The sequence below is a fragment of the Hyalella azteca genome, unplaced genomic scaffold, assembly GCF_000764305.2.
Source record: "Hyalella azteca isolate HAZT.00-mixed unplaced genomic scaffold, Hazt_2.0.2 contig9543, whole genome shotgun sequence".
NCBI classification, from domain to species: Eukaryota; Metazoa; Arthropoda; class Malacostraca; order Amphipoda; family Hyalellidae; genus Hyalella; species Hyalella azteca.
The window spans coordinates 42,024-159,136 of record NW_025939612.1 but is presented as its reverse complement, the minus strand read 5'-3'; the positions used below and the strand labels follow the sequence as shown (position 1 = coordinate 159,136).

The following is a 117,113-nucleotide window of genomic DNA, read 5'->3' as shown; positions in this document are numbered from 1 at the left end:
TAAATTATACGTAAACTATTGAGTGTAGCAACCTGAGGACGTTTGTACGCAACAGAGAACATTTTAAAGTTGTCGTACGTGGCGCCAACCATCAGTGCAAGTCATTTGCGCTCACTAGAACGTATCTTTTTGGGAAGTAGGCTTGTGACAATATTGCTCCGGTTACTCATGTCAGGCGGTAGAAGATTAATAGAGAACGGGAGGAGGTTGACATGTGGCAACGAGGATCACAGGCGGGTTACAAGACGAGGACTAAGTTAACGAGAGATCAGTTTCGCATTGACTGGGTAAACCTATGTTTATTTGTCATGAGTTGCCGTTTGACGGTTATGAAAAAAATCAGATTTAATATAAAAATTTGAAGATGCATATCGCAGAACAATTTGTATTAAAATTCTAGTAGTTAAAAAGATTTTGATCAATCTAGAAATTATGTAATTAGATTTTATCGTACTATGAGAACCTACTTTCGCAACCACCTCAATCAGCTGAACGCCTCCATGCTGATCAGGGCGACGCAACCGCGTGTCTGGAAGCGATTTCAAAGTTTTTACGCCCAACTTCAGTTGAGTCTTGATCTTGAAATAATCTAAAATTTCTAATCTAAAACCTTATCTAAACAACGCTTACTAGTTTTAATCCGCTTAAAACTGTTATTTGATCGATTATTAACGGATCGATTATCGATCGATTATCACCATTTTGTCACTTTAGTTTTATCTCTTCCATGCAAATTTAGTTTTCAACTTGACGGAAAATAAATAAATAATAATATTTGTTAGGAATTTTATTAGACCATCTCTATCTCGTCTTCTCCTAAACTTAACTTAGTCTTAAACTTAACGGGGAATAAATAAATAATAATAATATTTGTTATGGAATTTATTAAACATCACTCTCCCCTCCCCTCTTCTTCTCGTCACCATGTCCTCCTTCTCCCTCTCCTCCCTCAGCCCCCCAGGTTCTCAGACAGGCAGTCGTGGCTTCTGAAGCTCTTCAGGCTCATCAGGGAGTGGATGCTGCTGCTGACGCTGGGTGCTGCTCATACATACGAGTATATATCATGCATGGATTACTGAACGAATATACTCATTATGTTACGATGTAGCTCATGTTTGTTTAGCTGCAAATTGCATGGATTATACGGTACTACGACAATTTATATCACTTGACGCACTACGCCTTAGTTTAATGTGTCAGTATCACTTGACGCACTACGCCTTAGTTTAATGAGTCAGTATCACTTGACTCACTACGCCTCAGTTTAATGCGTCAGTATCACTTGACGCACTACGCCTTAGTTTAATGCATCAGTATCACTTGACGCACTACGCCTTAGTTTAATGCATCAGTATCACTTGACGCATTACGACTTAGTTTAATGCGTCAGTATCACTTGACTCACCACGCCTCAGTTTAATGCGTCAGTATCACTTGACGCACTACGACTTAGTTTAATGCGTCAGTATCAGTTGACGCACTACGACTTAGTTTAATGCGTCAGTATCACTTGACGCACTACGCCTCAGTTTAATGCGTCAGTATCAGTTGACGCACTACGACTTAGTTTAATGCGTCAGTATCAGTTGACGCACTACGACTTAGTTTAATGCGTCAGTATCACTTGACGCACTACGCCTCAGTTTAATGCGTCAGTATCAGTTGACGCACTACGACTTAGTTTAATGCGTCAGTATCAGTTGACGCACTACGACTTAGTTTAATGCGTCAGTATCACTTGACGCACTACGCCTCAGTTTAATGCGTCAGTATCAGTTGACGCACTACGACTTAGTTTAATGCGTCAGTATCAGTTGACGCACTACGACTTAGTTTAATGCGTCAGTATCACTTGACGCACTACGCCTCAGTTTAATGCGTCAGTATCAGTTGACGCACTACGACTTAGTTTAATGCGTCAGTATCAGTTGACGCACTACGACTTAGTTTAATGCGTCAGTATCACTTGACGCACTACGCCTCAGTTTAATGCGTCAGTATCAGTTGACGCACTACGACTTAGTTTAATGCGTCAGTATCAGTTGACGCACTACGACTTAGTTTAATGCGTCAGTATCACTTGACGCACTACGCCTCAGTTTAATGCGTCAGTATCAGTTGACGCACTACGACTTAGTTTAATGCGTCAGTATCAGTTGACGCACTACGACTTAGTTTAATGCGTCAGTATCACTTGACGCACTACGCCTCAGTTTAATGCGTCAGTATCAGTTGACGCACTACGACTTAGTTTAATGCGTCAGTATCAGTTGACGCACTACGACTTAGTTTAATGCGTCAGTATCACTTGACGCACTACGCCTCAGTTTAATGCGTCAGTATCAGTTGACGCACTACGACTTAGTTTAATGCGTCAGTATCAGTTGACGCACTACGACTTAGTTTAATGCGTCAGTATCACTTGACGCACTACGCCTCAGTTTAATGCGTCAGTATCAGTTGACGCACTACGACTTAGTTTAATGCGTCAGTATCAGTTGACGCACTACGACTTAGTTTAATGCGTCAGTATCACTTGACGCACTACGCCTCAGTTTAATGCGTCAGTATCAGTTGACGCACTACGACTTAGTTTAATGCGTCAGTATCAGTTGACGCACTACGACTTAGTTTAATGCGTCAGTATCACTTGACGCACTACGCCTCAGTTTAATGCGTCAGTATCAGTTGACGCACTACGACTTAGTTTAATGCGTCAGTATCAGTTGACGCACTACGACTTAGTTTAATGCGTCAGTATCACTTGACGCACTACGCCTCAGTTTAATGCGTCAGTATCAGTTGACGCACTACGACTTAGTTTAATGCGTCAGTATCAGTTGACGCACTACGACTTAGTTTAATGCGTCAGTATCACTTGACGCACTACGCCTCAGTTTAATGCGTCAGTATCAGTTGACGCACTACGACTTAGTTTAATGCGTCAGTATCAGTTGACGCACTACGACTTAGTTTAATGCGTCAGTATCACTTGACGCACTACGCCTCAGTTTAATGCGTCAGTATCAGTTGACGCACTACGACTTAGTTTAATGCGTCAGTATCAGTTGACGCACTACGACTTAGTTTAATGCGTCAGTATCACTTGACGCACTACGCCTCAGTTTAATGCGTCAGTATCAGTTGACGCACTACGACTTAGTTTAATGCGTCAGTATCAGTTGACGCACTACGACTTAGTTTAATGCGTCAGTATCACTTGACGCACTACGCCTCAGTTTAATGCGTCAGTATCAGTTGACGCACTACGACTTAGTTTAATGCGTCAGTATCAGTTGACGCACTACGACTTAGTTTAATGCGTCAGTATCACTTGACGCACTACGCCTCAGTTTAATNCTGTCTCTTATACACATCTAGATGTGTATAAGAGACAGGCCCCGCACCGGACTGTCGCATCACCTTACCCACTTCGCAGGCGTAAGCCCAGCCCTGACGCTCACCAGCATCTTCTTCCTCCACACTTACCCCCTTCTCTCCACCTTTCCGCGAAAGGGTTAGGTTAGGTTAGAATTCTTCCGCAAGCTGGTACCGAAAGGAGGGGGAGCAGGGGGTAAGCGTGGAGGTTTAGCCTCCAGAAGAACGGACAGGCTGGAGAGGTAACAGTGTACTGATAGCACTGTGGCGCATGGCGCTCATTATCGAAAGTGGGGAAGGGGCTAGGCTGCATGGAATAGAAATATTTTGGGGTTTAGCTTGTGGGTTACGACCATTGTTTTGGCGGCTTGCAGCTCATTGGCTCGCTGGTTTACATCCATGAAGGGATTTAGTCCCTGTGGCTTTCAGCAAGTAATCAGGTTGGCTAATTTGCTCTGCAGCATGCTTGCGCACGGAGTTAAGTATGAAAATTATTCTGGTATTGGCAATGCTGGGTTATTTCAGTCGTCCCGTCCCAACAGTGGGGCACGTACCCATCTCGACGAGGTGCTGCATAGTGGGGAAGCGCTTCTTGATCCTGGGGCTGATGAGGCTCAAAGTGATCGTGAAGGAGAGGTTCACGTAGCGCATGATCGTGCGCCGCATCACGCGCGCTGCTTCATCCTGCATTAGTCACACGTTATTATTATTCTACGAAGCATTCATCGTGGCGTCTGATTCAAACGAACTTCGAGTCTTTAGTGGGGGCTGAGGGGTCATTGTGAAGGGTTTTTGAATGTGGAGTGTTTCGTCTTTTTGGTGGTTGTTGTCGAGTGTTTGTCCATACTGGTGAAGGTGTCGTGGGGGATGATATTTATTAATGATTTGTGTATCTTCAGTCTGTCACGTTTTATGTAGTCAAAAACATTCGAAGAGTCGGCGTCCTTCACCGAGAGCTTCAGTCCGTAAACTTTCTGAATTTTTCGGCATTCCAAAGTTTAGGTGGGTCCATATAAGTTTCTACTATGTCTCTTGAGCTCCTAAATAGTTTGGTTGTTTGATGGGGATCGGCTCGTCGAGTCCGGGTCCTGTGACATACATGTATGATTCAATGTCGTGTTCGTCGACGTTTTTGCTTTTGCTAGGGCCACGATTTTCATTATGGGTGTAAAGGACTTTCTTATAGTCTAGTATTTTGGGAACTTTTCTTGGCTATTCCATTACGCGCCATCATGGCAGGATAAGAACGAACATTCCATGACGTACGGTTTCTAGAAAGAAAATGACAAATATACATAAGAAAAATATACAAGAAAAAAGGTACGCTATTTACATGAATTAATATATGACCTAAGATAAATCAACAATAATTAAACAGGGTAATCAATAATTCACGAAATCAAACAATAAATCTAACGAACCGAATTGCTTGGTTCCTCAAGTGCTGCAGGCATCCGTATATCTAAAACTAACAATGAATGCTGAGACGCTGGTGAAATCAACTGCATCGAATAGACTTATTTTATTGCTATAAATTTCAGAAAATAGAAAATAGCGGCTGCAATCGGTTATGATGTCATTTCTCCGGTTGTAGTCGTCTATTGGTTGTTGAGAAAGGTTGAGTGATGAGCGGCTAAGGTCGTCATCGTCGAGAGCGGCAGGAATCACAACCACACTAGTTGCCACGAGGGCCGTGCAGCGGGCATATGTACCCTACGCGTTCACTAACCTGGCCCCGTATGTTGATCACTAACAGTCACTAACCTGGCCCCGTATGTTGATCACTAACACTAACCTGGCCCCGTATGTTGATGGAAACAAAGACGGCGACTGTGCTGGGCCAGGGGATGGTGAGGTACTGTTGCCACCAGCGGGCCATGATGATGCTCACGTAGAAGCCCAACACGAACGCCATCGGGATGAGGTTGGTGTACTCATCGACATGCAGCGCCACGTCCTCGAAAGTCCTGTATATGTGAAATTCTTTTTTTACCACCAAACATCATTGTTTATATTTTTATCCTTCCATGTATTTATTCACTGGTTGTGAGATATGTTGCACCACATTCTTATTTATACTCCGCGGGGTGTCTACCTCCTCACCTCTTCTGTGGCTCAGTAAGTGCAAGTCTGTACACGAGAACCATGGCGGTGTAGCACAGGCAGTATATGATCAGCTCCTGCCACACCAACTTGTAGATGCTGCCCTTCCATCTGTTCGTAGGCAATCAATATCATTCTTAAAAAATAAAAATTGACCGATTATTATTATCAGTACAAATAAAACATGTATATACTTAACACGCCGGACTGTATTGTAGTTAAAAATGATTGAAATTCACTCACCTAAATAGGAGCTTCCAGAAGCAACCTAAAGGCTAATCCTCTGCTGGTTGCAACCGCGGCTGTGTATGTGACCGCCATGATGTGATGAAGTTCCGCAAGTATTGTTAATAAATATCATCAAGTTCATTTCGTTATATGTCACCCCAGAAGCACCCTGATGTAAGGAGCTCACAGGCATTGAGTTCCATTATATATTAGTTCGAACATTACGTTTTGATGGTATCACGGATACGTGTATAGTGTATACGGTTGCAGAAGCGGAGGTACAAATGTTGGTTGACTAAGCAAATAAATTCAATAAACGTTGGAATACACATTAGCTTTTACTCTCATTAGGTACAACTTGAGTGCTTACTTAAGAGTTAAGACTAACGCGAACACGTTCCCCGCATTCAGTTATAAAGCTAACAAAGCAAAGTGCATTGGCTTCATCTCAATCATCACCGCTGTTGTTCAAATCGATGTACAAATACATTTCCATTCATCAAATGCTGAGCGCCTGCTTACAGAAACTGCCACAATAAATCACTCCACAAAGACTAATTTATTCCCAGTAGTTATTTCTTGATCTACTAGCCGTCAAAACACTAAATTCATCGGTGAATCTTTTTTGCTTTTCTGTATTATAACAAACCTCGTCACGACGAACGTCGACCTGAAATCGTAAGCTAGCAGACACACCGACACCTATTCAGCGGTGTGCGCAGGGCGACTAGACTCTGGAGAGTGGAGACTGGAGCCTCCGACTCCGTAGGCTCCGTAGCAACGCTTCATGGAGGCGCCTAACTTTGCCATGCGACTTCGGTGATGCTAGCAACACACCGCACCACAGAAGTAAGGCGCTGGTGCAATGACCTGTCGAACTTAAAGAGTGGTTGTAAGCGTTATGATGGTCGTGTTAACATCGTCATGAAAGTAATGGTGGTCATTAATGTTACGATGGACGTAAGAATTATGAAGGTCGTAAGCGAAGCAACGATCTTATTAACTTGCGGCGACTATAGTCGCTAGTCACGCGTCGCGACCCCGCGTTAAATTAGTGGCGCGCTAAATCCGCCGAATATTACGAAGCTCGTAAGTGAGGAGTGGGTAAACTACAGCCAGCGTAGTATAGAGTAGTATAGGGTTCATTTGCAAGAGCTTCATACTTCTTACCAGTAGTTACTCTCATGTAGGTATTGCTGCCAAGCTCATGTCGATATTTGGGTCAGCATTCTTTAATTTAGTTTGGGATTTCCGAAAGTTTAAGAAATTTTCTCTTTGGCCTGGATTATTGACAAAGAATTCAATTTTCTTGAATATATTGGGGATTTATTCATGACGCTTGATAATATTTACATTTAAACGATTATTACGTATGATTTGCAGTTATGCCTTTTCAGATCGCGCATTAAAGAGGGTGCGATATTGATTCATTTAATCGAAAACAGGACGAGACTCCGCAAAATGAATGCATGAGTAATTGACTCATGCATACGTGACGCTTCGCGGACGCACGAGACGGCAATCACGGGCTCACGGCATCGCCGGGCAACTGCCCGCACGTCTGACTACACACTGCCCAGTGCCGACCTACTGCTGCACTGTCACGCTAATGATTCATTGCCCCACTGCATCTCTTCTTTCATCAATGGTTGTTCGAAGTTTATTCATCACTAATTCGCGTGTAGTAACTAATTCGTATTCATTATCCTTAAGCCTCCATTATAATTTATTCTTCATTTCCTCACCTGAACGTGCGAGGTGAATTCTTCGAATGCTGATTATTTTTGAAGTTCTATGCGTGAGCACTCGTGGCACGTTAGGAACAAGCAGAATAGTGACCAATATGATGATATATTCCAAACGGTGAAAGCGTTAATAAATAAAAAGAAAACTAACGAAATTGTAACTTAGCTTCTAATTAATAAAAATCTTAAAAAACCCTATAGAGGTAAATAAAGGCATAGAAAGAATTAACCGACCGTCAAGCTGTTCATGAGCTCTGTGCGCAATTCTGTAACAACATCGAACGATTGAGTTGTCAAGCACCGCCATACGCGTAAACTATCATGGAGCCTGGAATGCCAGAAAATAAAGTTGGTAATTTACGACGCTTTTATATAAATTGAATATCATGCACTAGATTGATATTTTAGGATGATTGTTATTTTTCTCAATCATCATGATCAAAGGTAATCTGTAACATTCTAATGATATATCACACATTACATTTCTTAAGATTAGGCTTGGCGCACAGCTTGTCAATGAGTTGTCATGCCATTCGTGTGGTTGTCAAAGGGGAAGAAGTTCCGCTTGTGTAGTACTCTGATGAATTTTATGATGATGCACGTAGTTCTTTTATGATGAATTTCAGATTTTGCTTCAAACTTGTGCTTTTCAACTTAGAAATATCGTTGGATGCATTACGAGTGCGTTAGTATTTTTTTCAATTGCACGGCAATTTAGCCCTATGTTTACAGCGCGAAAATTTGTTAACAATTATTACTTTAGGGTGGATATTCTTACGATTTATGAATAAACTAACGATATTTTCGTGCTGTAGATTGAAAAATTTGTCAATGGATTATCACTATCCATTATTTACAATATTTGTCCAGTTTAAGGGATCAAAGTTTGTGACCATTTTTGGATGTGAAATATTGAACTCACAATAATGGCGAATGAAAATTTTACTTATGATCAGTTCTTCGGTGAGTATTCAGAAAAGAGTTCTGTATTAGATAATTCTAGGAATCTTTACTTGTGTCATGAACAAAAATTGTTGTGAACAATTTTCAAGACGGAGGAGGCAGTGGATTAATCATTGCGAAGACTGTAGAGTTTGTCACGGAGTAAGTATTGGAGGTCAGTGCTCTCTAATTGATTGTGATAGAGTAGACTAAGTAACGCTAAATGCTATAGAAGGACCTACTTAGTCGCGGGCTCACGGGGTGCAACGAGATAGCGGCCACGTTTTACGATCGTTAATGCTGTATGATGATCGTTATGTAGTACTAATATAATGATTCTAATTGAATTTATAGCACTCAACAATTAGCGAATAAAATAAGTGTTCTATTTGAATCCAATAGCGGGCTGGTGGCACAAGGTGTGGGATGTGTGGCAGCAGTTGTAAATAGTTTACAGTTCACCTTGCCTATGAAGTAAACATTTGAAGTGAACAATTAGTAACTTAAATCGTCCATACCTCGAAAGTGTTCACGTAACACGTACCGGGTCCGATACCTATTGTGTGTTCACTCAGAGCTGATGCTGTGTATTTTCTCGTAGTACACTTCAGTACTGTGTCTTCAGAATTTTGTGTCCTTAGTTACGTGTATTATCCGTAGTTGCTAGTATCCTCAGTTCCGTGCGCCTTTCGGCCGATGTTCTCCATTAGCGTTATAACTCGTTCATTAGTTAGCTGTTCCGTTATTCACAATTGTTCTTGTTGTCTTTGGTTAATAAATACTTGTTTATCCAACTATCATTTTTCCTTCGTTGAGGTTTGGGAGTAGTCGTGGTAGAATAGCCGAGTCGAATTGGAGTCGTCTTGTTTAAATCCTTTACAATATCATAGTATATTGGGTCTACAGACACAAATTTTAATCATTCGTATAGAAGCAACAAATTTAGGTAATTGAAAGGCGTAAGTCATAGATAAATTTCTTACATCATACAAAAAAAATAAGGCAATCAAAAATCTATTAATATGATTAAATCCTAAATAGTTTTAGTAGTTTTGAGGCACGTATCGTAATGCAAAAATTAAAGTTAGAACAAAGGAATGCTGACAATTGTACTATGAATAAGAAAGCTAGCAATGAGCTGAAATGATACGTTACATTTTGTAGGCTGTGTCTTAAACAAACTGATGCATATTACGTTATGGCAACATTGATATTGGTTTAAAACTCAAGGAGCAAAGAAGCCGCATATATTATTTCTGCTGAATTACTCCAGTGCAAATTAAGTGAATTTTTGACGAGTCATGACGTCTTTCTCTTATTAAAATGTTCTTTCCGTTTACAGCGCATCAAAATAAACGGTAATTGTATGAGAATGATGACTCTGTTCTTTGTTGCAAGCAAAAGTTATTGTTGCTGCGGAGTTCTGGCGATATAACGCGAATAAAAACAACGCGTTATTCCGGGCTGGGAAAGGCACGGGTTAACAATTCATTGCTTCAAAGCCAGACTTTAGTTTAAATTATAATAAACTCGTATAATAAATTCAAGATACGAGTTATTCTTTCCATTAACTTGATCTCATCATTGCAGCGTAGGGCTAAAATGGAAGAGGGAAACGTAAAAATCCAGTGATGAGTGAGTAAATGTTTTGTGCAAAATTTTAAAGGCAAACCATTGAATTTTTTTAACCAACTGTCCCACTGATTATATAGACATGATTAGCACCGGACATGAGCGCCATCACCAGCTCTGTATCATGGGTATGCGATTAAAGTAATTGCTGCGTAGAGGCATCAAAAAATAAAATTAACACAAATGAACAAACATAAGTCCCACCAATTAATGCACAAACAGACTGAGAATGAACTTGAAAAATAATACTCTATTATCTTGACTCAACAATATGGGCCAAACAATTTTGATTCATTTACTTGGGTAAATGATTTTCGGCAAAACCGACAAAATCTTGGAGCAGTCATCATTAAATTTCAACCTGTGTTTAAAACAAACAAATTTGAAAGATGAACACCTTTCGCAGGTAACCATTTCTTCAGCTAACAGTTGGACAATATTACCGTACTCTGGTAATGTCCCCGATGCTTGAGCGTATACCAACAAACTTGCCATTTCCCGGGGGCGGTCACAAGGCAAACGTTTTCCTCCGTCTTCATCGCCCGCGGGGAAGCCATTTTGAGGAAATTCACTATGCGCGGCACCAGATTTGACATCTGCTTTGAACGATCCTGCTTCATTAGTGAGTCCTGAAGACGATACTGCATCATTGGTACGTATTACGGACGATCCTGCATAATTGGCAAGTCCAGTGGACGATCCAGCAACATTGGCAAGTCCTGTGGACGATCCTGCGTTATTGGCAAGTCCTGAGGACAATCTTGCATCATTGAAAAATCCAGAAGACAATCCTGTATCATTGGAAGGTCCTGGGCACGAGCTTGTATCTTTGGTACGTTCAACGGACGATCCTGAATCACAAGTAAGTCCTAACGCATCAGGAACACATTTGGAAGATAGTGCAGATCCATTAGTGAGGGTTGATTTTTTCAGATCAGCAAGCAGATTCCCTAGAAGCACATCCGTTAAGGCATTTTTAATAGGGAATTTCACGTCCTGACTACGGCATACAGAGGCCGAGTCTGATCTTGAACAGCACAATATCGACGAATACGCATTTCCAGTGGTTCGAATATTAGGTTGGACATAGACGGCTTCTATTTCATCTGATGGGGAACGATCTCTGTGAGGAGAACGAGGTCGTGACAGTAAACGGTGTTTCCTCTCCATCTCATCTGACGTTGGACTCGTATGACTTGAAGAAGAACGGTGTTTCCTTTTCTTATCTGACGAGCGAGTTTTTGAAGAAGAGCGGTATCTACTCGGCATCTCATGTGACGTAGGACAATGACTTGCTGCAGAACGCTTTTCCATCAGCATGTTATCTGATGTTGAACTATTTTCCGGAAACGAATGATGTTCTGTCTTCGACTCATCAGGTATTGAATGATGCAATGAAGGGATAGGAAATTCTCTATTCATACCGTTAGAAGTGACCAGAAATTTTCCTGTGATTAAATTGACTTCTTCTAGAAATGTTGGCTCAAAACGAGTCTCGCGATCGCAAGGGCCTTGGTCTGCAAGAGGGGCCGAACATGCAGAGTGATGTTGCTCGGGCTCCTGCTGTCGCCGTAGAAACTTCATCGTTCCCATGAGTGTAGCTGCAAGAAGCTCCCATTGCACTCGGGCTCCTGCTGTCGCCGTAGAAACTTCATCGTTCCCATGAGTGTAGCTGCAAGAAGCTCCCATTGCACGACTACCCTCATATCGATCACCAGAAACCCAGCCGCCCGTCAACCTGTTTCTAATATTTATGATCGAATTTAACGCAGCATTTCTAGTCGCAACACCTGCGTTATTGTGACGCTGTGGCTCGCCCCCCAAGTTTGGTCTGTTATCACCAACAGATGCACGGCCTTCCGAGGCTCTACCTGATGGCAGGAAGGCCAGTTCGCGCTGCTGGTCAGGCTTATTTGGAACGAGTACTGCTTCCAAATTTCCCGCTTCTCGTAGCGACTTTTTACGTTCCACTTCACATAAGCGTTCAATCAGAACTTTTTTGGTTTCAAGTTCCTGAATCTTCCACGAAATCGCATACGCTGGTGGAGATTCAGAACTTTCATTCCACTGGACGATTCTTTTCACAACGTCCTCGATTGATTTGAATTCCTTTCGTGCATCTGAGCCAACAAGGAACAGGTGCTCTGAATCTAATAGAAGTTTCTGAACTTCGATGCAAAGAGAATCTAACTTGACTTCGACATCGACGCGCTGGTTCTCAAGTTCAGTGTCCTTCTTGAATCGATTCTCTTCACTAACCCAATTATCGTAGAGATATTTGGGGCAAGTATGGAACACCTTTATTTCGTCATGAAAATTTGTACGGTCTATTGTGCAGGCAAAAATGCCGGAAGTATCTAAAATGAGAAAGATTTTGAGAGAGGATTTGCTCCACAACGAATACTCTGAGCCTACATTAAGTAAAGTTAGTGAAGAACAGGTTTTTCGACCAGCTTTAGAATAAGTGCGCTCGACAAATGTACGTTTCTGAGAACTGAAAGATCTTTTAATATAGCATGTCGACTCGTGAGGAAGAGGAGTATATTTTAAAATTGGAAGACATTTTTCACCTACGCCGGTGCAAACGATGTCGTAAGAAGAGACATCACGCACTGTGATGGCGCCCACAGCTCCACGCCCGTCGAGGGCAGCAGCCCGTAAGGCGGCGCCCTGGACCACAGCCTCGTCTTGGTTCACCGTTTGGTCCAACTTCCCCGGACCGAAATATTCCTCGAGGACGGCACGCACCAGCGGCACGCGTGTTGAACCTCCGACCAGCACAACCTTGCTGATCTCATCTTTGGTTAAAGATTTGTGACAGAGAAGTTGGTCAAAAGTGAGTGTCAATACACGGCGGATATCTGATTTGATGAGTGATTCCAAGTCTTTCCTCTTGATCGTGAGGTTCACAGAAGTGTTGTTGAAGAGACAATCGAGACTAAAATGAGCTTCCGGAAGTAAAGTCAGAGTTTTCTTAGCTTTCACACACGCAATGCGCAATCGTTCACGTTGCTTCTTCTCCTTCACTATGTATTCATGTCTGCCCTGAATGACTCCCACACAATGGTCAACCAACTCATCGTCCAAGTTGCAGCCACCAATGTTCGTGTTTCCAGCAGCAGCCATGACTTGTACCGATCCATCCCTCACCTTCATGATGGACACATCCAGCTTGCCCGCCCCGAAATCCACCACCGCGATAACCGCGGGGGTTTTGACGGTGCGGTTGTCCACGAAGGCGACCCCCGCCGCGGTTGTTTCGTTGATCAGCTCAAGAACTTCAAGTCCTGCGACTTGCGCGGCGTATTTTACCGCGAGTCGCTGCGCGTTGCCGAGAGGATTCCGGGGTCCACGAGAAGAGGTCCAGAGGTTCCGGGGTCTGCGCGGTCCACGGGACAACCCAGAGAGGATTCCGCGATGTCCTTCATCTTCCCGAGCAGCATGGCGGCCACCTGCTCTGGTCTCAACCTTCGTACGAAATTTTTGTACTGGACGACGTACTGGCATTCATTATCGTAGTAATTTTTCTCAATTCCGCAGAGAGAAGACATATCCTTCACTTCTTCGTAGGTCCTCCCCAGGAAGCTCTTGACGGCGTGCACGGTGTTGGCGCAGTTCACAACGGCCTGGTCCAGGGCATCGCTGCCCACTAGTCGCTGCTGGGAGTTGAAGGCAACACAGAAAGGCGTCGTCTTTTGCCCCAACTCGTTCTCCAGGACGTCCACCCGACCGTCGCGCACCGCAGCCACGCAGCATTTGCTCGTCCCGAAGTCGATGCCGATCGCCGCAGGTCTCGGCCGGCCGCCCCCCTCCGGCGGTGGCGCGGGGTCCACGGGGGGCATGGAGACCGGGCTGTCGCCTGCACATGAGATGAAACTAATGAACATAATCGCAGATAAAAATAAATGACGTATACATTTTAGCGATTTCCATTTGTTTTTGAACTGGAACGATTTGAGCGTGAAATTTTGTCATTTAACACGAAAAATTCAGTATGGATTACATGCAAATAACAATTAAAACGTGAGTAAAAGAGGATTATTTGCTGTTCGCAGAAGAAATTCTCAACCTTCACCTCTCACTTGCTTCAAAATTAGGCGCCTTCGAAAAATTTCATTTTTAAATTATTCTCTCACTTTCGAAATTACGAGCCTAGTCCCAAATTCAGCCATCAAACTCGGTACAACTTTGAGAATAGTATTTTCAATACAGTGGTTTTATAACTTAGCAAGTAGTAATGAAACCCTTGTAGCTGATAAAACCGAAGTTCGATCCCTCAAATATACTGTCTTAGTACCGCACTGCAATTCAGAAATTTCAGCTAACAAGATCAAATGCAAGCTAGCAATCATCTTTCTCAAGTCGCTGACTGAACACCGCATCCCGTCATTGCGCTCGTGTATCGCCGACTGAGTCTCGTCTCGTCCTGGCCATTTTGAGCGGTCGAGACGCTCATATCTCGTGCACCACTCAACTGTCTCGGCAACTTTGAGTGTTCAGAACCGCAGTTTTCAGTCCACAAGTGTCACGAAGCAGCACCTGCGCACCTGTCTGTATTCCCGCGACCTGCAGCCATGAGCAGCACCTGCAGCGCACCTGTCTGTATTCCCGCGACCTGTAGCCATGAGCAGCACCTGCGCACCTGTCTGTATTCCCGCGACCTGCAGCCATGAGCAGCACCTGCGTGCCTGTCTGCCATCTCTTTCTCTTGATCTCAAACTAAACTAAATGTTGCGCTCCTTGAAATGGAAGAAATTATAAGAAGTGCCGATCACTTACCAAGTAGTCAAGTCTGTAATAGTAGCATATGATTATTTAGATTATTATTTTACTTCAAACATTTATAATTGTATGCAACCATGTCATAAATTTCTAAGAAACATAATAAGCTGCAACTTCATAAAATCACAATTTGATAATTTATCAAGTGTCTCGAACAGCTTTGCCTCGTTCTTCTTTATATTCACAATAAATTGCATTTATTCCAGCAGCATATTTCCACGAATATTATCCAAATTAAATGCTTTCCGTACAGGACAGCGCCAAAAAGTGTAGGACAAGGGTTAACAGATTAGGATGCTGCACAATTGCGCAAAATATTCAGACAGAATTACTTGCTACCTCCCAGCACAGTTAAGCTTACCTTTCAAAACCACTTTTCCCGATGAAGAAAAAAGAAGCAATAAATAAGAAGCGTATCCAAATAAATGCCTGACTCTATAATCTACACACATCTTAAACTCTCATATTATAATTTCAGTCAGGGAGATTAACAATAAAAATAAATGTACACAATTGTCATCGTGTGGATTTTGCTTATTTCGTTGAAATCTGCCAAATCAAGTAGTCAGGAATGACTTGACGAATAAGCAGTTAGGAATAAGTTGAATAATAACAAAGAGTCAACAATCGTCAATGAAATGCAAATTTATATAATTTATCCATTGTTGGTGAATATTGAACGGGCAAATCCGAAGAGACTGTAGTTTTCTATTAGTAGGAAAATTTATATTTACAATAAACTAACGCACGAAAGCCTGACCCGATTATTACTATTTCGTGAGCACACTAAACGATATTTTTTGCCATATTTTACTAAGTAAATGGTAGAGTCTTTTCTTGAAATAGACAATTTGTATGTTGTGAAACTTGCAGTTAAGATCAGCAAGATTGGATCAGCGAGTTACAGGTTCGAGAGTCGGAACTCGCAACTAGTTATGAAAATTTTTTTGGTAAATGGCAAGGGAGTGGGTAGTTAAGAATCGACTACAGGCAAACATGGCCTTATCAAAGCTGACGCCAGCACTATGATATATTGTGTTATTCTTTCCATTTTATTGCAACACCGCTGCAGCACAAGCGAGTGCCATCTAAAACTTGAGATTACTCGGCCTTCAATCAGCTCATCTCATCACATACAAAATTCTTGCACTAGGACAACCGGCTACTCTGCTCTCATGTTCCATACTTTGTGTTTGCATTACAAGACAGGCACAGCGAGTGTAATTGTTAGGGATCCTAATTGGCATAAACCGACGCCATCTGATAGAGTCATAGACTCTATCAGATGGCGTCATAGACTCATAGACTGATAGACTCTATCATAGACTCATAGACTGATAGAGTCATAGACAAGCGGGCACTCAAGTAACGAAAAAAAAATGCAACGAGAGAAGACTATAAGCATTACTTATATTGCTAACCAAACGCAGATAGATAAGAAAAACTGAGAATAGTTCATAATTGCTAGAACCAAATGTAATAATTCAATACGATTCAACGGGTCTTGAGCAGGTATAAACCAGATCATCCAGATGCGGCAGAATGATGGCCAAAGTTACTAACTTCTACGTAGCCTAAACTGCACCTAATTTCGTGTCGATATTCGTTCGTTTACAGGCAAGCGAGCGCTACACCGAAGGCGCAGCCGCGCAGACGATGAATTCACACAGGTTTTGCTGAATATTTGAATACGTGCTATATATATTGTATTGTAGAATGTAGACGGCTTCATACCTTATTTAGGTGCTAGAGTCAGCCAAATAAACATGATTTATTTGGCTCAATAAGTCCAATACGCCATAGAAAATATTAATTTATTGTTTCGTTATCAGTTGTTCTGCGTACCTAAGCTTCGTCTTCACCCAAATTGCGATAATGATATACTGCGAGTTTGACATCGAACATGAACAAATATTATCGATTAAAAGTACAAATACAACTCATTAGATCTAATAATCAATAGGTAATAACTGTACTGAATCAGTAAAATCCTATTCACAATGGGATAACATACCTTAAGTTAGATGTATGAGAGCACGTAAAGGGTAGACTTCAAGTCACATGAAGTGAACTCTGTGGCCAAGATCGCGCAGGTTTGGAACCAAAGGATCGTTTAACTTGTGTTTTATGGGTTCTTAAAGTATAAGAAATAACTCACGATATTATAAAATAGTTTTTTCTCTCTCACAATTAATAACAGATCCTAAAACCTGATATTTACAAGTCTATTTATCACAGCCAAGTAGCTACTCCACCTCCACTGTCTTGCTGTAATCTCGTTTGATTCAGCAGGCAGGCACGGCAGGGAGACAGTGGCGGAAAGCGAACTGCAATAGAACGAATTATTGCCGAGTGTCGCCGTGCGTGAAATTCGATGCTCATACGGTCATATATGAGTATAAATTCATATTTAGAGCACCATTATATGATTAAAAGATAACAATGATAAATTATTTTCAATAAAAGTCGACCTAGCTGCAACCGAGTGAGCTAGGGCTGTTATTATATACCCATGAGGCTGTAACACGTCACGGACAAGCAAATCGTTACAAAGAAATCATTGCAACAAATTCGCTGGTAAAGATGAAAATAGAAAGAATTACAACGGAAAAATTCTTCACTTCGAGATGGGAAACAGATACATCGAACTTTGAGTTAAAGAACTCGTTCGGAACAGCATTGAACGAGGGCGCTGTCAGGTCCCGCCATACGCCATCATCAATGGAGACTGGAACACGGTATTAATTCAAATAATGTGTGACCAGTGTGACCTTTAAAAATTAACTGCATTTAATCCAATCTATATATATATAAAGGAAGATTATTACCGTATCTTCAAAATGCTTGGTAAAGATCACCACTTAACTGTAAACCGTACATAATTTTTCTTAGATTACATTTATCTAGACTGGAAGTTTGGAACTAGGCCGCCAGATATATGAAAAAATCGTACTGAAAAAGTTACGATCGGATTTGTTGCTAATTTTACTGACAAGCCTCGCCAGTAGAATTATGATGAGTGGCGGTAAAGCGTTTCCTGTTACCAACTACCAATTAATTTAAAGCATTCCCTGTTACCAACTACCAATTAATTATAGGCAGTTGAATTTTGAAACGCAAACGCCATTCTTGTGAGGTTATTCGAACGGAAGGTGCGTCACGGGTGAGTTCAGGTTTGATATTATTTACCCTCTTATTGGACCATCTATAATTGACATGTCATGGACAAAACATCTATGAGAATACATCATCATTGGTGAAGTTGAGGATATGCGGGTATAATATTTCTCACCTCAGGGCAGTGAAGATAATTCGATCTTCGTGCACATGTCGTGAGGAATTCGTTAGATGTGCTGACTCGAAGGTTGGGCTCTAATAACCGAGTGATTGTTATTTTCGTATAATGAATTAGAACTTATTTATGACGATCTTTTTTATATCAATCATGTTGTTTAATTCAGCTGTGTTAAACTTGAAAATAATTTTAATCTGTTGTTGATTCACAATGGTAATTTTTTAATTGTGATGTAAAATTTGGAGTGAATTGGCTATTATATTTCTATTCATGATTCAGTCATCTGTGTTGGAAACAATCCCGCCTACCTATAATGATTCAAACATTTGTTTTACGCAAAAATTGTTAGAAATAACAAGATTGATAAGAAAAGCAAGTGAATTTAAGCTAGGCTAACCGAAACTATTGGAAAACTTTTTCGGCTCAAAATCAAGGAGATTAGGAATTAGGTAGAAATCCAGAAAAAAAACATTCTGGAGTATCACTTTATTTTCCGACCAATAACTGCGGTTATTCAAGCAATATTCTATTATAACCTTGTCTGCATCGTCATGAGTCATACCTACACAACGATTAACTTGAAACTCTTCTCTCGATCTACCGAATAGGCCAGAGTGCCAAACTTCAAAGTTTCAAATACCTATCTCTGTCCTGTCTCACTTACTTAGACAAGATATTATAAATATTTGACGATTCTATCAAAAATACGAGCTAGTATTATGAAGAATTTTGAGGTCAAAATATTAAAATCGTCAGAAATTGCTGAAATAAATTCTTGTCTTGTCTATTCCGATGTTCGGCTGCTGACTGCTGTGCTACAATAGCGCTGATGCAAGTGGTAGGTATATATATATATATCACACCTTGGCTAACTTCACACATGAATCAATGACAAATGTGACATGTACGCAAAATTTGCATTAAAAATCGCCTGAAACTAATGTTTTTTCATAATTGCAGATTAATTCAATTTTCGAGCTGCTAATATCCCGAGATGGCGGCGAAGCAAGACTACGCGATCGGCATCGACTTGGGCACGAGCAACTCGTGCGTGGGTGTCGTCAAGTACGGACAAGTGGTCATCATCGCAAACGAAAAGGGCGACCGCCTCACGCCGTCGTTTGTGGCTTTCACGGACGAGGAACGACTTATTGGTGAGTCGGCCAAGGACGAACGCTCCATGAATCCTGTCAACACAGTATACGAAATGAAGCGACTAATTGGACGCAAGTTCAGCGATGAAGCAGTGCAGAATAAAGTTCCCCACTGGCCGTACCGCGTCGTCAACGACAACGACAACCCCAAAATCTGCGTCCAGTACCAAAGGACGGAAAAGATTTTCACTCCCGAAGAGATTTCTGCTATGGTGCTGGCCAAAATGAAGAAGATTGCGGAGACTTATTTGGGATGTGAAGTGAGGAAAGCTGTTATTACGGTGCCTGCGTACTTCAGTGACTCACAACGGCAAGCTACAATCGATGCCGGTACCATCGCTGGTCTCCAGGTACTGAAAATCATCAACGAACCAACGGCTGCCGCCATTGCGTACGGTGAAGACAACAAGGTCTCCAAGGAGATCAACATTCTGATCTTCGACTTCGGCGGCGGGACTTTCGATGTGTCAATCCTGATAATGAAGAAAGGCAATTACGAAGTAAAATCTGTTGAAGGAAACAGCCAGCTTGGAGGAGGGGACTTGGATTCTCGTGTTGCTCGATTTATAATCGAGGAATTCAAGAAAATAACTGGCCTGGATGTATCTAAGGACCCGAAAACTCTAGCAAAGATCACAAAAGCTGCCGAAAAAGTCAAGATCAAGTTGTCTTCTCAAGTGAGGGGTCGAATTCAAATCGAGTGCTTGAGTCAAGGTCAAGATTTGGAACTGCGTTTGACCCGTGACTGGTTCGAGTGGCTCTGCGCCGACATTTTCGACCAAACCTTGCAGTGCGTCGACACTGCGATTGCCAACGCCGGGATGACAACCGATGAAATTCATGAAGTGGTCTTGGTCGGCGGCTCGGCCAGGATCCCCAAACTCCAAAAGATGCTCAAAGATAAATTCCCAACGAAAGCAATTAAAATGACCATCAATCCGGATAAAGCTGTCGCGTACGGCGCTGCTGTTCAGGCAGCCATGCTCAACAACGACCGGAGTGTTGAAGACATTCAGCTGTCTGACGTAACTCCTCTGTCCTTGGGAGTGGGCCTTATTTATGACAGAATGGACATCATCATGAAACGAAATACCAAAATACCTGCTACGATAACGAGAAAGAATTACACGACTGCCGACTTTGATTATCAAGAAATCATAGATTTCCCTGTTTATGAGGGTGAGAACTCCATTGCATCAAAGAACAATTTGTTGGGAGAGTTTACGGTTAAAGGAATCGAATTAGCACCCGTTGGTGTCCCTAATGTTGAGATAACGTTTTCCTTGGACAAAAACGGAATTTTGAACGCGACCGCCGTGGACACGAAGACAGGAGGGGAAGGCCACGTGACCATCTTCCTCAATAAAGGCCGTCTTAAGAAGGAGGAGATCGAGAGGATGATGGTCGAGATGAAGGATATCGAAGAAAAGGAGGATAAACACCGTGCATTAATGGACGCTTCTGCCTCTTTGGAGGAAACGATCGTGAAGAAGAAGGATCTTCTTTAACGTAAAAAGAGCCACAAGAAAATATCTCAAAAAGGCTACGAGAAAATCAAGAAGGTGTGAGAAGAAGCCGCGGTTTGGTTGGAGGCTCACGGCGACGCAAGCAAGGATGAGTTTGATGATAAGGAGCAGCAGTTCAACGAGTCTTTCTCTGAACTCTTGGCCGACCTCAGCTTCTGAACTGCTGCTTGTTACGTGGCAGCAGCAGTCCAATTGCCGCTTGTTACGTGGCAGCAGCAGTCCAATTGCTGCTTGTTACGTGGCAGCGGCAGCTCAAGACTCCATCACGCGTTAGACAATTTTGAATATTTTACTGCGCATTTAATTAGTGCACCGCAATAAACTGAAATAATCATGAATATATCGACGCGTCCGTAGGCAAGGAGGGCGAAGTGTGGGATCAGGGCGCAGCCGTGAGCATTTCATGCTGTTTATTTTTAAGGTCTGCATTATTTTAAGAGGCTTTATTCCGTAAGCTTGATGAGTTTTTTGCTTGGGGCATTGGTTTGTTCCAATTTACTCCATTATTATATATTGATGAAACTTCTTGTATGCTTTCATCAGAATTTTTTTAAATACCGGAAGTAAACTTTCAGCGGAGTTCTATGATTCGTGTTCTACAGGAGCCTCCCTTTAAACGTTAAGAATGCTCGTCTAATTTACATTTTACTGATAAAACTTATTCGTTAAAGGTACGCTCACATGTTACTAAATATAGCTTGCTTTTCATTTATCTTTCATTTATCACTTTAAGAACGGACGTTTTGCTTGTTAGGTGTCGGCTTCTGAATAAAATAATTTAATTTCTAGGATTACGATGGTTTAACAGACATTGTTCTCACTGTCTAACGCATCAAACTATCGACTTAAGAGTTTAAAAATGGTTGTTTTTGCTCAAATATGTGAACTTTAGTTATAATATTTTCCTAAAACCATAAAGTGTATCAATTTTGCGGGGTAAAATAATTGGAAAATTTTAAACTTCAATATTTGCTTTGATTAATTTAGTACATGTATTATTTTGCACTGCTTCTCTTTTCGCGCAATATTGTTTCGCCCAACATCGGCCAGTGTGAATAATTGTGTGGAATAGTGATTTCATGATATTATGATCGCATCAGAAGGCACAGATGAACATTAATACCAATAATAATGAATGTTCTATAAATATAATCCGAAAAAATTACCATCAATGATATCTACCAAACTTACCTGAACGACGCTGGTCTACTTCGTTAGACTCGGCAAATGACGCGGTCATGGACTGAAGTCTGGGGGATAAACATCGTCCATTCCGCAGACGAGGGAAATACGACGCGATCACAAAACCGAACCTGAAACAGGGTTCGGTTCTTACCCGAAAAGTAAGAAACAGGAGAGTGTGCCTCGGAGAAGTGCCTATGCGCGCAGATTGGTGGGCTACGGAGGTGCTTAGGCGCGCCGAGGTGGCGGGCGCCGCTGAGGTGCGCACTGAAGACGCTGACGCTGATCTTCGTCGTTGGGGACAACTGACAGCGCGCAAGGAAATCCATGTATGGCAGACGATTTCCCACTACACAAAGTCCGTGCAACGGCCACCAACTGATGAGATTGATAAGTTGGGGAAATTAGTCTTTGTTCTACGTATTAATATTAATGAGCAGCCATGCACCCCGCCCCTGGACTGGAGATGCATGCCTCCCGTGTGGCCCACAGTCAACCTGCCACTTCTCTACCACAGCAATTAAATCAATTTAGTTTACATGAAGTTATTTGTATTCATTGGAATTCCTTACAATTAGCTAATTATACATTTACTACTTTTAATTATTTACTGAACTAAATTACAATTAACTGAAACGTGCCGATAATATATTGAAATAGTTTTAACTAAGGCCAGGGTGAGGCTGACCACGCGCTCTGTCTGTATTCTGTAAGCGTTCGAGAAGACATCGAACAAATGAGTTGCCAGATACCGCCATGCTGAGCGACTTTGGCTGCGGTGCTAGCAGTTTAAAACATTGCTCACTTAATATCAAAGACTTCGTTCACTCACGATGCTTCCAAAATTAACAATAGGAATGCAGTAAAAAAGAGAGACATTTTAAATGTTTTTCAGAGTTTTAGTTTCAGAGAAGAATGTGTAGCACTTCTAATTATTTCAGGAAATCACTTGGTCAACGTTAGTTGTTCGGACCGCTCCGGCGATTCTCGTGGTATTTATGCGGATAATACGTTAGTGAATTACATAGGAATATTATTTATTGCTTGCTTGAAATTAACCGAGAAGCTTGGACCAAACCCCAAATTTACCGATAAAATTTGAAGTTGAGTCATGGTACTGGTATTTCTATTGCAAAAACTGGTCAGCATCACGAACCTACTTCATTCGTCGCACGAATCTGCTCGGTCAGTAGGTACAGGTGTCTGCCTCACTAACTCAGCTACTAACTTAAAACATTATACGGCTGGTTTTTAACACGTTCACTGGAATAATAAATTAGGATTCTGAGAGTTGGTTGTTTGGTGAACCTTGCAACATTAGTAAGAGAATGTTGCCAACCTACCTAAAAGTTTCTAAATGAGAATTGTTAGAATGAAAAAAAAAGGAAAAACATGTTCTAGTCACATTCGTCTTGTACGCGAATCCTGATCTTAAAGCTAGGTAGTGGAAGTCTAATATGAAACAGCATCAATCCCTTATGTGAAATTGAATACTGAAATAAAATAATATATCATATTGCTTGAAACATCAGGTGACGAGAAACAAAAATAATGAGATGTGTCTGTCTTCAATCTACGAGTACAATGTAGTGAATTTATCTATAAATTTAAGTTACCGTTTGGTATTAGGTGCAGTAATTATGAAACTTTCGAGAATTTTCCTGCAGATGAGATAAGAAGCTACCACAGCACCATCAGAAAAGCCTCTATCGAGGACCGGCAATCAATTATTATGAACATTTATAATGCAGGAAAATCTCTTGACAAAAAATAACAACCAATGCGCTCGCTGTAAACAATATAGCCAACAACAGGATTTGTGTCTCGCAAATCAACCTTCTATCTTCACAGAAAATATCAACATGATGATTTCTTCACCTCCCTATTGATGTGACCGAAGTCGTCGTATAAAGTGCCAAGAGATGTGCAACCGTAGTGGGCATAGGTTTATTGCGACTGAACAACATCGTACAATTGGTTCCCACATTGACTTTTCCTAACCTCCTGTGGACATCACCTTTAGGTGGTCAGGAATCTATATATAAAGTTTCATTGAAATCGGTTCAGTAGTTTGGAAGATATTGCATGTACGATGAATTATTGCGCACGGCCGTGAGACAGGCCGCGTTTTTGACCGAGAGGTAAGGCAAGAAGGTGAAATAGCTCTCTTGGTTGCAGCTAGGCCGACTTTTATTCAAAATATTTGATCATCGATAATTTTTACCCATATAATGGTGCTCTGAATATGAATTTCTATTGAATATGAATTTCTACTGAATATGAATTTCTTTGAATCCCACGTACGGCGACACTCGGCAATAATTCGTTCCGTTGCAGTTCGCTGTTCAGCCACTGCCGCGGCCGCCCCTGAATCAAACGAGATTACAGCAAGGCAGTGTAGGTGAAGAAGCTACTCGGGGTGAGAAATAGACAGTTAAATATCATGGTTTAGTATCTCACTGTATTTGTTATTACTTATGAAAGCAAAGAAAACTATTTCATGATATTGTAAGTTATTTTTATACTGTAAAACTTTATTGCCATCAATAACACGAGTTGAACGATCCTTTCTCCTTTGCTCCTAGATCTGTGCGATCTTGGCCAAGAGTTCTGCTGACTTGGAGTTGGAGTTACACTTTACCGGTAACCGGCTCCCATACATCTAACTTAAGGTATGTTATCCCTTTTTGAATTGGATTTTACTAATTCAGCACAGTTATTATTTATAACTTTATTTATATTTATAACTGTAGAGTTTTATTTGTACTTCTAATCGATAGGACTATATGTCAAAGTTCCATATCAAGCTTGCAGTATATCACAATTTGGGTGAATTTCCTACTACGTCGGCCGTCCGGCCGTGAAGATGAATCGGATGCACAGCCATTGATAACGAAACAGGTAATATTTTCTACTTTTCCTATTGCCTATTGGACATATCGAGCCAACTTTACCTAGTTGATTTAGTTTAAATCTGGCACCTAAATAGGGTATGGAGCCGTCTACGATATATACAGCACGTATTTAAATTTTCAGCGAAATCTGTGTGACCTCTTCGTTGCCTGCGCGGCTGCGCCCTCGGCTTAGCGCTCGCTTGCCTGTAAAGTGTAAACCAGTGGTTCCCAAAGTGGGCGATATCGCCCCCCTAGGGGCGATAGAAAGATTTTGGGGGGCGGTAAGGAAGAAGAGGGCGTTTGGGGGGCGATAGGGGGCGGTTGTCCGAAGTCGAAGTCAGAAGTTCGAACGTTTGTTTGACGATTTGTACACAACACGTGCAGCACATGACTCCCAGCGATGGTTTTTTCACCCAGATCTGTTTTTAGCGCATTTACTCATTTATGGAAAAAATGCACTATTATGCTCGCCATGTCCGTCCGTCTGTCCGCCTGTATGTCCGTCCGTGACTTCACGTTTTCGTCGACGAGAAAATGCGCTCTCTGTCACTCACTGCAGTAAGTATACCGAGTTATATTATTTTAACCTCTCCTGGGTTTACGTCTCCGACAAATTAACGGCCGGACTCGCGGCCGGTCTCACGGCCAATTTCCAAATTCAATGATCAAGGAACACCTCTCAAAATAATAAACTTAACTCGATGAAACTTGGTACAAGTATTCATTATGACCTAACGGTAAGGTAAAGCTCGTGAAAATTTTTTGAATTTTGCCTTCAATTGTTTTTGCCATACTTATATTGCAATACGGGCCGAATTCACAGTGATCAAGGAATTTCTTCCAAATTACTGAATAGATTCGAACGAAATTTTGAATTTACAGTCCTAACTACCGAACGGTGATGTTTAGCTCGTGAAAATTTTCTCGATTGTGCCTTCGTTCGCGAGTTTCATTCGTGATTTAAACAGCAATACGTGCTTAAATTCGCAGTAATCAAGAAATTTCTTGCAAACTACTGAACCTGTCTCTTATACACATCTAGATGTGTATAAGAGACAGGTCCTGAATGGAACACCTAGCATATTTCCGCCTAGCCACCAATCAGCCGCGGATTAANGCTGCTCATGGCTGCAGGTCGCGGGAATACAGACAGGTGCGCAGGTGCTGCTCATGTCTGCAGGTCGCGGGAATACAGACAGGTGCGCAGGTGCTGCTCATGGCTGTAGGTCGCAGGAATACAGACAGGTGCGCAGGTGCTGCTTCGTGACACTTGTGGACTGAAAACTACTGCCCTGAACACTCAAAGTTGCCGAGACAGTCGAGACGATATGGTGCACGAGATATGGGCGTCTCGATGATTACAAGCTTGCATTTGATCTTGTTAGCGGAAATTTCTTAATTGCAGTGCGGTACTAAGACAGTAGATTTGAGTAATAGAATAGAACTAAATTATTGTGGAGTTTTCTTCGCTTTTAAATATCTAGTGAATCTGCGATTCAAGCAATCTAAGTGAAATTATTAAGAGAACTTCGATTTTATCAGTTGCACGGGGTTTCGTATCTACTAGCTACTAAATTATAAAATCACTCTATTGAAAATATTATTCTTTAATTTGTACCGAGAGTGATGACTGAATTCAGGACTAGGCTCGTAATTTCGGAAGCGAGAGAATGATTCAAAATGAAATTTTTCGAAGGCGCCTAACTTAGAAGCAAGTGAGAGGTGAAGGCTGAGAATTTCTCCTGCGAGCAGCAAAAAATCCTCTTTTACTCACGTTTTACTTGTTGTCATTTCCATCTAATCCATACTGAATTTTTCGTGTCGAAGAAATGAAACTTGAGGCTCACATCGTTACAGTTTAAAAACAGAAGGATATCGCTAAAATGTATACGTCATTTAATTTTATCTGTACGATTATGTTCATTAGTTTCATCTCGTGTGCAGGCGACAGCCCGGCCTCCATGCCCCCCGTGGACCCCGCGCCACCGCCGGAGGAGGGCGGCCGGCCGAGACCTGCGGCGATCGGCATCGACTTCGTGACGAGCAAATGCTGCGTGGCTGCGGTGCGCGACGGTCGGGTGGACGTCCTGGAGAACGAGTTGGGGCAAAGAACGACGTCTTCCTGTGTTGCCTTCAACTCCCAGCAGCGACTAGTGGGCAGCGATGCCCTGGACCAGGCCGTTGTGAACTGCGCCAACACCATGCACGCCGTCAAGAGCTTCCTGGGGAGGACCTACGACGAAGTGAAGGACTGCCATTCTCCTTGTCATATTCAACCAATTCTTAAGGGTCATAGATTCAAGTACGTCTTCCAGTACAAAAATCGTGATCAGAGGCTGAGACCCGAGCAGGTGGCCGCCATACTGCTCGGGAAGATGAAGGACATCGCGGAATCCTCTCTGGGTTGTCCCGTGGACCGCGCGGTCATCTCGGTACCGGCTTCGTTCGGCAACGCGCAGCGACTCGCGGTAAAATACGCCGCGCAAGTCGCAGGAATAGAAGTTCTTCAGCTGATTAACGAAACAACCGCGGCGGGGGTCGCCTTCGCGGACTACCGTACCGTCAAAACCCCCGCGGTTATCGCGGTGGTGGATTTTGGGGCGGGCAAGCTGGATGTGTCCATCATGGAGGTGAGGGATGGAACGGTGCAAGTCATGGCTGCTGCTGGAAATCCTCAGCTGGGTGGCTATAACATCGACCACTCATTGGTTGACCATTGTTTAGCTCTAATTCAGGAAAAACATAACTACAGAGTATAAGATAAGCAGCAGCTGGAACGCCTGCGCGTTGCGTGTAAAAAGCTAAGAATACTCTGACTTTTTTTCCTGAAACTCAGTTGATGCTTGAGTGTCTCTTCTTCAGCATAGACGTAAGCCTCACCGTCAAGAGGAAAGACTTAGATTTACTCATTGAATTTGCCATCCGCCGTGAGGTAACAAGCATATTTGATCATCTTCTCCGTCAGGTATCATTAACCAAAGATGTAATCAGCAAGGTTGTGCTGGTCGGTGGTTCAACACGCGTGCCGCTGGTGCGGGCCGTCCTCGAGGAATATTTCGGTCCGGGAAAGTTGGACCAAACGGTGAACAAAAACGAGGCTGTGGCCCAGGGCGCCGCCTTACGGGCTGCGACATTAATTGGACAAGAATCTGGGACTTCGATCGATGTCCAAGACGTGACATCTTTCCCTACCTTTGGTGGCGATAACAGCAAGGAATTCGTCGATTTGTTCGAGCGCATCCCGTTGTCCCGAAATATCAATATTACCTCCAGCAAAACTTCTTACATGCGGAACTTATATGAACGTTGCAACACAGGAGGAAACAATAAAACCTTTCAAGTTTCCAATTCCCGCAGCAATGAGTTTTTCAGTCTCGCTGGCCGTGGTTGTTTAGCCGTGAGCGTCGACGCAAGTGGTATACTTGAGGTTCACGCAGAAGTAAATGGCAAAATTCTTGATGGATTGGTGATGTGCACAAATTACTGTTCTCCAGGTGTGATAAAAGAATGGATTGATGTAGCTAACAAATTTCGCAAGGACGTTGAAAACGAAAAAGATCGCGTTGATGCTGAGACGCAACTAAAATCCCTGGTCTACGAAGTTAAAGCGGCTCTATGCGATGTCCAAGGGTTACTATCGAGTGGAGAAATATCTGAGACAACACATTTGTGCGACGCCACTCTCGATTGGATAGAAGACGCACAGGCGGCTCCGCTTCAAGATTTTGAAGTCAGGATATCGAAATTGGCACAAGTTAAAGAAAAATTAGACAGGATCAAGTTACTTGCTGTGGAACCTAAAGAGGAAGTAGACAGTTTTCAAAATGAATTTCTCGACAAAAGTAAGAAATTTGTGGAAGAAAAGGCAAGAGAATCTAGTGTGAACGTTCAGAACCACGGATTGAACAGTAAGTTGTCTCACATGTCAAAGGATCAATTCGAAGAAACCCGTAATGATGGAGTCTCTAACGACAGAACAGCTCTGTTGTTCGCTTCCAAGGCCGATAACCGATCTGATAACGGGGATGCTAAAAGTTTGTCTTATAAAAATGTCGCCAATAATTCTACTGCATCAAAAAATCTTGAAGCTACCGAAACGAATGCCTCAATTTTGACTGAAAACAATATAAAGAAAAGCGAAGTTGATAATCAGACCTCATCTAGAGGAGAACCATTACACACCTGTGAAATTTATTCTTTGGGATATGATGTTCAGAGCTCATCGTTAAGAATGGAATCTGTAGCAAAATGCATGACGGATCCCAGTGCAAACGATTTGCATCAAAAGATGGACAAGAAGACAAACGATCTGCATCACGAGATGGACAAGAAGACAAACGATATGCATCACGAGATGGACACGACGACAAACGATCTGCATCGAAAGACAGGAACAGGAACCCGCGGCCATCATCGAAGGACAAGGACGAAAATTCTCGATTCGTTGGCAAAGATAGAGAAGCAAAAGCTTCCTGTTCCGCAGAACGCGGTCGTACCTTGACTACGGACGAGTCAATTCATTCGACTCTGCCCAAGTCTCAATTTCTTGGGGAGGAATTTGAAATATCGCCTCCACGTCGATACCGGTCAAGCTCGCTCTCGAGCAAACTTCCTCTCACAGCAAAAACTTCGTATGTTCAAGGGACCCAAAATGGCACAGAGAAAATTAAGATGGCTGATCATTTAATTGCCAAACGAAACATCGTATCGACAGTCCTTGCCACACAAATGGCCAGTAAAGGGTTCGAAGGGACGAATGCTGGATCAGACGGCAAGTTTTCTGTGACTTTTCTCTCAGGGACACAAGAATCTATCTTGAACAACAGATCTGCGCTGCCAAATAAAACTTCTGCTAATAGTATGTTTCCGCAACTAAAAGCTGGTATCGTTAAAGCTCCGCCGCAACAGCCACCATCAAACCCTGACGGATCAGCTGGCTTTTTGAAGCAAAGAGATGCTGAGAGTCAAATGTCTTCCAGTCCTAAACACGTTAAAAGTTATGTCAACACTGATGAGTCGACTGAGTGTTATCAACCAGCCTTTGAACCAACAAGCCAGAACATATTCCGTAAGGCACCCACATTTTGTGAACATATTTTTCGCAAAAATAATTCAAACCCCAGATATTTTTCTGAAATCAAAGTCGATTTACACAGACAATTGGAAGAATTGCTCTGCTCGATGGAGACCGAAATTTTGCATCCTGACAAAATTCACGGTGCGGTCGAAACGTCCTCCACCTCAAAACCCAGCAGCTTACGTCAGACTGAGGGAAGCTTTGCACAAAGCTTCTTTAATTTAGGTATAAATGACAGCAGCGACGAGGAAAAAATAAAAGTTGACTCTTCATCTTTAAGCGATGATAGGAAGTTTTTCACCCCTAGAGACTTTTCCAGCGAAAGTTCCCGCCATGTACTTGAAAATTCTGAAAATACTGAGAACAGATTCTCGAACGAGGTTCTCAGGCCGCCGTACCAGCAGGTTTACAGTGATAGGATGCCTCATCGTGGAGGCAGTGGGATCAGATATTATTTGCGGAGTCAAAAAAGTGTTTTGGGGCCATCGCGTGGACATGTTCCTAAGCTCGTACATTTATACGAGACTCGCGATGCACGAACTGCAGTTGAAATTCAAGCATCGGAGAAAAACTAACATCTAAATTAGAGATGAATGTTTGGGAACACAGCGCCATTACCGTTGAGGCGAAAGCGAACCGCGCGGCACGAATGTCAGCGCGTGCAATTCAGGAATATCAGGGCGTACAGAAATGTTTTATCATCAGGAAGTTTTTTCCTTGTAGTTTGTAAAATACTTGTTTAGTCCTAGAGTTTAAAAAATGAATAAATTCCACCTGCTAGAAATAAAACTGCAAAGAGGAGTCACTGGATTTGTATTAATGGGACTCCGTTCGTTTCATTGTTTGTATAATGGCTTCAGTTATAGAATTTGAAGAAATTCTTAATTTATCTTCATTTTTTTTCTAAGTTTCGAATTTCGTGAGGCGTCTTATTTTATATTATTTCTATTGATTTTTTTAACATTTATTGACTTTGATTAGCATCTATCCACGAGTGTTTTCATCACCAGATATTTATATCGTGAATGTTGTGGCCTTGCGTCTCGAGATTTATAAGATTGATTGTACGGTTCAAAATGATTTTTTACGGCTACCTTCGGTTTACCCCAATGTTTCTTTACAGACTCATGAGATTTGTTTTATTTATGGTGATGGCATGTGAGCCATAATTTGAAGCGCTAACTAACTTAACTTCACAATAACTTGCCTTCATTTGAAGCTGTTTAATTCGATACTAACCTGAACTGCAGGTCCTCCGCCCCACGACCTGCAGGGCGCTCGTAGTAATGGCGTCTGAATAAATATTTATGATATTGGATGTTTGCAAATCATATAGAATAGAATAGAAGTGTCGGCGCTGAAGAAATAGGCCCATGGCCTGTTGCCGATTCTTGAACTTTTCGTGACTTGATTCACAAGGGATCCGGCCTTTGGAACCCGATCTTTCCATAGCTGACGATTGATTGAGATAGCTGCTGGACTTATTGCCTGGTCCGTAATTTGCTAGGCATTTTAAGACTGAACATATGCTCCTGCATAGCTTCGTCTAGTCTGTTTTTGAAGATGTTCATACTCGGAGCGTCAACGATGCTATCAGGTAGGCTGTTCCACATGTCGGTGACTCGAAGCGAGAAGAAATGTTGCCGCATATGGATGTGTTCCAACGCAGTTTTTTTAGTTTATAGCTGTGGCCCCTGGTGTTGGTTCTTATGTTGATCACAAGTAAATTATGAGTTTAAAATTTAATTCTGATTGAATAAATTTGCACGATTGAATTTTGATTGTGAAAGTCAATTGTTCTGTCGTAGTCAGTGTCTCGTAGAGGAATGGTGCGTGACGAAATGGACAGGAAGATTCTTACGCTATTTTGGCATTATTCATTTGTAAACCATCACGCTGGAATATTACCTGTTTTCGGCTTAGTATTTTGGCTAGCGCGCGGTGTCACTGCGCTGTTTAAGTATTTCCTTCATGTTTTGTTTCTGTAATTTCAAGTTATTCTTCTGATTGATGTTCGTACAGATATATCTCAGAATTTTCGATTTATATTCATATGTCTCAAACGATTTTTTGAACCCAACTTTCGCCAATTTCTAAACAAAAAATGTTCAACCAAGTTGAAAATGTTACAATAATCAGAAATGTTTGCAGCTTTTTAAATTCAGAAACAAATTGCCACACATTCAATGAAGCAATATCCAAGCAGAACGAAATACAAGTTGTCTTTTAATTTTGTTTTCGACTAGAATGAACGGACAACCTCCATATATTTTTCATTGATTATAGACTTTATCCTGAAAATTCACAAGATTTCATGTATTCTTGAATGATGCGCACATTTTACGTGTGAGTTTAGAATAATTCTCACCTAAAGCAAGAGAATAAACGATTTTCACAATATAATTGTAATGCCCTATAAAGAAACTAACAACCACAACTTATTTCAAATATCCTAACATTCAATTATCATCATTCTCAATTGATGTCCTCAATTATTTACTAATCAATAATTTAACAATATTCTACACGGGTGAATAGCATGCAATACATCCCACTCAACTGATAATGACAAAAGTTCAGCGAAATAAACTAATTTATGACGGTTAAATCGACAAGAGAGTGCGAAGTATGGCTGAGGTGTGAAGTTGTTATTGACATTGAACTTGTAATCTTCACTATTTGAACACTTCACGCTATATATTAGATACTATGGCCTATGAGTAGCATATACTTTTCAACGAGCGAAAAATAAACTTATGCGATTGATAAATTGCAGTCACTCAGCCTATTATATCCAAGGGTATCAGTCGGCGATTCTAATTTGCTAAGAATTAAAAAGAAAACGTTCGAGGGGGAGGAACTGAAAAAAAATCCTTCAAAGCGATTGGTAATCTGGGTGTTAGGTCAACCATTTCGTTCTGCTCGACGGCGTTCTCTCGTTCCGACGACCGAGCGAGAAAAGCACCACAATTAGTTACAAATATATAAGAGTTTGCTCTGGAAGAAAACTTCTTATTAGGACACACGATTTAAACTTGTCGAGAGCATGGAAGGCGACCTGCACTACTGCTCTCTTACAAAGCAAAGTTTGTGATTCAACAGGAGAAGCAATCAACAATGCACGAAGAAGCTGCCAGCCGTTGCCATTTGAGCTCGCTTCTAAGGCATCGCGCAGAATCAGCTGTTTTGTTTCGTTATAGTTCATGTTTGCATACAGCAATTCGTGTGGTAGTAAGTGATTTGTATCAATATATCTTTGATAAAGTTTACATAAATATTCCAGTGATTTCATATTCTGTAATTATGGGAAAGAGAGCGATTATGTGATTGCCTTGCATCGGAAGTAGGAGCACAGAGCAATATCGTGGGACAGTCCCATATCAAGGAGATAATTAAATACAAAGGCCCATACAAGGGATATGGTGCAACAGGTATAAGACAGTCTAACATAGAGGAGATACAGCAACATGAAGAGAACAGCCTAACTTAGATGAAATCGTGTAACGGATTGTCCAGCATAAAGAACATGGTGTGATATGAAGGAAAAAGTTCAACATGGAGGTGCATACCGACGTATAGGAGTTGGCGAAACATAGCGGGGCAATCCAACATATTGATGATCGTGCAACATGGAGAAAACAGTCCAACATACAGGAGAGAGGGTAACATTGAGTGTACAGAACAATAGAGAGGATATAGTGGAACATGAAGGGGACAGTCCAACATAAATAATGGCAACATGGATGGTAAGGACTTCCATCAAGAACGGCAGCCATAAGCTGCGGCCACACTAGAATTACCGTCAGTTTTACCTGCCTGGTAATGGGCTCAAAACCTTGATTTTTTTTAAACCTTGATTTTTAAAAAATTTTTAAATAAAACTGGCATCATTTTTCACCAAACAAGAATACTACATTTAAGTACATATTTTTCAGCTATGTGAGTAGCCACGCGGTGCCGTGACCGCGTGTAATTGTTCACTCTCCACGACTGTCAGATGACAACGCTTTAATTATTATACGTTAATTAGTGAACAACACGATTAAATTTCAACGAAGCTGCAATTAAAAGAAATAACTTTTACACTAATTTTGTGTAAATTTTTAACTTATTAGAACTCACCGTCGCTACGTAGAAATTTCTTGGCAGGCTGAGTCAGGAATGAATAATGCTGAATAATGCTCATGCCTAGAAAGTTCAATTATTTTTCATGCCCTACATTTGGATTACTGAATTTCTTATTGTATCATAAAATTACTGATATATTTTGGGGAAAATCGTTGATGCGAGTCGAAAAAAATGTAGTTTTTAAGAAATTTATAGATTCAAATTGTTTATATTTTTTAATAATGAACCTTTAACAAGAGAACTACTCATGTAATGAAATTCATGAATATGATATATAATATTAATTATATTATATATTATAATTATATTTTCATGAAACGAAATGTACAGGACGTAACAAGCGGACGCTATACCCTTCATTTAACGAAATGTACAGGACGTAACAAGCAGACGTTATGCCTTCATTTAACGAAACGTACAGGACGTAACAAGCGCACGATATGCCTTCATTTAACGAAATGTACAGGACCTGTCTCTTANAAACGTACAGGACGTAACAAGCGGACGTTATGCCTTCATTTAACGAAACGTACAGGACGTAACAAGCGGACGATATGCCTTCATTTAACGAAACGTACAGGACGTAACAAGCGGACGTTATATCTTCATTTAACGAAACGTACAGGACGTAACAAGCGGGCGTTATACCCTTCATTTAACGAAATGTACAGGACGTAACTAGCGGACGTTATACCCTTCATTTAACGAAATGTACAGGACGTAACAAGCGAACGTTATACCCTTCATTTAACGAAATGTAGCCGAACCTTAGCCGAACTATATGGTTCGACTAAGCCGCTAAGGCATGTAAGTCAGTGACCAGACTGTGCTAGCGTCTTACAATTATGTTTCATACTGGAGCAGTAAACACGGCAGGAGTTCTCCTCATTTATTGCATCAAGGTTTTGAGACCAGATTACGCACTGTATTACAGATTTTTAAATGAGTATGGCAACTGGAGTTACTTGATGTTACAATGTTCTAGGTCGATGCTAAAATTATGAATATGTAACTAGTTCATATCTAACAGTATTATAATGCTATATTTGTTGTTAATGTTGCGGTTGCCCTAATTATAATGAACATGAAATTTAGGAGATTTGGTACATGTCCCTTGGACGTTTGGAAAGTCTCATACTGCAGTAATTTTTAATTTAGTCACCCTGTAAAATTATTTCATTTTATTTCGCATGAAGATGATTTCATATCAAATATATCACATGAAATCAGAATTACTAAAATTCCATGTATAAATTCAAAGAGAAATTTTTAATAGTTTTTTCGAAATTCTGAATAATAAGTCACATTTAGGTCTTACTGAATTATCTGTACCATGTTGGTTGATGTTATTAGGTGGCATAGCGCCAAATTTCCTTGCAGTAAATATCTGATTGGAAAATATTCTTAATTAAATTTTGAGTCCCTAGAGGGCTTAGTGCATTATCTCGGGATGAGTTTATACAATTGCTGTACGTAATAATCTATAACCATTAAATTCGTACACCACGTAGTATGAATACATCATGTATTGTTCTGTATATATGTAATGCATTCAGTCATCTTTACCAAGAACCCGGGTGAATTCATTATACTAGATGTTGAAGAAATTTTTCTTAATTCTCGTCATAATTAATTAGCAGAAAAAATCATGCCCCCTCCCTGGCTGTCGCAGAGAATGTCAGGAGTCTTGGCGTGGAAGGAATTGGTCGTTGGCAGCGTTTAAAACAAGTCGCTTCGTGTTCTGTATACGCTGCTCATGTTGAAATTATTTCACCTCAGGGATACAAATTTGAATTTCTTTTCGAACTTTGCACAACGCAGCCGAGGTGCGCAGGAGCCGATATTGAGGTTGTGCGCGTGTGCTGGGGTCTCCCAGGTTTGGCCAGCCGTAATTATAGTCCTTTAACGTGGACCCCAACAAAGGCTGGTAATGAAAGACTCTTCGCAAATCCACTCTCTTCAATTTGAATTCCGTAACTCTCCTAAGTAGGAAAATAGCAAAAAATAAATAACCTAAGGTAACAAATAAACGAACAAAAGACAAAGTATGAATAAACATTTCTCATGAATAATCTAATGTAACTATGCAGAAAACAACAAAATATCACATTGTCACATTGATATAATCACTAATTGAAAAACAAGCGAACAAACACATTACCAAGTTAACACGCACCTTGACTCTGTGGGTTCAAATGCGGGACTGACTAGAATGGACGGGTACCAACGAAAACCATTGCAAGACCACCGACACGAATCATTGCTTGGCATCGCTGTTATTTTCAGATGCAAACAATGCGACAACCTTTGCATGTTGTGTTTGATGCACAGGAAAAGAAATGAAGAGAATTAAGTAGCAGCGGATGACGAATAAAACTTTATTTCCATGTGATTGGGCTTGGGTTGAGTCACAATCGTGAAGCAAGTGTAACAGGCAACAAATGTTATACTTGCTTGCATCGATCAAAATAAATGATGGAATATAGTTATCCAATACAAGCAAGAATAAACGAGTACAGCAACAATGAGAGGAAAATAATAGCTACAACAAGATGATAATCGCAGCAGGTACGAAAAAAATAAAACCGTAGTACCTAAAGAAATTAGTTAAACAGCAAACAGCTCTTGCATGCGTCCGATACTTAATACATGTTCTCACAGGTACCGCAAGAAGCGTCCAACTTTGAATGATGAATGGTTATCTATAATGTATGGGTAACTACACCAGCTACTGAGGATAATACAGTGAATTATTACTATTTCTTTGTAACCAAAATTGAAAATCTTGCAAACTCCGAATTGCTTATAACTAACGAGATTTATCACATTTTTATCTACATGAAGCTCGCTCCACTCATGAGAGGTTGTGGATGCCAAATTTCCTTATTTTACAGTTCATTTCCAATGTAAGAGGCTTGAATTAAATGATTAAATTTTTAGATGAGTTCGTTTCAGGCAGCGTTTAGTGATAGTCTGATTATTGATAAATTTTCAGTGCTAAACTCGCGATCATATTATAATAAAATAAATAATAGCGTCAGCGTTTATTAGGCCGTAGGCCTGTCGCCGATTCTTAACATGACGGAATATTCACAGCATGTTGCGGTCTCGAACTCGCAACTCGCTGCTACAATTCTGCTGTGCTTAACCGCCCGGCCTCCTCGCCGATTCTGACCAGAAACTGGCGCACAGAGCTGGGATCGAACCCGCGCCTCTCTGCTCCAATCTTGGTACTCAGGGCCTATACTTTCGAAAAAAGTTAAGAGATCGCAAGTTCATCAGCCAATCATCGACGTCCTTTCAAGCAAAGTCCACAATCATAGACAAGAAAATAGAGCGTAAGTACTTACGTTCACTTAGCGAGTTTTGAAAGTAAGGCCCCAGAACTGTAACAACTGGGTCGCCCTTTTACGACTGCCCGAACTTTTTAATCTATGAATGTCGTAGCACTACTACTGTCGACTGAGACCCACATAGAGCATTGCCGCCTGTCATTATATTTGTATTACTGGCAATATGATAGCGCTGCTAATTTGAGTGGATACAATTGAAACTTCATGGAAACTTTCTTCGCGACTTTTCGTGTTAGGATGTGGGACTGTAAAAACTGAGGCCTGCAACAAGTACGAGCCTGATAGGGTTGTATTATCATCTCATTTTTCTCGGCAATTCTAAAATTATATGTAATCTCAAAACTTGATACGGGCAAAAATAATCGGATAAATATTTTGATATATCAATGAGTATCAAGAATACGACGAAACACCTGAAGTGTCTCGCACCTCGACAAGAATTTACGTTGATTTTCGCCACGTCAATAATGTCGACTTAAGAAAGCATAGAAGAAAGCCCAGCGAAAAACATAAACAATTTTGACTTCGGAGTAAGCGACAAGATGAGCGTGGAGAGTTCCGGCGCTGCTGAGGCAGTACAGGATCATTTGGATGTGGGCGATGAAGCAAAATGTTGGAGAGGTGATGAAGTCTATATAGGATATGAAGTCTATATAGTATATGAAGTCTATATATGCAGGTTTGGTTGAAGACCAGAGCGTTTGGTCTTCAACCAAACCTGCATAAATGAAGAACTTCTGCCTAACTACACTAATATTCGAAGTCTATATAGTATATATATCCATAATCATTGGCACTTATCACAGATATTCATGAGATAAGTGCCACCCCTGTGCGTATGGAACTTGATTCAGAAATCAAAGCATCAGAAATTCAGCATTAATGCGAAGATGAATTTGAGAACGAATTCGCTTTAGTTAATTTTGACGAATCCTTCGACAATTTTGATGAGAACAACGAACAGAATGGACATTAAAGTAGCCGAAAAATTTGCCGGTGTCAGTGTGCAGTGCGATCGTCGGAAATTGAAAAGCAGTACCAAGTCATAGAAGATAGTCAGCGGGAAAATACAAGAAAATCATGGAAACATTTTCGGTTCTTGCAGAACGAGTCCGAGAAACTCATGGATGGAAAATTAAGCAAAATCGATGTCATCGAGCAGGCTATTTCTGATTTGTACCAACTTTACGACGAGCAGATTTTCGGAATGAGACGGCGGCTGGGTCAACTTGAGGTCGAGGTAGGGCTGCTTAATGAGCGACTTAAAATCAGTAATATTCTCTGTCACATTAGGGACAACGCTAGAGCAAGTCAACAAAATTTTGGCTCATAAAAATCCACGAAAAGTGAGTGGAACCTCCGAAAAAATTGTGCGATGACCAACAAAGAGAATTGGTGCAAGATTTGCGATTTTGGATTCTCAACGGAAGCGGATGGTTGCAGGAAGCACCGAAAACGAGACGACAAACGCAGCGGGCAATAAACCATCACAGATGACACGATGAAGAGGTCTGCAACTGATTTCAAGTCAAACGAAAGGACGAACATAAAGAAGGATATTACAGACCCTGGAAAACAAAGCAGCGTGAGTGCGGATAATGCTAATAATTAAAATAAATTCAGTGAAACCCCCAGCACATTTGATGAATGTTGTTTTGAAAGTAAATAGTCGACCGCCCTCGCACTGCATACACAACCTGATGCTGACCCTGACAGCTCTTCACAAAGCGGTCTGGTCGTCTCACGGAATTCGGACTACATTTCAGATTCTCAATCAACGGAAGATCAATCAAAGGAATTCCAGAGTGAGGAGTCGTGCGATGAGTCTCAAGAGGTCTACTACATACCATGTTATGGACCGGGTGCATATTTGGAAGTTTCTGATGACAGTGTCAGAAGTGAGCAACACTCTGGCTTCCTGTTGGGTCGGATGATCAGAAAAGAGGCCGTTTGGTTAAGGGGCAAGGAAGCTAATCTAAATCATTTACCAACTAATCAATAGGATTTTTATGAAGATGGTGATAATTAAGGCGCAGATGAAGTTGATGATGAAGACAAAGACGAAGTTGATGATGAAGGCAGAGACAAAGTTGCTGATAAAAGCGGAAACGGAGTTGCTGATACAGGCAGAGACGAAATTAATGATGAAGGCAGCGACGAAGTTTATGATGAAGGCAGAGACGAAGTTAATGATGCAGGCAGAGACAAAGTTGATGATGAGCAGAGACGAAGTTGATGATGAAGGCGGAAACAACGTTGCTGATGTAGGCAAAGACGAAATGGAAGATAATTGCGACGAAGAGAAATAGGATACTGATCGACGAGGAAAGTCGCATCGGCGAAAGTACCGACGATGAGGATTAATTTTCTTTGATGGATAGCAACTGAATTTTTTGTACCGTGCTTGTCAATTTGAAGTTATTTTTTTGTGAATCTGTGTTTTGTTTACAATTCAAAATATGTAAACAATCTAGCGCGTAAAGCTACGTAATAAGAAGGAAAAAATTTCATTCTGAGAAAATTGAAGCAACGGCTTCTTAAAGAGTAGTTATTGAGCTTGAGTCTTTCAACAAGATAATTCAGCTCATAATTGAATATCGATGATTGAGTAATTATTCAAAATACAAATATTGAAGATAGATAAGATTTAAAAATCAACTTAGTTCGGTCGTTCGCACCGATTATTTTTGTTCTAAGTTGATTGTTCAAAACAATAAAAAATATTAGGAATCTGGATTGAAAAATATTGATAAAGCTAAACGATTGCTCGATAATCTTTCAAAAATCTCTTGAACAAGATTTGTTAGAATAAAATCTTTTCATGATAATGTGAATACGAAGTTTTATGTAAAATCAGTATATTTCATAGCTGTCTATGATGAAGAATGGGCCTGTAATTAATACGATGTAAAATAGAGTAGTGCGCCGACTCTGACTGAAATAATGTTGAACTTTGAAACTCTTCAACACGTCTAATGTGTACGAAGAACACTACATTTATTAAACCTGCCAATGTCTTATGCGAAAATGAGCGGAAATATAGTTTTAAACTGATAATGAAGTGGTAAATCCTATGTAGATATTTCATCTAGTATATTAACTGAACTAGGGAATTTATTTTACTTTTCGAACAGAATACTCACGAAGGTAATTAAGTAAAAGAGACGAGGATTCATTTTAAATTATTAATGGATAAGGTTTAATGATCCTTGGTCCGTAAAACTTACCTGACGCTGTAACAAGGCCGGTAGTGAAAGGGTTTCCTATTTGAATGCTGCAAACTAAACCCCATCAAGACTTGAATACTTTCGTATGAAAATTTTTATATTTCCTACTCTTAAACTTCATACTTTTTTCATTTTTAACTTTTTAAGTATCTAACAACCACGCAAGTTTATGATATTCCTAAACTCCAAAGTGAGTGGCTGTGTGTTCACACAAGTTTGAAATAACTCTGTTTAGTGTTTAGCCGAAATGATGTATATATTTAATGAGAATTTACGAATTTATTTCCCATGTCTATATCGCCGCACGCATCAACGAAGAAGTTGTACGATTTGAGCTTAGGCGCATGAATAGGAACATTTTCATGGAGAATTTCCTTGTGAAGCATTTCTGATCGACTTGACGAGTAAAAACAACTAATGGTGAAAGCCATGGGTAACTTTATTTATAATTTTATTGATGCGTTGCTTACCTAACATGATTTCGAAAATCATTCTGAGTTGAGATGAACTAAGATTTGCCTCACTAACATTTGCTTGATGTAAAAATGTGGTAATCATCAGTAACTTGAAACTTGCTAAAAGTTGTCACTCGAACCAACTACAATGTTATATTCGATACATTATATTTCTTTGCATTGTAAAAGCGTATGTGAATTATAAAGTATAGAAATATTTTGCTCGAATATTTCACTAGAAAATCTCAGTGAAAAAATTACATTTGCATATTTGAATTCGCCTATCAAAGTATTTATCTGTAATGCCAAGAGCGGCACTAATACATTACTTTCAGTGTTATTCCGCAATTATTGATTAATTAACATTTTGACAAACTTTATAAATTAACCTGTACTCGCGAAAATAAGAAAATTGGAATAGAATTAGGATTTGCTCATTTATTAATCATTCATCTTACGCCTCAGTAATTCAGTTGAGGTCATACTAATAATCATACTACTTATCAATAATTAGTCATAATCATAATCATAGTAATCAGTGAGGATTGCAAATAATCATCAATGGCTTACATTTATTTGCATTATGTCTAACAAAATATGTTAAATTCTATGTTAACATTCACGTGCCGGTAAATCAAACCCTGGTTGCAATACCCGTGGAGTTTTTCTCGCTGTGTGAAACTATGAAATTCACGTACCTGTGACATGCAGTCCGGAAATACGTGAAATAATTCTGAAATTCTAATGGTCTTCTGGTATGAATTTATTTCAATTACATTTTTGTGAGTTTAGGTCTCCTTCTCCGGCCAAATTATTGAATGTGTGACACCTGGGGATACCATCTACGATACATGATACCACCTGTCATACATGATTCCACCTGCCATACACGATACCACCTGCCCCACAGTGTACACACCTGCCCCACAGTGTACACACCTGCCCCACAGTGTACACACCTGCCTCACAGTGTAAGCGCAGGTGCTGCTCATGGCTGTAGGTCGCAGGAATACAGACAGGTGCGCAGGTGCTGCTTCGTGACACTTGTGGACTGAAAACTACTGCCCTGAACACTCAAAGTTGCCGAGACAGTCGAGTGGTGCACGAGATATGGGCGTCTCGATGATTACAAGCTTGCATTTGATCTTGTTAGCGGAAATTTCTTAATTGCAGTGCGGTACTAAGACAGTAGATTTGAGTAATAGAATAGAACTGAATTATTGTGGAGTTTTCTTCGCTTTTAAATATCTAGTGAATCTGCGATTCGAGCAATCTAAGTGAAATTATTAAGAGAACTTCGATTTTATCAGTTGCAAGGGGTTTCGTATCTACTTGCTACTAAATTATAAAATCACTCTATTGAAAATATTATTCTTTAATTTGTACCGAGATTGATGACTGAATTCGGGACTAGGCACGTAATTTCGGAAGTGAGAGAATGATTCAAAATGAAATTTTTCGAAGGCGCCTAATTTAGAAGCAATTGAGAGGTGAAGGCTGAAAATTTCTTCTGCGAGCAGCAAATTATCCTCTTTCACTGACGTTTTACTTGTTATTTCCATCTAATCCATACTGAATTTTTCTTGTCGAAGAAATGACGAAACTTGACGCTCACATCGTTCCAGATTAGAAAACAGGAGGATTTCGTAAAAATGTACTCGTAACTTATTTTTGCCTGTCCAATTATGTTCATTAGTTTCGTCCCGTGTGCAGGCGACAGCCCGGCCTCCATGCCCCCCGTGGACCCCGCACCACCGCCGGAGGGGGCGGCCGGCCGAGACCTGCGGCGATCGGCATCGACTTCGGGACGAGCAAATGCTGCGTGGCTGCGGTGCGCGACGGTCGGGTGGACGTCCTGGAGAACGAGTTGGAGCAAAGGACGACGCCTTCCTTTGTTGCCTTCAACTCCCAGCAGCGACTAGTGGGCAGCGATGCCCTGGACCAGCCCGTTGTGAACTGCGCCAACACCGTGTACGCCGTCAAGAGCTTCCTGGAGAGGACCTATGACGAAGTGAAGGACTGCTATTTTCCTTGTCATATTCAACCAATTCTCAAAGGCCATAGAATCGAGTACGTCGCCCATTACAAAAATCGTGATCAGAGGCTGAGACCCGAGCAAGTGGCCGCCATGCTGCTCGGCAAGATGAAGGACATCGCGGAATCCTCTCTGGGTTGTCCCGTGGACCGCGCGGTCATCTCGGTACCGGCTTCGTTCGGCAACGCGCAGCGACTCGCGGTAAAATACGCCGCGCAAGTCGCAGGACTTGAAATTCTTGAGCTGATCAACGAAACAACCGCGGCTCAGTATTTTGGCTAGCTCGCGTTGTCACTGCGCCGTTTAAATATTTCGTTCATGTTTTGTTTTTCTATATTTAACTTTTTCTTTTGATTCATGTTTGTACAATTATGTCTCATAGATATTTCGGTTTATATTCATATGTCTCAAACGAATTTTTTTAACCCAACTTCTTCAATTTCTTAACAATGAATTTTCAACCAAGTTAAAAATGTTACTACAATAAAAATTTTTTGCATTTTTTTCTTTTTTATATGCAGAAATAAATTGCCACACATTCAATGAAGCAATATCCCAGCAGAACGAAATACAAGTTGTCTTTTCATTATGTTTTCGACTAGACTGAACGGACAACCTCCATATATTTTTTGTTGATTATAGACTTTATCCTGAAAATTCACAAGATTTCATGTATTCTTGAATGATGCGCACATTTTACGTGTGAGTTTAGAATAGTTCTCACCTAAAGCAAGAGAATTAACGATGTTCACAATATAAATGTAGTGCCCATTAAAGAAACTAACAACCATAACTTATTTCAAATATTCTATCATTCAATTATTATCATTCTCTCTTGATGTCCTCAATTATTTACTAATCAATAATTTAACAATATTCTACACGCGTGAATAGCATGCAATATATCCCGCTCAACTGATAATGATAGAAGTTCAGTGAAATAAACTCATTTATGACGGTTAAATCAATGATAGAGTCCAAAGTATTGCTGGGGTGCGGGGTTGTATTGACATTGAACTTGTAATCTTCACTATTAGAAAACTTCACACTATATATTAGATACTGTGGCCTTTGGGTAGCATATGCCTTTCAATTTTTATGCCTGCTGCGATCAATAAATTCCAATCACTCAGCCTATTATATCCAAGGGTATCAGTCAGCTATTCTAATTTGCTAAGAATTAAAAAGAAAAATGTTCGAGGGGGAGGAACTGAAAAAATCCTCCAAAGCGATTGGTAATCTGATTGTTAGGTCAACCATTTCGTTCTTCTCGACGGCGTTTTCTCGTTCCGACGACCGAGCGAGGAAAGGCTCCACAATAACTTACAAATATATAAGAGTTTGCTCTATAATAAAACTGCTTATTAGGACACATGATTTAAACTTGTTGAGAGCAAGGAGGGCGACCTGCACTACTGCTCTCTTGCGAAACAAAGTTCGTGAGTCAACAGGGGAAGCAATCAACACAGCACGAAGAAGCTGCCAGCCGTTGCTATTTGAGCTCGCTTCTACGGCATCGCGCAGAATCAGCTGTTTTGTTTCGTTCTAGTTCATGTTTGTATACAGCAATTCGTGTGGTAGTAAGTGATTCGTATCAAAATGTCCTTTATAATATCCTATTATAATTTGTAAAATTGTATTAATTACAATTGTATTGTAATATCCTTTTATAATTTGTAAAATTGGTGATTTGCATCAACATATCCTTTTACATAAATATTCAAGTGATTTCTTATTCTGTAACTACGGAAAAGAGAGCGATTATGTTGATTGCCTTGCAACGGAAGTAGGAGCACAGAGCAAAATGGAGGGGACAGTACAACATACAGGAGATAGGGCAACATTGAGGATACAGAACAATAGAGAGGATATAGTGGAACATGAAGGGGACAGTCCAATATAAATAATGGCAACATGGATGCTAAGGACTTACATCAAGGCCTGCTGTCATCAGCTGCGGCCACACTAAAATCGTCGTCAGCTTTACCGGCCATGCCAGAGCTGATAGGCTGTCTTAATATCTAGAATGGGATGGAGGGTCGCAGGCTAAAGGGAGGGGGACAGCCAGAGCTGAAAGGCTGTCTTAATATCTAGAATGGGATGGAGGGTCGCAGGCTAAAGGGAGGGGGACAGCCAGAGCTGGAAGGCTGTCTTAATATTTAGAATGGGATGGAGGGTCAGAGGCTAAAGAGAAGGGGATGCGTGCGTATGAAGCGGTCAACCCGCAAACCCATATTAATTTTATCTATAATTCTGGCACACATCAATGCTCAAAATATTGCGTGTGTTGTTATTGCGGCGCTTATGTGGCTAGACTTGCGATTTTTTGTTCGGTCTAATAAAGTCACAAAGAAAACTCGACCATTTGGCGAGATTTATTTCATGGCATTGAACGTTTGTCGGATGATTAAATAAAAATGTTAAGCAAGTCCACACACGCACAACTTAAATATCGGCTCCTGCACACCTCGGCTGCGTTGTGCAAAGTTCGCAAAGAAATTCAAATTTGTATCCCTGAGGTGAAATAATTTCAACATGAGCAGCGTATACAGAACACGAAGCGACTTGTTTTAAACGCTGCCAACGACCAATTCCTTCCACGCCAAGACTCCTGACATTCTCTGCGAGAGCCAGGGAGGGGACATGATTTTTTCTGCTAATTAATTATGACGAGAATTAAAAATAAATTTCTTCAACATCTAGTATAATGAATTCACCCGCGTTCTTGGTAAAGATGACTGAATGCATTACATATATACAGAATAATACATGATGTATTCATACTACATGGTGTACGAATTTAATGGTTATAGATTATTACGTACAGCAATTGTATAACCTCTTCCTGTGATATGCACTAAGCCCTCTGGGGACTCAAAATTTAATTACGAATATTTTCTAATCAGATTTTCATTGCAAGGAAATTTGGCGCTATGCCACCTAATCTTATCAACCAACATGGTGCAGATAATGACTAATTGTTCAGAATTTCGAAAAACTATTAAAAATTTCTCTTTGAATTTATACATGGAATTGTAGTAATTCTGATTTCATGTGATATATTTGATATGAAATCATCTTCATGCGAAATAACATGAAATAATTTTACAGGGTGACTAAATTAAAAATTACTGCAGTATGAGACTTTCCAAACGTCCAAGGGACATGTACCAAATCTCCTAAATTTCATGTTCATTACAATTAGGGCGACCGCAACATTAACAAATTTAGAATTATAATACTGTCAGATATGAACTAGCTACATATTTATAATATTAGCATCGACCTAGAACATTGTAACATCAAGTAACTCCAGTTTTTATAATCATTACATATCTGTAATACAGTGCGTAATCTGGTCACCAAACCTTGATGCAATAAATGAGGAGAACTCCTACCGTGTTTCCTTCTCCAGTATGAAACACAATTGTAAGACGCTAGCACAGTCTGGTCACTGACTTACATGCCTTAGTCGAACCATATGGTTCGGCTAAGGTTTGGATACATTTCGTTAAATGAAGGGTATAACGTCCGCTAGTTACGTGCTGTACATTTCGTTAAATGAAGGGTATAACGTCCGCTTGTTACGTCCTGTACTAGGATTGCAAATAATCATCAATGGCTTACATTTATTTGCATTATGTCTAACAAAATATGTTAAATTCTATGTTAACATTCACGTGCAGGTAAATCAAACCCTGGTTGCAATACCCGTGGAGTTTTTCTCGCTGTGTGAAACTATGAAATTCACGTACCTGGGACATGTAGTCCGGAAATACGTGAAATAATTCTGAAATTCTTATGGTCTTCTGGTATGAATTTATTTCAATTACATTTTTGTAAGTTTAGGTCTCCTTCTGGTGCCAGATTATTGCATGAGTGACACCTGGGGATACCATCTACGATACATGATACCACCTGTCATACATGATTCCACCTGCCATACACGATACCACCTGCCCCACGGTGTACACACCTGCCCCACAGTGTACACACCTGCCCCACAGTGTACACACCTGCCCCACAGTGTAAACACCTGCCCCACAGTGTACACACCTGCCCACAGTGTACACACCTGCCCCACAGTGTACACACCTGCCCCACAGTGTACACACCTGCCCCACAGTGTAAACACCTGCCCCACAGTGTAAACACCTGCCCCACAGTGTACACACCTGCCCACAGTGTACACACCTGCCCCACAGTGTAAACACCTGCCCCACAGTGTACACACCTGCCCCACAGTGTACACACCTGTACTGCATGTCTCCAGGTATCAGGAAACAAGTGTTCGGCTGATGTCTCAGCTGACACACCCCTGCTGTTCACCCCAAACCCAAGTGCAGTTAGCGTCAGTTATTGTTGTCGCTGGCAGCGGCTCGGTGTTGGCGTCTCGCTAATTTCCAGTGAAAAATTACTACAGGAGTAAGATTTTTTACCGTGCGACAGCTGGCCTAAGAAAATTTATATTTGTACGATTGTAAAACTGGCCGGGAAGAGAGCGTAGGTTTTAACGTTCTCTCAGAGTCAAGATTATAGTTTTTCAGTTAAATTTAAGATGGTTTTTGTTACGTTATGTTTTGGCTATAACCATATGTCAAATAAACAGGAGAATACGGTATGAAGACACTGAATTATTATGCCTAGCTAAGTTTCATACAAGTTTCTTATTTTAACGTAAAAAAAATCGGATATAATTCTCGCAATTATTCAAAAGAGAGGCAGTGAGACCGTCAGTTTTCCTTACCTTTATTTATAATTATTTATGTTCCTCTAAGTTTTCATTCGTAACGCATTTCTTCGTATCACTTCCTTCCTTATTCGCACTCAAGTAAAATGATGAAACGTTGCCTTCAAAACGAAACGCAAATGACAACTAAACTTTTTTATCTTAAACATTACAACCGTAGTGTAATTAAAATTTTTGTGCAATCAAGTAATGACGAGAAATTCAAAGTAAATTGAACATACGCAACATTTATAATATAAAACTGAATTTAAGATAGTGCAAATGCACAATTGACGAGTGAAATCCCATAGATCAATAATATATGATTTAAAACCTAGCCTCATATAAGAAACATTTCATGGACAAAATCACGGGCCTTTTAAGGTTTAAAAAAGCTCCTTAAAAAGCTCTTTTTAGAGCATTTTATCATTTACGGAAAAAATGCACTATTGTACTCGCCATGTCCGTCCGTCCGTCTGTCCGTTTGTCCGTGACTTCACGTTTTCGTCGACGAGAAAATGCGCTCTCTGTCACTCACTGCAGTGAGTACTGAGTTATATATATTTTTTTTCTAAGTTTCGTTCGCTGGGCGCGAGGGCTGGCTACAGCAATCTTGTGAGTAGAGGCAGCAGGCTGCAGCAATCTTGTGAATGGAATAAATATTTCGATGCAGGAAATTTTTCATGATTTATAACATGTCTCTATCAGTGACAGTTCTTGCATTGCCTCTGGGACGGAAATTTATGAAGGTTGATCGAAAACCGAAATTTAATTTAATATTAAACATGCAACTGTGCGTGCAGATTTTGCCCACTATGAAAAACAGCAATCTTGTGAGTAGAGGCAGCAGGCTGCAGCAATCTTGTGAATGGAATAAATATTTCGATGCAGGAAATTTTTCATGATTTATAACGTGTCTCTATCAGTGACAGTTTTTGCATTGCCTCTGGGACGGAAATTTATGAAGGTTGATCGAAAACCGAAATTTAATTTAATATTAAACATGCAACTGTGCGTGCAGATTTTGCCCACTATGAAAAATTTTTTTGGTCAATTTCAATTGATTTTCGATTTTTTGTGATGATGGTGATCGACATGATGGTGATGTTTCGTTCGCTTCAAGGATGTTGAATCCAGTTCCGTAGTTCAGGGAGGGAGTCGAGTTAGCCAGAGTTAGAGGATTCCTTCACGGGTAAATATAATTAAATTTGTCAATCTTGATTATTCCTCCTGGAAGATTATTCATTCTGTCGTTGAACCGCTTTCAGGTAAGTGCTGGTCACCGCCGACAACAGATTCTTATCAATCAATTAATTACCTTATCAATTAATTATCTTAGCAATCAATCACCGAAGCTGTCAATTACTTCATCAATAAATCACCGTAGCTATCAATCACTTCATCAATCAATTACCGTAGCTATCAATCACTTCATCAATAAATTATCGTAGCTATCAATCACTTCATCAATCAATTACCGTAGCTATCAATCACTTCATCAATCAATTACCGTAGCTATCAATTACTTCCTCAATAAATTATCGTAGCAACAATTACCGTAGCAATCGTCAATGAATTACCACATCAACCAATTGCCGTATCAATTAATTACTTCATCAATCATGTACTTCATCATTCAATTACTTCATTGAATGATCAAGTCATCATTCATCATTCAATTACTTTGTCATCATCAATTTAGTGAATCAACTAAAAACTTGATTCAATACAACAATGAACTCTTTTGCATTCATTCACGACCAATCATTCACTTTTAGTCTCTAGATCATCTGCGATGGAAGTCTCCGTATTTCTGTCCACTACTCGTCAAGCCTTCCTCCGTTTTTCCATTTTCAAATCTCTAGCTATCCTTTTATGTTTTCCTGTCCTTTGACTGATTTCTGTTGAATTTTAATTTTGCCACCTTCCTGAAATCCATCAATTAATTAACACCGAAAAGCATCAAACTTTAGGTTCACTAATTTAATTTTCTGCGTTTTTTAATTTCTTGTGTGAATTTGTTTCATATCCTTTATGCACATTTTATATATAAGATAACTCGTCAAGTATTGTTAATAGTTATCGATTCCGATTGGGAGCCACCAGAGCAACTCATTCGAGGACTTAATAATTCCTATTCTCTAGGGTCGACATTTTCAAGTCTTTGAATATATGCTCAACGATATAATTCTTTAGATGCCCGCCACATATTGAACTTGAGAACCCATCCCTACAAGAATGGACAATATTCAACCACTTGAATAAATATCGATGGAGTCATTACTTGCTTCATTTGTCCGATTGCGTGAGGCATTCATAATTAATTACACAACATTGCTATTAGCATAATATACATTAATATATTAATTGCGCTCGCAGGAAATGTTTGGAGGCATCAAGGTAGGGAAGGTGAGGGACGGCGACAACACAACATTATACATTATTATTGACATAATATGCACTAATATATTAATTGCCTAGGAAATGTTGGGAGGCATCAAGATCCTGTCCTTTGACTGATTTCTGTTGAATTTTAATTTTGCCACCTTCCTGAAATCCATCAATTAATTAACACCGAAAAGCATCAAACTTTAGGTTCACTAATTTAATTTTCTGCGTTTTTTAATTTCTTGTGTGAATTTGTTTCATATCCTTTATGCACATTTTATATATAAGATAACTCGTCAAGTATTGTTAATAGTTATCGATTCCGATTGGGAGCCACCAGAGCAACTCCTTCGAGGACTTAATAATTCCTATTCTCTAGGGTCGCCATTTTCAAGTCTTTGAATATATGCTCAACGATATAATTCTTTAGATGCCCGCCACATATTGAACTTGAGAACCCATCCCTACAAGAATGGACAATATTCAACCACTTGAATAAATATCGATGGAGTCATTACTTGCTTCATTTGTCCGATTGCGTGAGGCATTCATAATTAATTACACAACATTGCTATTAGCATAATATACATTAATATATTAATTGCGCTCGCAGGAAATGTTTGGAGGCATCAAGTTAGGGGAGGTGAGGGACGGCGACAACACAACATTATTATTGACATAATATGCACTAATATATTAATTGCCCAGGAAATGTTGGGAGGCATCAAGGTCGCCCCCACACCGGGCGCCTGCCTCGTCCTGTCCTTCGGCATCAACAACGAGTGGAGCTTCGATGACGCCATGGAGGACTACGGCTGCAGGGTGACTTATTTGCCTTATTGATTTTTTACTGTATTTACTTTCCACTGTGACAGCCAGTGCTACAAAAATGTTTCTATTGAAAAACTGGAAGTACCCAGACTAAAATGCTGAAACTGTTTACTTGGTTTAACGTTCGATAGTATTAATCTAGCTTCAACTGTTCCAAACGCTCTAAATTTCAATTCTCTACCGCCTGACATGAGTAACGGACCAATATTGTCACGAGCCTACTTCCCAAAAAGGATACGTTCTAGTGAGCGCAAAATTACTTGCACTGTTGGTTGTCGCCACGTACAACAACTTTAAAATGTTCTCTGTTGCGCACAAACGTCCTCAGGTTGCTACACTCAATAGTTTACGTGTAATTTAAGTTGAAAGTTATGTTCCCGGAGTGTGACATACGGCCGTGGAGGGTTAATAGCGACTCAACGGTTCATAAATGATCGAAAATAGTATAATGTTTGCGCACGTTTATTTACAACGTGCTAGATGACACGAGTGTTTATTAATTACTAATAGCTTTTATTTGCCCATCACAGGTGTACGCGTTTGACCCGACCATTGGGCAGCCGGTGCACCTCAGGGGGCGCGACATCCACTTCCGCCCATGGGGCCTGGGGGCCGTGAATGGGGTCATAAGGGGCATACCGGTAATTAAAATAAACCGTTAATTTCCAATTTATTCACGTGAGGCGTTTAATAGAGTAAAAAGTCACATCAAGTAAATTTTACAATAAAATTGTACGACGCGAAAAGTATCATTCCGACCGTTAATTAAAGAGATTTATGTCGGAAGTTCAAACAATGTTAACCAAACAATAAAATCAACAAATAGCCTAAATTCAGAAAAAAATTACTGCTGAATTCTCGTGATAAAACAGAATCATGGAATCATTTTGCTCCGAGAATGCTAGGAATCAAAATGAGTTGATATACAGAGAATAAATTTTGTTTGTTATTCTAGTACGTTTGAAATGGACATATATTTACTCATCTTGCCTTATCGTTGGTAGAAAATTTATGTTCAATTATTGGCCAGGTCAAAACCTATTGCAATATTCTAAAGAATATCCACGAAGAGGACAGCGTCATCGACTACCTTAAGATCGACATAGAAGGTTTCGAGTTGGACTTCTTCAGCAACGTTCTTGACGAAGATGTCGACCTCCTGGCGAACGTCAAAAGAGTAGTTATTGAGCTTGAGTCTTTCAACAAGATAATTCAGCTCATAATTGAATATCGATGATTGAGTAATTATTCAAAATACAAATATTGAAGATAGACAAGATTTAAAAATCAACTTAGTTCGGTCGTTCGCACCGATTATTTTTGTTCTAAGTTGATTGTTCAAAACAATAAAAAATATTAGGAATCTGGATTGAAAAATATTGATAAAGCTAAACGATTGCTCGATAATCTTTCAAAAATCTCTTAAACAAGATTTGTTAGAATAAAATCTTTTCATGATAATGTGAATACAAAGTTTTATGTAAAATCAGTATATTTCATAGCTGTCTATGATGAAGAATGGGCCTGTAATTAATACGATGTAAAATAGAGTAGTTCGCCGACTCTGACTGAAATAATGTTGAACTTTGAAACTCTTCAACACGTCTAATGTGTACGAAGAACACTACATTTATTAAACCTGCCAATGTCTTGTGCGAAAATGAGCGGAAATATAGTTTTAAACTGATAATGAAGTGGTAAATCCTATGTAGATATTTCATCTAGTATATTAACTGAACTAGGGAATTTATTTTGCTTTTCGAACAGAATACTCACGAAGGTAATTAAGTAAAAGAGACGAGGATTCATTTTAAATTATTAATTGATAAGGTTTAATGATCCTTGGTCCGTAAAACTTACCTGACGCTGTAACAAGGCCGGTAGTGAAAGGGTTTTCCTATTTGAATGCTGCATACTAAACCCCGTCAAGACTTGAATACTTTCGTATGAAAATTTTTATATTTCCTACTCTTAAACTTCATACTTTTTTCATTTTTAACTTTTTAAGTATCTAACAACCACGCAAGTTTATGATATTCCTAAACTCCAAAGTGAGTGGCTGTGTGTTCACACAAGTTTGAAATAACTCTGTTTAGTGTTTAGCCGAAATGATGTATATATTTAATGAGAATTTACGAATTTATTTCCCATGTCTATATCGCCGCACGCATCAACGAAGAAGTTGTACGATTTGAGCTTAGGCGCATGAATAGGAACATTTTCATGGAGAATTTCCTTGTGAAGCATTTCTGATCGACTTGACGAGTAAAAACAACTGATGGTGGAAGCCATGGGGTAACTTCATTTATAATTTTTTTGATACGTTGCGTACCTAGCATGTTGAAAATCATTCTGAGTTGAGACGAACTAAGATTTGCCTCACTAACATTTGCTTGATGTAAAAATGTGGTAATCATCAGTAACTTGAAACTTGCTAAAAGTTGTCACTCGAACCAGTTACAAAGTTATATTCGATACATTATATTTCTTTACATTGTAAAAGCGTATGTAAAGTATAAAGTATAGAAATATTTTGCTCAAATAATTCACTTGAAAATCTTATTTTTTTCCAGTGCAAAAGTTATATTTGCATATTTGAATTCGCCTATCAAAGTATTTATCTGTAATGCAAAGAGCGGCACTAATACATTACTTTCGGTGTTATTCCGCAATTATTGATTAATTAAAATTTTGACAAACTTTATAAATTAACCTGTACTCGCAAAAATGAGAAAATTGGAATAGAATTAGGATTTGCTCATTCATTAATCATTCATCTTACGCCTAAGAAATTCAGTTGAGGTCATACTAATAATCATACTACTTATCAATAATCAGTCATAATCATAATCATAGTAATCAGTAAGGATTGCAAATAATCATCAATGGCTTACATTTATTTGCATTATGTCTAACAAAATATGTTAAATTCTATGTTAACATTCACGTGCAGGTAAATCAAACCCTGGTTGCAATACCCGTGGAGTTTTTCTCGCTGTGTGAAACTATGAAATTCACGTACCTGGGACATGTAGTCCGGAAATACGTGAAATAATTCTGAAATTCTTATGGTCTTCTGGTATGAATTTATTTCAATTACATTTTTGTAAGTTTAGGTCTCCTTCTGGTGCCAGATTATTGCATGAGTGACACCTGGGGATACCATCTACGATACATGATACCACCTGTCATACATGATTCCACCTGCCATACACGATACCACCTGCCCCACGGTGTACACACCTGCCCCACAGTGTACACACCTGCCCCACAGTGTACACACCTGCCCCACAGTGTAAACACCTGCCCCACAGTGTACACACCTGCCCACAGTGTACACACCTGCCCCACAGTGTACACACCTGCCCCACAGTGTACACACCTGCCCCACAGTGTAAACACCTGCCCCACAGTGTAAACACCTGCCCCACAGTGTACACACCTGCCCACAGTGTACACACCTGCCCCACAGTGTAAACACCTGCCCCACAGTGTACACACCTGCCCCACAGTGTACACACCTGTACTGCATGTCTCCAGGTATCAGGAAACAAGTGTTCGGCTGATGTCTCAGCTGACACACCCCTGCTGCTCACCCCAAACCCAAGTGCAGTTAGCGTCAGTTATTGTTGTCGCTGGCAGCGGCTCGGTGTTGGCGTCTCTCGAATCTCAAGTGAAATTAACTGCATTAGTAAATTTTTTTTCCGTCCGGCAGCTAGCCTAAGAAAATTGATATTTTTACGACTGTTTCAGTTAACTTTAAGTTTTCAGTTAACTTTAATGTAGTTTCTGTTATTAATTTTTGGCTATAAACATATGTCAAATAAATAGTAAATCGCAGTGTGAAGACACTGAATTTTTAGGCCTAGCTAAACTTCATAAAAGTTTCTTATTTTTACGGCCCAGAAAAAAAGCACGGAGAATTTTCGATCTTTCGTAATTATCTGAATGAGAAACAGCGAGACCGACAGTTTTCTTTACCTTACTTTTTGTTTCCCCTAAGTTTTCATTCGTTACGCATTTCTTCACATTACTCACGCATCCTATCTCATTCGTGCTTAAGTAAAACGATGGAACGCAATCACGTTGCTTTCGAAACGAAACACGAATTACAACTAAACTTTTATTGGCTAAACATTATAACCATAATGATATTTTTAGCAATCAAGCATTGGCAAACAATCCGAAATACATTGAACATACGCAACATTTATATTTTATAGTATAAAACTGAATTCAAGATAGCGCATTTGCACAATTGACGAGTGAATACCCAAAAATCATTAATATATGATAAAAATACCAGCCTCTTATATAGAAACATTTCGTCGACAAAATCACGGGCCATTTAAGGTTTAAAAAAGCTCATTAAAAAGCTCTTTTTAGAGAATTTTCTCATTTGCGGAAAAAGACGCTATTGTGCTCGTTATGTCCGTCCGCCCGTCCGTCTGTCTGTCCGTGACTTGACATTTTCGTTGATTTTAAGAATATTCTGGAATGTGTCATGATTTAGATTATAGTTTAAAATTGGTTGAAGATTGGCCTTTCCGAAAATATGTAAGATAACCCAGGTCTTGATCTCATAAATAATTGACATAATAAATAAATAATACACGCACCGAGATTCTTAGCGCATTTTTAGCGCATTTTCTCATTTATGGAAAAATTGCACTATTGTGTTCGCCATGTCTGTCCGTCCGTCCGTCCGTCTGTCTGTCTGTCCGTCTGTCCGTCTGTCTGTCCATCCGTCTGTCCGTCCGTGACTTCACGTTTTCGTCGACGAGAAAATGCGCTCTCTGTCACTCACTGCAGTGAGTACTGAGTTATAATTTATAAGTTTCATTGGCCCAGCGCGAGGGCGACGCGTGTACGAGTTCAGCCGTCCACCTGAACAAGCAGCGCCCAGTTGAACAGGTGGCAGAACAAGGAACATGTCGCCCTACGCCGCCTGAACAAGCAGCGCCCAGTTGAACAGGTGGCAGAACAAGGAACATGTCGCCCTACGCCGCCTGAACAAGCAGCGCCCAGTTGAACAGGTGGCAGAACTAGGAACATGTCGCCCTACGCCGCCTGAACAAGCAGCGCCCGGTTGAACAGGTGGCAGAACTAGGAACATGTCGCCCTACGCCGCCTGAACAAGCAGCGCCCAGTTGAACAGGTGGCAGAACTAGGAACATGTCGCCCTACGCCGCCGTGCGACCCTTGCACCGCCTATATTTGTGTGTGACCGCCTCTTGCACCATCGTCACCATCACGCTGCTCTACACGGACAACGCGTGAGTTTTGTTCATATCACGAAAAAAGCTTGGTGGAAGGGAAGCCTTGTATCAAAGGCTATTATTTGTTTGTGTGCCACTGAAGATTTTTAAATTATTTATATTAATTAGCGCTCATTCCTCTTCGGTTAAAAAAGTTTAAAATTATTGTCAACCTCAGTGAATACAAAATGTGCTCATGTCTGAATTCCCCGTTCAAATTATTTATATTATGTTTTTACTTCTATTAAAATGTAAGAAGAATATCGACAAACTTTTCTAAAGGCGTTTCATCTTTTCTAAAGGCTCTTTTCACTAAGTCCGGACATTTTTCTCTATTTCTCAGATCAGAGCAGAACTCAGCGGGGCCACGTGTCTTCTCCAGTGAGTGCGCACTAGTTAGCTGAGCACCGCTCACTGGCCAAAGATATTCTACCCAAAACTTATCTTTCATTCATCACTTGATATTTCATTACAGACTTATAGCTTTATCAATAGAACTGTTTAAGTATTATTTTGTAGTCGCGGGTCCAGAAACTTTTTCAGATACAAATGGGGTCCAGTGATGTGATGATAATGTCGGCGACGTGTGATCATTATTTGATGGCGTGGATGTCAAGATGTTTGGTATCGCGAGTCTGGCTCTTGGAATACTGCGGAAAATTTTAATTAAAATATGCATGTTTTGAACTTTGAAGATGTGGGAAATTTTTCCCACCATTGATATTATTTGTAGTTCTTCGTAAAATTTGTTAGCTTGATGTTGTTGTTTTGTTTGTGTTGTATTCAGAGTTTTGTTGTATTCAGTTTTTCCGTAGTTTAAGTAGGTAGCAAGTATCGGCTAGGACCAGCATTCCTTTATCAGCTCTCATATTGTAGAGTCATCCATCTCGTACCGTGCTTTATCTCAAATCTGCATAAATTCTCAGTTATTCATTTCAACTCTTAAGTATACAGCGACTTAAGCCGGAGAAGCATCGGGAGATTCAGCAATTCTAAACGTCTTCCCGATTACTTTTTCACTATCTTTTTGTTCGTGTGAATGTTGCTTTTTTCCATTTAATTATTTACGCTCTGTACGCAATGTTATTCTATGGTACTCTAAACAAATCAATATTCAATTACTGATGGCTCAAATTTCAATTAGTTAAACGTGGTCTCTGATATTGGCAGAGGAACTAGTTTCCTGTGCTGTGACCCACGATTCAATATCTTTATCTTCAATTTTCCAACGTCAAAATCTCAAACTGTCCTTTTCTACTTTTCCGTCTAGAGTACCTTCCTTCGACTGATTTCCTCTATATTTCTTACATGCCTCCCAACTGCTTTAAGCACTGAGACGCACCAAAATCTTAGGTCCGTTAATTTAGTCATTTATTCCTTATTAATTGATGCATAATTTGGAATTAGTTGCTACATAGGTAGTATCTGATCAATTGATTGTTTTGTAAGCAGTTAAATTTTCATTTCAGTATCTGGGACTCGTCGGGGCAACATCATTAAGGAACTTGAAATTCTGCATTCAATACCACTTCACTGAATCGCTCGTTCTTCCAAGATTTCTAGACTCCAGCATATGAACTTTCGTATTCGGCTTCCTCATACAACTGGCCCGATCAACGCCAGTTGCACGTTCAAATCAATTTGAATAAATATCAGCTGACTCTATTCTCTTTATTTGTCCGATTGTGTGAGACAATTATGATTACTCACAAAGAATTATAGAATGCAGATACATTTTTAAAAGCATGCAATTATTTACTAACTTTATTTGTAATGCAGGTACTCTTGGATGAATGATCCAGCTCATTAATCATGTTACCTATCAAACTCCGAACTCGATAAACTCGACAGCGTAAGGCCGACACCGATTTATCGCTGAAAATTTCCGACAAACCTAATATTTTAATGCCTTCAATATATCCACAAAAACGATTCAAACTTTAAAACACCGCCAAAAAAGATCATACTTCGCCATTAACACACATTTTTCTCACATTCACTAATAGTTTAAATTATTAAAAACCTAAAGCTTTGCTTGGTACTTGTAAGGTCCTCGGCCCACAGGCGACGCTGAAGACCAGCGCTCCCGTCGCCATGTCAACGCACCCGACACGTGGGAGGAGAACAATACCCCCCTTACCTTCCCCCCTCCGCCATTTTTGAACTGGCACAACTTTTTCGACTTCATAGAAGAGGCAGCTGGCTGCACAAATCTTGTGAGTAGAGGCAGCTGGCTGCACAAATCTTGTGAGTAGAGGCAGCTGGCTGCACAAATCTTGTGAGTAGAGGCAGCTGGCTGCACAAATCTCAGCTGGCTGCAGCAATCTTGTGAGTAGAGGCAGCTGACTGCAGCAATCTTGTGAGTAGAGGCAGCTGGCTGCAGCAATTATGTGAATGAAAGAAATATTTCGATGCTCAAATTATTTCATGAATTAAAACGGGTCTCTATCAGCGACAGTTCTTGCATCGCCTCTGAAGTTCGAAACCCAATTCAAGTACACAAGTACACAAAAAGTAGAGTTTAAATTTTATCCTTGTTTTCTTCTAGGAATGCCAAGGGTACGTAAATTTATTGAGATTGATAGATAATGGCCACATATTGAACTTGAGCAACCATCCCTACAAGAATTGACGAGATTCAACAATTTGAATAAATATCGTTGGACTCACTACTTGCTTCATTTGTCCGATTGCGTGAGGCATTCATAGTTAATTACACAACATTATTTTTGGCACCAGATTCATCCACTGGATTCATTGCTTGCTTCAGTTGTCTGATTGCGTGAGTATAAGTTAGTTAATTAATTACAATCTTAGTTAGTTTATTACACAACATTATACATTATTATTGACATTATATGCACTAATATATTAATTGTTCAGGAAATGTTGGGAGGCATCAAGGTAGGGGAGGTGAGGGACGGCGACAACACAACATTATACATATTTCCTCCACCTGTATTTCAAGTCCTGCGACTTGCGCGGCGCATTTTACCGCGAGTCGCTGCGCGTTGCCGAACGAAGCCGGTACCGAGATGACCGCGCGGTCCACGGGGCAACCCAGAGAGGATTCCGCGATGTCCTTCATCTGCCCGAGCAGCATGGCGGCAACCTGCTCGTGTCTCAGCCTCTGATCGTAATTTTTCTACTGAACGGCGTTCTCAAATCTCCCATCGTAGGAAGTTGGTTGAATTCTGCAGAGAGAAGACATATCCTTCACTTCTTCGTAGGTCCTCCCCAGGAAGCTCTTGACGGCGTGCACGGTGTTGGCGCAGTTCACAACGGCCTGGTCCAGGGCATCGCTGCCCACTAGTCGCTGCTGGGAGTTAAAGGCAACACAGGAAGGCGTCGTCCTTTGCCCCAACTCGTTCTCCAGGACGTCCACCCGACCGTCGCGCACCGCAGCCACGCAGCATTTGCTCGTCCCGAAGTCGATGCCGATCGCCGCAGATCTCGGCCGGCCGCCCCCCTCCGGCGGTGGCGCGGGGTCCACGGGGGGCATGGGGGCCGGGCTGTCGCCTGCATAGAGAGCGAAAATTTAAAACATATTCAGGGATGTGTGGCAATGAAGAATAAATTTCTTGATCATTCTCCTGATTTTAAACAGAATCGAAGTTACGAGTGTGAATTTTTTAATTAATTAAGTTAATAGAACAGAATTAATCAAGTTAAGAGAACAGACAGATCAAATTTACAGACAGAATTGAAGTTAGGAGTGCAGAATAGAATATTAAGAATGTTTTACGGCCGTTGACGGTGATTGCTGGTTTCTGTGCCCACGGATGTGAGTGTTAAGCACCTGTGGCAAATTACTCGAAAAGCCCGGTAGGAATAGTGTTGTGACACGTGAACAAGTTAGACCAAGTATCTTCCATTAAAGTCTGTCCAAATAATCACGAACGATTCAGCCATATCGCAATATCCGCCTTTTCATCAACTGCAAAACTATCATGCAAATTGTAGTCTCAAAAATATGAATGTTCTTGGCAATGTTAGAAACCATAAATTAGCAAATTGGCATTTAAATCTTGGTATCCGTGGACTTAGAAGTTCTTAATCGTAGAAAACATACTTTGTATGTGTGAGAGTTAAGGTAACATATGCATTATTTATTTCTTCCTAGATACTTCGGTCCTTTATCTATAATTGGGAGTATTGTCATGCCAATGGATATCAAAACAACTGGAATTTGATACGTGATGATTGATCAATTATTGCGTTGGCAGAAATTTTTGAATGATTATTTGCATGTTTGTTTGGCGCTGAAAAGTGAAAGTTTTCTCTGCCAATGTTTTTAAATGGATATCGAATAAAAGGATAATTCATTTTAGGTGAAATAACTGAAATTGATATAGAAGCAAGCATTACTTTTTACTCGTGAATGCTTTCTAGTCAATCCTCTTCAAAAAACAACACGGTCATATCATCTTTCAATCAACTGACGGATGAAGTCGACTTATCATCAAGTCTACCACTTGATGTTTGGATTCGCATGTTTCATTTTTCATTGTTGGGTCACATAAATGCAATTATGTGAGCAAATAAATAAATTTTTATGTTAGCAAATTCACATAATAATCACGACCGTCCACAAAGATCATATTGTGGAATTTGTATTCTAAATTTTTATTAACACTATATACCCACCTAGCCAAGTCGACTAATAAAAACAAAGAATCTTCAGTTACCCCGATTTTTACATATGAAATAGATTTAATGTAATTACATGACAAAAGTCTGACAAACAATAATATTAATTAAGGAACTTGGTTTTGGACATAACTCGCTGCCACTCAATAAAAACTACGGAATTATGGTCAGGCAGGCATTTTATTGACTTTGAGTCACAGTAAAAATTGGCACAGCTATATAAAATATTACCAGAATCTTTTCATCTACTTCTATTTAACGTGAGTGTAGTTCACACTCGACTATGTACTTGGCTATGTACGACTTGAGTACTATGGCAACCCGTACATCAAAGAACGCAATTAAGGACAGAGCTTCCAAACCTGGAGTTGTCACAGTCAAAATTTTAAGGTAAAATATTGCTGTTGAGAACAATAAGAAAATTTAAGCCATTTTCATTTTTAATCCCCATAAAGATTCTACGTTCCTCCCACTCACTCGCTAGGTTGACACAGACTGTTGACATCACACCTGCACTGTGCGGAGAAGTGCACTGCAGTGTGCCACGCGATAAAAAAGAGTTGGACGTTATTTTATCAGGTTCAAGGTTAGCTGCCCGAACATTGAGCTTATAAGTAAAAAAGCAAGTGAATACAAACTTAAAAATATATGCCACTCCATGATATATATATATATATATATATATAACCTACATAAATGTTTATAGGATAAGCAACAGAATATTAGTTAGATGTTATAAAGAACGAATTATGTGTAACTTGCGCGGAAATCAGTAATTAGCGCGTAGATGTAGAAGCTGGAGCATGACTTATCTGGAGTTAAAAATGTATTTCGAGTCGTATGATATGATGCGAGCATGAAAAATACCATTTATTTAATCTTAATCACCTTCTTTTGTAGTTTATATACTTTAAAGTGTTTTTTCGACTTTTGAACACTTTTAAACTACAATTAAAGACGCAAACAAACCTTTTGTGCCGCACCCATGCACATGCACGTACCAACCATTGCAAGACCACCGACACGAATCATTGCTTGGTATCGCTGGTCTTTTCAGAGGCAAACAATAAGACAAACATTGCATGTTGTGTTTGATGAACAGGGAAAGCAATGAAAAGAATTAGGTAGCAATGGATGACGAAAGAAACTCTTTATTTCCATATGAGTGAGCTTGGGTTGAGTCACGCGTAACATTTGTTATACTTGCTTGCATCGATCAACATAAATGATGGAATATAGTTATCCAATACAAGCAAGAATAAACGAGTACAGCAACAATGAGAGGAAAATACTAGCTACAACAAGATGATAATCGCAGCAGGTACGAATAAAGTAAAAGCGTACTACCTAAAGAGATTAGTTAAACAGCAAACAGCTCTTGCATGCGTCCGATACTTAATACATGTGCTCTCAGGTACCACAAGGAGCGTCCAACTTTGAATGGTGAATGGTTATCTATAATGTATTGGTAACTGCACCAGCTACTGAGGATAATACAGTGAATTTATTACTATTTCTTGGTATTCAAAATTGAAAATCTTGCAAACTCCGAATTGCTTATAACCAACGAGATTTATCACATTTTTGTGCACATGAAGCTCGCTCCACTCATGAGAGGTTGTGGATGCCAAATTTCCTTATTTTACAGTTCATTACCAATGTAAGAGGCTTGAATTAAAATATTAAATTGTTAGATGAGTTCGTTTCAGGCAGAGTTTAGTGATAATTTGAATGTTGATATATTTTCAGCACTATATTCGCGATCATATTATAATAAAATAAATAATAGCGTCAGCGTTTATGTTGCCGTAGGCCTGTCGCCGATTCTTAACGTGACGGAATATTCACAGCATGTTGCGGTCTCGAACTCGTAACTCACTGCTACAATTCTGCTGTGCTTAACCGCCCGGCATCCTCGCCGATTCTGACCAGAAACTGGCGCACAGAGCTGGGATCGAACCCGCGCCTCTCTGCGCCAATCTTGGTACTCTGAACTGTAACAACTGGGCTGCCCTTTTACGACTGCTCGAACTTTTTAATCTATGAATTTTGTAGCATTGCTACTGTCGACTGAGACCCACATAGAGCATTGCCGACTGTAATGATGTTTGTATTACTGGCAATATGATAGCGCTGCTAATTCAAGTGCATACAATTGAAACTTCATGGAAACTTTCTTCGCGATTTTTCGTGTTGGGATGTGGGACTGTCAATACTGAGGCCTGCGACAAGTAAGAGCTTAATATGGTTGTATTATCATCTCATTTTTCTCAGCAATTTTAAAATTATATGTAATCTCAACGCTTGATACGGGCAAAAATAATCGGAAAAATATTTTGATATCTCAATGAGTATCAAGAATACGACGAAACACCTGAAGTGTCTCGCACCTCGGCAAGAACATAAGTTGATTTTCGCCACGTCAATAATGTCGACTTAAGAAAGCATAGAAGAAAGCCCAGCGAAAAACATCAACGCGTGCAGTTCTGATATCGGAGTAAACGACAAGATGAAGATAGAGAGTTCCGGCGCTGCTGAGGCAGTACAGGATCATTTGGATGTGGGCGATGAAGTCTAAATAATTTATGAGATAAGTGCCACCCCTGTGCGTATGGATCTTGATTCAGAAGTCAACGCATCAGAAATTCAGCATCAATGCGAAGGCGTATCCGAGGACGAGTTCGCCTTAGTAAATTTCGACGAGTCCTTCGATAATTTTGGTGAGTAGAACAGCGAAAGGAATGAACATTAAAGTGGCCGAAAAATTTGCCGGTGTCAGTGTCCAGTGCGATCGTCTGAAATTGAAAAGCATTACTAAGCCATAGAAGATAGTCAGCGAGAAAATACGAGAAAATCATAAAAATATTTTCGGTTCTTGCAGAACGAGTCCGAGAAACTCATGGATGGAAAATTAAGCTAAATCGATGTCATCGAGCAGGCTATTTCTGATTTGTACCAACTTTACGACGAGCAGATTTTCGGAATGAGACGGAGGCTGGGTCAACTTGAGGTCGACGTAGGGCTGCTCAATGAGCGACTTAAGATCAGTAATATGCTCTGTCAAATTAGGGACAACGACTTTGAATGTAAATAGCCGACCGCCCTTGTGCTGCATACAAAACCTGATGCTGAACCTGACAGCTCTTCACAAAACGGTCTGGTCGTCTCACGGAATTCGGACTCAATTTCAGAGCTGCAATCAACGGAAGATCAATCAAAGGAATTTCAGAGTGAGGAGTCGTGCGATGAGTATCAAGATGTCTACTACATACCGGGTTATGGACCGGGTGCATATTTGGAAGTTTCTGATGACAGTGTCAAAAGTGAGCAGCACTCTGGCTTCCTGTTGGGTCGGATGAGCAGAAGAGCGGCCGTTTGGTTAAGGGGCAAGGAAGCTAATCTAAATCATGTGCCAACTAATCAATAGGATCTTGATAAAGATGATGATGATTAAAGCCCAGACGAAGTTCATGATGAAGGCAAAGACGGCGTTGATGATGAAGGTGGAAACGAAGTTGATGATGAAGGCAGAGACAAAGTTGCTGATAAAAGCGGAAACGGAGTTGCTGATACAGGCAGAGACGAAATTAATGATGAAGGCAGAGACGAAGTTGATGATGAAGACAGAGACAAAGTTGATGATGAAGGCGGAAACGAAATTGATGATGCAGGCAGAGACGAAGTTGATGATGGGCAGAGACGAAATTGATGATGAAGGTGGAAACAAAATTGCTGATGTAGGCAAAGACGAAATGGAAGATAATTGCGACGAAGAGAAATAGGATACTGATCGACGAGGAAAGTACCGCATCGGCGATAGTACCGATGATGAGGATTGATTTTCTTTGATGGATAGCAACTGAATTGTTGTACCGTGCTTGTCAATTTGATGTTATTTTTTTGTGAATCAGTGTTTTGTTTTCAATCCTAAATATGTAAACAATCTAGCGTGTAAAGCTACGTAATAAAAAGGAAAAATTTTCAATCTGAGAAAATTTAAGCAACGGCGTTTTGAAGAGTAGTTATTGAGCTGGAGTCTTTCAACAAGATAATTCAGCTCATAATTGAATATCGATGATTGAGTATTATTCAAAATACAAATATTGAAGATTGACAATATTTAAAAATCAACTTCGTTCGGTTCGAACCGATTATTTTTGTTCCAAGTTGATTGTTCAAAACAATAAAAAATATTTGGTATCTAGATTAAAAATATTGATAAAGTTAAACGAATTCTCGATAATCTTGCAAAAATCTCTTAAACAAGATTTCAGCGAACAATTTATTAGAACAAAATTTTTTCATGATAATGTGAATACAAAGCTTTGTGTAAAATCAGCGTATTTCATAGCTCTCTATGATGAAGAATGGGCCTGTCATTATTACGGTGTAAAATAGAGCAGTGCGCCGACTCTGACTGAAATAATGTTGAATGTTGAAACTCTTCAGCACGTCTAATGTGTACGAAGAACACTCCATTCATTGAACCGGCCAATGTCTTATGTGAAAATCAGCGGAAATATAGTTTTAAACTGATAAAAAAGTGGTAAATTCTATGTAGACGATTCATCTAGTATATTAACTGAAATGGTGAATTTATTTCACTTTTCGAACAGAATACGTACGAAGGATATTAAGTAAAAGCGGTGAGGATTCATTTTAAATTGTTAATGGATCGGCTTTAATGATGCTTGGTCCGTAAAACTTACCTGACGCTGTAATAAGGCGAGATTGAAAGGCTTTTCCTATTTTGAATGCTGCTACTAAGCCCCGTGAAGATTGAATACTTAATTACTTTCGTATAAAAGTTTTTAACTTTCATAGTTTTCAACTTCGTGCGTTTTTCATACCTTTTTAAGTATTTAGCAAATTCACGAGTTTATGAAATTCTTAAACTCTAGAGTGAGTGGCTGAGTACGTTCATCCATGTTCAGAATAACTCTGTTTAGCTGAAATTATGTATTTATTTTACGAGTATTAACTATTTTCATCCTATACGTATATCACGCACGCATAAATGAAAAAGTTTTACGATACCACATTAGTCGCAAGAACAGGAACATTTTCATGTATTAGTTTCTTGTGACGCATTTCTCATCGACTTTTTGCATAACAATCACTGATGATAAAATCATAGGCTAACCAAACACCAATGCCTCATTTATATTTTTATTGATGCGTTGCGTGCCTAATATCATAATATGTTATCGAAAATCGTTCTGAATTGAGACGAAGTAAGGATTGCCTCACAATCATTGAGACGAACTAAGGATTGTAAGTGAACATTGCTAAAGCCTGTGACTCGTACCGGTTACAATAAATGATATTTTTCGCATCGTAGAAGCGTGCGTAAAGTATAACACGAAGTGATAAGAACAATAAAGAATCAAGTTAAAGTACTAACACAAATGAGAGAATAAAGTATATATATGAATACTGAAAGTAAAAAGTAAGTATCTTTTGCATGCTTTATAATTTTTGTGCAGAAACCTCGTGCGTCATATCTTCATTCAAGGTATGACTCTTCATAGACTTATTGGTCTAAAGTTATTGTATTCGGTGGAAAACGAGCAATGAGTGTCAAGACAACATAACTATTTGCAGTGTGAATCTCATTAGCCACAACTTTTTGTTTAAACACGCGCGTGTTACATTCAAGGTATGACTCTTCATAGACTTATTGGTCTAAAGTTATTGTATTCGGTGGAAAACGAGCAATGAGTGTCAAGACAACATAAGTATTTGCAGTTTGAATCTCATTAACCACAACTTTTTGTTTAAACACGCGCGTGTTATTGTCTTCCTAGATAACCTCTGACCGAATTATGCCAGCAATAAAAAGACTTTGCCACGTCTGATAAATTTTTTTATGATTTTAAATGTCTTGATTTTTGGGAAAGTTTTTCTTGTTTAACCCTGCGGGCTTTTAATTTGAGGTTGCTTGTGTGCATTATTTTATGAAATAAATTGGTTCTGGGAAATAATTTAGTTTTCAGTTATGTAATAAATTAAAGTAAAACTAAAAGTGAGGTTAGGGTAATTGATTTAACTTATTTATATGGAATATATACTTTATTGAAATATGTATTCCTCTGTACATATTTTGCCAAAATATTTCACTTGAAAATCTCTTTTTTTTTCTTCAATGCAAAAGTTATATTTGCATATTTGAATTTGCAAATCAAAATATTTATCTATTATACAAATAGCGGCACAAACACATTACTTTTGGTGTTATTCCAAAATTATTGATTAATTTAAAATTGAGAAAAAATGTATAAATTAACCTGTACTCACTAAAATAAGAAAATTTGAATAGAATTATGATTTGCTCATTCATTAATCATTCAACTTACGCCTAAGTAATTCAGTTGAGGTCATGATAATAATCATACTACTTATCAATTATCAGTCATACTAGTAATCAGTGAGGATTGCAAATAATCATCGATGGCCTATATTTATATTCATTATGTCTAACAAAATATGTTAAATTCTATGTTAAAATTCATGTACAGGTAAATCAAATTCTGGTTGCAATACCCGTGGAGTTTCTCCATTGGTATAAACCATGAAATTCAGGTACGTGGACATGCAGTCCTGAAATACGTGAAGTAATTCTAAAATTAATAATTTCAGAATTAGGAATTTATTTCATAATTTATTTTATTATGCATTTATTTTAATTACTCTTTTGAGAGTTTCTAGGCCTACTTCTGCTGCCACATTCTTCAATGTGTGAAAACTGGGGACACCTTCTGCCATACATGATACCACCTGCCATACATGATACCACCTGCCATACATGATACCACCTGCCATACATGATACCACCACATGATACCACCTGCCATACATGATACCACCTGCCCCACATGTTGTCTGCTGTTGTTGTCAATAGGACTTTTCAAAGTAGACAGCGTGAACACGCTTCCATCATTAGCGCGTCTATTTGTGCCCACATCAACATAGATGAACTTGCAATCAGCATCCGCCATAGCCAGCAGTATTATGCTGTATCCTCCATTGTAGTTGTAAAATTCTGCACAATTTCCAGGAGGTCGTTTGATGGCAACGTGCTTGCCATCCAATGCACCACAGCAATGTGGAAAATTCCATTTGATTTCAAAGTTTCTCTGTAATTCCTTCCATTCGGCCATATTTTGAGGTACCTGCAGCAATAGCAATACATAAAAGTTAGTTATGTCGTAAATTTAATACAGATACTTGAGATTTAAATTATTGCATAGAGTTGTTTAATTTTACATTTGGATTTTTTTCAGAAATGCGGCCCTGAAGAAGCTGATGACTGAATTCAACCAGAAGCTAATACCCTAGCAGATCAACAAGGCGAAGTTAACGAATGTCTGCATGATGATGGCCCTCCGTTCAACAGTACAGAAAATGAAGCAGGAACGTCAGTGCCAAAGCACCAATTTGCGACGCCAGCGGCAAAGAAGAGAAGAATTACAAAATTTTCGAAAGTTGAGAGGGCCATCAACAAACTACAGAATATTGTTTCGACGAGTAAACCGTCGTCTTCAAACCAAGCATTGGATCAATACGACGCATTTGCTCAACATATTTCTCTTCAATTGAGGCAACTTCCTTTCAGAAGCTTCGTAATGTTGCAGGAACAGATTCGGAGCCTTATCAGCAAAGAAATGCTGAAAAACCTGTTACAGTCACCTGTCAATATTATTTCAACATCACCATTCGGAAGTACATCGTCGTACCAGTCAAGTGAAGAGGAATGCCCTAACAACATATATGGATTCCAATGCCTTGACAATCGATGAAATCATTGATTTTCAGTAGCTTTTCAATAATTAGTAATTGAATTGAGATTGTTAGGTAAAGGAATCGTCCCGGTTGTATGAAATTTTGTCTAAAATATAATATTAGACCAAAAATTATTTACCTTAATGTAAACATTTTGTATGTGATTATTTGGAATATATTTTAAATCTATAAAATCCATTTGCTTATAGTTAAGATTGTAACGGTGAAACCTTAATATTGGAACATAATTATCACATCAATTATTTTCATTCATGGAGCTCATTATTTCATTCTTTATAATTATATACTTATTTAATCGCAAGCCTTTGACACAATTATCATTTTAAAGACACAACGATAACAGATGGCTTCACGCTTTTAAAATTTCCCACATATGAGCATAGGAATGCGCTAATAACTTACCTGCAAGTATTGCTGTAATCCACTTATGATTGATTGCAGAACTTCGGGAATAAATCTTGAAATTGTGGTGGCTAAAATGCGAAACAATAATTCTAGGGATTGGAAGCTATCACCGGTAGCTAAATAGCGCAGTGTAACCTCAAGTTTTTCTTTGGGAGTGATAGCATTCCTCATTGCAGTATCTTTCTTGGTTATTTGTGGCTGAATTATGCTGAGAAGCTCATTGAATTGGTCGGTACTCATTCTCAAGTGTCTTTTATATGCCATGGGATCTTCTGCCGAAAGTTCGCGAAACAAAGAAGATGATGCTCCAAAGTTATCTCTTCGACCAATCCAGTCCCTCACTCACACTCTACGCCGCCGATCTACAAAGTCTTTCACCTCATCGGCAAGAGCCTCAACGATGCCACCAACAGCTTCCTCGAACGCCTCCTCAAACTCGTTATTACGGTTACGTTCCATGAAATCCAGTAATCCACCAAGTACACACTTCGCTCGACAACACCCAACGTCGCACTGACGCGGGCGCTGCTGCGGAGTGCGGGGCGCAGTATACCGAAAACAGTATACTAGTGTATAGGCTCGCAACCTGCAAAACGGTAGTAGACGCAAGCAATATACGTAACTAATAGCCCTGTGTATAAGCACCTTTAGCCAGATGGTTTTGATAATACGCTTTTTGCTAAGTCTTGCGTACGAAAGTTTTGATAATGCCAAAATTAGGGTGTACTTACGTAACACGTAACCTTTTAGTCGTAAGTACAAAAAGTTACGAAGTTTTGATAATCCGGCTCCAGCATAGACCAAGTCCAGAGTGCGATTCGGATACCTTCCCGAGCGTAACGCAGCCGGGCATCTTCACGGCTTTTGACAGTTGACACAAAGCGCCCACCACAACAGCGCCATTCAGTCACAGGCCGGAGCGCATACAGGCCGGAGCACAACTGGCCGGAGCGGAATCGAACGCCTTGGATCTCTCCGGACCTACACCAATCAGCCGTGCACCACTCGGCTTTGTCCTCTTCCGGCCTTGACCACCACCTGCCGTGCACCACGTACCAGGCCGCGGATCGAATATGGCTTCCAGGCATCGTTAAATTACGTAATTTCACGTTCATCGCATCTGAGGTTAGATTTCAGATAGTATAGTTCTGTTCCAAAATTATACGTCCTTCGACAAGTGGCCGTTCGACCGAGGGCTGGTTCGACCCACGGCCTGGATACGGACGGCTTGAAGTGTTGAAGGCTACGTTCCGGAAGGCAGAAATCATGATGGTCCATTATATCCAGGGCAGTGGTGATCTTCGGCAGGCGACTCCTCCTTAGGTAACCTAACCTAACCTGCGAGGCTGCGCCTCTGTTGCGGTAAGGCCTGTTGCGCTCCGGCGCTGTGAAGCAGTGGCTGTGTTGTGCAAAGCGGATTTACTGTTAGCTCACTTAGCCGGAGTTACACACAGCTCACTGATCTGAGGCTATGTGTAGATATTGCATACTGATGTTGGCGTTAGGGCCAGGGCCTGTTTACGAGTCAATTTTGTTACCCACGGCTGCGCTCCCCCCTGACTTCAGCTTTCACTGTAACTAGCGGACAACAGACTGCGATCAATCAACCATTCAACCCAGCTCGCCAGTGGAACTGCGTGAATCCTGCCGTGCTGGTGTATCGGGTCGCCTGCCGAAGACCACCACTGCCCTGGATATAATGGACCATCATGATTCCTGCCTTCCGGAACGTAGCCTTCAACACTTTAAGCCGTCCGTATCTTGGCCGTGGGTCGAACCAGCCCTCGGTCGAACGGCCACTTGTTGATGGACGATAAATTTTGGAACAGAACTATGCTATCTGAAACCTAACCTCAGATGCGATGAACGTATAATTACGTAATTTAACGATGCCCGGAAGTCAGATTCGATCCGCGGCCTGGTGATGCACGGCAGGTTCTATGCGAGGCCGGAGGAAGACAAAGCCGAGTGGTTCAAGGCTGATTGGTGGATTTCCGGAGAGATCCAAGGCGTTCGATTCAGGGCTTATTGGTTATTGGTGCACAAAATTGGTGGTGCACGGCTGCGCTCCCCACCACCAGACGGTCACTTTTAGCTCACAACATCTAGGGTTAGGTTTCACATAGCATAGTTCTGTTCCAAAATTTATCGTTCTACGACGAATGGCCGTTCGACCATTATTAACGGCTGACCGTTTTTAATGCCATCTAGCAATCCTGAATTATGTACTACTACGTCGGGGAGAAATATGTGTATTCCATGGTACGCATATAGAATAGAATAGAAGTGTCGGCGCTGAAGAAATAGGCCCATGGCCTGTTGCCGTACCTCACATATGTACCACTTCGTAATCAACGTGTTGAAATAAGAGTTGTAGCACAGTGATAAGCACAAAATTTTGACAGTTTCGCTTTGATATTACTACTTAAACAATGTCATAGGATATTGAAGTGCTCGGTAGCTGGGGCCGCCTGGGGGCTTGGCGGTGAACCACAAATTTAACTCTTTAGTAAGCACCAAAGCATCAACACGCGATAACTTCACTCTGCGTCAAAGCTAGATATCTCGGTTACTTGACGGCCGGATGTAAATCTCTTCTTACTATTAGCCAAGTCAACGAATCATTTGTTCCGAAGTTAAAAATCCACAGAGGTCTCAATATTATTTCCAGATGCAGCGTCCGTAAACTGAAAACATGGATAATAAAGCAGGATGAATAAATTTTTACAAATAAATAATGAATAAACAAATGATCTAATAATTCTCAAACATGTTTATCGCAAATGAAAACGATATGTTTTGACAAACAATTGTACAAGCTAAAGCAGGGTCTACCCTTAAAGCTAAAGGGCACCTTTAGCTACCTTTTTTAGCTAAAGGGCAGGGTCTGTCCTTAAATAGAAATATTTTGTTTTCTGTGTTTTTCAGCTCAATTTGTAGCGAAAACTATTACGAATCGGATACAGAAAACGGAATATAAAAAATATTAATTATCTGTTGTAAAGCCGTTTTGATCTTATAAAATGAACGTTTTATAACCATTTCTAAGTAAAGGTTTCAGTAATTAAATCTGTATTTATAGATCATTATTCGGGTTGACTGAACTGTCCCTTGGAATACACCTGTTCGTTGTTACAAAATCAAGCAACTAAACGCGTCCTTCGTTCGGTACGTTAACGAAAAGCACTTGATTTGGCTGATGTCTTCAACGGGGTCAATTTTTCGATCAGTGGACTTTACCACTGTTGCCTGAAATGTATGAGGTATCATTTTTGGGATCCAAAAAATCCTTGCCGTCCAGCCCAGTCACATTCTTGCATTCCAGAAGAGCCGAGTTGGGGAGCTGGAGAAATTAAAGTTCTGTAATCAAACATGGCTAGCTTCCAAAACATTCAAATAATGAAATTATATAAGTGCACTAAAATATTACACGATTCGTTCCCTTCATTAATTAAATTTATATCGAAAACAACAAACGTCAATGCGATGCAATTAGCTCGTACCTATTTAGCGTGTGGTTGCACTAAATTTATGCCTTTTTGCAAATACATTGACGGTGCACTAACCTTATGCAGAAACGTGTAACATGGGTGATGATGCTCCAGAAATGGATTGTTTAACTTTTTGTTGAACGCAGAAACGAGGGCATACCGCCTCTTGTCGGAGTTGTTCTCGGACGAGCAGTGCAGCAGGTTGCAGTCGAAAAACAGGGCGTCGCCTGGGGCCATCTCTACCGGGCACGGTGGGTACCGCTCCAAGATCTGGGGTACACATTGCGTTGATGAAATTCTTTACAAACTTGTAGACATATTTTGGGTTCAATGAGCGAGGGGTTTACTTGCAAACAGTGATTGGATTTACAACCATCTAAAAGGATGAGTATTCCTCGACTGGACAGTTTCGAGCGAACTGCCCAGTAAACGAGTTTTCAATGTATCTACTTAATTTAATAGCCACAAGGATAATTTGTTAAGGAATCATAAGCAACCTAATATTTATTGCATTAGACGCGATCCATGACATTTCATTACCTCTTGTAAAAATTTATTCATTAGACTTTAGAGAAACTCGAAAATTTGATACCTCAACAACACGCAGGTTAAAAAAAATCCTCGGTAGTCGTGGCCTGTTCGTGCCATCCAAGCTTATTAAATATTACGATTCTGAGGATGTTAGTAACTTTGATCGATGAAAGTCAGTGGTCAGTTAGGGTTTCAATCATTTCTATAGGTTACTTCTAAGCGCCGGTTGTGATCTGAGCATACCAATTCTATCTCTAAACGCAGGTTGAGTTCTGATCGTATCTATTTTAACTCTTTGCCCAGGTTGAGTTCTGATCGTCTCTAATTTAACTCTGTGCCCAGGTTGCGTTCTCAATGTATCTAATTACCTCTTTAAGTCGGTTTCGTTCAACAGAAAGCTGTTCTCCAAGCGTCTCGTGGTCCTGCCTGCCGAGTTGATGCGACCCCGGCACCACCTGCAGACAGCCGTTCTCCTCCGTGCAGGCATCCACTGGCATGAACACCGTCCCCATGTCTGGCCGAAGACAGCCATTCGGGTACCAGTACCTACGTCAAGGGAAGTTACGGGGAAAGGATTCATATGCAGAAATAAACTAAAATTGCACGATCAAATGCGAAGAAGTCATAAAAATTAAATGAAGTCGATATTCTACTTTAATTACCCGTAGTCTTGATGCCACAAGAATGCACCGCCGGTCTTGGCCTCTTTCATCATAAGCTTGCTGTGATAGTGATACACTTCGTCTCCACCCATCAACTGGAAAAAATTTTCAATATATCTAGACTGCTATTGAGTTGCTTGAGTAAGTTGATATTCATGGACATTCACTAGCTTTAGAAACTTCATACATAGCTCTGATATGAGTGAATACTTGGCCGTCAACAACTTCCAAGTATATTGAATCAATGAAAATAGCTTGCATTAACAAAATTGCCAGTTGTTTTGAGAAATAACTTCCTAGAACCAACTTTTTCCATCGTCCCAGCAACTTTTTCAAGCCTGACAGCAACACCGGTGACGTCATCACCAGGATGTTGCCATACGCAGAGTTTGGCGGTCCTCTGACCGTCCGACCTGCCGTACGCATGTCGCTGCACGCCGTCTGGGCTCTCGATGGCAGTGCGAATCAAATTCATCTCTGACTCGTTGAACAGGTTCCTGTGCAATGGATTCTTTTTCGTATGGTATAATTTAGGATTGAGGGTGGATGAATATTCAGTTTCTCATTTGATGCCTATGAATTGTCCTATAGAACAACATAATGGATGTTCTTCCTAATAGTATCTGAAAATTCGTAGGCGTCGATCAATAGATTACATAATAAATTAAAATTATATTATAATAATAACATACAGGAACAATAGGCTGACAAAAACAGTAGAAGTTGCATGCACACGCACCAGCATTTTTAAAGTGATCAACGTTTTAAAAGGCTAATGAATTGCCTTACTTGATAATTACGAATCCGTGTTGGGCGTAAGCGCGAACCATTTCCTCCGAGGCTGTGAAGTCGCCCGAGCCGTCGTACGAGAACGTCGCAGCAGCCACATCGTCCACAGCTGCGGTGGAAACAAAGGTGTCGGTGGCAACAACATCAATTAGCTGAATTGAAAATTTCACCTAGAGAGCGTAATTTTTTTTTGTTTCCTGTAATTGTTTTTTTCATTCTCAAAAATTAAACCATTACGTTATCTGAGAAAAATTAATGGTTTATCTCTCAATTTCGAGGAAGATGCATAAATATATCAAACTCACTAACCGGTCATTATTATTCAGTTTTCAAGCGTTGCAAGAAAAAGACCTTGAAGATTCCTCTAGAAAAAGAAACGCCTTGTTGTCAATTTAACTTTAGGTGTCTAGAAATGTTAGAAAGTTGTTAGAAATGTTAGATTCTTATTTCTAATCATGTGCTTTAAAAAGAATAGCGCACTTTAGGAAAACTTCAGTCGGTTATACGTAATGACACTTGAGATGAATCTCTGTTAGCGCGGTCGTAACCAACGATGCTTGGTCTCCACAACTCTAAAGTCCCTCGCATAACTTCCATGGCCAGGATAAAATTTTCCGGAACTCGAAATGTTTGTAATACGTTTGTGGCAATCGTTAAAATTATGAGATATATTTTGCGTTATCAATCGTTTATATTATTGATATATTTAGATGCGTTTATATTACACAATTTTCAACGATATTAGATACTTTTATGGTACACGATCGTTGAAGTTATATGATATACGTTTGGGGTATCTATCGTAAAAAGTGTAATATACGTTTATTGCAGTTATTAACTATTTAAATACATAAATAAATACATGTACTTATTTCATATTTAAATACATAAATAAATACATGTACTTATTTCATATTTAAATACAGTTATTAATTACATTTAAAGACGTTTGTGGTAACAATCGATATGAGTATTATAAAGGTCTTGATACATTTATGTTTCGCCGTCGTTTAATTTGTTAAATAACTTCATTTTACAAGTTAAAGTTACGTGATACGTTTACGATAACAATAGTCAAAAGTGTTAGATACGAATTTATACGTTTATGGTACACGATCAGTAAAGTAGTTAGACACGTTTAGATGCGTTAATCGTACATAATGGTTAATATAATTGAAAACTTTCATGGTATTAATCTATAGAATGATAAAGCATGCCATTTGTAAGCAATAATTGAAATTGTTTGGAACGTTCATGATCCACGATCATTACAATTATTATGTTCGTTTATGGTATAAAATCTTCTAAGTTATTAGCTGAGTACAATCAAAATTATTTTTAATTACATTTTTGGCGCCAAAGCATTGAAAGTACTTGTAAGTTTGTGGCAAACAATCGTCGAAATTTTTATTTGCGTTTGCGCTGCACAATCCTCAGAATTATTAATTACATAAGTAGTATAGATTGTGAGCGGGTCATCACAATTTGCATAAACGACTTAAATCACAGGTTACCGACTATTTACCCACAATCTTACTTCGAATCTTGACCATCAAAATTTGAGAACAATCCCCCGATCAAAACCTGATCATTTACCCACGGTTGACTGCGCACTTCTTAACCGAGAACCCAGGACATGAGCCATGAACCCTCACATATTGCACGCACACATATCATTGTTCTTCTAACATTGCATGCACCGAGAACCCACACATATTGCATGCACACATATTATTCTTCTTCATATATTGCATGCACCGAGAACCCTCACATATTGCATGCACACATATCATTATTCTTCATATATTGCATGCACCGAGAACCCTCACATATTGCTTGCACACATATTATTCTTCTTCATATATTGCATGCACCGAGAACCCTCACATATTGCATGCACACATATTATTATTCTTCATATATTGCATGCACCGAGAACCCTCACATATTGCTTGCACACATATCATTATTCTTCATATATTGCATGCACCGAGAACCCACACATATTGCATGCACACATATTATTCTTCTTCATATATTGCATGCACCGAGAACCCTCACATATTGCATGCACACATATTATTCTTCTTCATATATTGCATGCACCGAGAACCCTCACATATTGCTTGCACACATATCATTATTCTTCATATATTGCATGCACCGAGAACCCTCACATATTGCATACATACAGAACTGCCACTATTGTCACATGGTACACTTGAATGAGTGTAAAGGAGAATGGACTGTTATCACACGTAAGATTCGACGTAATATGCACGACCAAGCATCCTAAATGCAAGTAGGCAAGCAACATCCGCATCAGAGCTTCATTCACCAGCGTTCAGTGAGCGTTCAGGTGATCAATCGGCCTGAAGGTCCGTACTGTATTCATGGCCGAGGCTCATTGAGGATTTAACAGTCATATCTTTATATCACCGCTCACGTATGAAGAATAAGAAAAATTAATATCAAAATATCTATCAAACACTGCAATCTCATGATTAGAGAGAAATTTCATATTCTAAATAATATGTTAAATTTCAAAGCAAACACTTTGTATGATGAAAAATCATAGGACCTACTATACATAGTCATAATAATATTTTATCTCCATGCAGAGGTGGGCAGTAGCGCACTACATGTAGCGACCGCTACTAGCGGCCGCTACATTTTCAGTAGCGGTAGCGGTAGCGCTCGCTACATATTTAAGTAGTGATAAGAGGTTTTGCCGCTACAGCGCTACCGCTACATCTATAGATAAAGCCTTTAGATTTTACTTAATAATATTAAATATTATTTAAAAACCAGCATGATACATACATATATAAATTACAGAATAAAACTGTACGAAAGATTTCGGTGTAATGTTATCAACCTCAGCCTGTTACTAGTGTCAATAAGTTAGTTGTTACTTGTAAAGTTGTTACCAGTAACCACTTACAGGTATTTTTCATGTTTAAGTTTGCTTACAGTTATTTTTATGTTTCACCTTCCCTACATGGATGTCTACTTTAATCTACCAATCTCAAAAATAATCCACATATGTACAAAGAAAAGACTGATTTTTATATGTATATGTGGATAATTTTTGAGATTGGTAGATTAAAGTAGACATCCATATAGGGAAGGTAAAACATAAAAATAACTGTAACTTTTATTTACTGTATCTAACCCGTACTAGTTCGGTTAGGTTGATTGCAATAAAGTTGCATTGATATGTTTTGAAAATGTCTTATTATCATTAAATGTTTATGTATAAATCCCAATAGCAGAACAATAAATATTTAGAGATTTCCAATAATTTTGGCCATTGTAGCAGCTTATGTAGCGGCGCTACATCTTACTGTAGTGGTAGCGGTAGCGCTCGCTACAATCTAGTGGGTATAGCGGTAGCGGTAGCGCCCGCTACATATAGAGCATGTAGCTGTAGCGGTAGCGGCCGCTACATTTCGAAGTAGCGCTGCCCAGCTCTGTCTCCATGTAATTATTCTGAATGATATTCAGTTATTTTTTTTCATCTTTGCTTTTCAACAGAAATATATAGAACTCGCCCGGCTGGCTCTCTTATGTTAAAGTCCCTTCCTCATAATTTGAAGGAGTAAAGTGATAGCAAATGTAATTTCTGAGAGAGAAAATATGCTAAAAAACGCAATTGAATAATTTGAGAACACTGCTCCCGTCCGTATGGAAAAATGCACTATTGTCCTCGCCATATGTCCGTCTGTTATATTATATTAAAGTTTTAATTGGTTGAAGATTGGCCTTTCCGGAAATATGTAAGAAAACCCAGATCTTGATCTCCGCCATCATAAATAATTGACATGATAAATGAATAATTCACGCACTGAAATTCTTAGCGCATTTTTAGCGCATTTTCTCATTTATGGAAAAAATGCACAATTGTGCTCGCCATGTCCGTCTGTCCGTCGGTCTGTCCGTCCGTGACTTCACGTTTTCGTTGACGAGAAAATGCGCTCTCTGTCACTGCAGTGAATACTGAGTAACATTTTTTTTATGATATCACTGCGGAAAAGAATAAAAATCCTGCTGATAATTTTTACACCCGTGGAAGACATAATAACTGTAGTTCAATTTACTTATCCCAAAACTATCACATACTACCAAGACAAACCACTAGAATGACTTCAAATTTTTCAATTCTAGGCGAGTTTCCCTTAATCGATATGAATAATATTCACAGTAATTACATTGCTTGCGATACGCCCTTTGCGGAGTTTCAATAACTTTCTAACGATATAAAGTATCTAATAGCTTGGTGTTGATTAATAAAAATGAACACCCGGGTTCTGGAAAGTATTTCCGAAATTTGAATCAATCAATCAACCCTGATCATTGACATGAAACCATTCCCTGTTTTTAATTAATAAAATCAATTCCTTTTTTTTTGTTGGAATGGTGAGTGTGGGAGGCCTTTTTAAAAAAAAAAAAAAAATTATGTATTCCGAAGAAGTATCTTCCAAAATGACACTAGTCAAGTCCCAGGTTCTTAGTAGCTAAACTTTACTGACGCATTAGTTAGAAAAGTGCAAGGTCAATCGGAGGTAAATGATCAGTTTTTGATCAGAGGAGTGTGCTCAAATTTTGATGGTCATGATTCGAATTAAGATCGTGAGTAAATGATCAGTAACCTGTGATTGCAAACTGTGATGATTCGCTCACTATCTATACTACTTACGTGCTTGGTACACAACCGTTGAAATTAATAGGTAAGATTTTAGTTTTCAATCATTTAATTATCTGGAACGTTCATTGTAAACAATGGTCCAAATTATTTATATCGCTAGTGGTACACTATCATTATAATTATCATTTACGATTAGTTACGTTCGTGGTACACAATCACTAGGATTATTGGGTAAGCCATCGGTATGCATGCATAAAAAGGACAAAAATTTCTATCATAAGCAGTACTGTACTCAAATTTTAATTGAAAATATTCATATATTTTTTGCAGTTAATAAATCATCTTGAAGCGGTGATATTTCACATATTTTATAGCATTCTTAAATTCGTCACCAAGATCATTGAATATTCTCATGAAAAATCACACAGCAAGCCTCTCTGCCGCACGTTTCATTCAGGTTTTTTGGACGAATTTTAAAATCGACTCACTGCATTCTAATGATCTAACGACAAAACACGCAAATTATTTCGATTACTTAAATCTCAACTAACAATCTATTTCTTGTAAGAAGATATTCAATAAAGTTTAATTGAATCTTGAAGTTCTTTCTCCAGCTTCATGAACTTTGTCCTTCATATATGTATGTATGTACACACGTTTCTCCTATTCATTTTTTAATTCGCATATTCAGTCACTTAGCTTCAAAGTCAGTTTTGGATAGATCTGGCCAAAATGCAAGTCCTGAGATCTCCAAGAGAATATCATAATAAGAATCGGTGCTAGGTCAACTCTACCTATTTTTCAACGCTTATATTGCTATATTATGTAATTTTTGTGCGGACAGTATGCGCAGCCCACTGAACCTTTCAAGAGTACTCTAAACAATGAGCCCTCAGAGAACAGTGATGCTGCTGGTCTCGATGCCGCTAATGTGGCCTTGCAGCTGCAGGCTGAGCTGATAAGGGCATATACTTTCAAAAAAGTAAAGAGATCGTAAGTTCATCAGCCAATCATTGACGGCCTATCAAGCAAAATCCACCAATCACAGACAAGAACATAAAGCGTAAGTACTTACGTTCACTTAGCGAGTTCTGAAAGTAAGGCCACTTTAAGGACGGCAAGCATCATCGTAATGCGAGCGGTGCAGGGCCTCTGTGTCAGAGCATCAACATCAAAAGTACTGATAACGTTGACCACATATGAGAATAACAGCGTATTGATACGTTGTGTATCATAGAATAACAAGGAAAATGTTGGAGATCTATGTTTAGATAATGAAGATATCGTTATCTGTGCAAAGAGCTTGATTTACTGCGTAGATTCGCAACCGAAGTAACATGTACAATTATTGTAGATTGTAGCCGCCCTTCGTTCGGTATTTTTAGTACCGCGATTTCCCAGACATCCTTTGCAATCATTCAAACAGTTTTATATTGTATTTTTCGTCGTTATGTACATTAATTCATGAATCTTTCCTGTGTTTTTAATCCGTAAAATGTTTTATACATGTCGGTCGTGAAGTACCTTGTGCGCTTCACTGTTGATGAAACTTCTGCGAATAGAAATATTATGATATTTAAAATTTGCGTTGGCTATATTTATGAATGATGATTAATTATTTTGATACGAATAACTCAGGTTAATTAGCATTGCCACCCCTAGATAAGTTTGTTATTTTGTTCGTCTAAATCTCACTTATCAGTTCACTACAATGAAAAGTTGGTTCAGTGCAAGCCATCCACTGATTTTGTTTTCTCGTATATATTCTGCATCTCAGTTTATCATCAGTGTCTTCGTCAGCAATAAAGTCTCAAAAATACCAACCTCACTTTCCAGCTCGGTAAAAATTCCGCTGGTGCGGCAGCGCCGCAGTAATGCGTACAGACGTCACCGTTGCACTTACATCTCAGAGCAAATCTCAATTAAAGGCTTTGAAAACGAAGGAAAATATGATGTATGCCAGAAAATATCCCGTGCACTTATATAAATATTTATAGGCTATTTGAAAGTTTGCGTCATAATTGTAGAAATAAGCACTTCAGTATAAAATGTTCATCCAAGACTCTAGTCTCAACGCTTAGATTCTTCGTTGGCGAAAAGTTGGCATAGCGTTCTCATACGTTTCGTATAATAACAATTGGGAAACTAACCTCCTGATTGTATTGTGTGCTCATTTTATTCGGAGTTTCAACTGTCTTAATAACGAAGAAAATAAAATAAACAAAATGCACCCATTTTAGAACAAATAATTTTTATCGAGTTCTCAGGGACTTTGATATCCAATCCATGAGTATAGATAGTCTTGTACATCGGCTAAGAGGGCCATCAAGGTCCCACATATCAGAATGATCTTTTCAATTCAAAAAAGGAGTGCATGACAATAAAAAGTTAGGCGCCCCTGTGCCAAACAAAACTTCAGTGAGTGATATCCCTTTGGGGCGTTGCGATAACATCAGCTCCGATAACAAGATGAATTGAAACGAGCTCGGCATTAGCGAACTTCAAAGCAAGCTAGGGCTTCTATCAAAGCTACACTGCCACTGCATCACTTTCCCGATAGCGCACGTTCTTTCCTAGACAAGTAAGCTCGCCACGTGATGCTGGTATATGGCATTCAAATAAATAAGTTATGTTAGAATTGGAGTAGCAGATAGGAAACTATGATATTTGAATGAAGATCAAGGTACTCACTCGTAAGTGATGACGTCGGGTGAAATTTAACTAGTTAACTCATTAATTTTAACTTCACCTGATATATTGTTGAGTTATTATAAATCAGGCATATAAAGAGTTCGTCTTGTATCACAACGAGACATTCTAATGATTATTTTCAATAATTCCGCAATGCAAACTCACTGTTTTACTCTCGAAGCCAAATTTTGACGCGTCAACCCGGAACGCATCCGCTCCCAAAGAAGAAAAATATTAAAGTAAAGGAAAAAGTCACGTCCCCGATACCAGGGGCTGAAAACAAAGCTTTGGCCGCGCATTTGCAAATGGACGTCATGAAGACCTCATCACACCCCGGCTGCATTGACATTGTTCGGCTGCACCTGCATAATCATCTACTTTAAAAGGAGACATCGTCGAGGCCTGAATGGGCTTCGAACATGCGATCCGGATGGCAAAGTTGACATTTGTTCCACATTTAATTCATTAATCTTTTATCTGTCTTCAATGTGTAATGTTTTCCACATGTCCGTGAAGGTTAGATTTCGACTTCAGCTGCAGCCTTATTGAGCATATTAAACAATAGACGAATTATTTGAAGTGATCAGAAAACTACTTCGTTGAAAATATCGTGGAATTATCTCGACTTCGCTAAACTCGTTGGCTTGCAGTTACGACCGCCAATTGTCACTGTCGTCACGCTAGGTCGTATTAAGAAAATTACATCCACCTGACAGTAAAACGCGATAAAAAAGACACCAGCACGACATACTAAAAAAGACACCAGCACGACATACTAAAAAAGACACCAGCACGCGTCCATGCCGTTGACAGACGCGACGGAATAATATTCTGTGAGTAGCCGAAATTATTGTGTAGCCAGTAGGCTGCAATTTCGCATTGAGCGCGGCAATGGCTAGTACAAACTTTTTTAATATGAAAAAGAAGCCCGTTAAAGCATTATTACATCTGAAGAAGACCGTTAAAGCATTATTACATCTGAAGAAGACCGTTAAAGCATTATTACATTGAGTTTTTTTACATCCTTTTGGAACTGCGCAATTACAACCAGCCAATTTTCTCGTGAATCAAAATTTCAGTTTTTTATTATCGCCATGTTTCGATCTCCCCAAGATGGTCCAGAGGTTGATTCATAAAAATAATAATATTAATAGTTAACTTAAAGATTGATTTGAACTTGTGATATATATCGATTTAGAAGCATGTAAGTTACCCTCCCAATTCTAATATTACGTACTCTAAGGAAATGACAACGAGCTAGAAACAAAAAGGTAGCTCAAAGATGCTTGGAAAAATGCAAACCTCAACAAGCAACAAATTGATGATAAATTAAGGCAAATTTTCAGATGATATTACCGCTGTAGCACCTCATTATCGCGTCGATACCACCGTAAGAACTGAGGTCGATCATCGCTACCTCAGACGGCGATAAATCGCGCGACGCCGCTGCGACGAGCGGCGAGGCGGGCGGTGGTGAGGTGGTCCGTAAATCAGAGTTGCTGCAAGTCATCATAAATCTTCTCTATATTGGCCCCATAAATATAAGGATTGGATTACGTGCTTCGGATATACTTAGTGAATAGGAATACCAAAACGAAGCGAACATGAACTTCATAATCGATTTCAAGCCCACAAACAAATTTTTATGATATTTAAATGAAGATTAGCTATTCACAAGAACTGAGAAACATCCGAGCCTCTACAATTTTATCATAAATTATATTCGGAATAATACGTAACGTAATAGGGTAACATGGGCAGCGAGCCCACTGCGGGTCATGAGCCCATAGCGGGTTTCTCGCTAAGTATGGCAGATATTGGTCCGTGTTCTCTACCGCCGGTCGACAGTTTCACTGGGATGAAGTGTACGTATTTACGTTTTGTTAAGTATTTTCGTTATTAAGTTATTTGTGAATAACTGTTTTAGCCCAGATAAAAATTTTTTTGCTGCTAAATAAACTGTTTTCGATTACTGAAGATGAAGCTTTTGAAATTACTGTGAATTATATTCTGAAAGTAATATTTATAGGAATAATTTTGCGATCAAGTTTAGCTTTTAAAATAAAATGTTGACACGATATAAATTGAAATGATACCTAGTGGGGCAACGGGCCCACGCGTGTCACCGGGCAAAGCGCCCATGGTGAAGTCTTGTGTTATACATCATTGGATTTGTCTCAATGACCTTTTCAAAACTATGACTAGCTTTTTGAATTACAAATTACACTTCATATTGCATGATTTTTTGATTTGCCGCCCCAAGGCAGAAGGTTTAGTTTCTAGTTATGCGTATTTATGACCCCTTATCGAGTTTTTGACTTTTGCCTTGCCAAAAGTTGATTTCAGCCAACACCAATGAGCCAAAAGTTGATGAGTTTCTATGGTGTTGGCTGAAATCACGATTAGGTACGAATTCTCTGCACATAATATCTGGATTATGGACGAAACTGGAACGAAGCTTTTTTCTGATCAACTTAATATATTTTTTCTAGTCAAGGATACATTTTTTTCATGTCAAGGACGAATTTTTTATCGCAAGGATATATTTTTCAAGTTAAGGATATATATTTTTATGTCAATGAAATATTTTTCTTCACGTTAGTGATAGATTTTTTAGGCCAATAGTATATTTTTTTCAAGTTAAAGGATATGATTTTATGAGTTGTTAATAAATGAATGAATGTCATATTTTTTATTACATTTTTTATTTTTAACTGTGAAGTGTTGTTTTATCATTTTTAAACGAAAAATATGCAATTGTGGTAAAGGGACCAAGTGTGGGCGCTCTGCCCCAAGCCCATGGGCCCATTGCCCCAGGGGTGGGGCAATGGGCCCAATTTGACACTTTTTACAAAATAGTGCTTCATTAAAAATTGAATAACTGTCTAGGCGTCTAATTCACATCATACATTCCTCATTAGTTGTACCTTGAAACAAAACAAAGAACCACCTCGTATCAATTAAAACTTCATCAAAAATTTAGTTTAAAAAAGGGGGGCGCTGCCCCATGTTGCCCTATAAGGGTAACTTATCCCAAATTGTAGCGTTAAATTGAAAACAATTTTTGATCATAAATTAGTTGGCATCCGTCCATCTCGAGAGATGATGGTGTGCACCCCTTCCGTCATCACACAACACGCTGTCGGCAGCGCCTCGAGTGGCTCGTCAGGCCGATTCGGGCATGGCAGTCACGACCGCAGTTGGCGCAAATAAAGCCCGATGGTGCGACGATGTTGTTCCTTGTCTGCTGTCTGGCTTTCCGGAGACGGTGCTTGTCTTCAAGCTCATGGCTGCGCAGCTCCTCACCCCTCCGGACTCCCTCCCGAACGGCCCGCCGCCAACCGCAGCGGTCGACCGCAAGCCGCTCCCAGGTTTGGGGGTCGATAAATGCTGTTCTGAGGCTGCGCTTGCGGACGTCTTTGAAGCGCAAAGCCGGACGGCCGGTCGGGCGCGCGCCCGCAGCTAGTTCCCCGTAGAGCAGGTCCTTGGGAATGCGACCATCCTGCATGCGATGCACGTGTCCGAGCCACAGGAGACGACGCCGGCACAGGAGGAGATGCATGCTCATTGTGCCGGCTTGTTCCAAAACAGCTGTGTTTGTGACCCTGTCCTCCCATGTGACCCTGTCCTCCCGGAGGCAGCGAAGGTGAAAGCACTCTAGACGGCTTTCCTGTTTGGCGTATGGGGTCCAGGTTTCGCTGCCGTACAGAAGGGTACTAGTGACGCACGCATGATACACTTTCAGCTTAGTGTGAAGCGACAACCGCCTGTTGGACCACACCCTTTCGTTCAGTCTGGCCATCACACTTGACACTTTTGCAATCCTCTTGTCGATCTCGCTATCGAGGGACAGGTTGTTGCTGATGGTAGAGCCCAGGTAGGTGAAACGCTCGACGACTTCGAGCTGATTACCGTCAATGGTGATAAATGGGGGCACTACAACATCCTGACCCATAACATTTGTTTTCCTAATGTTGATTGTCAGGCCAAACTCCCTGCAGGCGTGAGCGAAGCAGCCCAACAGCCTTTGCAGATCCTCCTCGGTGTGGGAGGACAGCGCCGCGTCATCAGCAAAGAGCAACTCTCTGATGAGGACAGCGCGGACCTTTGTTCTTGCTCTCAAACGAGCCAGGTTGAAGAGTTTGTCATCGCTTCTGGTGTGTAAAAGGATGCCCTCAATTGAGTCCCTGAACGCGAACTTGAGCAGCAGTGAGAAGAAGATGCCGAAGAGAGTAGGGGCCAGGACACAGCCCTGTTTTACTCCGCTTTTGATACTAAAATTGCATTGTATCATGTATCAATTGCATTGCCATCATGGCTGACTATGCCCTGCATGTCGTCATGGAAGGAAGAGACGATGCTGAGAAGACGGGGGGGACAACCTATCTTCCTCAGCAGCAAGAACAGACCTCTCCGGCTGACAAGATCAAACGCCTTTGTCAGGTCGATGAACGCAATGTACAAAGGCCTCCGCTGCTCACGGCACTTCTCCTGCAGCTGGCGTAATGAGAAAATCATGTCTGATGTGTCTCTCTGGGCTCTGAAACCGCACTGGGATTCCGGGTAAACGCGATCAGCGAGTGCTTGTAGGCGACCGAGCACCACACGGGCGAAGACCTTGCCCACAATGCTGAGTAGCGATATCCCTCTGTAGTTGTTGCAGTCGCTACGATCGCCTTTGTTTTTGTACAAAGTGATAATCTTTGCGTCGCGCATGTCTTGCGGTACCTGGCCCTCCCTCCAGCAAAGACATAAGAGCTCGTGTAGGGGGCCAAGTAAGGCCGGCTTGCCACTTTTGATGACCTCTGGGGGTATTCCATCTTCTCCAGCTGCCTTCCCACAGGGGAGGATGTCGATGGCATTGTTTAGCTCTTCGACAGATGGTTCAGCATCCAAAGCATCGAGGGAAGGCAAGTTCTTCATCGAGGCGTCCAGCGCTTCCTGCGAGACGTTGTTAACGTTGGAGTAAGCCGCTCTCAATACCTGTAGGTTCCGCTGGCTTGGATCACTTTTGTATTTAAGCATTGCTCTTCTTTTGCTGCTGATTGCAGGCTCCAACTCACCGACGTTGGCCCCAAACCAGTCAGCACTATTTCGCTCCTTTATGCCATAGGCCAAGACAGCAGCATTATAGATGGCGCTGCGGAGAGAGCACCACCCACCGACTGCGCGCTCTGCTCGTTCGGCAGGAAGCAGCTCCGCAAGATGCTCGACTAGAATTTGGTATCTAGCGGGACAGGAGGCCTTGCTGGCATCAATTCTTGGCTGGCATTTCCTCTTGAGAGTATGTAATTTCTTTGGTTTAATTTTGATGTTGGAAATGACCAAAGAGTGGTCAGTATCGCAGTCGGCGCTGTGGTATACTCTTGTGTTTCACACGCTGTTCAAAGAGCCGCGGCGTGTGATAATTAAGTCCAGCTGGTGCCAGAGCTTCGATCTGGGATGTCTCCACGATGCCTTGTGGCATAGTTTGTTCTGGAAGAACGTATTTGTCACGCACAAGTTGTGGTGGCAGCAGAATTCCAGGAATCTCTGGCCGTTTTCATTCATTTTCCCGATGCCGTGATGACCCAGCACTTCAGGCCAGGACTCGTGATCTGTCCCAACTCTGGCGTTGAAGTCGCCCACGAGGTAAATATGCTCCGGCATTGGGATCCTGTCAATGGTATTCGCCAAGAGTTCGTAGAACCTATCCTTGGTCTCAGGCGGTGCCTGGAGCGTTGGTGCGTAGACACAAATTATGTTTGCAAAACCAGCCGACGTTGAGAGACGTAGGGTGAGGATTCTCTCCGTGCCACCATGCCGGGGCTCAATCGTGCGAAGCAGGGTGTTCCTGACGGCGAAGCCAACTCCATGCTCCCTCACATCCCCGATACCTCTCCCCTGCCAGAAGAAGGTGTAGTGTTCCTCTCTTAGGGAGCCATCTTCTGGGAGTCGAGTTTCCTGCAGCGCTGCTATATCCACGTTTAGTCTATGTAGCTCCCTGTCAATCACTGCGGTCTTGCGAAAGTCTGAAATGACACGGAGGTCGTCGGACAAGCCGGTGCGCATCGTACGCACGTTCCAGCTTGAGATTCGAAGTGGTGGAGACTCCATCTGCTGCTGCGGTACAATGACTCCCACTGTCGAAGTCAGACCCCGGAGTCCAACTCTGCGCTAGTTGGGCGAGGAATTAATGCCCGTTAGTTATCGTAGTTAACGTCTTTCGTTTGTGCTCACACACCGAACAAGCGTGACAAGCGTGACCTCAGGGGCACAAGCCTGGGCGGAAGTATGGAGATCTTGCGCTGCCCAAACAACAGGATCTCCCTCTCGGTCGTGCCGACTGGGTCCAAGGGAATGCAAGCATTACGTTTGGAGCCGACTTGACTGCAGGAGTTGCCGGGAGGACGTCCAAGTTGACATCCAGCCGCCTTAGGGACTCCGGCTCCAGATTTTTCCTCGAGGTTTACTCCTGATCATAAATACGTTATAACTATTACGTTACGTTACTATTTTATTACTATTACTATACTATTTTATTATTATTACGTAAATACGTTATAACTATTATTATACGTTCTAGGATATTTTTCTAAGGATCACCCAGAACTTTCATCTTAATTAACCTTACTCTGACTTTTACCCACATGAATGATTATTATTTTAGTCGACGTTTAGTGTTGCTAGAGAAACGTAGTTTCCGAACACTGGGCTGCAAATCAGAAGCCAAAAATATTTCTCTACGCCATTTTGATGCAGAAATTAAACTTCTTCGTTTCATGCCTACTTATTTGGTCACGCGCCTCTTAAGTTGAATTTAACACGAACGCTCGACCCTGGCACGCTGGCGCTTGGCTAAGATGAATTTATCGAGGCGTCAATACCTGCTATCGCGCGCAGGTCTGTGAAGACATCGGATAGAGGCGGCAGCTGCGGTCAACACGAGGTGTCCCGAGGGACCGATGTTATGTGATGTCTTGCGCTGGAATCTAGCTGCCATCAAGGCCCCACATATCAGAATGATCCTTTCAATTCAAAGTTTCATTGACAAGTAATTCATTGAAATTATTAAAAAGGAGGAAACGCCATTGAAAATCATTGAAAAGGAGGAAACGCAAATATTTTGCGTAAATTAGGTTTTGTACACAATTTGAAACTCTATATGCGTGGTCATAATTTTTTGCTTATAGAAGGAGTACATACATTTGTACTTATTTCAGTTCAAGTTTGATCACCTTCAAAATTCGCCGTTCTGCCAACAAAAAACTCGTCGGCTTAAGCCTTAAAAAAAATTATATTAAACTATGCGTCATAAAAATTTTATCTAAATCAAGTTTTATTGAGCACAGCAGTTCTTAATTTTGTTATTGCTTCCCACTGTAATCATGCAAATCCATACGTTGTCAGCGTAAGCATTCACACGCTACGTACCCTACCAGACCAATGACGTTAAAACTATGCTAATAAAAGATTGTTTCAACGTTTCCACCTTGTAATAAACTTTGTTTCGATGGCATTTGCATTACAGAATTATTTTGATTATTTTGCGATGGGCTTTAGTCCTCATGATTGTAATGCAAGTTTTTCCAGCAGCCACTACCCGTCGCCGAGGCCTTCTCTTATCAATATCAGGGATCATCAATAACGCGGGCCACAACCAAGCCACTAATGAAGACAAACGCGTTAATGAGGATACCAACGAGCGGTCGTTACGACTTGATCGTCCACGCTGGACTTTTCTCTGGAGGGATTGGAGGGAGTGCATGAGGTAGGGCAAGTGCATTTATTGATAATTATTTCACTTTTTATTTACTTGTCAGGCTCATTCGTTAGGATTGAGTTAGATGCTATGTAGCAGATACATAATTTCAAATTAATTCGCGATCCTGAGAAGTTGTTGTACTAAATATTCATGGTTTTAAGCACTGACAACCTTGTTATTTTTTAGTACGAAAACCTTCCTCGCCAAACTAACCTAAAATTACGAAAATTTAATTAAATTTAAATCGCAATTGAAATTCACCGTAATATAGCGATTTCCGAAGTAAAGAAATCCATCAAGCACAGAGTCGAATGGCTGCTAATTTTTGTAATGAAAATCTGCTGCGTATACTAACTAATTTTATTCCTGGTATAGGTTGATGTATTGTTCACCTGCCGCCACAGTACATTCATTATTATACAGCCACAGTGACCATTATAAGGAAAAGTAAAAAAAATAAGATTTCTTCGAAAATGTATGTCTCCTTTGCTGAAGGTAACCATAATGAGTTTGCTTTCATCTCACTGTGATCCTAAGATTTAGTTTGTGAACTGAGGGTCTCAGGAAAAACGCATTAATGGTCAATAGGCTCATCTCTAGCAAGGTTAGACTTTACGTGATTCCCTCAATTTCTGAGCGGCAAGAAATTCACAGACACGTAGAACAAAAAGCGCACTCTGAGATGCGGACGTAATGCAGTTGCCTCATATTAAGGCCTGCCTGAGGACCTGTCTGTGGGAGGCCGTTTTTTATGTGTCTGTCTTCAAGATCGCAGCGCCAATTTTAGCTTCTGCTCCCAAAGAGGAAGGCGAGAAGTCCTATTTGCATACGAGAAGACGGGACCAGATTATTGTGAATTGTATAAATCTTTTTACAAACTCTAACGCCAATCCAAGCAAATAGTTTGAAATTTAATTCTAATGAACAAATGAATTAACAATCATGTTAAACGAAGTTTTAGGCTCTAAAATCATCTGTAATACCTTCATTCGGTTTTCCACGCCTGCTATAACAAATCTACAGGAGACAGATCACGCGCTGCCATGTAGTAATTTATTAAAGTAACAACAATCAGTTTGTGCTCAAAAGAAATAGATCATTGGGAGACGTCCGACGAGGATGGGAGCTTGGAGTCTAGAACCTTAATACATAAAATAGCTAATTCTTAACAGCTCCGGTCCGCAATACAGTCACGACCGTAATGTTAGGAAACCCGCTATTTTGCCATAAAAATTCCTTACACCATCTTTGCCGAGTACACCTCACAACTCCTCTGCTCTACGCATTATTGCGAACAACAAAAACCAAACAGAAACCAAGCAGAATGAGAATTACGTCTTAAAATTAACCCTTTCCATTGCTACTTGAAAGTCACAAAAAATACTCACCCACTCTTAATCAAATTGACATTGAAGAGGATTATGCTCGACGCTCTTTTTTTGTAAGGTTTATAACGCGAAAAATATCAAATGTAGGAAGGAGACCACTAAGAGATTAATGTTGCAGCACGCGGGGCTAAGAACAACAGGTGTGTTTTTCTTGCGGTTCGATACTGGATTAGACGGGGAGTGGGAGGACAAAATATAGATCAGTATACTCACTGCAGTGAGTGACAGAGAGCGCATTTTCTCGTCGACGAAAACTTGAGGTCACGGACGGACAGACAGACAGACATGGCGAGCACAATAGTGCATTTTTTCCATAAATGAGAAAATGCGCTAAAAAGCCTAGCCATTATTGCGGGCTCATGACGAGTTTGGGTAGCAGAATGACAGTCATGCCAGACATGATTTTTAAAAATTAAGTAATTGATGTGTGGAAATTGTAAGGTTTTTTGTCAGTAAATTCAATAAACTGAAACTGAAAAATAGAAATCACCTCATGGAAATTCCACATCAGGGAGGGGCTTGCACCTCAGAACTGGGCTTGCACCTCAGGACTGGGCTTGCACCTCAGGACTGGGCTTGCACCTCAGAACTGGGCTTGCACCTCAGGACTGGGCTTGCGCTTCAGAACTGGGCTTGCACCTCAGGACTGGGCTTGCGCTTCAGAACTGGGCTTGCACCTCAGAACTGGGCTTGCACCTCAGGACTAAGCTTGCGCCTCAGAACTGGGCTTCCACCTTCGAACTTCTATACCTTCTCGAGATAATTTTAGCATAGAGGCTATACTCGTACATTTCGTTAATGTTATAAGATAATTGAATGTGCCACGAAGTTTTTAGAAGTAATGAATTGATTTATTTTGTATGCTTGTTGTTCCATGACTATCATCATTGACGATGGTACATTTTCAGCATGAATATTTCAACAGAGCCAAATAAAACATTATCCCATCATATTAACATTTAAGTTTTTCACAAAAAAAAACTCTTTTATTATTTGAAGGGCAGCATTAGAACTAAATTTTCACTTCTTAGTTTACAAAGTGTGCTCTACAATGAGAAGAACGATTTAGAAAAGTTCAAGAGCAGCTGGGATCTAATTGGTCCTCTCACATATCAGGTAAATTTCTGACAGTTTTACATCTTACGCATTAGTGAGGAGAAAACAATTTAAATGCGGAAAAACAGTCCTTATTCCAGCCATTAAAATCATTTATGAACCTTCCAAATCAATAAAGCTCGCAGACTGAACTGATTTTATGTACTGAAACTGACACCCGTGCTTGACCTGAAGGGAGAAACCTCGAGTTTCTTCATAAGACACTTCTCTTCCCAGCTTACGTCAGGTACAAGAGCGTAAAATGTTACATAATAATAATGCAACACGAAACTAACTCGAAAGCAGGCAGGTACTGCTGCTAAATTATAACTTTAGGAGCCATCATTGTTTGAAAGGTTGTAAGAAAAATACCCAAACTGCATAAAATTCCTTAACAAATAAATTTTGTAAGTTGTCCGGTTCCCATCCGAAACATCCTATGATTTGCCGTCAGTATCACTTTAGCCGCGGTGGGGTGAGTTGTCAGGCTGCGGTGGCTGCGTTGCTCACAGGATAGCGAGCCTAGCACTCGCCACTCAAGAAACAACTTAACGGGCTAACTATCGTGATCATGCTGACCTTACTAACTGTAAACTGAAGTCAGTCACTGAGAATATTGAAGGCTAATGCCAGTATTTTGATAAATAATGAGATATTAAACTCAGGAGCAGAACTAGACGCACGAAAGGTCACGGAATGTCTGACTAAGGCATTAGTCCGCCGATATGGGCCAGGGGCGTCCATCATCTCTCGTGCGAATTTGAACTCTCGAGGAATTCATTCCTCTCGGTGAAAATTAATAAAAAGCTCATGCTTTAGGAATATGTGACGATTCATTATTTGTACAACGGTGCATTTTTTAATAAAATTCCTAAACTATTTAACAAATTCTTGGAAAGAATTCACAAGCTTAAACTAAATGATTGATATGGAATGTATTGAAATCTTACAGAGCAGCACCGTAGGCTTTTACGAAATGATTGCCCTCTCAATGCTTATCGTTATTTAGCCAATCAATATGAAGACTGGCAAGCTACTTGCACGATACTTCTCAGCAAACTCGTCATTCATTCAGAGCAAATAATCAATCGAAGAGAAGGTAGTTCAAATCTTTGTTCGACTTGTATGTACAGTAAGTGTACTCTTTTGTTTGAATTGTAGTGCAGACCTTCGTTTGAACTGCAATACAGGCTTTCATTTGAATTGCATGTTTCACTTACTATATAATAATAGTCAAAAATATAAATAACAGATAATTATAATATGATATTAATTCAAAAAATATCTGTAAGGCACGCTACATGTACTCAACAATCCTCTACTGTACGCAGTTCAGTACTAACTCAAGGTCGCAATTATTTTTTGTTTCTTTCGATCTGCGAAAATGTTCCTCAATGCTTGAAATGGCCGCTATTTTCCCGCTATTACTTTGAGATCATTACGAAATAACGGTTAAGAAATTTGACCTTCCCAATATTGCAAGGGAGCGCATGGATAGAAGTGAAACAAAATCAAATGGTCCATCTCATGATGGCCGTCTTCTAACTATGTTTCACAAGATAAATGCTCTCTTTATTAGTTGCCATAACGTTCTATTAAGCAACGTCTACGAGCTCATTGCTGTCCTTCCAACTCGAGTGCTTCAAGACTCAACTCGCCCAACTTAGCATGACATCCTCTACAGATCCACCGCTCCTGTGAACATAGTCTTTGTAGGGCCGCAGGCATCATAAAATTACTTAAATAGATATAATTATCCTTATTTATTATCCTTAAAGATATTAATTATCTTCATTACGACAATTAATTATCATTATCATCGCTTCAATTATTTAGATATTAACTATCATTAATTGAAGCGAAGTGCGAACAGTAGCGTAGGAGTCACAGCGTCGGCGTCTGCAGGTCCTCCCGCACACAAATAATGCAAAAAAAAAATACGCATGCGTGAAAATAAGTCGCTCAAATTCAATCGTTTCACCGCCCATGCCATCGTTGACTAGTAGCAGTTCAATCGCATTCTAAAAAAACTACAACGAGGCACATTCACTGCGGTAATTATTACTCAATTAATATTTTTAATACTATTAATTAATTATTTTAATCCATTAATAATATTAATTAATATTATTTTATTACGGATGTTCGGTAATTATTAGGAAGCGTCTTCTGTGATGATGTCTAGGCCAACGACTGGCAACCATGTCATCTGCATCCCATGCATGGAACTGCAGGCATATTGATAGTAAATATCCTTTTATTGTTACTTACTCAGTCGCGATCGTAGAATTAATTTTTTTACGCTTTAGATGCTGAAAACGCGGCAGTGAATGAGCCAGAATAATTAAATAAATGTAAATCCTTGCAATTAAAGTCTAATAAATCGAGCATTAAGGCTGCTTCCTCCATGACCTTGCGATTGAAGGTCACATTGATCAGCGCTACCAAGTGTCAAATATTTCATGCCCTTTTTTTAACTGCAATACACTGAGCGATGAAGCTATTGCACGGACCTCCATAACAATTTCAATGAATATTGAAACTAAGCAATTAGACTCATGACACTCATGACACTCATGACACTCATGACTATTAAGTAAGCGCTCCACAGTCAGCAGTAGAGTTAATAAATCTTATTATTCCTGCTTTATTTTTCCTATACCTGTATTCACTGAGAGAATTTCAATAAATTACAGTCGTTTCCTGTTAAGCTCATTGATACAAAACAGTGAAATTTGCGAGAAATAATATCTATCAACGATTTAAATGTCAATAACTTGCATTTAAACCCCTCAGCTGCTACAAGGAATTTCGATAATTTTTAGCAAACATCAAAAAGCAGATTTTATTTAAAGACATAAGACCCATGGTTATGGATTACTGACAGACTAAAGTAAAAATTCTACATTAATTTCAAGTGATGTAGAATGCCAGCCGAAAGAATGCCAGCCGACAGAAGTAAAAATTCTACATTAATTTCAAGCGATGGAGAATGCCAAGCGAAAATATTAATTGAAACTTGATGTCGTCAGTAATTGAGGTAGAAAACGAAAATTTCCTGTGCGAAAAAAAAGGGACCGGCAATTTTGCAACTGAGTAATTTCTCGCATGACAGCGGCGCTGCCTGTCAGTAAAGAATGGCTTTGGTGAAATGACCGGTGAAGCCTGCTTCAACGGAAAATCCAACCCGATCCATGAATGCGAATGTGAGAGATTACAACTTAATCTCAATTATAACTTTTATTCGCTTAGTATTGAGGAGAGGTGAAAACAATTCAATAGTCGAATTTTTTGGGGGCTTAATAATTTCTGAAAGACAGGAACCACCTTATCCCCAATATACACTTTATGGTTTTGTAATTCCAGTACGTTAATTATACATAGAACGATTCTAGGTAATGCTCTGGTAATATCCAGACACCATAAGAATCGTGGGTACGAGTCTGCATATCTTCTATATATTCACGCAACCAGGATTCAAACAAACACAGAAACCCGCGAACTTTCATATATATTCGAGTATAATTTATGATATGAGAAAATATAAGTACATGTCAATGCACAAAAGTTGTCGCAAAATTTTTATCGCTAACCTTCAATAGAAACGATAGATTAAAAAACTGAACCGCATCGAACAACAGATCGAAATTGCTTCGTAGTTATAATGGGGTTATCGAACCCTGTAGATCGTAGTTCTGACCTGGATTTTGCGATTTTGTTGACGAGCGTCTAGTTAAAGACGACATCTATACTGAGCGGCGACTCGTGTGTCATTGCCGGTAGACTACAAATCCAATTTCCAAAGTGCGCTAGAAACTTGAACGAGTAAAGTGACAGAATTATTTTTGTTCATTATGGATATCGAATTAAAATAATTGATTCGTCGTGTTCGAAAAATATATACCGTAACTCAAATAATTTACATGGTAAATCGAAAATTTTGGTTGGACCTTTTCTACCTAGAGGTACTATTGACTTACATTAAAATCATCTGCATTTCATCTATGGATAAATCAACATCAAGTCAGTGCTCGTTGCCTGAAGCATTACAGCAGATTTAAACAGAACTGTAGTCAAGTCGACGAGGGACTAACAGCAGCGCGGGGGGAAGGGGTTCCACACCCACTTTTTACGATGTGGTTGTTTGCAATGCGTAAGGCAAGCACCAGCCGATAAAATGCTTGCGTCCTCCGGCTCTGATCGTGAACTTTATCGCACACACTCGAGCACGGCCGCCATCTCTGGCTTCTGCAGCTAATGAGGAGCCACACACAACTCAGCCATACACACAACTCAGCCTGAGGGACATAGCATCTCTGTATGCTGTATATCGACATTTGAGCGAGCCGCTGCAGGGCTGTAGCGGTAAAAACTCTGTCTATGCTTGAGCTAAATGTGAGGCGAACGCTCCTTTTGAGCTTGGACAGCGGATGAACACTTAAATATTATGTGCACACAGCCCGACTCCATATATGAACACCTGAGGCATAACTGTCATAGCCTTCTAGCTGTTCGTCGCTGATTGCACGGCCGTTTTCCCATTTCTCGATCAAACGAACGAATTTACTTTAGATAAGCGAAATCAATCTCCATATGAGAATATTTGATTTTTTGTGCGCAGATCCATGTTGGAAAAGGAATGGTTCACTCCGGAAGTCGTAGTTCGACTAGTTCCATTCATACGTTGATTGCTTTTAATATAGCACGAAATTGGTCACAAGTCTGCATTAACCCTGAACAATAATGTTTAATATCCGTTCGTAAATTGAACTTTTGTATGGTCAACATTTTAAAATATTTTGTATTGTATTTTATATCGCGTGACGTTGATGTATGAATTAAATTTAAATATTCAATTAAATGTGCAAATGGCAGCGCAAGCGATCATGTACCGAAAAGGATGAGATTTATTACTAGATAAACCAATGACAGAGCTCAACTTTAAATTCATGTCGCTCAACTTTAAATTCACAATTATAATTGCTGTATTGTCAGCAGGCAATCGCGTGAAACGAGAGACCAGCGAGCAGTCGATCGAGAATTGTATACGAGTGAAAATTCAACGAGCGACGATTCTTTTTTGTAGAAATGATGTTTGAGAATCAACAGAGTCAAGTGAGATTGCTATTGGCAAACGCCAAATGAATAGTAGTTATTTGCCTAACTCATTGAATGTCGATTTGAATGTTTCAAAACAATTACTTTATCGTGTAGTGGGAAACTCGGAGTATACGACCAGTAACAATGATGAAGTTGGCAGATACATAAAGACGAGGAACCAGGAATTCCTAAGTGGAATATTTCAGAAGAAAAACTAGTGATTGTTTTCAATGCGCGCTGTTGATTTTACCTCAGAATTGCAAAAATAAATCTTTTTCGACAAGCACTGACGAGACAACATGGCAATGTAAACACAAGACTCGCAGAGCGAAACTTATGGCGTCATTATATCCTGGCAATCCAACCCCATATGAAGCGAAGCAGCCGACTCAAAAATATGGAAACTTGAACTGTAGTGTGTAGTTCATAGTCATAAATGGCTAGTCTACTGCATTAAAAAGCAGCAAATGCAACCATTTGCTGCTTTTTAATGAATGAATTAATAAATTCTTTTTCATTAATTTATTTTTTTCGTTCTTTTCATTTCTTTTCTTATTTACTGAATGAATTTAATAAATTCTTTTTCATTCAAAATCCGCTGTCACTCTCAAAAGGAATTACGGCAGCCATTTCTTCGTAGCAAAGGGATGATCTGGTGATTCCTGGAGCGCGCGACATTTCTAATCTTCTCCCTCGCTGAAGTTGTTGGGTATAGCCTCCGCTTAGAAATTAAGTTGAATTTTATGATCAGTATTGTTTTATTTTCTGGATTGTAATTTGTAACCAATCAATGTTACAGCAATCAACCACATCAAGCCCCACCGATTACTTAGCTTGACTTGAAAGTAAGTTTACCAGCGGTCAACAGCAATTCCGATCAAAAGCGCTTCTATTCGGTGCCGGACGAACTCGAAACTTCCAACGCACTTTCAGTCGTCTGTCGAGGAAAATCTAATAGTTATAATTTGCTTCGAAGGGAAAAGTTCCCTTTGAGAGAATTCTTGGTGAGCTCCCTTCAGTAGTTGCCACTTGAACGGCAGATTTTGTACCCGCAAATTGAATTGAACAGAAAAGCGCTCCTGGAACTTTACCGAGTGGTGAATAGCGAGGAGTTTGGGCAAATGTTTTGCGGCTCAGCGTAACCCATGAGTGGGAATATGTGCGTTCAGTGATGGTGCTCGGATGGAGAAGTTGTTTTTTTTTCGAGAAATTATTTCTTTCGATAATTGCCACTCATAACACTTTAGGTAATAACCAGAACCTACTGATCGCTTTGATCACCATCCAGCCACAGAGGTGTCAACGTTACTCTATTGGTAAGGTTAACATAACCCATACGCGTTCTGTTACATTGGTTCTATTTTGGCTGATCGTACTTCACTGTAACATAAGACGCGAGATGGAAATTCAAAATTTTTTTGCGACTACGCCAAAGACTTTTGCTAAGAACTCTTAACTGCTCTCGCAACACGGCGGCGTGACAATGGAACTGCACCAAGGGAGAAGCTGCCTTGTTTCGAATAACTCATTGGCACATCATTGCAAAATTATGTAAGAATGCTCACTTTGGGCAAAATAGCAGGTATCATTAAAGTTTACGGAGTCGTAAGTGCTTATTTACTGTAAGTATATTGCTTATCAAAACTTAAACTTAAGAATATCGTTCGTTCAAGCCAACATATTCAGAAAATCTCAAGTTTTTTGATGAAGAGCCGCCGAGAATTTTAATTTGAACATTTGAGAATTTTTTCGTGAATGGCTGCAGTTGCGTGGGGTGGCACTAATCAAGCAAGTAGAAGCAAGTTGATCACTATTCGAAGTCGAAATTTTTTCTTTCTACTTGACTTGTGTACAGGAAGCTGAGATTCTGGGTAGTAAAATATATCAACAAAATGCGTACTTAGGGCCTCTGAACAATGAAGAGACATGCTATGGTTTGATACCTGGAGCTCCTTTAGTTCTATGAAGACTTTAATGATCGATGTAGCGTCCAGAACTCGTGAGACATGTACTTTTAGTTTGCAGCCTTGCGGCGCGGAGCTGTAGTCAGGGTCGCAGCTGTCTGCTATTCATTACCGTTTTGCTTTTCCTAGGCCAATTTGCTACAAGTGCCTCGTATATTTCTTGTTCACATTATTGTAGTTAGTTAACAGTTCTCCAGTGTAAAGTAAAATCGTTTCTTTTTTGGCAGGGTAAAGTAAACTTAAATTCCCGTTGACAATTTAGAATTTAAAGACTAGGGCACACACCATCCACGTAAGTTCCTAATGATTTGTATCTGTTGCCGCGTTCATATTTATTTTAGCCGGAAGTTGTGCGATACTAAGATATTGGCTTGATAAATACCCGTGTATATTTATACTTGGTCAAATTCCCAGATTTGTATTTTTCATTCATACTGATGAGCGGAATTGTGTCCCGCAGATTTACAAGAAGATAAAGGAAACCAACAAGAATGAAAACTATTTTTCCTTGTCTCTGCCTGGCTTGATGAGGAGACCGTTTGAATTCTAGCCGGGACAAATTGCTAAGCAAAATAATTTACACACGGTATTTTTCTTTTGCATTGTACCCTAGATGGGGCAAGTTGAATGTAAATGCAACATTAATTTGAATATTTTTCTATTTGTAAACGTTTCTCTTAAGAAGTTCACCCCCTCACCTAATTTCTTTTACAAATCGTGGTAGCTTCCCTCTATAAATGAATAATGAATCTTGGGATGATGAACGAGTTCTACGATGCCGGCTGATACCTTTTATTTACCGCAATAAGAGCAAGCAAATTACCAGTGCAGAATAGACACCACAAGGCAACGCAATTTATGACTTCGCATCACGCTAGTCTCCAGGATAGGCTAAATCAGTGACATGCAAAACACAATCGCGGCCGCGAGCATCTCATAAATAAAATTGGACCTTGGAAAAGCGTCGAAATAACCTACCGAATTATTCTGTGGAGAATATTAAAAATATATATAATAAGAATAACACACAATTGTGCGCATTTGACACTAAATAAATCTTCTAGGCGAGTCTTTAGGTTGAACTGCGCGAAGAAAAGCTTGCAGCTAGTCAAAACTAGTCGAAATTTCGTTCCGTTACTTCTCTCAACGTATGTGTATCAATACAATGTTCACGCTTTACGCGTATTCAGGGTTTCATGATGAATTTTTCAGTCATAAAAGGAAAGAAAGATGTACTGGATGATTATAATTTATTTAAAGTACGAAATACCAAATGAAGATGGCTTATTGTGATCAAATATTTACTAGAAATGCGGTTGGTCGATTTGACATGTAATCTACGTCAAAAGTTCTCGATTTACAAATATTCTAACGTAACATTTGTCTTCGCGTGTGCACAATTTCAAGGATGCTTACGCAGCCAATCTTCGAAGAACTGCAGCTTTGTCGGCGTAATTGAATCACGTTGGGTTCTGATTAACCCGCCTATGACGCAACACGCGTATCACCAAGGCAGTACTAAGAAATAGAGTCTAAGTTAAACAAAGCTGGAGCTCGTTAATTAGCAAGAGAAAAATAAAGCTCATGTTGGCATCTAAATATATCTAACTATCTCATTGACATCCTCGATCCAATGAAGAAGAAGATTGCGTGGCAAGTGACTAAAAATGAAATGCGTTGCATATATCTGCGACACTTGGAGCTCATAGAGATATCCAAGTTAAACTAATTTTATTCCAAAATGACCGATCAACCTTGTCAATTCATGATCGAATTTCATAGCAGTACATATTTTTAATTCAGTTCATAATTTGACATTACATTCATCCACCAGCCAGACAAAAGGGGGAAATGCTCAAACGAATTCCTCCATAGTGGATATCCTAACAAGGTGGACGATATTAGCTGATACCGTATTCTACTTCATTCTTCATGTGTTCAAAACAAAGAGCAAACGAGTCGAGCACTGAGGCAGCCCTTCTAAAGCACAATGCCTTTGTTTGGCCGGCAACGGCAAGAACGCTACAGGAGAGCGTTCGAGCGTCGCCATTGAAGAACATCTTGTCGGAGCTCACGGGTCGCGGCGAGGACAATAGAGAGCAACAGAGGTAGTAATTTGTTTGATGTATCCTAGATGCTTCGCATATTCCAGTCCAGAAATTTTTGAGTACGCTGTGCAATACAATAATTCAAAGCCCGCCAATTGGTTAACAATATTTTACGGATTTCTAATGAGATTGCTTTTCTAGAATAGCTGGGTGAGCATCTGGCCGCTATATGATGAAGATCTAAGCAGGTGAATCACATTTACAGTCTGTATTAAACACACGTGAGCAACACTTTTAATGATTTCCTACACTAAACAAAGATACTGACCGTTAATGTGAAATTATGCGTTCATATACCTATACTTAGGCAATTATTGATTACTAGCAGATTAGCCCGACGTTAACGTGGATAAATCATTCCATAGTTTAAGAATCACGTTATTCCGAATTATCGCAAAACCCGACATCCTGAATCTCGAATACAGTTAATATTTTTAAAGTAACTTATGTCATTTGAAGGAAATCTCGTTCCAACACACATTTTAAATGGAAATCCTATTCAACTCTAGTTTTTAAATTTATGAGAGACTTGTCTTTTTTATTTTTGATTACAGTTTACAACTGCCACAAAAATTGCATCTAAAGTTTTAAATTCAACCTCCCCATTGTCAAAATCTCATAATTAAATTGTCCAGATCTGCTCTCAGGTATTATACAGGCACGATTCGGTCGATAAGCTCTCGAGTAGCCCCAATATCCCAGTATTTTTGGCACCGGGCTGCAGGCTTCAGCCACTTCAACTTTGAAAAATATATGTAGAATATTGCGGTGCTTATTGTGAAATAAAGCGAAATAATAAATGAAAAGGAAATGAAAACTTTATTCAAATGGAGGAATGTTCCTCTTCAATCAAATTTTAGAGATTTTTGGTGTGCAGGATAAAGTATAAGATGAGTTTAATTGCAATTACGATGAGAAGTTTCTTGTTGTGGCTTCAATTACGATGTAGAGTTTATTTGTGTGGTCGTAATTACAATGTAGAGTTTCTTGTTGTATAAAAATTACGGTGTAGATCTTCTCGTAATGGTAGTAATTATGATGTTGAATTTTTTGTGGTAGTGGTAATGGCAATATAGATTTTCTTCTTTTATGGGGAATTACGATGTAGAGATCCTATTAATTAATGAAGCAATTAAGTGAAATAGGTCGAGCTGAAAAAAAAATTATGACTTTGCTTAGATAGAAGCCGATTGCTTTGGTTTAGATAGAAGCCGATTGGCTATCTCAGGTACACTAATAATTTTTATTATCAATTTCATTTTAAAGTTCGTTATTCAATCTTCAATGAAATACATTGCTTGCATTCGACCCTCTTTTCCCCGTTTCGAGTTTTTTTAAATAACTGTCTGTAGTGTAAACTATTTCCTCTGAGAAGCAAATATCTTTAGATGTAGAGGGGAGCACTCGCGTCGCCCACGTTAACTTATCATAACAGATTACATGGAGCAGCAATAACTTGCGTCTGAATAAATACATCAGTGCAAATAATTGTAATACCCTTGTTGCTACTTCATTGTCTTTAATATTTGTATCTAAATGTCCGAACGTTCTGATGCAAAACGTTCAAAATATTATTTAAGGAGTTCGATAAAAATTCCTTGAGCTCACAAACATGGACATTCCGCTCAAAATTCATATTGATAACAGAATTCCCCTATAAATAAGTAATTTTTTATAGAATTTCCCTATTAATAAGTAAACACCTTATTTTATTTTGCGATTTTGAGATCACACATCCTCTTTACATTTACATTTCTACAACATTTCATGAAGGATGACGTCACACGCTTCCATCTTTTGAAAGATTGCAAGTCCTTGTCTGGAATTAAATTTGTTTGGCGAAATTAAACGAATATTTGTCCGGCACTACTAGGAGCATGCACGTGAGAAGATATGCGATCGCCGAAGCCATCTTTGCATTGATAATCTTATCCATAGTTGCGCTATCTAGCATCCATTGGAGCATTCAACGGCATTCATATTCGTAATATATGAATAAAAAAAACAAGTTTAAGGATTAAAATCGTGTTTTGAATAAAATTTACAACAGCAAAGTTCCTGAATAACTTGTGTGGAAAATTCGAGACAGCGTCCAGGTCTGCAGCGTCGAAGAGGTATGAAACAGATAGTTTCATTTCAATAGGAATTCAGGTGCTCTTCAATTTCTGCAAATTAATTGAGGATTCAAACCCGCGCATGAATTAAGTCTTACATGTCTTCAACACATTAGTCATAGTTTTTGCTTGCTTCTGTTGTATAATCACTGCGTTATAGTGTCTAAAATCGGTCAATAACTGCCAGCTAAATAAGAAATAAATACAATAAACAGCTCCAATACTTTATCTCGACAATTACAATAATCGTTATGAACAATAGGATCGATTACAACTCTACGGAGGCTCTGCGCTCCCAATGTTTGAACTTTGTTCAGTTCAACTCAAAAGTCAGATCGAAAATAACAGCGATATAACCGTATTAATCGTTTTTAATATGATCAAATAGCAATTCTTTACTAAAAATGGTTTCAAATCTCATGTAATAAGAATCACACGTCGGGGGAATCATGAGATGAGTCATATTTATCAGCTAATATTGTGCTTCTAGTCCATTTACGTTATTCTATATTTAAATTTGATAAACTGTGATTCAAATGATGAACGCTGAAATGTTGCCAAGATAGCTATTATATAGATGATATTCGATGAATAATTGATACGGTTGGCTTTCGAACAATTTCTATCTTGATTGATTTAATGTTGCATTGATAGATGAAGTCAAATCAGCAACATGTTAGCAATGTATTTAAGACTGTTTCGTGTGTGATGTTAGTGCACGCGAATATAAACCAAACCCTGATATTGAAGAGACTAAGATCTAAGGAAAAGCTGATGGGAACAAATTTTATTAAGAAACCTGCCAAGTTCCCTTAATTCGATTGACAAGGCACTCTGCGGCCCCCTTTCTTGATTGTTTTTTCAAGGCTGGAAGTGAGTGCTGGAGTTAGTGGGAGTGGAACAAAAAAAAAAAACACTTTTTTTAAATGAGAGAGTTTTTGGTCGCTTACAAACTGGAAAAATTGAGCTTGCAAGACAGAGAGAGCATCATTATTCACCAGCTCTCCCCTATCAAAATTTTGGAGGTTGTTAGGTTCAGAATCAGGGACGCCTTTAGCTCACCCAGCGCGTAAAGTAGGCGGCTCTATGTCCACTTTACCATCTGGCGCTACGAGCGAAATAAGTGGCTAATGAGAATCTGATCTATTCCCTGGCAACCGTTGGGCGAGCGTGAGGCGCGCGTATTTGGCAACATATACCTTCGGGACGGATACGGCCGAAGCTGAAAAGTGCGCTAAAAAATGCCCTCTCCCTTCCCCCTGAGAGGAACATGAGCCATGAGAAGAGATGAACAAAACATGAGACATGCATGCCGACTAAATTCAGATTTTGTCCCGTCTTTTTTCAAATGGTGAGGATATTACTCATTATTACAACACTTCTCTTTAACTTCACTTCTTGTTGTTTGTTTGTTTGTCTGCTACAAATCTTATAATCTATATTTATCACACTTCTACCTGTCCAATAGATCTGAAATTTTGCACACTTGCGTAAAGTTAGAGACAATGCATGAATCGATTGATAGAATAAATCATTTTGAAAATTCAAATTTCTTTTTATATATTAGAAAATTAATTTTTATTAATATATGAAAATAAAATTTGAAATTCATTGTACATGTGTAACATCGGAGATACGTTGCAACGTTTCGAAAATACAATTTTCTTGGATAATTGATTGGAGGACTCGTTCATCCACTTTGTAGCCTCTGTTCATCTGGTTTTGGTAGAAGACCGTTGTGGGGGTTCCATTAGATATGGCTTCATTGTTGGTTCGGTTTCCTCTCGATCGGTAATTTGATATTTCAGTGTCAACTGTTCTAATTCTTTAGAAGTGTTGTCTTTAAAAAGTAATTTTAAACGCATATTACAACACTTCTCTTTAACGTCACTACTTGTTTGTTTGTCTGCTATAAATCTTGTACAAATTTAATACACTTCTACTTATCCTATCGATCTTAAATTTTTCACACTTGTGTAAAGTTGGAAACAATGCATGAATCAAATGTCAAAATAAATGATTTTAAAAATTAATTTTTTTTTTCAATATTGAAATAATCGAAAAAATAATTTTGTCAGCTACAAATCTTATAACTGATATTTGACACACTTCTACCTGTCTAATTGATCTGAAATTTTGCACACTTCTGTGAAGTCAGAGGCAATGCATGAATTAATTAACAAATAAATAATTTTGAAAAAAATTATATATTAAAAGAATTTAAAAATTATCCTTTTTAATATTCAAAAATTAAATGAGAAATTCATTGTACATCTGTAAGATTGGAGACACTGGATTCTTTGGAAGTGAAAAAGTAATTTTTAAACGTATCTTATTTTTAGTAATATGCAGGCATCATTGATGTAGACAACGGTTCAACAGTAATCAAGAAGCCTTTCTTAGAGTTGACGTAAATGAACACTATCATATAGTTGACGTAAGGTAAAATTATCCAAATTATTAAAATTACTAGATTGCTTGTCTCCTCATGAGTATTTATTTTCCTTTTATTAATTTACATTTTTATCTTCGATGTGAATTTAGTTTTCTAATTGATTCTGCTTTTCTTATAGATTTTGATCTTTTGAACTGACGATGGAGCTGGACTCCGAAACGTTTTCATTCTTGAGAAATGGTTAATATTCTGGCTGTTTTTTTTTTGCATTTAAATTCCTGATATCCAAATTATTTATTATATGGATTATAATCGAAAGGCACTCCAGCTTGGATCACAATACAATGCATGAAAATGTAATTACATAGAAACTTGAAGTCACTCCCTCTTCCGATGCGGTTTGTTAAGCAATTTAAAAGTGGAAACAATAATAAAATAAAAACGTTTTCAATTTTTTTAAGTAATGTATGGCGTCTAGCACGATTTTTTCTCAAGCCCGAATGCTCTAGCATGTCAAGCTATAGCTTCCTTTTCGCCTCCGTATTTGAGAAGCTTTTCAGCAAGATCGGCTCAACGTACTGTCACGGCCTCGTTATTTTTATCGGAAAGCGATCTACGGACGTCTTTACGTGAACGAATTTAGCGCATGATACATTTACTGAACATAATTTTCAAGCAGCAAGCGTGCCAACGAAGTCAATGACGCAGGCTATCAAAATTTTTTGCATTTCTTAGTCTCTTCAAATAATGAGCTAGTTAAGAAATAAACGTATAAAATCAGATTCCGACTTCCGAACCTCTCTCTCTCTCTCTCTCTCTCTGGCGGCTCCCATTGTAGCCATAAAATCGAGTTAAACTGAAAAGAATTATCTCTTTTGAAAAACGCTGGAAATAATAAGACAATTGAGAAAACACTAAATGCAATCGCCAAGAAATCTGCTGCTATCGGCGCACGAAACGAACCCAAAAAAAACCAACAACGGAATTTGATGACGATATTTCGTAATCTATTTCCTGTGTCACAAAGGCAAATAAACTTTGGCGGGCAATGACTGTCTTTGCGCCCGAAATTTAAGCTAAAAACTTATCTGTAACCGTGACAAAAAAAAACGTGTGACATGAACAGTGATTTGATATCGAAAATTGTTTGGCCACATTCTTTCCGAAGTTTGTGAAGTAAAACCAAAGTTTTTTGAACATGGCATTTGCAGGACTCGCAGACAGTGGCCGCGGTTTCGAAGCGATATAGCGATCGCTCGTCAGCTTCCATTCTGCCATCGAGGCTGTGCGCGCGCTGGGAATTCAGAAGAAGAAATATACGGCACTGCGACTTGCAGCGGTGCTCGATTTCTCCCATAATTTCCGTGAGGCAGGGGACACCATGCCTCCAAGTGAGGCAGGGGACACCATGCCTCCAAGTGAGGCAGGGGACACCATGCCTCCAAGTGAGGCAGGGGACACCTTGCCTCCAAGTGAAGCAGGGGACACCATGCCTCCAAGTGAGGCAGGGGACACCTTGCCTCCAAGTGAGGCAGAGGACACCATGCCTCCAAGTGAGGCAGGGGACACCGTGCCCCCAAGTGAGGCAGGGGACACCATGCCTCCAAGTGTGGCAGGGGACACCGTGCCCCCAAGTGAGGCAGAGGACACCATGCCTCCAAGTGAGGCAGGGGACACCGGCCATGCCTCCAGTCCAATCGCGATCGGGTTCGCCCCTGGATTTTGTTCAGGAAATAGAAGTAATTCGCCGTCTGCAGCCGGGTTGTTGCTGGTGGTTCCTCCACTGAAAATAACTTAATATTTATCCCTGGAAAGTACGTGACCAAATTTATGGCGGGCGGCGACACAATGCGAGTGAAATGGCGCTGATATTTCAACAGTTCTTTTGCCGTCTAACCAGCATTATTTGTGTATTTTGGCTTGATTTTCGATGCACTGTATCATACTTGGATATACCGGGTTGTTGGTTTGATGCGTCTCTCGGTGACAAGGATGTCAGTTTCGTATTTTATGTGTTCTTCGAGGAAGAGATATCGCTGCTATTATTCCGAGCTCCTGCGTTGGGATGGAGTCTAGATTTTCTAAAAGTCTAAAAACTTTAAAAATATACAATCAGTCATGTATTTATATTACATTAAAGCATACATTCTTATTGAATACGTTCCATCATGCATTTTCGTGTATTTCACACAACTTTTCTCAACAGTCCTTGTGAATTTTTTATTCCGGCTTCATACGCTCGAGATATTCCTCTCGTACTCTCAATATACCTCATGCCTCGCAAATTGTTCAAAGATTTTTATTCATTTTCAAACCATCCCCCGATTATTTTAGTTCATTCATTTTGCAATTTTCACAAATTTGTCCCTGATTTTCAATTAATTTTTACGTATATATTGCATTATTTCCATGCATTTCAAGAGATATTTATAAGTAAATTATAAATTATTTGGTCCTTCTTAAACAATTTGTTGGGGTGTCATCTAACTACAATTGTTAAGTTTGAATATTCATGTGAACCTTATCTAATCTATATTAAAAAAAATTGCTTTATGATTTAATATCGATTGGTTGCCGCACAATTGGTATCAGATCACTCATAAAGTTTTCGGCGCAATCGAAAAGCAAAGAAAATTCGGAATACTTTGTTATTTCAAAAATTTGCTCGGATTACACTGAAAATTATTCACTGAACACATAATAGGAAATACAAGTATGGAGCAGTTCAGGGGTTACCTTTACCGAATAGTGCCAGGTTTCTCAATCCCTCAACCATTTTCTATAATCGCATCAATTCCTGTTCTCACCAATTTTCTAAACCCTCCGCAATTCCTCTTCTCACCAATTTTTTACACCCTCCTCAATCCCTCTTCTCAATTATTTTCTACACCCTCCTCAATCCCTCTTCTCAAACATTTTCTACACCCACATTAATCCCTCTTCTCTCATCAACCTCTTTTTTTGCACACTTCAATCCTTGTTCTCTCTTCAATATATCTCATAGACATCCTCAAGTTCTTCTCTCGTCTGCCAATCTCTTGGCCCTTTAAAATCCCTCCACTCTCATCAGCCTCTATTTTGCATTTCTCGATTCATCTTTTCAATCATTCAACCCTACTCATGCACTCACACACCGCAACAACTCTTTTCTCCTTCCTAAATCCTTCTTCTCGACCACTCTGCTCGCCATCATAAATCTCTCTTCTCAACCACTCTACTTGTCATCCTCAATTCCTTTTCTCTAATCAGCTCTCACGTTTCCCTCCGCATTCCCTTTTCTCTAATAATTCCTCACGTTTCCCTCCACATTCCTTTTTCTCTAATTACTTTCTCACGTTTCCCTCAGCATTCCCTTTTCTCTAATCAATTCCTCACATCACCCTCCACGTGCCGACCGGCCACTAAAACGCCGGTAATACCGTTAACGGTAATTTCTCTAACAGTGTGTGTTCTAAAAATAACAGTAGAATCTTGCCGATACACACGCACTTTCGACGGCTTGAGGTAAGTTAACTGCAAGCCAAATGACCCAGTCTACAGTCTATTTTTCCCCACCATTCCAAGAAGTTTGCCAGTGGTCGCTTTAATTTACAACGGATTTAGAACGCTGTTTATCGTCCAAAGCGTTCGAAAGAAATGCGGCTCCTGACCTTTGCGGCCTAACGCACGGAATCTCGTCTGAAAGATTGAAGAGGCCGTTACGATTGGTAGGGGCTGGCATAGAAAAAAATCCAGCGAGCACAGTCTTTTCGATATAAATTTAAAAAATAATTTTGAAGGTTTATACTGTGCGTGTACTAATAAAGTTAAATACGCCAAATGCAGCAAATTGATTGCCGCCAAATGCATTGAGTTTTCACGATGCAAAAATTAATAATTATCAGAGTACCATTGATCTAATTGACGGGAACAAAGTTGATAAATTTGCTCGAATCAAATTTTTCTAATTTTTGAATCTGATCAGTCCGTGTCGATTCTCCACTCGATAAACAATGAACTGTCGTTTACGCGTAACTAGAGCACCACTGCATGCTGATGCCAACAGTGCGTTACATACGAACATGATGATGTGTACAACATTTAATGTGACCTGTTACTGTCAAGCTTACAGGTGTAACTGTAGTTAATTGTGTGTGGCGGATAACAGTTGCAACTATAATCTTTATTCGTCACTATAACCTCCCCGAACTGGAGAACTTTAGAACTCGAGGAATGGTGGGGGCCTTTGATGTCGCGAACGTGTAGGGAATCTTCAATGGTGCTTCTTGAGCTCAATTTCTGCCCTAAACTTGAGCGAGGCAACTGATTAGCAAATCTCTGATGCGCGGTAAACATGTCCCCTACGCGTTGCGAATGCAGCATGCATGCTCTCAGTAGGTAAACTTTGGGATATTGAGTCGTACGTCAGAGTAGACATCCATCAGCAGTAGGGCTGCCACAAACTTGATGCAGCTTCACTTCATTACCGCTGGCAGGCACTCAGGTTCCGGCTTTCAAAGAAGAAGATAAGCAAATCCTGGATGAAGCGTCATGCTAAATCTGCCGTCAAAATTCATGGGGGGCTTAAACCGAATGAGCCACATTTCGACGAAGAAGCGCGGCAAATTGAGAAGCCAAGTCAATGTTTGTAAAAGGCAACTCAAAAGCAGTCATTTCGTTTCTTTCTTTTGAGGCATTAATGAGAATTCGGCTGAGACAGACACCGGTAAACACGAGGTTACCTAAGCTCACGCTTCCACAAAGTGGCTTCTTTTGCTACAATTTAGGTGTGTGAAAGCTGCCAATTTACAACAGAGACAGCTTTTATATTTAGCGCAGCAAAGCTTGCCAATTTACTACAGAAAAGCTTGCCAATTTACCGCAGGGAAAGCTTGCTGATAATTGACCGCAGGCAAAGCTTGCCAATTGACAATAGTCGAAGCCAGCTTACTTAATGCAGGGAAACATTTCCAATTTCACGCAGCGAGAAAGCCTCGACTCAATATTGTTGGTTCGAGATTAGGATCGCCTACTGTCCTACTCGGTGTCTAGAACATGCGATAAGGAATGGAGAGTAGCCTCATATTGTCTTCTGTCTTGTATTTCCCAAGTCCTGTTTTACGACTCTACTTGCTCGTAACAAAGTGCGACGGCTGCAATGAACGCCACATTTGCATGCACAACATTGTTCGCTTCAACTACAATTATTGTGTATTGATCTTCAATTTAGATTGAAACTCGATGTCTCTCAAAGAACACTTAGTTGAATGTTCCTGCTCACAGATTTTTTAATCAAAATAAAAGCTCAAAATAAATTATGGAATAAAGCAAGAATCTACCGACATTTTTTCCACATGAATCAGGGCATTGTTTACTGGGGAACTAAACTACCACCGTAATCCTCGGTTACAATTCCAATCTCGGCGTATCGTGCTGGGGAGACCTTACAGCTCGGCACACACCGACATATGGCGTGCACTGTGCACCGTGCAGGTCACGACAGCTCCTCGACACATGGTGTGCACCGTGCACCGTGCAGGTCACGACAGCTCCTCGACACATGGTGTGCACCGTGCACCGTGCAGGTCACGACAGCTCCTCGACACATGGTGTGCACCGTGCACCGTGCAGGTCAAGACAGCTCCTCGACCCTACTTACATTGGACATGCCACTCATGAAGCTGTTATATTAATTCATACTTTATTACTTTATATTAATTTATACCAGGGCTTCATCAACTTGCGACGCCTAAGAAGTTGTGCCCGCGCTACAGTGTAAAGTCAAGCCGCAGCTCCCGGTTAAAATTTATATTCATTGTTTAGCATTCAATAGAAGTTCCGATCAGCTTATTCGTCGCACCATTATAGTTTGCTCAGATTATTTCTAGCGTTAATTGAAAACGTCTTCTATTTTCTTGGGCACAACATTTGTGTTGTGTTACGGGTTGTCTGTTCGTTCAACTCCTTTCATGACAGTCTGGCACATGCGCCAAATTAAATTGTTACTTCTCGGAAGGATTTCAGATTATATTAAATATTAATTCGTTTTACGTCAGCGTATTTGATACCTTTGCCTAGACACTTCCAATGAGTACACAAGAGGCTTTAAACTTGTAATCGCAATGTTTTAATCGCAATGTTTACCAACGTTTGAGCATACATTAACGCACTGACGGGTACCAAATATAAAAAAAATTACGGGGAACCATCTAACGAGAAATGATAGCCCAAATTGCAATTATGTGATATTTCCTGATGGAGATTCGTTACATAATTAAAGACTGTGTACATATATAGTAATTATTCACTAATTAAGCGTTAGCTCACATGCTCCTAGTGAGCTTTCATGAGGACTTTTGCCGGCCCCAAACCTGCCTCTGGGGCCTCAACTTGAAGGGGAAGGTTATAAAATGCTGTAGGCAATTTTTTTAATGCAATTACTCCGGAATAATACTGACCCATACATCCTCTTGTTATCCTAATTTCATTCTTTTTGAAGATTAGGACTACCATCAAATTCAGAGGATTGTTAATCCTCATTATTGGCAGCGTCAGTTAATATTTTATTCATTTTATCTTTTCTTAATCATCACATGATGAAGGCACGAACTTTAATTTAAATATGAATATGAAAACTCTGATACACCTGTCCCGCAATCTTATTTCTAAGACGGTTCACTTTTCCAGAAAACATTTTCGCTCGAGTTTATCAAGGACTTGGAAAACAGCTAAACGATACCATGATGACGCTGCTCCTGTTAGCGATCAATTAACATCATATGATGATTGCTATAAATAGTGCCAATGAATTTTCTATGGTTTCTATGGTATGGATTCGAAAACTTTGGCAGATACGTCTTACTAAATCATAACGCATTGGCAGTCTGCATCACATTTTGTGGCCCTCAAAATTCATTTCGAATAATTTTTAGTTGACGCCTCGAGACGGAAATTTTCTACTCTAATATTGAGAGTTTAGTTGCAACATTTAATCCATTGATCTCGTGATGATTATTCACCAGAGCAACCAAGCTCACCCCTTTTATTGCCCAAACGAACGTCAAGTCTCGGACGGAAAGTCGCGTTCACTGCCGCCAATTAAGAGCGATATGCTACAGCACCGCGAGTGATGGCAGCTAATAAATTCTTTATTATTATGTCAGGTCACTACACTTACTTGAACGCATATTTTACAATCATTTGGCTAGAAACCTGTAAATACAAAATTCTATGATATATAAAAATTTGTTCCTAAAAACAATTTAAAGTGCTGAGACAAAAACCCACACGTAATGAATTTTTTTATCACAATTTTTATCATTGCAGTGGAACATAAACGAAAAAATTCACGCAGTAACCCACCGTATAAAAATATTATTTTACTGTATTAATCCAAGTCGCCTGAACCATATAACTATAATAAACAAATTCAGACTATGGACAGACAACCCACACGAGAATAGAAGACAACCCACACAAGATCCAAGTATAGTTGGCCATGAAGCACAGCTCCGATTACAATCAGCGACTAATGATTGTTCATTACCCGGACGATCACTGGTCACTGGTAATCTTGTCCTGAAACTTTGCCGCACCTGTGGGAGACGAGACCGAAGCTAATAACGACACAAGGCTAATACATGACCTCTGACCTCTACGGCTCCATCGTCTCGTGTGGTCGCGCATAATTACACCAGCGCAGTTACTGTATACGCAAGGGGACATCGCATACGCTGCGCGTCAACGAGCTGCGCTGCAGTCCGGGCTTGGTCGCGGGTTGGTGAGCTTCAGGACACGCCCTTAAAGCGGTGCTTAATTTGTGATCTTCGGCTTCGGCTTTCTTGCTCATATACTGTATTAGTCCATACAGACCACACTTTATCCTGAAAGCGGTGCTTTATTTGTGAGCGTCGGCTGGATATTTATTTCTTGCTCATCTATTAGTCCATACTTTAGCCTTAAAGCGGTGTTTTATTTGTGATCGTCGGCTGGATATTTATTTCTTGCTCATATATTAGTCCATACTTTAGCCTTAAGCGGTGCTTTATTTGTGATCGTCGGCTGGATATTTAATTCGTACTGATATATTAGTCCATATTTTAGCCTTAAAGCGATGCTTAATTTGTGATCGTCGGCTGGAAATTTAATTCCTACTGATATATTAGTCCATATTTTAGCCTTAAAGCGATGCTTAATTTGTGATCGTCGGCTGGAAATTTAATTCGTACTGATATATTAGTCCATACTTTAGCCTTAAAGCGGTGCTTTATTTGTGATCGTCGGCTGGAAATTTAATTCGTACTGATATATTAGTCCATGTTTTAACTTTTTATCCAATACGTGACGCTCATTCATGCTTCGCTGTGCTGAATTTAATTGACTTTGTCAAGATTTAATTATGACATATGATACTTTACTGATTTCAATCTACCACATTATATTTTCTATTTCTCCAACCATATAAATCAGTTTCCATCATTTCCTATTGATACAGCAACAAAAACTATCCCACGAATAGGGCTTGAGGTAAATTTTTGGTCCATTGAGAAACACGATCCAAAATGATGACTATCCCGATAAGATAAATGTATTTCCATTGAAAAGTGTCTCACTATACTTTGAGATTTTGAACTAATGTACTTTACTTTGAACCTATAACAGTTTCCTTCAAATGTAAAAGATTAAATAAAAGTAGAGATCGAAAAACTGTGTCAGGATGCGATATTAAGCGCCACCTGACTAATTAGATATTTCTTCCTGAGGACAGGTATTCGTTGGCTAAGTACGAGAGGGACAATCTGTCTTTAGAACTTATCTTGATACGGGGTGAGATACAATACAGGCTAAGACGTGGACCGTTAGCTCGGATTAACTCTAACTAATGTTACATGGCGGCGTGCTAGTTTGTTTCTGGCGGGCCTTAACATAACATAACATAACATAGTGATGTCGGCTCTGAAGTGTAGGCCTGATGTGGCCTGTCGCCGATTCTTACTAAGTTTCCCAGCCCTTTTATAGAATTAAGACCTCTGTTAACCGGGTTCCTACCCTCGTGGCACATATGCTGTATATGTTGTCGACTCAGCGCCTGAGGTAAACTCTCAGTGACACGATGGGCTAAAAAATAACTAGGTCTGCTGATAAACACATGATGATTTGTATCTACAAACTACTCTCGGACAACTGCATCAAAAAATATATCTTCTAACTCTCCAGGTAACAAATTTTTAACCCTTAAATTTTAGCGGAAGATTTTCATTTCCCCGCTTATTCTAACTGCGGTCCACTTGTGTTACCGAAATTTGCTTCAAAAGTGGATTTCGAAGCATTTCCCGGCATCGCTCACAACTTTAATGATAAATTATTCCGTGCGCACCCAGTAATGAGCCGAAATTCTGTCAGGGCTCACAAAAATGGGAATTAGACAGGCAGCTCCGAGTGAAGGTTCCCTATGAAGAGGACGCGGCAAAACTGAATGCAATTTAAGAGGAGGGGGGGGCAATTACAATTGAATGCAATTATCTCTAAAAGGAGGGAGGGGGGAGAAATTTAATATTAAAAAAAATGCCCTCCCCTACCCACAAAAATGAGAATTTCGAAAAAAGCTATGACCAATCGATAGATATGGTCTTTACGTATCGAATCATATGCGTCTCGATGTTGTAGCTTGAAAATCCTAGGAGGTTAAAAATATATTTAGCCTATGTAAACTGGAAATCATTACGAAATAAAACATTTAAACGAAAATAAAAGTTTCATAAGCGCTGTTCATAGGAAGTGAAGAAATGTAGAAATAAAAATATGGAAGGTGCAACTTTGTGAGCAAAAAATTAGAATATATTTGTTATGCTGCCTTTTCAGAATCATATAAGCATATAGCAAATAGAAACCGTATTGTTCATCAAAAGTCGCCAATAATGTTCCATTATATATACTTTCCAGATCGTAAGTTGGAAGAGTTGATTTGTAACCATAATAACCATTGCATTTTTGCATTGAGTTCAATTGCATTAATTTAACGCGACTAAAGGTGATACACTGTTAGAAAAAACGGCGAAAAAACGGTCCCACCGGCATCCTAGTGGCCGGTCGCCCCGTGAAAATAAACTGTTTCGCCGTTTTTATCAGATGTTTTACGGATTTCTGGTGTTAAATTGGAATAAAAACGTGAAACGGTGTTTCTTTCCACGTGCCGACCGGCCACTGAAACGCCGGTATTATACCGTTAACGGTCTTTCTTCTAACAGTGTAGTTTTGCACTGGGATATGCCTTGACCGCAGCTCGAAAGCAATCAAGAAATTACCTCTGTGAAGAACATAACAAAGCAATTCTAAGTGTTCGTTTTAATTTCATTCGTAAGATTTTTCATTTCTGATGAGCCTCTGCATGGTCTTATCGTATTGTTGTGGTAAAAATTGCTACAGCTTGCGATAGTTTGATGTCACGCGTGAATCAAATTTTAAAAATGAGCATGGAAGGTAGATTTATTCTTTACAATTATGTTCAATATCGTAAGATTATTGGCAGAATAACTCAATAATAAATAACGATCATTTAGAGATAAAGATGGCACGTATGGCAGGCAGCATCTCAAGGAGCGGCGACTCAACACGCACAACAGCAATGACTTTAATTAAATTCGTGTAAAAATTCAGAACTATTGTATAAAAGCCGTTGCCACTGTATGACTCTGCATTATTTCTGAGCCTTTATTAGAAGTAAAGAAGACTTTACTGCAATAGTAAGTGAGACAAACTGACGAACTTATTATACTGTAATTCTTATTATGCCATTAACGGAGGGTTCCATAATGCTCGGCAAAATACGATCTCTTTGAATGTAAATAGTGATCATGATTCATACAAATTTGGTTCTGCTGTGTTGAAAGAAAAAATTTGTGGGCATATCAATTTCTTTGCAGCGAAATGCACTCGAAAAGACTCAATTTTCATGAAATAACTGCCACTTTAATCTAAAATTTCAAAATAAGCAGAAAAAAACGGGGACAAATTTTCCAATAGGAAGCTCATTTCGATGCAATAAATCGACACGGGGCTGGTCGAGCTTTCCTTGCTGCAGAATCAAGAGCCGCTCTGCGATCAAGAGCTGCTCTGCGATCAAGAGCTGCACTGCGATCAAGAGCTGCTCTGCGATCAAGAGCTGCTCTGCGATCAAGAGCTGCTCTGCGATCAAGAGCTGCTCTGCGATCAAGA

At 39.8% G+C, this 117,113-nt stretch overlaps 7 protein-coding genes across 8 annotated transcripts; 5 read left to right on the top strand and 2 right to left on the bottom strand.

Moving 5' to 3' along the window:
* The first annotated feature begins 17,945 nt into the window (after nucleotides 1-17,945).
* LOC108681969 (heat shock cognate 71 kDa protein-like) lies at nucleotides 17,946-21,493 on the top strand. The gene is made up of 2 exons (XM_018171054.2): nucleotides 17,946-17,973; nucleotides 19,066-21,493. The coding sequence occupies exon 2, from the start codon at nucleotides 19,100-19,102 to the stop codon at nucleotides 20,765-20,767; it is 1,668 nt and encodes a 555-aa protein (XP_018026543.1). The 5' UTR covers nucleotides 17,946-17,973; nucleotides 19,066-19,099; the 3' UTR covers nucleotides 20,768-21,493.
* Nucleotides 21,494-24,569: 3,076 nt separating this feature from the next.
* On the top strand, nucleotides 24,570-29,102 carry LOC125178396 (putative heat shock 70 kDa protein 7). Its single transcript, XM_047882043.1, has 2 exons — nucleotides 24,570-24,639; nucleotides 26,806-29,102. The coding sequence occupies exon 2, from the start codon at nucleotides 26,823-26,825 to the stop codon at nucleotides 27,618-27,620; it is 798 nt and encodes a 265-aa protein (XP_047737999.1). The 5' UTR covers nucleotides 24,570-24,639; nucleotides 26,806-26,822; the 3' UTR covers nucleotides 27,621-29,102.
* A 7-nt stretch (nucleotides 29,103-29,109) lies between these two features.
* On the top strand, nucleotides 29,110-39,655 carry LOC125178398 (S-antigen protein-like). Its single transcript, XM_047882045.1, has 4 exons — nucleotides 29,110-29,643; nucleotides 38,525-38,690; nucleotides 39,186-39,317; nucleotides 39,456-39,655. Exons 1-4 carry the CDS (start codon nucleotides 29,110-29,112, stop codon nucleotides 39,653-39,655), a joined length of 1,032 nt encoding a protein of 343 aa, XP_047738001.1.
* Nucleotides 39,656-41,971: 2,316 nt separating this feature from the next.
* Nucleotides 41,972-43,418, top strand: LOC108681973 (putative heat shock 70 kDa protein 7). The gene is made up of 2 exons (XM_018171058.1): nucleotides 41,972-42,072; nucleotides 42,815-43,418. The coding sequence occupies exons 1-2, from the start codon at nucleotides 41,972-41,974 to the stop codon at nucleotides 43,416-43,418; spliced, it is 705 nt and encodes a 234-aa protein (XP_018026547.1).
* A 20,185-nt stretch (nucleotides 43,419-63,603) lies between these two features.
* LOC108681972 (prostatic spermine-binding protein-like) lies at nucleotides 63,604-64,701 on the top strand. The gene is made up of 3 exons (XM_018171057.1): nucleotides 63,604-63,712; nucleotides 64,184-64,315; nucleotides 64,454-64,701. Exons 1-3 carry the CDS (start codon nucleotides 63,604-63,606, stop codon nucleotides 64,699-64,701), a joined length of 489 nt encoding a protein of 162 aa, XP_018026546.1.
* A 7,216-nt stretch (nucleotides 64,702-71,917) lies between these two features.
* Nucleotides 71,918-75,205, bottom strand: LOC108681976 (L-proline trans-4-hydroxylase). Of its 2 annotated transcripts, none has more exons than XM_018171061.2 (7): nucleotides 74,983-75,203; nucleotides 74,674-74,782; nucleotides 74,192-74,381; nucleotides 73,885-73,979; nucleotides 73,591-73,768; nucleotides 72,767-72,961; nucleotides 71,918-72,543 (listed from the first exon to the last, which is right to left on the bottom strand). In XM_018171061.2, the coding sequence occupies exons 1-7, from the start codon at nucleotides 74,987-74,989 to the stop codon at nucleotides 72,427-72,429; spliced, it is 891 nt and encodes a 296-aa protein (XP_018026550.1). In that variant the 5' UTR covers nucleotides 74,990-75,203; the 3' UTR covers nucleotides 71,918-72,426. The 2 variants fall into 2 exon arrangements, with proteins under 2 accessions (XP_018026550.1, XP_047738002.1); XM_047882046.1 differs by having other exon boundaries at nucleotides 72,439-72,543; nucleotides 72,852-72,961; nucleotides 74,983-75,205.
* An 11,097-nt stretch (nucleotides 75,206-86,302) lies between these two features.
* LOC108681971 lies at nucleotides 86,303-88,610 on the bottom strand. Its single transcript, XM_018171056.1, has 4 exons — nucleotides 88,598-88,610; nucleotides 88,236-88,466; nucleotides 87,513-88,134; nucleotides 86,303-87,365 (listed from the first exon to the last, which is right to left on the bottom strand). Exons 1-4 carry the CDS (start codon nucleotides 88,608-88,610, stop codon nucleotides 86,303-86,305), a joined length of 1,929 nt encoding a protein of 642 aa, XP_018026545.1.
* Nucleotides 88,611-117,113: the final 28,503 nt, after the last annotated feature.

Coding starts and splice junctions, on each gene's coding strand:
- LOC108681969 (XM_018171054.2), top strand. CDS start 19,100: ATGGCGGCGAAGCAAGACTACGCGATCGGCATCGACTTGGGCACGAGC.
- LOC125178396 (XM_047882043.1), top strand. CDS start 26,823: ATGCCCCCCGTGGACCCCGCGCCACCGCCGGAGGAGGGCGGCCGGCCG.
- LOC125178398 (XM_047882045.1), top strand. CDS start 29,110: ATGCATGACGGATCCCAGTGCAAACGATTTGCATCAAAAGATGGACAA. Junction 29,644..38,524: donor GATCAGACGGCAAGTTTTCT/GTGACTTTTCTC, acceptor CGGTTCTTGCAG/AACGAGTCCGAGAAACTCAT. Junction 38,691..39,185: donor TAATGAGCGACTTAAAATCA/GTAATATTCTCT, acceptor ACTACATTTCAG/ATTCTCAATCAACGGAAGAT.
- LOC108681973 (XM_018171058.1), top strand. CDS start 41,972: ATGATTCCACCTGCCATACACGATACCACCTGCCCCACAGTGTACACA. Junction 42,073..42,814: donor GTACACACCTGCCTCACAGT/GTAAGCGCAGGT, acceptor TCCCGTGTGCAG/GCGACAGCCCGGCCTCCATG.
- LOC108681972 (XM_018171057.1), top strand. CDS start 63,604: ATGGATCTTGATTCAGAAGTCAACGCATCAGAAATTCAGCATCAATGC. Junction 63,713..64,183: donor CGAGTCCTTCGATAATTTTG/GTGAGTAGAACA, acceptor ACTCAATTTCAG/AGCTGCAATCAACGGAAGAT. Junction 64,316..64,453: donor TTCTGATGACAGTGTCAAAA/GTGAGCAGCACT, acceptor ATTAAAGCCCAG/ACGAAGTTCATGATGAAGGC.
- LOC108681976 (XM_018171061.2), bottom strand. Junction 74,382..74,673: donor CACGGATTCGTAATTATCAA/GTAAGGCAATTC, acceptor TCCATTGCACAG/GAACCTGTTCAACGAGTCAG. Junction 72,544..72,766: donor GTTACACGTTTCTGCATAAG/GTTAGTGCACCG, acceptor TAATTTCTCCAG/CTCCCCAACTCGGCTCTTCT.
- LOC108681971 (XM_018171056.1), bottom strand. Junction 88,135..88,235: donor ACGCTTGTCACGCTTGTTCG/GTGTGTGAGCAC, acceptor TGACTTCGACAG/TGGGAGTCATTGTACCGCAG. Junction 87,366..87,512: donor TTCTGCTGCCACCACAACTT/GTGCGTGACAAA, acceptor AGTATACCACAG/CGCCGACTGCGATACTGACC.